We start from the raw sequence: 144,179 nt of genomic DNA, 5'->3' as shown, positions 1-144,179 counted from the left end.
CCAAGGGGTCGAGTCCCCCTGCCCTGCCATCCCAGCCAAACTTATTTATCAAATGCCGCCCAGGACTAACCCGTCTCCTCTCTGGTCTGTCTTTCAAGTTGTGGAAAACAGACGCTTTCTGCAACAATGCTCTCCTAAACCCCGAAAAGAACTTATTTTGAGATCCTGTCAAGAGATACTGTTTAAGTGAAAAGGGTGCTAAAAAGCAAGAAAATGCATGAACCTAAAGCAGCTTCTCTTACTGAGCCACTATGGACTCGACCTGCCAGTACAAAGCAAGCATGCTAATGCTTTGGCCAGCAACCTCCCTCCCACTCAGCAACGAGAATACACAACAATCAATCATCAGAACAGAACAGTCCAACTCTTCCTCATGTCCCTTCTTCAGCTCACCCAGGGAGCTTCAGTGCTCCCCATCCTCAAGATAAATCAGTATTTCTGTTCTCATCTTCTATTGGCATGGCTCACCTACACGCTGAAGAACCTCCAAAATAAATATAATTTTAAAACCTGAGACTTTGCACAGCTTACCTGGGGTCAGGAGAAATGTAAATATCAGGATCTGAATATGACTCCATGTAATTCAAGTTGCTCAGGTCAGATGTCCTATAGTAAGAGAATTGATGTCAAAAATGGAATTTACAACTTAGTCAAGTACCTAAGTTCCAAATGTTTATGAAAGGCAATGTACACTTAGAAGAGAAAGAGATAATTTTTTTTTCCTAAAAGAAAAACAAATACAGGAAAAGTAAATGCTCAGGAAAACACAGACCAGTTCATGCAATTTGCCCACCTCATTGCTCCCATTTCACAGGGAAGTCACATGCATTAATGTAGATCCCCAGTGGAGCCAGAGCTAAAAAGTCTCTATGTAAATTTTTAACCACTACACTGAGTATTTTTGGAATTTAATGATAAAATTATAAACTTCTGTATACACTGTTTGCCTCCTACCTTCCATGAAGCAGATTACACTGAACTAGTTGTTCTTCATCAAATTTTAACAGCTCATTAGAGCAACAGTACTGAAGCATGCAATTTCCACAGCAGAATTTGGGACAGGATTTTGCAGGTTGTGCCTTGCCATGATGATCAATATGTGCCTGACAATCTTCACCCAAAACTGAAAAAAAAAAAAGTTAAAATCCAATAGTTAGTAAATAAATAAACCTATAAAGTCTTTTTCACAGTGACCAGCTCACCTAGGTTAACATTTAAATATCTTTCGAGTATTTTGTCTAGGTCTTGCATATCAGTTATTTCCTTTAGAGGAAATAAAAGGGAAAATACTCCATGCACACAAACTATCTCATCTTCATCAAGAAGCTCTTCCTAACTGTTCACACATACAAAAAGGACTGTACTGCAAGTACATATGAGATGCTCTGCCTGGTGATACTCTCTTCCACTACAGCTACCAAATTGCTGTGAAGCCTCCAAGAGCACCATTATGAACCAGACCTGTTAAAAATCCCACACAAGCCCTAAAATCAGGTGGAAGAAAATGTTAAGTTTTGCAAGACATTTGACTTGATGCAAAAAATGCAACACAACTGCATTCACTGCAGCTTTGGATTACCATGTGACTTGGTTGTTTCCTCCTCTGGCTTTGTTTTCTTCAAGGAAAATTCTACCCCTGCTAATCCAGAGCATAAACCAGAGATGTCACAAACCAGAGGTTCTTAGGACTAAAATCAGTCAAATGGCATCCTCCCACTTCAAGTCTCAACCAGTGAAGTTATAGTGTTAAGGAAACAGAGGTGTTCATGTACTGGGATGGAATTCTTGGGAGACATCCCATCCCCTCAGCACTGCATTGGGTTGACACATTCTTTAGCAGACTGCCTGCTTTCTCTTTGCCCCCTCAAGCCTGAGTGAATGCAACACAAGAATGGCACAATGAAAGCTTCCACGTATCACACAGAAAACCTTCTCAAAGTTTAAGCAAAAATCATTTCCCAAGGAGAATCTTTAGCAATAGTATCATTTAAGTTTTCTGTGAGAAATGCTGCGGCCACCTGGTTTCTATTCCTCATTTTTCTTCTTATCACTTTATCACATATCACATTAACAAGACATACCCTGCTCCTACCCACATTCCATCTGAGAAGCTCAAGTTACTTGAGGTGTAGTTGTTTGTCAAAAGCAAACAAGAAGAGGTAATGACAACAAATTATATTTCTTCAGAAGAAAAGCAAGGGGAAGTTCCTGGAGTATTTAAACTGATTTTGCCATTTAAAAACTCAGTCCTGACTTTGGCACCAAGACACACATGAATAGTTCAGCCAACATTAAAAAGAACTAAAAATATATTAAGGGGGGTTAAATGTGAAGGATGATTAAACACAAGCAAGGAGGAACATCTACCAAGGAGGAAATTCTGCTTCTTCTACCAATACCCCAGTACTTCTACTCGTGTGTTTACACATGCTTATGCCTGGCTCACTGAATTTTTCCTCTGCAGACATGTAATTTCACCTAACAACTTTCTCCTTCCTGTACCACTAATAGGGAAATGATAGGTAGCTAAACCAATTCCAAAATAACTTGTGATATTACAAATAAAACAGCAACCAACAAAATCACTCCATCTCAGCACTGCATTACAGCAGCACAATCAAATGACAGCAGAAATGAAAGGTCTGGGCCAGTTTTCAGGTGGCTGATCTGAGCCAACAAAGGCTGAGCAGACCAAAACAGTAGATTTTGGCTCCTCCGCTTGGTTTCTTTCTTCTCCCATCTGTTGTGGCATCTCTGAGACTCCTCCTGAATTAATTCCATTCACCAGCTGATGAAGGGTTTGTGGGTCTTTTTTTCCCTCCTGATTGGTTTTCTGTCAGGTTAATGATCTGAATCACCCCAGAGGAGGCCCAGTATATACCTAACCCACCATGACGCATGGCCTAAGACTTGGGGAGGCAGAAATTACCTCCTTTACTACAATACTTGCTACTGAGGGATTCATCCTACCCTGCAAAACAGCATCATGATGATTTCACACAATCAGTACCACAAAAAACCTTTAACAAGCTGATCAAGTTTCACCTCAGGATCAGAACTGCTAAAGTATTCCCAGTCTAACCCCCCAAACTATTTCAGGAAGACAACTTATAACACCACTTATTCAAGGCCAGCTTGCACAGTTACTGCTGTAGCACTGTCACTGTGAAACAGCTTGAAGAGCTCCTTCTCTGGCACTCACCCTTTATAGATAAAACTGCCCATTTCAATCATGCTTTAGCTCAGCACTCAAACTGTGACCCTTTACTACTCTAACCAAGCTGAGTGTCCTCTTGCATACCCACTAAAGATCACAATTACCTTTCCTGCATAAGTCTGTGCACAATTTGATCCTTCAGATACAGTGTTGTCACTGACGCATACCATCTCAAGAGGACTTCTCCTTTTCTGAGATATCACCGGGAAACTCCTATGATCACATCTGCTTTTCCTCATCACCTGACAAAGCCAGGGAAAACCACACATTCCATCCTTTAAGTACAGTTAACATGATGACAATTATATATAGGGCTGCTGAAACAAACCCAATAATGAATGTTAGCATCTGATAGCTATGTATGAACTCAATTATCAAATGAGTTTGCATAAGCAGTGCTGATTATGCAATATGGTAATTAAACACCTAAATATTTCTATTATCTTACCCTAAAAGGGCAAAATTTACTGTGTTGGGGATGAAAAGGTGAAGATTTTTAGTGCCATGCATCAGAAGTGACTGGCTGGCACTTTATGGTAGATTGTTTCTCCCCCAGTAGTCTTACCTTAGGTCTACCAGTAGACAGTAACCATTAGGTGTGTCCATGCACTCAATGCTGGGGTCCTAATTCAGCTGAGTGACATTGTGCACCACTGTCAACACACACCTACCTCACTTCAAGCAGAACTTTGGTCTCAGAAAAACCAATTCCCACCCAAACCGCTGTTCAGGGGTGAATACCTCTACCCAGACTCACATCCCCCGGCCCCAGCTCTGGCCTTCGGGGGGCTGCCCCATGGCGGGCGCTTCGGCAGGACCTCCCCGGGGAATGCAGCCTCGGCCCCAGCTCCTGCCAGCAAGTGCCCCTCGAGCCGCCTCGCAAGTGGCTGCCGGAGCCGCCAAACTGCCTCGACTACCCTGCTGGCAGCACCGGCACCCCCCGCTCCGCAGCCCCGCACTCACCGGCCGCCGGCAGCAGGAGAAGGAAGCTGAGGCCGAGGGAGACCCGGCACGGCGCCATGAGCGGCTTCGGCCCTGGGCGGGTCGGGAGAGGACCGAGCGGCGGGAGGAGCCGCCTCACGGCAGAAAAGGCGGAAAAGCTGCGTGGCGGGCTGGGATTCCCCTGGTGAGGCGACGGTTTGGCGAGTGGCCTCGGAGCCTTCTCCGCAGCAAAGCGGGAGATACCGTGCATGAGCCACGCCGCTCTTCAGCTGCAGCCCCAGCCCCAAGTTTGTGTGGTAGCCCAAATGTGTTCCTCATAGCCCACTTCCTGTTCCCCTACATGATGGCTGCTGTACCCACTGAAGGCTTCCTTCTTGCACTTTAAGCCAAGATATCCTTCTTCACACAGGCCACAAGTCCCCGGTAAAGAGCTCCCTTTGCAGGGCTCAGGGCAGTCTGGGCAGTACCAGCTACTGAGGGCTCGAGTCCTCTCAGATGACCTTGAGGGCAAAAGAGTCGCGTGTGGAAGGCAGCGCAGAGACTTGTGAGGCAGAAAAAAAAAGGCACTGAGGGAAGGTAGAGATGAGGAGGGCAAACCAACCGACCACGCAATATTCGTCTTTTCTGACAGCCAGTGCTGGTGGGAGCTCCACTTCTTGCCGGACGATCCCTTGGGATACAGATCCTGGGGTCTGGCCAGCCTCAGGGACAGTTCAGTGCTGTGGGGGAGCTTCTGGGAGATCTCTGGCCCAAGCCAGTGAGCAGCCACCACCCTTTGCGTCTGCCCAGAGGAGACTCCTCAGCCTTCCAGGCCAGGAGAGCACTGGCAAAAGACTCTGAGCCAAGTGGAGAGAGCTTTAGTACGATCTGGAGAGCTGAGTAACTAACTCGCCACAAGAGCTTTCCTTCCTCACTCCTCCAGTAGGGAAGTCCCATAAATCACCAGCCCAGCCATAGGCCAGGTGAGAACTGCCCAGGAGAGGGGCTCCCCTGCTCCCTCTACTCCTGGGTGCCCCTCTCTGGCACCTCCAAAGCTGCCCCACAGCCACTTGCATTTTCCAACCCCACCAAGAAAGGGCTCAGACTGGCTTGGAAAAAGGCCATTTATTGCCATGGGAAAAGGCCATTTCCACTGTAACATCCCAGCTTCCAAAGCTGCTTTATCTTCTGGAGGCAGCACACCAACAAAGAGCTGAGGAGCTCAGGAGAAAGATGTTGGGTCATGTGTGCCATTTAGGTGCAGTGCTGAGGCCCTGTACTGTGCCCCAGCCACCGAGAGCCTGTGAGCAGATGGGATGTGTGAGCCCAGGCCAGGCTCAAAGGTCACTTCTGTGCCCTGTGCCGGGCAGCCCAGAACTGGAGCCAGTCCTGCCACTGCTGCCTTCCCAGTGTAGCACGGAGGGGAAGGATCCCCTCGCCCACCCTGTGGGCAGCACTCCCCGAGCCCTGGGCAGGAGCAGAGGTTGCCCTTGGCCAGGGCTGGAGCACCGCCATGGCTTGGCCTGAGCAGCACCTTTCAGCCAGCAGTGCCACCCTCAATGGCTGCCCTGGGAACATGGCCTTTGACTCGGCATTGATGCAGAAGCAGGTGCCGTGGTTATGTGGGAACCAAGGGCCTGGGCCCCCACCCCAGAACGTCACTCACAGGACGTCCCTGCCCGTGTCTGGGATGCACAGGTGCTGATGTCATGGAGGCCATTGTGACCTGCAGGGCCAAGCCACCTATAAAAGGACACTGGGCTCAGGACAGGTGTCAGTGCGACCTGGTGAGGTGAGGACAGCACACGGGAGGGATGGGGCTGGTGCAGGGCTGCCAGGGGAGCAGGGGGACCCCACACGGAGGGGCTCTAGGTCAGTGCCACAAGCTCACCCGCCTCTTGCTTCTCCCTCACAGTGACCAGAGGAGCACTTTGAAGAGAGAGCCCAGAGCTTCTAGAAGAGTTATTCTCTCGACGCTCAACGCTCACGTGCACCATGTCTGAGAGCACAGAGCGAGGTGAGAGCAAAGTGTCCCTCCCGCAGCCCGGCAGAGGGGCTGTGTGGGGACACTCAGCGTGGGGCCGAGAGGGGCAGAGGGGGAAACCGGAGCTCCCCAGCCACCCCAGGCCAGGGATCCTCCTTCCCTCAGCAAGCGGGAGCCAGGCTGGGCAGGGGGCAGCTACTGGGACCCCCCTGCCTGCAGTGTCCCCTCTTCTCCAAGACTTTGAGAGCCCTGCCCCTCAGCCAGCTGGGCAGGGACAGAGCAGGTCCCGGGGACAATCACTCAGAGACGCTTCCCCTGGCCCCTCAGAACTCCTCATTCCGAGTGACATTTGCTCTCTCCCCTCCAGTATGCATGCTGTGTGGCCGGCCAGAGAGCCGCAGCCTCTACATCTGTGGTCCCATGCTGGAGGAACACGGCATCTGTGCCCATGCCTATTGCCTGGTGAGTTATCCTGGGGCTCCCTCCGGCGTTCCAACAGGCAGTCCCTGCCTCGCTCCCCTCAATAGCTCCTTGTCTTCTCCCTTCTGCAGCTGTTTACCAACGGCCTCTTTGAGCACAGCACTGAGAGAGGGCATGAAGAATGGGATTTTCCCATTGAAAATATTCGAAGTGTAATTGAGGAAGCAGCACAGAAGGTGAGAACCTAACAAAAACCAGGGAGATTTGTGCAGGAGATGCTTGAAAAAGCTTAGCACAAACCTCAAGAAAGAAATCCCAGAGCTGAGGCTGCCGCTGATGGGGGCTGCTTTGCTCTTTCCAGCGCTGCTTTGTCTGCAGTGAGAGCAGGGCCAGCATCACCTGCCAGGAGAGTGGGTGCGACCGCAGCTTCCATCTCCCCTGTGCCATGGAGGGTGAATGCATCACCCAATTCTTCCCTCCATACAGGTATCTCTGCTCCCTTGGTCCCTTGTTCCCTTGCTCTCTTCCTTCAAGGAAGAGCCCAGCACTGCTCACCTCCCATCCCTTTCCTCTTTTCCCCAGCTCCTTCTGCTGGGAGCACCGCCCACAGCTGGAAGTGGAGGTGGCCCCAGGGGACAACACCAGCTGCCTCATCTGCATGGAGCCTGTGGGAGACAGACTCTCCTACAGCACCATGGCGTGCCCAGCATGCAGAAATGCCTGGTTCCACAGGAGCTGCATCCAGGTAGGAGCCATTCCCTCACCTGTGCAGCACAGCAGTCTCTCAGCAGCTCCAGGGCCTCACTCAGGCTCCTTCTGCTTCTCCTACAGGAGAACGCAATACACGCTGGTATTGTGTGTTTTGTGTGCCCGGCCTGTAGAGAAAGGGATGCTTTCGCTGTGGAAATGCTGGTTATGGGAATCCTGATCCCATTAAGGTTGGTGTCGTCCTGCACAGCTCAAAAGTCTCACCATGCCGTGCCAGGGGCTATCTCAGCAGTCCTGGCCATCCTCTGTCCCCTGAGTCTGGGCGTCAGCTTCCTGGAGGACTGGGAAACAGGGCAGCAAGGGAAGAGAAGGGATGCCCTAAATCTGGTCTATGCTGGGGCAGCAGGGACTCAGCAATTTTGCTTTCTCCATTAGCCTGCCATCGTGGATCACAGAGGATTCTCCGGAATCAGAGGAGAGGCACAGCCGGTGTGATGCCAGGGAGTGCCTCTGCCCAGGAGGCAGGGAGCAGGTGGAGGAAGAGGGGTAAGTTGCCCAAGCTGCACCCTGGGGCTCTGCACGGGATCTGTCTCACCAAGGGCAGGAAGCAGAAGGACAAAGAACAAGAGCTATGCTGGACAATCCTGTGCTACAGCCACTTTGTCCTCACACTCATCATCAACCCATTTGCTTCCCCAGGTCCTGGCAACTGCTCCTGTGCAGCTCCTGTGCTGCCGAGGGCACTCACAGAGCCTGCTCCAACTTGGGGGACAGCACAACCAGCTGGCAGTGCGCCGGCTGTGCTGGACCCAGCACCGGTAAGAGGCAAGGCAGCCAGGTGCCCTCCTGGGCAAAGGGAGGGCCCAGGCTGGGCTTGGCAAAGCCTTTGTGCTTCAGGAGAGCTGGAGGCCACACTCTGGCATGTCCTGACTCAGGCCTGAGGAACCATTCCCTTGACTTTCCTGATTCCCCTTACAGCTTCCAACATCACCTCGGTGCTTGGTGGCTCCAGTTCCCCAAGCCAGGAGGAGGGGGGTGCGTCTCACATCTCCCGAAGCCAGGAGGCAGCAGGGGCCTCTGGCATCTCCCCAAACCCAGAGGCAGCAGGGGCCTCTGGCATCTCCGTAAGCCAGGAGGCAGCAGGGGCCTCCTGCAGCTCCCCCGTGCTTGAGAGTGGCCGACGCTCCACTCCCCCAGGGCCCATGCGCGTGCGAGATATCTCACGTTCTCGACGTCAGGCCCCAAAACCCTACAGCCGGCCCAGACAACGCCATGACAGGAGACACTCTGCAGCACCGCAGGCTGACAGCAGTGAGAGCAGCTCCCCCAGCCAGGCAGCATCAGAGGCCTCCAGCCGATCTCAAGTACTCCAGAGTGGCCACCGCTCCAGGTGTTTGGGGTCTGTACGGGTGCAAGATCGCTCCCAATTGGGACGTCGGCCTCAAACTCCTGACAGCCAGCCCAGACAACGCCCTGTCAGGAGCCACACAACTGCACCAAGGGCTGAGAGCAGCTCTCCCAGCCAGACGGCAGGCCAGGAGGCAGCAGGGGCTTCCCACACCTCCCCAGTGTTCGAGAGCGGCCGCCGCTACACTCCCCCAGGGCCCATGCGCGTGCGAGATCGCTCTCGTTCTCGACGTCGGGCCCCAAATCCCTACAGCAGGCCCAGACAACGCCATGACAGGAGGCACTCAGCAGCACCGCAGGCTGACAGCAGCGAGAGCAGCTCCCCAGGCCAGGCAGCATCAGAGGCCTCCAGCCAATCTCGCCTGCTCCAGAGCGGCCGCCGCTCCTGCCGTTCTGGGTCTGTACGGGTGCAAGGTCGCTCCCGATCAGGACGTCGGGCTCAAACTCCTGACAGCCAGCCCAGACAACGCCGTGGCAGGAGCCGCACAACAGCACCAAGGGCTGAGAGCAGCTCCCCCAGCCAGACGGCAGCAGGGGCCTCCCGCAGCTCCACAGCGGGCAACAGCGGCCACCGCTCCAGTACTGGGCCCGTGCGGGTGCGAGGTCGCTCACGGTTGCAACGTCGAGCCCAAGGACCATACAGCAGGCAGAGATAACACCTTGGCAGGAGCTGCAGAGTAGCACAGAGGGCTGGGAGCAGCAACTCCAACACGGCAGCAACGGGGACGTACCACAAATCTGTACAGCGGCCAAGGCAATGAAAGACCTGACATGTGCCATCCCCACCTTCTGGCCCTGATCCCCTGCAACCAATTATTTAAGTTAGTGTATCTGTTATTATTTCTGTTATTAAAGCTGTTATTAGAGCTGTTAACCTCTGCAGTGGCAGGTTCCACAGTCATGTCTTTGCTTCCTCCTCCGCCGCTCCCTTTCTCCAGGGCCAGCGTTAAGGGCCTCTGTCCAGAGCATGGCTTCTCCCCGGGGCTTGGCTGCCTTGCAGGCTGGCCTTGACCGCCTGCCCAGCGCTCTGCCCGTGTGCTTCGGGTACCTCTGGCCCCGGACCGTGCTCACTTTCCTCGGAGGAAGTTCACACGCACCCTCAGGCCCAGGAGTCTCTGCCCCTGCCCCTGGGGCATGGCCCGGCTCGGCCTCATCAGTGCCACCGCCTGTCTCCCCGGCAACGGGGTCTGTGCCCGCCCCTCCCGCCTGCCCCTTGTGGCCGCAGCCCTACAGACCACAAACCCATGCCACAGCGGTGGCTGGGATTCCCCTGGTGAGGCGACGGTCTGGCGAGTGGCCTCGGAGCCTTCTCCGCGGCAAAGCGGGAGATACCGTGCATGAGCCACGCCGCTCTTCAGCTGCAGCCCCAGCCCCAAGTTTGTGTGGTAGCCCAAATGTGTTCCTCATAGCCCACTTCCTGTTCCCCTACATGATGGCTGCTGTACCCACTGAAGGCTTCCTTCTTGCACTTTAAGCCAAGATATCCTTCTTCACACAGGCCACAAGTCCCCGGTAAAGAGCTCCCTTTGCAGGGCTCAGGGCAGTCTGGGCAGTACCAGCTACTGAGGGCTCGAGTCCTCTCAGATGACCTTGAGGGCAAAAGAGTCGCGTGTGGAAGGCAGCGCAGAGACTTGTGAGGCAGAAAAAAAAAGGCACTGAGGGAAGGTAGAGATGAGGAGGGCAAACCAACCGACCACGCAATATTCGTCTTTTCTGACAGCCAGTGCTGGTGGGAGCTCCACTTCTTGCCGGACGATCCCTTGGGATACAGATCCTGGGGTCTGGCCAGCCTCAGGGACAGTTCAGTGCTGTGGGGGAGCTTCTGGGAGATCTCTGGCCCAAGCCAGTGAGCGGCCACCACCCTTTGCGTCTGCCCAGAGGAGACTCCTCAGCCTTCCAGGCCAGGAGAGCACTGGCAAAAGACTCTGAGCCAAGTGGAGAGAGCTTTAGTACGATCTGGAGAGCTGAGTAACTAACTCGCCACAAGAGCTTTCCTTCCTCACTCCTCCAGTAGGGAAGTCCCATAAATCACCAGCCCAGCCATAGGCCAGGTGAGAACTGCCCAGGAGAGGGGCTCCCCTGCTCCCTCTACTCCTGGGTGCCCCTCTCTGGCACCTCCAAAGCTGCCCCACAGCCACTTGCATTTTCCAACCCCACCAAGAAAGGGCTCAGACTGGCTTGGAAAAAGGCCATTTATTGTCGAAGGACGGCGGGAGACAAACGACACCTAGACGTGTTTGAGGATATGTCTCTGACTTTATTTTCCAGACATGATCTTTTATATGCTCCGTAATTAGCTGATGCATATTCCAGGGCCTGAGCTCATTCATTGGTTAGCTGTTACTTCATCTTGAAAACAATGGTGGACATCCTCTTATCTTTTACCTTGCTATATTCCTGTTCATGCTTATGACCTGTTAAACTGTCATCTATGCTTATGACCTGCTAAGCTGTCATCTATGCTTATGACCTGCTAAACTCTTATCAATGCTTAGTCAGACTCTTTGTCTGCAAAGATCATGGTATTACTGGGTTCTGTTAGATATAATGAGTTCTTACCAGTCTCTGCTCATCTGTCGCATGGCCACGTTCTGTGAGCCATGCCTCCATACTAAATCTCTCCACAATTTATTGCCATGGGAAAAGGCCATTTCCACTGTAACATCCCAGCTTCCAAAGCTGCTTTATCTTCTGGAGGCAGCACACCAACAAAGAGCTGAGGAGCTCAGGAGAAAGATGTTGGGCCATGTGTGCCATTTAGGTGCAGTGCTGAGGCCCTGTACTGTGCCCCAGCCACCGAGAGCCTGTGAGCAGATGGGATGTGTGAGCCCAGGCCAGGCTCAAAGGTCACTTCTGTGCCCTGTGCCGGGCAGCCCAGAACTGGAGCCAGTCCTGCCACTGCTGCCTTCCCAGTGTAGCACGGAGGGGAAGGATCCCCTCGCCCACCCTGTGGGCAGCACTCCCCGAGCCCTGGGCAGGAGCAGAGGTTGCCCTTGGCCAGGGCTGGAGCACCGCCATGGCTTGGCCTGAGCAGCACCTTTCAGCCAGCAGTGCCACCCTCAATGGCTGCCCTGGGAACATGGCCTTTGACTCGGCATTGATGCAGAAGCAGGTGCCGTGGTTATGTGGGAACCAAGGGCCTGGGCCCCCACCCCAGAACATCACTCACAGGACGTCCCTGCCCGTGTCTGGGGTGCACAGGTGCTGATGTCATGGAGGCCATTGTGACCTGCAGGGCCAAGCCACCTATAAAAGGACACTGGGCTCAGGACAGGTGTCAGTGCGACCTGGTGAGGTGAGGACAGCACACGGGAGGGATGGGGCTGGTGCAGGGCTGCCAGGGGAGCAGGGGGACCCCACACGGAGGGGCTCTGGGTCAGTGCCACAAGCTCACCCGCCTCTTGCTTCTCCCTCACAGTGACCAGAGGAGCACTTTGAAGAGAGAGCCCAGAGCTTCTAGAAGAGTTATTCTCTCGACGCTCAACGCTCACGTGCACCATGTCTGCGAGCACAGAGCGAGGTGAGAGCAAAGTGTCCCTCCCGCAGCCCGGCAGAGGGGCTGTGTGGGGACACTCAGCGTGGGGCCGAGAGGGGCAGAGGGGGAAGCCGGAGCTCCCCAGCCACCCCAGGCCAGGGATCCTCCTTCCCTCAGCAAGCGGGAGCCAGGCTGGGCAGGGGGCAGCTACTGGGACCCCCCTGCCTGCAGTGTCCCCTCTTCTCCAAGACTTTGAGAGCCCTGCCCCTCAGCCAGCTGGGCAGGGACAGAGCAGGTCCCGGGGACAATCACTCAGAGACGCTTCCCCTGGCCCCTCAGAACTCCTCATTCCGAGTGACATTTGCTCTCTCCCCTCCAGTATGCATGCTGTGTGGCCGGCCAGAGGGTGACCTGGACGTCTGCGGTCCCATGCTGGAGGCACACGGCATCTGTGCCCATGCCTATTGCCTGGTGAGTTACCCTGGGGCTCCCTCTGGCGTTCCAACAGGCAGTCCCTGCCTCGCTCCCCTCAACAGCTCCTTGTCTTTTCTCTTCTGCAGTTGTTTGCCAACGGCCTCTCTGGCCAGAGAATCCAGAGAGGAGGACTCATGGGCATTCGTTCCACACGTATTCGACGTGTGATCGTGAGAGCAGCGCAGAGGGTGAGTACTTGATAAGAAGAGGGAGATTTGTGCCAAGAGTGGAGCAGGAGCTTAGACCAGACCCCAGGAAAAACTTCCCAGCCCTTCCAACCAGCTCTGGGACAGAAGTCTTGCTCCCAGCAGCTCCACAGAGCAGATCTGTAGGGTGTGACCCAGCAGTGGTCCCATCCTGCCCACTACCGAGAGGCTGGGGCTGGCTGTGGAGGCCCCAAAGCTGCCGCTGATGGGGGCTGCTCTGCTCTTTCCAGCACTGCTTTGTCTGCCGTGAGAGAGGGGCCACCATCACCTGCCGGGAGAGGGGATGCAACCGCAGCTTCCATCTCCCCTGTGCCATGGAGGGTGAATGCATCACCCAGTTCTTCCCTCCATACAGGTATCTCTGCTCCCTTGCTCCCCTCCTCCCAGGAAGAAGAAGAACCCAACACTGCTCACCTCCCATCCCTTTCCTCTTTTCCCCAGCTCCTTCTGCTGGGAGCACCGCCCAGAGCTGGCAGTGGATGTGGTCCCAGGGGACAACACCAGCTGCCTCATCTGCATGGAGCCTGTGGGAGACAGACTCTCCTACAGCACCATGGTGTGCCCAGCATGTAGAAATGCCTGGTTCCACAGGAGCTGCATCCAGGTAGGAGCCATTCCCTCACCTGTGCAGCACAGCAGTCTCTCAGCAGCTCCAGGGCCTCACTCAGGCTCCTTCTGCTTCTCCTACAGGAGAACGCAATACACGCTGGTATTGTGTGTTTTGTGTGCCCGGCCTGTAGAGAAAGGGATCTGTTCCTCCTGGAAATGCTGGTTATGGGAATCCTGATCCCATTAAGGTTGGTGTCGTCCTGCACAGCTCAAAAGTCTCACCATGCCACGCCAGGGGCTGTCCCAGCAGTCCTGGCCATCCACTGTCCCCTGAGTCTGAGCTTCAGCTTCCTGGAGGACTGGGAAACAGGGCAGCAGGGGAAGAGAAGGGATGCCCTGAATCTGGTCTATGCTGGGGCAGCAGGGACTCAGCAATTTTGCTTTCTCCATTAGCCTGCCATCGTGGATCACAGAGGATTCTCCAGAGCCAGAGGAGAGGCACAGCCGCTGTGATGCCAGGGAGTGCCTCTGCCCAGGAGGCAGGGAGCAGGTGGAGGAAGAGGGGTAAGTTGCCCAAGCTGCACCCTGGGGCTCTGCACGGGATCTGTCTCACCAAGGGCAGGAAGCAGAAGGACAAAGAACTAGAGCTATGCTGGACAATCCTGTGCTACAGCCACTTTGTCCTCACACTCATCATCAACCCATTTGCTTCCCCAGGTCCTGGCAACTGCTCCTGTGCAGCTCCTGTGCTGCCGAGGGCACTCACAGAGCCTGCTCCAACTTGGGGGACAGCACAACCAGCTGGCAGTGCGCCGGCTGTGCTGGACCCAGCACCGGTAAGAGGCAAGGCAGCCAGGTGCCCTCCTGGGCAAAGGGAGGGCCCAGGCTGGGCTTGGCAAAGCCTTTGTGCTTCAGGAGAGCTGGAGGCCACACTCTGGCATGTCCTGACTCAGGCCTGAGGAACCATTCCCTTGACTTTCCTGCTTCCGCTTACAGCTTCCAGCGTCACCTCGGAGCTCACTGGCTCCAGCTCCCCAAGCCAGGAGGAGGTGGGGGACTCCCGCTGCTCCCCAGCCCTCGAGAGCAGTGACACAGCAGCACTGAGAGCTGAGAGCATCTCCCCCAGCCAAGCAGCAATGGGGCCAACCCACAGCCCTCCTGCCCCTGAGACCAGGGGCGAGGGCTCCGTCAGGCAGCTGCCATCAGAGGCCTCCCACAGCTCCCCAGCCCTCGAGAGTGGCCGCCGCTCCACTCCCTCAGGGCCCATGCGGGTGCGACATTGCTCTCATTCGCAACGCCAAGCCCAAACACCATATAGCCGGCCCAGACGACGCCGTGGCAGGGGGCACTCAGCAGCACAGAGGGCTGAGAGCACTCAGAGCAGTGAGGGCAGCGAGAGCAGCTCCCCCAGCCAGGAGGCAGCAGCAGAGGCCTCCAACTGCGCTCCAGTGCTCGAGAGCGGCCGCCGCTCCACTCCTCCAGGGCCTGTGCGGGTGCGAGATCACTCCCGTTCACAACGTAGAGCCCAAAATCCCTATAGCTGGCCCAGACGACACCGTGGCAGGGACAGCACAGCAGCACCGAGGGCTGAGAGCAACTCCTCCAGCTAGGCAGCAGCAGGGGTCTTCCATAGCTCGACTTCCATAGTCTTCCAGAGCTCAACAGCGGCCCCAGCTCCACGCCTCCTGGGCTCACCACGCAGATGTGAGGCCGCTGCTATTTGTGACATTGGGCAAAACTCCTTCCAGCTGGCCCCAGTGAAGCAGGACGTGATATGTGCCTTCCTGAAGTTCTGTCCCTGATCCCCCTCTACTGGCACAATAAAGTTTTCTCTTAACCCCTGCACTCTATTTGTCACGTGAAGATTTCTGTAGATGTGCTACTACAGTAACCCGTGAACATTCCCGCCTTCCCCAATTCCTCAATTCCTGCTTCCCAACATGATAGCTGCTTTACCCACTGAAGGCTTCCTTTTTGCACTTTAAGCCAAGAAGTCCTTCTTCATAGAGGCCATAAGCCTCTATATGAAAAAAGGAATTTCCTCCTGGGGGCTCAGGAGGGTCCAGGCAGTACCCTCGACTTGAATCCCTCTGTGCCGAGACAATGCCATGACAGGAGGCACACAGCAGCACTGCAGGCTGACAGCAGCGAGAGCAGCTCCCCCGGCCAGGCAGCATCAGAAGCCTCCAGCCAATCTCACCTGCTCCAGAGCGGCCGCCGCTCCCGCCATTCTGGGTCTGTACAGGTGCGAGGTCGCTCCCGATCAGGACGTCAGGCTCAAACTCCTGACAACCAGCCCAGACAACGCCGTGGCAGGAGCCGCACAACAGCACCAAGGGCTGAGAGCAGCTCCCCCAGCCAGACGGCAGCAGGGGCCTCCCGCAGCTCCACAGCGGGCAACAGTGGCCACCGCTCCAGTACTGGGCCCATGCGGGTGCGAAATCACTCACAGTTGCAACGTCGAGCCCAAGGACCATACAGCAGGCAGAGATAACACCTTGGCAGGAGCTGCAGAGTAGCACAGAGGGCTGGGAGCAGCAACTCCAACATGGCAGCAACGGGGACGTACCACAAATCTGTACAGCGGCCAAGGCAATGAAAGACCTGACATGTGCCATCCCCACCTTCTGGCCCTGATCGCCTTCAATAAGTTATTTAAGCTCACTCATTTCTTATGAGTGAGCTGTTTCAGCCACCTTTTTCATGTAGGTCTTGTTGGTTTGCGAAACATTCCTTGGCTATGGCAGGAAGTTAAGTGAATCTGGTACCTGACAAGCGCCATTTATCTCTTTTATCAAGGGAAACCAAGAGCAATATTCACATCAGTTGCTATATTTTTTTTGATGTAGAGTTTGATATATAGCTCAATATCTCTCTTGCACCACTTATTTCGGGAAACATGATGTTGGTAGCATTTAGGCGAAGAGCAAACAAGCATACTTACCTTAACAGCAACTGTACATTTAAAGGAGAGAAAAAAAAAATTAAAAGAAAAAAAATTGAGGCAATTGTGTTCTTCCTTATTCCTTGAAAGAAAAAAAGCAGCATCTTTTTCACTGTCGTTTTGCCCATCTGTTTTGAAACCCCCCAAGAAAGCTGTCCTTGATAGCATAGGCATTTATTTTTGGTTTCAGCTTACACTGCTCCAGAGCTTGCACAGCAAGATCAGGGATTGCTCTAGTTTGTCAGTCTGAATGTTGCACTTAACGAGGAGCAGAAAACTCCACACGGTGGCAGTGGTCTGCATAAACATATGAAGACTGTCGTATTCACCATTCACTTCATAAAAAAGCCTTTCTAAAGCTTCTGTATGTTTGTCACTAGAAAGACAAATTATGCTAAAACTAGAGACAGACAACATTGTCTGCAAGAAAATATGTATGCTTTCTGTATTCCTCAGTGCTGGTGCCAGGAGAGGCCACTAAAATACACCCAGAATCCAGGAGAAACTGGAAGGAGGTGAGGGACAATGATCCTCGAGTACAGGAAAGGTTACCCCGACCCATTCCTGTTCTAATAAAACCCATGTCTTCCATCAGGAAACTGATCAAGGAGAAACATAACCACTCTTGTTCTTCATATATGTTACTCTGCATGATGATGAAGATGTTATTATAAAGCCAGTTTCTCCATTTGCAACTTTCCATTACCCAGTGCAGCCTTTATCCTGTTCTACTGACAGCTTTGTACAATTTAAAGACAAAAGCATGTGGAGGAATGTTGGACAGAGAGCTCCTGGAAGAGTCCTCATTACTTGAGCAAGCCCAACTCTACTCTTAAGACCCAATTTTTATACAGTCCCAAACATCCCAACATACAGCTTACATTAAAAGCAGCTATAGAAGGTTGGAGCTTGAGTGGTTTTCAGCTCGTCTGCAAATAAATCATTAGATTGGTATCCATCATTTACCATTCTATCTCTGCCTGTCCTAAAAAGCAACTACTGCATATATCATAACTTCTGTCATTGTTTATCACAGTGCAGTCTGTTATCATCCTTGAACAAACCTCTCCTGAGCACCCATGAGCTGCAGGATTTGGCCCACTTAAATCTAATAATAGAGACAAATTTCTTCTGAAGTCTTTCCGGTGTTAGTAACTCAAACAGTTACCTTTTTTTTTTTTTTTTTAAGATTTGGCTTTATTGCTTTGTTTTTAAGGCTCAGATAATTGAGTAGATGTATATTTATATTGTCTTCCTTATTTAATCATGCCTGTTATTTAAAACCTAATAATAAACAATGACATTATTACTCAAGTACTTAGGATATCCATAATCTAAATTAAGATCTAGTACAAATGATTGCTTATTCTGACTTCATGGCTAAATAAACAGCAGTAAAAACAATGAGGACAGCAAATAAGCCCTTACTCTCCCATCCTCTGCCGAGTGTCAAGACTTACAGTATGCCTTAAAGGTGGGTAATGCAGACATCAATATCAAGGATGGGAAAGCATGACAGAAAGGCAAAGCCTACTTGTATAATTTTGGACACAAAGGTCCTGGTATACAAGCAAGACAAGGCCTTAGGGAAGATATAACATCTTTATTGCACATAAAGGATAAGCTGGTACAAAGAAGTAAGTATTCAGGCTCAAAATGCTTTCTCAGCTTGTGTGCTCTAAAGCTCGTCTGCTTTTTCCAAGTATATCATTAGATCTCAGGAATTATATTATCTCTCCCTGCAGACTTTATAGTGCTTAAAATGTCAACTCTTCTTGAAGTTGTCTGCTTTGTACCTTCCATCTGTTCCCAGAGATGAAGATGCTGCCCACCACTGCTTCCCACCCCTCCCACAACAATGTGGGGAAAAGTACACTTGCAGATAAGAGTTTCCAAATAAATTATGGCTTTTAGATTAACAGTAACCTCATTTCCACAGCTCAAACTAGTGGCAGAGACCAGAGAGTATGGGTATCACGCTCTTACCATATGAAATTCTGTTTATAGCATCCAGCTCTCAGAGTAGGCACAAGAAAAAGTTACCAGTTATTTCAGTGCAATATATGTACAGTAAAATCAGTCTAAAATCCTTAAGAAAAGTCTTCTAATAGCAAAAAAAAAAAAAAAAAAAAAAAAAGAGTTAGGAGGTAAGAGTTGGTGGGTGTAGCACAATTAGTTTCAGGTCTTCCCAAAAGAAACAAGAAAAACTAAAGCAAACAGGAAATATCCTAACGTCATGTTTTAGATGCTTAGGCAGTGTTTTTATTAGAACTGGAAAAAAAAATCAGTCATTTTTGTTCATGCAATGTAGGTTAAGGGAGGGTATACTTCCCATTTTGGAGAAGAGAGCAAGGCAGAGGGAGTGCAGCTGATTTGCTCAGCCACATGAAGTCCATAAGCAGCACAGGGAATTAAACCTTGGTCTCTGCCCATACCACAACTGGCCTCTGGCCTTTGGGCAGAGCATCCCCATGAAGAGTCAACAACTAAACCGATCTCCTGGGTAAAAGTCCTTCCATATTTTTATAGAGGGCAGAAGGGAGGAGAGGCCTTTCTGCCAACGAGGCATCTTTTAAACCATTTTGCACCATTCTACCAGGGTAAGGTGGCCTTACAGTGAGGACAGGTACAATTTATATCTACTGAAATTCATGTATACACTGCTAATGTGGGATAGAGTGGCCTCAGCAGCAAGGAAAACAAGGCCCAAGAACTCAGTTGCCATCTTCTGAGCTGGCCTTCATCTCAGCAGCACACAGGCTGTGCCACCATCCAAACACAGGGACAAGGTCACAGACAGGTATAGTGACACCTGCATTCCCGTGCGAGATAAAATTTTCATGCCAGGCACAGATGGAGAAGATGCAGCCTCCTGGACACTGCTGCTACCTGGGGCAGCCCAGCCTTGAGCAGCCCACTCACACTGTGCACTCATATGGCAAATGCCAGCCGTGCTCAAGCACTCCAGAGCACCAGCAGGAGGTCCACCCACTCCTTTGGCTGCTTTCTTCACCATTATGTCAGTCTGTTCTGCACTGGTGAAGCCAGTTAGCTCCCCATCACAGCCCTGTACTCATACAGTTAAAAATATTCCTTCCATCTGTTCCTGCCAGCTTTCAACAAGGGAGAGTTTTGCTTTGCTCCATTTTTTAAAGCCAGCCACATGCCATACTGAGATGACTTCACACAAGTCTGTAGATCAACCCTGCCAAGAACCCAGAACTGAACTTGCATCCACTGAACCACCATAAACCTCAGCACTTATGGACTGAGGGATGCAATTCCTGGCAGTGATGCCCTAAAACGGTGCTTTCCAACTCTCTGCAGTGGAAAGCCTCCAAAAGCACGTCTGTCCCAACCCTCAGTCTCAGATGTGTACATCACCTCACAAGGAGCTGGTGTTGACTGAGTGGTGAACAGCTCATCCCTGCTGTCCTGCTGTTATTGATGTGCATTTCTCTCCTCTATGGCTGAGAAAACGTGGGCACAGCAGAATGAATGCAATGCCTGGAGGGGTGCATTCCCTGACTGGTGCTAATTAAAAGTAGGTTATGAACCATTCAGTGAATTGGTTTAGGGTCCTTAAAATTTGACAGTGTTAAGGCCAGCTTTAAACATCTATTGTGCTTGCTAGCTGATCATGAGCTGACAACACGGCTGAGATAACTGCAGCTAGGTCAGTCATTGCTTTTACCAGCTGCACTAAAAAGTGTCTTAATTTTCCCACTGGTTTTCTTTTCTGTGTGGTTCCTCCATTTACTCCTTTATGCTCATCCTCTCAGGCAAACTGATAATGCTCAGGCAAACCATCCCAGGGAGCAATTTTCTTTCCTCTGCTGTTTTTCCACACACAAAAGAAAGCCAAGACTGAGAGTGCTCAGAGATCCAAGACAGGCCCACGTGCTTCTGCTTTTCCTCTTTATATAGTAGAAATACTGCACTGATTTCATCCCTATCACAGGTTTGTTGCCTTCAGCAGTACCATACCAGAAACAAGTACTTTGCTTTCCCTATGCTTTCCCAGGATGCCCACAGAGGAAAATTAATGTTCATATGTCCACATGCAGACCACAGGCCTGGACATGGGGATGACTGTCAGCCTCTGAACCTCTGCTGCTGCTGCTGCTGCAGAAGTTGAACACATCACAGCAAAATTGTACCACAACACCCTGAAGGACACAGGAGCAAAGTGTGCCTGTGGGGCAGGGTAGGCATGGAGGGTTATAATGATCCCAACTGGAGCTGAGTCAGGTCGTCAAAACCGACCTCCTCCATACTCAAAGAAAAACCTCATGCAAATCACTATTTCAATGCCTCCTTCTCTTCCCATATGTAGATATTAACACTTGCAGACATTTCCCCCATTTTTTCCTGAGTTAAGTAACTGTTCATTGCTCCTAAGATAGCCCTTAGAGGACAAGAATGAAGGGCAGTAGCAGTTTCCTCAGGAAGCTCAAAAAACCATCTTTTTGTCTAATCCAGGACACTACTCCAATAAACAGTGACTCAGAGCATCTCCCACATTTCTGAGAATCTTTATACATATTATGGGTCCTGGGATTATTAATTGATACTTAGCAAGGAGGCTTCCAACAAAAAAGCCAAGCTTTGTTTGAGATAAAAGATTATCTTTCATCTCAGCATCAAATTAAAATGTGAGGATTATGAAAGCTGCCATCATTTCTGTGAAAATGGTGTGCATGAAATGACCAGGAAAAAAAGCCTGCAGTGCACCAAGGCTGCCCACACCTTCAGTCAGAGGCTGTGCTGCTGTCTCCATCACCCAGCCCAGTTTCTCTGGGAACTTCATCCCTCCAAGGGCTTGTGGCAAACTCCTGGCCCCTTGTCACTCAGCACAGGATATTCTTGGCAAGAGTGATAAGGGCACTTGTTCCAAATAAGAAGAAAGCTAGAAACTGGTTTGTCTTGGCACTCTTGGAGCCAAGCAAATCCACCAAAACTCATAGAGCTGAACACAGCGGGCAGGGAGAGAGGAAAACCCACAAAAAATCCCAAATGAAGCAACAGTGAACTCCTGACTGCCTGTCTTGCCAGTACCAGCAAAATCTCATTGTAGAGCAATGATGATGAAATACATTGAAAGGAAGCAAAACAGAACTGATGAAAGAACTTGAAATGTTTATGCTAATATAAAGTTTCAGTTTCAAATTCCATACAAGCATTTCAAACAAGAGCAGTGCCAGAAAATTTGCCACTTGCAAATTGCAAAATGATCTTAAGGTTTAGCTTTTTTTTTTTTTAAACCCAAACACCAAACCCTTACTCCCCAGTTTTTCATTACATCCTGTGAAGTTTGCAGAACAGGAAAAAAAAATTTTTCATGGTTGGAAAAAAAAACAAACAAAAAAAAACAAGCTTCAGCTTGCCTGTGAGACAAACCTGTGTTAGACCTATGAGCTCCTTCAGATTGCAGGCTGCCCAAAACCCCAGGTTGGGGAAACAACATAGTCCCAGCAGAGAGGCTGCAGCACAGCTGCACGTGCTGTGTTTTACACCATGGAGGACCCACCCTCCTGCTTTCACAGCTACTACACATGTATGCACCAGCGAGGCACCCATATGCACAGAATGAATAATTTAGCACTTTGAAAACAAAACAAAAACCCCAAGAAAGCTCTAGTCCTGGTTCTATTCCAAACACCTATTATTTAGTCTGACTGTCCCCATTTCATTTCCTCCACTTTGATCAAGTAATGGCCAAGAAAAGCAATTACCAGCATAAGAAAAATATATTCCTGCCATCTTTAAACTGTTGTGGTAAGTGTAAATGCTTTACTATGATAACAGAGAAAATATTTCTTCACTGGCTAAGATGAGAAACAAGAGGGAAAAAGGCAGGAGGAGGTAGGGGAAAAGCTATTATTTTATTAACTAATTAGATCAGTGTTAAAAGAAAATAAGCCTGCCTGCAAATCTCCAGGTTATTGATTCTGAAGATGAAGCTGTAGCATACAATGGAGATAATGAAACACCTTGACTTGAATTTGAAAATGGCCAGTGCTGCCTGGACAGGGGATAGAAAATCATCTTGTTAGTGTAATGAAAGGAGGGGAAAAAAATGTAAAAAAAAAATCACTGCCAACTGACAGGCTTGAGAAAATCGTGACTGCAGGTAGCAACTGGTGTTGGACTCTTTTTTTTAGTCTTGCAGGACCAGCACATGAAAGAGAAGATGAAATCTCCCACCATTCCCTTAGTTTTTGTGGTCAGTTTTAAATGGATCTTAGGAAGAAGTTCTTCAGTAGGAGGGTGGTGAGACTCTGGAACAGATTGCCCAGAGAAGCTGTGGCTGCTCCCTCCCTGCAGGTGTTCAAGGCCAGGTGGGATGGGGCCTTGAGCAAAGTTGTCTGGATGAGAGGTATCCAATGGCAGGGAGGTTGGAGAAGATCATCTCTAAGGGCCCTTCTAACCTAAGCCGTTCTATGATCACTTATCCTAATGTGCTCCATGTCCCCACTTCCACAGTTCTACACAGCCACCTATACCACTGATTAAAAACCAACCAACCAACCAACCAGCAAAAACCCCAAGCTGGTCTCCAGTCACAACAGGGTTAAATAAAGCCAGGATGGTCTGCAGCCACAACAGGGTCAAAACCAATACAACTACTTTAACACCAGCTCTGGGCTGAGCCAGACCTTGCCCTGACAAAGGCCCCTCACACCTTGCCCCAGCAATGCCCCATGCTGCCCTGAGCTGTCCCTTGTGTTGGTGATGCTGATGGATAAGGACATCAGCTGAAAAAACCACAATATCCTCTCAAAAAACGAAACATGCAGAAAACATGCAGAAACAAATACTTAGCATTAAACTCTGCATTTGACTTTTTCTACAGTGGTGCTCCCAGACAGAGGGGAAACACACCACTGTGAAACAAATAAATAAATAAAAATCAGTGGAATTTGGGAAAATATAAATCATCATATATTAGTGATTTCCCAGGGTGCTCATTCAGTGACACACTCTGCAAAGTCCCAACAGTGCACAGCACAGCTGCCTCCCAGACCTGCAACCCTGCCCAGTTTCAAGCCATAGTGTAATTTACAATAATGTTATTCTTCAGATTCTGGACTAGCCAGGCAGTGGTTCTCCCAGTGGATTAGTGAGCTGCTAACACCAGGGCAGGCTCTGAAGCACCAATGAAAAAGGGTTGATGGATTTTTGGATGCTTCTCATTTTGACCTGTGCCCCTTTAAAAGGGAGGGAAGTGATGAAATAAAAACATCTTGGCAGCAGGGTTAAACAAAGCAACCTACAGAATGGAACTAGAGAAGAGGAGAGGCTACAAGCAGAATTCACAAAAGGGAGAGATGGGTTAGGAGAACCAAAGTTAGCAACTCCACTGTGGAGTCTGGGGAATTCCAAGGATGGGAGAGATGGGGCTGACAGGGGCTTTCACGGTCCTGGGCTGGTAAATACAACAGCCTTCCATGTGCCAAAGACTTCAGCTCTACCCAGGTGGTGTGCACCCCTTCTTCAGATGTTCACCAATCCGAATCACTGAATACACAAAGAAACCCCCCCAAGCCCAACCACTAACAAACTAACTCTCCCGCAACACCTCTAACAAGGGATGCAGGACTGATGGAAGGATGAGGGACCCTCCAAACACAGCCTGGCAGCTCTAAAACTGTCTGTCAGCTCTGAGTGTCCTTCTGGAGGCCTGGCCCCCACCCTCTTCTGATCACTTGATTTCCAGGCTGAAAGACAGAGTTTTGAACAATACCTATTTGGAGTTGTCACAGTTTTAAATGGCCTTCATTCACAGTCTTAAATGGCCTTCATTATTATATATGTTGGAGTCTCCCAGATGTGATTCAGGCAACATTACAAACATCTGTCACATGTGCCTTTGTTCCCCTCCCCAAAGGAAAATCAAGTTACGATTAAACCAGTGCCTTCACTTCCCCCAGCCCATTCACTCAACAGAGCTCTGCATCAACAGCTGTTGGGAAACAAGTATTTTTCTAAGGAAATAATTTTCAGGGTTATTGAGGTTGAGAGTTTTGTTGGTTGGCTGTTTGGTTGTGGGGTTTTTTGGTTTGTTTTTTTTGATAGAAGTATCTGAGTTAGCAGAAGACATACACTGAACAGCCCACAGCAGCTGTATGCTTGTGACACCCTGGCCATCAATGCAAGGGAGGATCTACCCTCTTCTATACTGCATCTGGCTGCAACCAGCAATTCTGTAATCACAATGAGTCACAAACCCCCTCTAGAGTGTAGCCTGCTAGAGACCACAGTGCTCTAAGTCACCATCATGCACCCAGAGAAAGGCATCTCCACCCTCCCAGTCTCTCAAGACATTTGTATCTCCATTTTGGATGCATTTTCCTTAAACTGGAGCAGCTGCCATGTTTCATAATTACATTCTAGAACTAGCAGCATGGAGGAAAGTTTAGTACTTTGCATCTTTTGCTATTATGAAAAAAAAATAACTAGATTTTAGACATTCAGATCTCTCTCAGTGAGATTTCCTGTATTGCTTTAGTTACAGACCATTACCACTGAAAGGAGTCTCCGGACTGCTTTCCATCTGCCTTCTCACATGCTGTACACTGACTAACCGAGGCCCAGACCACTTGTAAATCCAAGTTATCATGCTCAGGACCAGCTCTTCACCCAGAGGGAGACCAGATACTTTCCCATGAGGTTACTCTGGCTCTCTTCTTTCAAACAGCACAGCAGCTCCCCCAAGCCCTGCATCACCAGTTCAGTCCCTCCATTCCACTGTCACCATCACACCCCAGATCCCCACCACTGTCACCATCACACCTGAGCTCCTCATCATTGTCACCACCACACCCCAGCTCCCCATCACTGTCACCATCACACCACCCCAAGCTCCAGACAATGAAGCCATGCAGCTATCAGTGTGTGTTGTTAGTAGGATTCCTGCCTGCCACACAGAAGCCTTGCTAGTGTTCAAAGAATCTCCCCCTGTCCCTCCCCTCACAGCAGGCAGGGCACCACAATGGCAGCCTTGTCCTTTGCAGCCCCAGCTAAAAAAGAAAATCCACAGCAGCTGTTAGAATCTTTAACCCCACCATAAGAGGAGCCTCAGCTCACAGGGCATCCCTATCACCTCCTGTACTGGAATGGCTGAGTGAGGCTCTGCACTGGGGGGTGGCTGGAGGAAGCTCACCTTTGGGAGTTGGATCAATAATCTTTATGGGTCCCTGCCAACTCGAGATATTCCATGATTTCCCCACAATGCCAGCAAGTGATGATAAGAGCCCACAGGGCAATCTGGGGACAAGGATGACACCAAGTTGGCCTGCTTTTGCCATTCAGCTCCTCCAGCATGTGCCAGGGGACACCAGGCAGGAGCCCTGGAAGGGTGAAACTGACCCAAAGGGCTCCAAAAGTCTGGGACAGTCCTACACTTTGACTGCTATTTACAGAGGACATGCAAGAGAAAGAATTGTGTTTCAGAAGACAAAAGGCTCAAGTTTGTAACTTCAGTTTCACACCACTGAGACAGGATTTAATTATATCCTAGTTTTCAATAGCCACTTCAAAATGTCTCTGTGATGCACAGAACACTGAAAGTGGGAAAATACTTTTTCTTTAACCTCAAAATCTATTTTTACTCCAGAATCCTAATTCTCCCTGGCTGGAACTTTTTCATCCTTCTGGCATGGATGGGAGCAATGGAAAAATGAAGATTAAAAAAACCACGAACCAACCCAAAAACTAATGCGGAAGATCAACCAGGACACCCCAGTTGAGCTCTAGAGAATAAGGACCCTATATCCCACAAACCTGATGAAAGCAGCTCCTCAGCTTGTAAAGCTCTGAAGGAAAATACAAAACTTACACACAGTGGACATCAATTTTAACCACACAATTTTAACTCCAGACTTTATCCCAAATGAGCAGCACCCTTGCAGAGGAGCCAGCCCTACGCGGCCATGTTACAGCCATGAGGTGAGGCCTTCATGCAGCTGCCTACCTCACAGGATGATCCAAACCAGAGAATCCCCGAGTTTAAAATCTGCTTCTGGTTTAGGATCTGACAGAAAGGAGGATGAAAAACAAACAAACCACATGGAGAGGGCTCTGTTTGTGGGGCCTTGAAGCCCAAGTGAGCCCTCAGCCCTGCCAGCTTCACAGTGTCCCTGGGGTGCAGAGGGTGGGAGAGGAGGAGGAGGAGGCCCCAGCACTGTGGCCATGGCCCCTTCCCCAGAAAGGGACAGCCAGCACCTGCACTGACACACATGCTGCTTTTTACATACAGACTGGAAAACACCTCCTCCCTGGCATGGAAAGGAAACAATTAAAAACATAAGGTAAAAAGACCTTTCTTACCCACCTCCTGCTATTTCAGCTCTATGTTGTGTGGATACCAGTCAAAAGAAAAACTGATATTTCACTCAGTCACAGACACGGAGGTTACTGTTTCCTCTTCCTTCCAGTGATGCACTTGGATCCTCCTCAGATTCTGGGGATCTCTGAAGGAAGACAGCAGCCAAGCCCGGAGAGGCCACATTTCATAGAGCCAGGAGCAAGGAACCTGTAAAGCTAAGCAGCACATGCACTCTTCGGACAGGTCACATTAAGGCCATTTCCAATGTTGGGAACACGCTGATAATTTGAGTTTTCACACAGATATATGCCTCAAGTCTGCTGTGACTCTTGATTAGGTTTGCAGCTGTTGTCTTCCTCATGAATTTATCAGCTTGGGAAGCTGTTCTTAATTCACCTTCAGGCAAGGATTGGAGGAGGAGCCACAAAGAAGTTGAGGGAATAAATAACAATTATATAACTAACTTGTTAGAAATGGAGAAAGAACGAACAAGTAAAGAGAAATCTGGCTGTTCAGGAGAGAATTCAGGAAGATTATTGATGCTTTAAGAAAGGGTAAGAGGTCATAAAAGAGAGTCCAGGCCTGAACACTTAACTGAGATCTCTTTTGGGCACATGGATACACGCTCTCATTCCCTGTCTGGGTTGCCCAACTTAATTGAGGTGGAAGGAGCACTGCTGAAGAATGGAACTGGGCCTGCTGGGAGCCAGACTAAACTCCAGCCCAAAGCCATTGTGACCCAGTGAAAGTACATCCTTACCAGTCAGAGGGTCTCTGGTGGACATGTCTTGTCCAAGTTCAATCATGAGCACTGTCCTGAGGAAAGGCAAAGGCTGGGTTACCAACTGTCCCTGCACTGCAGCTCCTGCTAAACCAGTTTTGCACATTTGGGTTGCTGAGAGATAAAAGATCCTCTGGTTATTTTTGGAACAGGAGAATGTGAAATTATCTGATACAAACCTTTCCTTTGCTTTGAACACTTACACCAAGCAACTATTTCTAACCCTTCTAGCAACTATTTAAACTAATAGTTGCTTACACCAAGCAACTATTTCTAACCCTTCTAAATGCCTACAGGTGCTGATGAAGATGTTTTTTTAATAACATAGCATTTTTCTTATAAACAGTATGCAAAGCCTTTGCTAAAACTTTCTTCATCAATTACCTGTCTAGAAAATGAAAAGTCAGTGTTGCAAACTGCCAAATCCTTACTATGATTGACTGTGGTTGGTTTCAGTCAGCAAAAGGTCTCCAAGTAACTAATGGCTTGTCCATTTGGTCCCTGACAAGAAAGACTGTCAAGGCTTGAACATAATTTACACTCAATCAAATATGAATGCTGGTGGAAAACTTGGGGTTTTAGTGACTCTTGATGTGCCCCACAGGCATATGGAGAAATGTATCAGCCCTGAACAGATCCAATGCACAATGGGCTGGAAAGGCTCTCCTGCTCGCTGCTGCCCTGCTGCCACATCTCCCAGGCCTGCAATTGAAAGATAGGCATTAACTGGAAAAAAAAAATTGCTTTAAGATATGTTTATCAGCTGCCACTTCCCTGCTAAATGCTTATGAAACTATGGAAGACAAAAGATGGATAGAAGACCACTTTTACAAAACAATTTTTTTAAGGAAAAAAAACAAAGAAAAGCATGATGTATGCAAACTCACTGATATCCCATATTTTACAGCTGGGGAACATCAATAATTTTTGCCTGGTAGTGGGTCTCTATGGTATCAGATACAGCAAGATTTACACATTACTATCAGTTATAGAGTCCAAATTAAAGAAATTACTCAAAATGGTAGGAATTGGCCTTGCAGTGTAGTGAATACAGAACTCCTCCCCTCTCACCATAGAGGTGGTGTTTACAAGATTTTTGGATGCAGTTCAATGAAATATTTTGCATTATAATGAAATTTATGATTATGGCATGAAAAGCCATAAGATTTTATTTCTCCACTTTTTTTTTTTTTTTTTTTTTTTTGTGTCCACACTGGTCAAAATAAGATCAGCTGTAGAAAAGATTATTATTTTGCCAAGAAAGGCTGGACCTGATGATCCTTAAGGTAATTTTCCAACCTGGTATTCAATGATTCTATTATGAAACTGCAGGGTTATAAACAGCAATATATTGTAGCTATGTTTTTCCTTTAAAACATTTTGCAGAATAATTGTAGCTGGAACAAAGGAAGCTCAGAAAGTTTCAACACTGCAGCTTTTTTCTTTTTTGAGGGAGGAACAAAAAGAAGCAGACATGAAGAAGTTCTGATATTAATTTCTAAAGTCTAAAAAATACTTCAATTATACTATGCTTTGCCACATCTGGTCTTCAGGTTTGGCCCTCATCCAGTTTCCTATAGAACTAGAGGAAACCCAGCTCAAAACTTGGGTTGTGATATTTTCTAAATGGCATAATACAAACCACCAATTTAACAAGCATTTTCCTCTACATCATTTAGTAATGCAACAGAGGTAGTCCTCCTGAAGAAGAGAAGCAACTCCACTTTTTGTTTATTTAAAATTGCAAGTGATTTCTTGGTGGCACAACCAAGCTTTAAAATAAGGAGCAGAAATTGATTATTTCATTATTTCCATTTTTCATCTTGGACATTCCTTTAAGAATGCACTTTTAATTTAAGAACCTGCACTTATATTTACCTACATAGCAGGAGTCTGTACAGAGAGGAATCCCAGCAGTTTTAAAGACAACTACTAAAAATGGCAATGCGAGTTTTTACATGGTCTTGCAGTACTTAGCCTGTGAGTAGTCTTACTAAAGCAAGACTTATTCATAGGTGGGTTGTTTGTTTTTTTTTTCCACTGGTGGAGTTTTCTTTTATTTATATATATATTTTAGGCAACATATTAGGAAAGTTGGAAGGAGGAAAGTAAACTGGTGCGATGAGGTTAGTGACCTCAGTGTACATGTACAGCTTTTGACACAGCATCTCAACCCAGATGAAACCCAGAGAAACCCCAGCAAAGTCAGTGGCAAAGCCAAAGCTGTTGTGTAATAAGGAAAAACTACTCAAAGTAATTGCTCCCTTAATGGCAAAACCCAACACCCCCAAGTGAACATCTTTCCTCTCTAGTGCAATACCCTGCAGATGTGACTAAACCTAAAAACAAGTTCTATGAAAAGGTTCCAGCACTTAACACAATGTATGTACTGCCTTTCTAACCCTTCCTTTCCTCATTGTCAAATGATGTACAGAATTACGTAAGAAAAAAAAAAGATAAAAATTAACTTAATTTACACAACCAATAAAAAAGTTTAAAGCAATGATAGAAAAATAATATAAAGGCTAGATACATTAAATGCCAGTTCGACAGTATTAAGCTTTGGTAGAACAGTTAAAGAGCATAGCACCAATGAAACCCAATGTCAATACACGCTTCAGTATGCATGAGCTGTGATGAAAATGTAAATTTTGGCAAGAAATGTGGTGTATGTTCCCTGACGCCACAGTTTCATCTCAACATCCAGCAAGAAGTCTTTAGGCTCCTTCACCTGTCGCTGCAGATAGACGATGCCTGTGTACGAGTTCAGCCTTCGAGTGCTGAAGTAATTCTCTTCATTCCCCTTGTTGATGGTAAGGACTATGTTGTCTCCAGCGTAGGCAGGGGATGGTCCAATACGGAAAATATGAGCTGGGACCACGATATTGGTTTGGAAGTTCAGCTGGTAATAAGTAATGCGCACGGGGGTATTTTGGCAGTCCAGGTAATTAAAACAACTGATTCGTTCACACCTCCTGGGAGATGAGAAATGAAATTGAGTGTCCAGGTAAGAGCAGATAAAAATAAATGTATTTCAGAGCATAGCAAATCCTTAGATCTGCAAATTACACAAACAGGAGTCCCAGACTTTTAGCTGTGTAATTACCAGCTGCTTGTTCTGCTTTTACAGTGCCTATAAATAATTTCTAAATGATATAACTGTTAGAGTGCAGCAGTGTAAGAAAAAGATCATGGACAGATTGCTGTGCTGGGATGCTCCACTGTGAAGAAAGAGCCAAAGTCGTGCTGAAAGCAGCAAAGAGCTGGGAAGAGGGGTCTGGTATTAATCACTGACAGCACAAACCTGGGACAGCACTCAAAGAAAATAAAAAATTAAAATAAAAAAATCACACTAAATAAAGTAGCTAAAGCATGGGAAGGGAAAGAAAGCTCCTCAACTTGTAAAGCTGCTCAGTTCTCTAAGACACGAAAAGTATGGTTAAAGTCACAAGCAACCAACTATGGTCTCCCATGTACTGGCAGCCATTGAGGCAGGAAATGGACAGGGAGATTTTGGGGCTCCTAAGCCTCAGCTGCTGAGAGCTGGAAGCTGCAGGGATGTGCCATGGATGCATGGCAAGCTCATCATCCCACCCCCCTTGACATTTCAATGATCTCTCAGGAACTGCAACCTGAATATTCATCAGAGAGCCCCAAAACCACTGTAAGAGAGGTGCACTGAGCAGCCTGACAGCTGCTGCAATGATATATAAGCAGCATGAAAGATCTCATTTTTAAAAACTTAATTATAAACAGAGCCCTTTGAAAGCTCAAGCAAACAGAGCTGCAAGCTTTGCTGACTGCTGTTTGAACAGCAGATGGAGGGCAAGCAGGGGCTCCAGGGCTTGGAAAGAAGAAAGAGACAAAACCAGACAGAAACTCTGCATGGGAGAAGTCTGTGTGCTCCAGGTACTGAAGCATCTTCTTGGAGCTCTGAACACTTTCACCCCCCCCACAGACTGAAGCCTCAGCCATGGCAGGGCCATGGTGCAGCAGCCACACTCACATGTCAGACACTTGTCTGTAGTTGGAAGGGCACTCAAAGGAGAGGCAGCGGAAGCTGCCCTGGATGTTATAGCAGGTCTCTGCAGCTGAACAGTTATGGGTTCCTATGGCACATTCATCGATATCTAACCAGAAACAGAAGGACAAAGACATACAAAGTTAAAAAATAATAGGTAAACACAATTTACGAGCTGTAATGTGCTGCATGCATGAGAAGCAAGAGAAGGCTGTGGGTTCAGTTGCTGTGTGTCACCTCTTCACTCCCTGTGCCCACAAGAACCCCAGAGCAAACACGTGGGGTGTGAACTGCACACTCAGGTCAGGTCAGGTTCATCTCTGCTCACAGACACTTTTTGGCATTTGAAGTAACAAGGAGAAGCACAATTAATCCAATCCTGCTGAAGTTCATATGTCTTCTGCAGAAAAAACATCCTTCCTTGACCTTCTCAGTTAGTGAGAGATGGCAGCACCACTCAGCAGTGTGAGCAACAAGCAAGGGAGCCCACTCATCCTGACAAGCAGCCTGTGACCCTTTTAATTCTGTTTGATAGTCCTTCTCCTGCCTGGCAGAGCACGTGGCTCATGGCAGGCACTCAGCAAATGGCCAGGGCTTACCTGCCACCAGGGAGATTTGTGTCTTCACTTGGGCTTTGCAAACTGTGGCACACTCCTGTGAGCCCAGCTATACTCATCCCAAACACATCTGATGCAACACGGGGCTTAACTTTCAGTGAAGAATAAACATGAGAAAAGGAAGAAAAGTTCCCAAAATGCCTCCTGTCTTGGCCCTTCCCACCACAATAAAAACCAGGTATGAACATGTTTGGTTCAAACCAGATATAAACTTCTATCCAGAATCACCTGTGTTATACTCTCCCTTGCTTGCAGTGTCCAAAGTTGTGTTGTATTATTATAAGCTAGGCTGAAAGGAAATAGAATGTGGAAACTATATATCTGTAGTCCAGGGCAATGGAACCCTAAGCTCCTCCAAGCAGCCAACCTGTCCACCCCCACAGCTGCTGTGTAAGCTTTCAACAGCTCTTCTGATTGAAGATAGTTTTTTAAAATCTCCTGAAAGGATGGGCCAATTTTTGCAAGCATCAGAGGTCACTGGTGCTCCCTGAACCACAATTTCATGCTTAGAGCTCACCTGTGTCATGTGAAGTGTTTCCAAACAAGCGTGGTGCTCAGAAGCTGCTCAGCAGGTAAGCACAGCACCCATAAGTAAGCTCAGTGGCTGAGGGAAGCATCTCACTGGTTTCAAGCAGCAGAGGATGTGCATGCATGAGGGACAGTCCTTGGTGGCAGGTGGCCACTGCTCTAGATCACTCATACAGAATCATCAGAGATGTGAAAGGACTTCTGGAGATCATGTAGTCCACTCACTGCATGGTGTGTGATGGCAATGGCTCCTTCTGTACAGAGAAGGCTGTAAAATGTCCACGGATCCCAAGCAAACAAACATCCTCCCCACCACCCAGTCTGCAGAGGGGCCTTCCCCTCCCCAGAGATCGTGGATGGAGGGACACCCTGTGTCTGCCTACACATACCCATCAGAATATAACCATGTTAAAAGCCAGCAGGACCTTCTCACTTTTGAGAGCTGAAAAAGCAGGGGTATATCAGGGGAAGAACTTATCTACACAGGGAGGTTTCTCTGGCTTAAAGCAGGGGGCAAACACAAAGCAAAGGAACCACTGCTGCACAGCTGCATAGCCCTAGGCTCCAACAGACTATTATGAGGTATGGGAACTTAAGAACAACACTTTAGAACACAGCACACATTTTTGAAAATTTAAGGTAAATATACATATCTCCCTGTAATGTGAAATAATGTTGCAGAGGACAAAAAATAACACTGAAAGCTCAAAAACACTTCATGGTCTAAAGCAAATATTTGGTCACCTAAATAATACACATGCACGAGCCCAAGTCATTGGACCTTAAAATGCTAAAAACCAGATGCAATAACAAGGATCCAGCTTGAGCAGAAAAATATTGGCAAAGCTCTCACAGTCACATTGTGTACTCCCAAATGTCTAGACAACGCACGGAGGCTTTAAAATGAAATAAATGCTAACAGACAAACCATGTGGACTGTGCAGGGCTCTGTGGTTCTGCCAATTGTCACAGAGGAGAGAGAGAGACTCTTAGAGGAAAACTACAGCCCCCCCACTCCCTCCCTTCCCCTGGGATGAGAACTGATCTCATACACCAAGCTGACCAGTTTAAGCATCTTGCCAGGAAAACTATCCATTAGGAAGTAGGAAAGAATCAAAGTAAATAAAATCCCTTGATTCTATGAAGTGCCCTTAGGTGAAAAGAAAATTTCTTCCACATTGCAGTCGTTGTCATGAAAGCACTCCCGTCACCCGTTTGGCTCTGCTGCTGAATACCATAGGCAATTTCTCCAAAAAGATCCATATGTTGAGCTGCTATTACATGAGATAGAACTCGCCTGGTTGGAAAAAAAGGTACGAAGAATGTACCACCAGTAACTTTTAAGAACTGGTCAGATGATGAACATCTGGGGCCAGATCTCTTGCTGGTAGAAACCAATGTTGTCTTCTTGAGTTCAGCACAGCTGACATCAACTCAAGCCATTTCTCTTGACCATATCTGCAGAGGCAGCTCAATGTATAAGCCTGCCCAAATCTGCGTCTACAGAATTGCAGAGCTCAAAAAAGGGCACATACCTGGGAGTTACTTCCAGTGCCTGATGGACTGCCAGGGCACCAAGCCTGGCAGAGCTACTGCACACCAGCCAGGTTCTGCAAGTGAAATGGCTTTCCCCTGGAAGAAGGGTGCAGGAATTGGGGAGTAAAGGGACTTGAAAAGCTTTTCCAAGCATCATTGTAGCTCCCTTGGCAGGGCTGGCCTACCCAACAGCAACCCTGCAGGCAGAGTGAGCGAGCAGGGAGGGTTTCACACCACACAACATACCAGCAGCATCCCCAGGGAAGGATGGTGAACCTCCATCTTCATCTGCCTTCAGAAGGCTGGGTGACTCTGGCAGGAGAGCTGAGCTGGCCAGTTCCTACAGTGCCTCACACTGGTAACCCAGGGATGGCTGCCCCAGATCAAATCTCACTGCTGGCAGAGGTGGACATGAACATGCCAGCACTCATAGTTAGCAGGGGAAAAATAAAAAGCCTGAAGAGTTATAGCTGCAGCTTTCTAAAGGTGACTTTTACATAAGAATGAAACACACACGGATATGACTGCATTCTGAAGACATGAAAACTCAGTTATAAAAAAAAAAAAGCTTTTAAAATATTTTCAAAATACTTGAATTTTCATTTAGTCTGTTTCTCTGCTCCAAAGTCAGGTTCAATTGCACTAAAGCCATGTGTGATTTACACAGTGTAAGCTCACTGCCATTAGCACTGAGAAGAAAATTTAAGCATAGGAGATACAGAACCAAAAGTTATATGAAGAGTTCCTGAAAAACTAAAAGCAGGAAATGCCAGGTAGTTAAGTGTAACCACTGCAGGAATGGAAGGAGAGTGCTTTAAGGTAATCAGATCTTCCATCATCACTACACAGTGCATCCTTTGGAACTGGGGGATTTATACCTGACAGACAGCTGTGCACCAGATGAAAACCAACAGACACCCAGAAGACACTTCTATGATTCTGGAAGAAATTTGTAATGCCAGCATATTTAAGCTCAGGTGGCAGACCTTGGGATGTCCAAGTCCCACATTTACTTTCCCATTTTGCTGGGACAGGCAACTGCAACCGATAATGAAGATGGGGATTTCTAGAACTGGCACCTCCAGACAACTGGATCACTGAGTGCTGTGCCAGGCTGCACACACAGCTCACGTTCAAGTGCACCAATCTGAAGGATGAAGTGGGCTCCCTTAGCAATTCACTTAAACGATCTGCTCCCACAGACATCTGAGTGACCACAGTGCAATTTCTAACACAGGATACAGCTGACATTGCAGATACCAATACTTGGCAACTTTGTAAAATCCTGGCTTTTTAAGAGTGACTAATGTAGAAAATGAAGCCATGATTGAATAACCATAAAGGTTTAGATCATCCCAAGAATTAAAGCTTCATGATATAATCCTTTCAGTTACTAAACACCTCATTACCTCGACAGGTTCTTCCATTTGCTGCCATGGTGTATCCCTGCTCAGGACAAGCACACTGATAACTACCAGGAACGTTCACACAGCGGAAAGTGCAAAGAATGCCTGCACTTTGTGTGCACTCATCAATGTCTGGAGGAATAAAAACACAATTACAAACGTATGAAAAAAAGAAACAGAGTAATCTGAAAAGGGAGGCTGTAGAACACAGGGCAATTACTTCCTGACACATTTATGGTATATTCTTAGACAAGAATGCAACCATGAAAGTTTGACAGCTGTTTAGGACAACGGATTGTGCTTGCTGAACACAAGATGGCTCCCAAAAATACTGGTTACAACCAGTATGGACTGGTGGAAAAGAACAGTCAGTCTAGGACACATCTGAGTTTAAAAACATCTCTCTGGTATCTGTAATTCCTCCAGGATTGTTTTGGGAGCTTCCTTGTGCTAGGAAGAATGTGGATTTCTTTACCATTTCTTAGAGACCCTCCAAAGCACCTGTGGGTATCGGTAACATCAAGAAAACAGGTAAACCCCTTCCCTTCTCCATTCTGGTCACCCTGCTCCTCATTCACCCACCACCAGCAGAAGGCAGATGAAGCCTTCACTAAACCATGGCTGATTGGAGGCTTTAATTGATGCAGTATTAGATAAAAATATCTTCCCTCCTAATTTTTTCAGTCATAAACTCTAGCCTCATGAATCAATAACCTCACCAGTTCCACAGTCACACAAGTGTGTTCCAGTCTCAAGTAGGAGGCACGAAAATAGACTGATTTTTCCAATAGGAAGAGTTACTTTTTGCAGCTGGGTGTAACTCAGAATCATCCCTGGGCGTCACCTGCAGCATTAGGTGCTGCAAGGAGTTTGACAGCACTGACTGTTAAGAAGCATGAAGATATTTCACTTGCCTTAGAAAGTAACAGCTTTACCTTTACAAGAATGCCCGTCCTCTGCTAGCTGGAAACCTTGCCTGCAGTAACACTGATAGGAACCGTAGACATTGGCACACTCCTGGCTGCAGGGACTGGTATCACATTCGTTCACATCTGTATTGAAAAACAAATCCACAGATTCAGAACAGGATCTTTCACCAATTCTTGCCTCTGACAACAGCTACCTACAACAGATCCTTCTGGTCAGAGTAAATAAGGATGAAGTAATTTTTCAAAGATGATCTCTCTGCTCCCTAGGTGGAATGCCAAGACACCTGAGGATGTCTCTTGCACCTGAATTTAATTTCTACATATGCCAGTGAAAATACATACACATGCCAACACATGTTTCAGACCTTTTGTGTTACAGCTGATTAGAACCAGACAATCATTGCCTTAAGAAAATCATGGAGAATTTAAAATATTCCCATTGAACTCAAAATAAATTTATTTTAAAGATTTGTCATTATCAGATTTCATCCATAAAAAAACGTGAATGAAAAGTCTCCTAATTCTGACCTCCTAATGTTGTCCTTTTCTCTCATCTGGAAGGAAAAAGTATGTGAAGAAAAAAAGGGGAGAACTTGCCAGCTCTCATCTGCTAGTTAGAGCATTCAATTGAATTACTGCAAATCTGAGCACACACAACTCATGGGTTTGCTGTATTTATATTTAACTTCAACCCCTTCCCTAAAATCCCTTAATTCACACTGCAGTTTCTTCTTGATGGAAAAAAAAATGTCTAGTACCTTCACAGTGCTTCCCATCATAAGACAAGCGGAACCCAGAGGAACAAGTGCAGTGGTAGGAACCGGGGGTGTTCTCACACGTGTGCTGACACAGGCGGCCAGGGTAATTCCAGCACTCATTTATATCTGACAGCATAACGAGAAAATACACAATCAACTTGGAAGCAAAGGCATCAAACAAGATGCAGGAGGGTATTTTAAAAAGCGTCAGAGATTAATTTTGAGAGCACAAAATGCTGCAAGCTCAGGTTTCATGCTCACTTGGTGCTCTAATTGGTGTACAGTAACACTAAAGGACAAAATGCTGCATCATAGGCTCTTCTGAATAAAGTTGTGAACTCTTCAGAAAGATAAATTCTATAGCAGCAGAAGCGTGACCTGGAAAGTGCTGATGGCTTTAAGTGATAACCTGCAGCTAAACCAAACCAAGGGCACCCAGTCCCAATTCCCAGCAGAGCGGGCGAGCTTTACAAGGCTGGTCACTATGGCTGCTTTGGAGGTGATTCCTCTATCTTCTGGGGCACTGCATTGCAGAACCACTAACTACACACTATAGTGGTGCTAAATACTGCCTTGAGGTCCAAGGCTCAATCAATCAGCCCTTTCATCTCCTCCTGTGCCTTACATACCAATGCAGCTTCTGCTGAAGGAATCGTACTGATAGCCCATCTTGCAGTCACAGCGATAAGCTCCGGGAAGATTATGACAAACTTGCCCTTCACCACAACGGTGCACACCAGTCTGACATTCATCCACATCTGCAGAACCAGAGAAAGCAATTAGCTGAAATGTAGTTTCCTGAAAAATCAATGTTTCTGAAGAGAAATGAATTAGTTAAGTAACTGGAATAGAACCAGTGAGGTTGTTGCCTGAACAGAACAAAGAGGATCAGCTTTTCCCACTGTGCTCTTCTCCGTCAGTTTTATGTATCTCAAACTTCTGAAAAGCAATACATTCTCTTAAAGTGAGGATGGGAACTGTAATTGCAGTGGAGCTTTCCCAGGATATTCTGCATTTCAATATAAACACATTTTGATTCTGATCAAACCGTGATATTTGAACATCCCATTCTGATGTTCTGCCACTACATGAGTCACAGTAAGCCATTTAAAGCAAAACAAGCACTAGCCAGAAATTCTGCTCATCTTTTCAATTAAAGCAATTGCTATTTTCATCTCCAGTTGCCCTTTCAATCTTGCTTCTGCTGTCTACCTTTTGCTCTTTGCCAATGTAGATTTTTTTTTCAGTCAGCTCACTTTTTGATATGTCTCAGGGCTTCTCATCCAGAATCCAACACTGACAAATTAGCTGCTTCTCCACTCACGTGCATCACTTCCAATCTCATTTTAAAAATCCTCAGATGAAGATGAGAGCTTTCAATACACGCTGATTTACAAGACTTGCAACATGACTAAATAGCTCATCAGTATCTTACAAATCCCTGTCACCATCTGTGACAAGAAGCATCAAAAAAGTCTGATTAACCTTCAGAAACTTGTGTTCCTTCAAGTACTCTGAGATCTGTCATTTTCTAAGACAGCAGATCCTGCTTCCTTCCTGTTTTTCAGACCTTCAGCTACGTTAACAACCCACAGTCTTGTTCATGTAATATTAATCAGGACAGTAGCCTAAGGCTGGGGTTTCTCCACACTTCCCTACTCAGAGTTATAAATTTGAGCATTATTTCATTTCAAAGTGTTCCTGGGCACTTTCTCCATCCACCAAGAGCCTCAGATGGTGCTCCTGACAGCAGTCACTGGCTGAGAAAATGATACCGAAGTGACAGCAAGTTAATTATCACAGAAACTTGGATCTGGAAAAGTGAAGATTGTATCAACCATGATGAGAGGCACTAACGAAGACTGTTCAATATTCCAGCATTTTCTTTTAAGGTCAGATGTAGCATCAAAACAAGGAAGTTTCTAATGCAGATACAAATTTGTTAAGCAGGAGTTTTATTTGCAATTAATTCACGCATGCAACCATTTCATTAATTTGTCCAAAATTACATCTTCCATTACTTTCAGACTTTAATTAGTTCTAGGGCATTATACCATGGGAAATGTGCCACATTTCACTGTCGTCACAATACTCTTCGGTTAAATGTAAGAGGCAGGTTTTAATAACTGATTTACTAAATCAGAAAGTAGGAACATTTTCATGAGAGATGAGTCCTCTAAAACAGAGAAGATGGCCATACACATGTAGTTCTGCTGGAGAAATGTGCAGATGATGTATTTACTGCTGTGGATGAATCTGAATCAGGAACATAATTAGCTATTGTAATGCCTTAAAGAAACTAATCTTTATCAAAGAGAGGGGAAAATAGGACCATACGCTTTGCTTTTTCTTCTCCATCCTCTCTGCCTGCTTAGAGTAAACCATAACACAAACCCACCAAAAGATACAGGCTGCAAACAGCACACACACAGCAAAGGTAGAGAAATCACCAATTAACATAAACATTTGTTTTCCCAAAATTAAACTGCAGAAGCTTCCTTATACCTGCTCCTTAAAAGCACTGCCTATGATGTGAAGTAGAGACAAAGGCTCATCAGTAATTACAATACATTGTTATCTCATTGTTCTTTAAAGATGTAAATGCTGTCTAAATAATAGTAATTTCCTCCTCTGACACATATTTACACACAGTCTCCTTTAGGAACAATGGGAGGAAAAACCTGGATTCTTTCTATAAATCATCAGATGGAAATTTCAGAACATAATTTGCCCTAGCCATCAGCAGGGCTTGAGAACAGAGGCCACTGGCATTCTGAGGTGAATGATCACTGCTTACCTGTAAGAAAATGGCACAGTGGTAAACCTAAAAACAAATTCAGGGGCAGCACAGTTCCAGTGGTGCAAACTTACTTAGCCCAGGTGAATTTGCTGAAACAGAAGTGATTGAAACCAGCTGAAGAATTGTGCCTTCACAACAACAAAGGGAAACAGGACTTTTGGACCTTGCCTTTGCACCAGCCAGAATATTTCAGGCTGCCATATAGTAAGGCAGAAAATGAGATTGCACTCCTTTGCCCTGAGCTTACAAAACAGAACCAACCCCCTGGAGCTGTGCTGGGAAGCTTCCTCAGTTTTCTCAGTTACACACATGAGATGCCCCCATCTTCTGCTTCCAAGTCTTTCCCACCTTCTCGCTGGCCAAGCAAGGTCAGGATAGTCCTGGGGGTAAGATCATGAAGGGTACAGAAGAGCAAAAAAGACAATGCAGAAATTTATGTGGAAATGTGGAAAAACTCTAGCTATACTGCAACTTTTCACTACAAGTTGCTAGTTGTGACCAACACAGCTTCCACCAACCCGTAACAGCTCAAGAACATATTTAATCTATCATGTGCCTATTCAAAGGGCACATGAGTAGGAATTATTAGGATACCATCACTAACCAAAATACTTATTTGTCATTTTTTTCTCCACTGTTGTTTCAAAACCATTTCATAGAAAACAGAACATAGGGAGTATTTCACAGACCACAGAGAATACAGCAACAGATAACAAGCCATTCCTTGGGCACCAAGGCCCTAGCTTTCAATTCCTTTGTGGCTAGTGTGCTCATTTAAAGGGCTGCATGCCATGCTAAATAAATATTTCAACATTCTTTTAACAAAGAAAGAACTCATCCTAAACACACACACAACTGGATGTACAAGGGGAACACCATTCATAATGACACAAAGATCATCCACTTAGTTCTACTCTCCTGAGTCCCCAAACTCAGAGCTTCTCCTTTGCTGCATCCCCTGGCTTCAGATCATATTGGTTATAGTGAGACACTGAGAAAAACAGCAAAGGGTCATGGTTTTGACTGACAGCATGAGGTTTAAAAAGGAACTCAATCACCTTCACTTCAGAATGGAAGCCAGTAAACCCCATATGCAGTCAAACCCAGTGTCACCCCATGCACCCAGAGGAACTCCAGGCAGCAGGCAGGTCATCAGTGCAGCATTCTCCATTGATGATAAACCACTGAGCTGCAAATGCATACAGCAAGTTCCCATTCCTCATAGAAATTTAGCAGTCTGGAGGTAACTCAAAACCTTTTTTTTAGAATGGAAATGTATTTGATCCTCTGGAGTGGGGTCTTACCAACACATCGGGTTCCCTCCTCATTGGAGTGGTAGCCTCTGCTGCATGTCAGAATGTTCCTTTGGCAGGTATAAGAGCCAACAGTATTGATGCAGTTGAACCCTGGTTTACATGGCTCAGGGAGAGAGGTGCATTCATTAATATCTGGCAAAGAAAATTAATTAGATAAATTAGAGAAGTTATTTAACCCTTTGAGACTCTTTTCTTGCAGCTGTCATGTTTTTTTCTTTTACATCAAGAGGAACAGAAGCTGGACAGTGGTGCTGCACGTATCACTGGTCCCACTTACCAACACAGTTGCCCTCAGGATCTTGTAAAAATCCATCCATACAGCGTTGCTTTGACTCACAGTAGAAAGATCCTTCTGTATTCTGACACACAAAATTTACTTTACAGCTGTGAGTTCCTCTTTCACATTCATCAATATCTGTTAATCAGATAAAACACCAAATTGTGACTAGATAAGTTGTGGTTGTCAATAGTTTTTTTCAGTAGTTTTTGTGAGTAGTTTATATATTCATATCTCAGAAAGGAAGTTAGGAAGCATTTAAACCTGACACCGAACATTGCCTTTGGGAAATAAGAGGTTTAGGTTTGTTTGGTCTTGGACATTCACTGCAGCACAGGCTTTGGAATTTGTTTGGTTCTGCAGCAAATTTGATTCAGGTCCCTGCTGCAGAGCCTCTGATAAATCACATACATTAAACTGTCTGCAGCTTTAAAACCCTGAAACCCAAATTTAAACTAAGAATGAGGTACACGTAATCTGTGGTACCACATAAAATGTGTACCACACTCTTTCCACAGGACATTGTCTCTTATTCCTTATATACCTCAGGAATTCTAGGTAGAAACTATCCATCCTCTGCTGCTAAAAGGGCATCTAAGTAGAACAGGGCTGGGATTTCCCTGCAAACACAGGTACATATGTAGGCATATATGTACCTAAATATACAGAACAAACATCCAACTCTGAAAAATATTCTGAAAAAAAGATTTGCACAAGAGGCATGAGTAACAAATTTTGCTATCTGTTTTACTCTGCAGCCAGAGCTGAAGCACAGCTTTCTCCTCCTTATTACGCATGAAATTATTTCCCAAAGTATATTTCCCAACTTGAGGGTTGCTTTACAGACACATTGAAAACACTTCCTGCAAGTTTCAAACAAGTTTACACTCAACTGATCTGTGGGGAGAAACTACATGGATCAGCTGATAAAGTGGCACTGCCTCCATTTTCAACTTCAAGAAACCCCACCAAGGAACAGAATTTAGCTAGAAATACTGGCCCTGTGAATATTTTCAAATGCTACTTCAATATCTGCTGGTTCCTCTGAGAACAGTCCCTGTGCTGAGCATCTTTACCAGAAGATCAAGACAAATGGAAGAACCCCTCAGACTGAGGAGTCCCCACTCCTCCAGGCAGCCAAGGGGAGAGCTGCTGGCACTGCTATTCCAACCCCTCCATTAAATGTTGAGATCAAGGGAGAACAGCACCAGCCTCACAGGAAGTACTATAACAGTAAAGTCTTTCTACATATTTCTTGACTGATATTTTAAAATGTGGAATTCAGTATTGCATAAACCTCTGCAAATTCAAAAGTTATCTGTAGGCAATTTTACACAGAGCAGTTCCGGAGTTTTAGTCTTTCTTATAGGTTATTAATTGAAAGGCTACTTACAAATTGTAAATATTGTAATCTATTATAATCTAACATTAAGATTAGAAAGCAATTTAGATTATCAATAAATGTTAGAAATGCTATAAAATCAGATCACAGAAGAAGACATTCACAAAACAGTCTCCTCAAGTAAACCAGAGTTTGTTTAGGGCAGCAGCATATAAAGGAGAGTTCTGATCATCTCTATTTTATAACCTCATGTTATGTGTCAAGAGCTAAATTCTCTCCTTAGACATCTCATCCTCCAGCTGTCAGGAAACATTTTGTGTAAAAAATTTAGGAGGCAAAACCATTGACTCTTGCCCTGGGAGGCAGGGCACAGATCTCTTGCATCCTCCTGTGCTGCAGGGGAACTTCTCCACTGATGTTCACTTCTCCACTAGACCTCTATAGAGGCCAAGAAGGGGGAGATGAAGAATAACTTCTTAAACCCTTGACCATTCTAAATGTAAATAAATACAGACAGCCATCCTAAACACAGGGAGGACCAGACTGCAGCAGCCCCATGACCCATTCAGGCTGTGATTCACTGTTCAATGGCAAACAGTATCAGACCCCTCTGAGAAAAGCATAGCTATTCAAAGGAATTCCTCCAACACTGATACCTCTTGTAAAAACAGAGTAAATCCTTATTTGTAAGGTTTCATCCATTTTCCCAGTTCTTTCTAGCTACCTCTGGAAACCATTTCAAATAAATGGAGGTGACAATCAGCCTTTTAAGTCACAACCCTGCAATCACAGAGCAACAACCAGAAAATGCTATGCAATCCCTTCCCTTTCCTGTTCGATAACAGCAGTTGCATCAGCTGGAAAACACTTGTCTTACCAACACATTCTCCATCCTTAAGTTCATAACCTGGCTGACAGCTGAGCTCCTGGAGACATTTGAAGGATCCCATGGTGTTGAGGCAGTGCTCTCTCCGCTGGCAGGTGTGCATATCTGTCACACATTCATTGATGTCTACAAGAAATAGTTAAACCAGTCAGTGCCTCATCAGTCTTGAGTGATCTGCCTCTTCCTGCTCTTTTGCAAGAAGTCAAAATCTCAAGTGAAGCCCTGTCTTTCAAAAGACAGTCAGATAGACTTTGCTGCAGTGTTCTGATGAAGAATATTTTACTCCAGGATCTTTTGTTAACACAGAGTAACTCCAGAGAGAAAAATCCCAGGGAGATTTCCTTCTCCTCCCCTCTTCCCAAATGTGCAGTGGATGGTGCAGGCATGGAGGACAAGCAATGGACAGAGCTGATTAAATGCAGGGTGGCCAGAGGACTGGTAATCAGCTTTCAGTTTACTGGACAGAAACCTCCTGGACAACAGCACGAGAAAGTGATTGATGCTTTATGTTCATTACCAGGTTTTCATAGCTCAGACTACAACACATTAGTCCTGCTGCATCATTCCAGAAAGACAGGAGCTGCTGCAAGAGCATGGACACTGAGTATGAACTGGAAACTTATGCTTCCAGTTTGAAATAAAGTTTATTCCCATACTCATACAAGAGTACAGACACTGCCCACCTCCATACAGACTGCCTGGTACCAGTTCCTAAGGAATGCCTCACTGGAACTGGGTACACACACAGAGATGGAGAGAGGAATCCTGAAGGCTCAATCAAGTTTGTAAATTTGCATTTTAATCTCTAAAGACATCTGAATTTAGCAAGTGGAGTAGTAGAGAAGGTAATTAACAAAAAAATTAAGTACCAGACTATGGAATGTAAAACACACTTTGGAAAGGAAAACGCCACACCCTTAAAATGGTCTGACAGGCTTAGATGAAACAATGTCAAATTCAGATTTTGCTCATTTAGAAATGAAGGCTGAGAACAGCACAATGAGCAAATACTTAGAAGCAACAAAAAAGGAGTAAAGTCTGGGAAGAGAAACTTTCTTGCCAGTCTCCACAAAATCCTACACATTTGCAGTTCTATATAAAGCTGAGAAGTATTTCTAGAGCTAACAAAAGCCAAATGTGACCATAACTATTATCAATCATCCAACTTCTCTGCACATGAAGCTGTTTTCATACTACACAATAAAGCAAGTATTGTTTAAATCAGATTTTCATTTTGTCTGTAGAACCTCATTCCCAGCTAAGTACCACACCAGATATATTACTTCCCCTTGTGGAGTATGAAAACAGGAAAAGCCATTTAAAAAGCCTTTTGTCTTAGCAAATGCATCAGCTTTTTTCCTATCAAAGAGATTAAGAGGAGCACCAAGAGAAATTTTAGTTCCTGCCAAAGTCACTTAACTGGTGATGTGCACTGAAGATTTGTAAGACTAGTATGTTCTTTTGGTGCTATCTCCTTTTCCATTTATTTTTGTTTTATTTTCGTTTGCCATTGATATTCTTCTCTTGCTGTGTACTTGTTTTCCAAAGCCAGCTAATTAATTCGCAGCAAGGTCACCACCAGCAGCTGGATATCTTTCTGCCTGTCCCATTCCATGTTTGTTTGCTTCCACTGAGTGGCAGGTAATTGCCTACCCAAAAGTTCTTCAGGGTTCTGTCCCAGTGCCTGTGTACTTTCCCAGGTTTCAGCCTGAAGTGTAAGCAGCAATACTTTGACAAGAGGTCTTGCGAAAAAACAAAACCACCACTAATAACAAAGAAAACCAAGAAAAAACCCCATGTGAGCTGGGAGAAGAATAGGAATTGCTGTGGGAGACTCCTCCCAGCTATCTAGACTTATTTCTTAAATAAATTTGAGGGGGCTTTTTAAAATTAAGGGAAAAATGGCTATGAATAACCACGTAACAGCACCCAAACAAGAACAAGAATTTCTGCTGATGTAAGAGGCTATACAACAGGTCTGAGGTTGCAAACTTTCTTCTTTTTTTTCTTTTTTTTCTTTTTTCTTGTCTTGCAAAGCACAAAAAGGTCTGATACATCCAGCCTGACAGCACTGAACTGCATCATGTGAACTTCAGTCAGTTCAGCACAAGGTCAAAATAGCCACTAATAGGAAAGTCTGTTTGTATCAAACACTGCCCAAAGCACACAGAAGGTTTCCACTTGATTAGTAGCTGTAAACCAGTAAAAAGAAGGATCAGATTCCACAGACAGAAAAAAATCTAATTTAATTCCATGTTTTGTCTATAATTTTTGATTCAATTTTCAGGTTTCTGAGGACTTCAGAAAATAAGTAGAGCTGGCCCGAACACAATTAAGGAAACTAAAACCATGGCAACTAAAGGATTGCATGCAGAATTTTTGGTTTCAATGAAAGTTTTCTGTACAAGTGATACACTGACTATCCTCAAAGCTGAATGATTGTGATCTGGGCTGTGATGTAAGGCTTAAACTATGAGCTGTGCAGTTTGCAAGGTTCTGCTCTCTCCTACCCAGTGTTAGGACATGAACCTCCATCTCTGATACCAGGCCAGTTACCAGCCCACCACAATTCCCTTTTCATTGTTATTTAACAGAAATGTACTTCATTGTTCATTTTTCTAAACTGATTCCTAAATGGTCTTGCCTGAAAATGAGATCTCAGAAGACTTGGAGCACCCTTCTCCTGAGCTCCCCCCAGTCTATGTCGTTGCTCTCTCTGTCCATGGCTATCACAGCACCAGGATGGGAAAAGGCCTCTTTGGGGACAGTTCAGTCCCAGTTTGTGCTCCTCTTGCTCCACCACTATGGCACAAGGTAGAGGGGAGTGAGGACTGAATATGTTTTTATAAAAACACTACGATCTCTCCTTTTTACTTCCTTGTTGATTATCTATAAAATCAAGAGGGCCCATAACTTTAGTGCTGGAAATCAACTCAACAAGTCAGTAGGATGCTCAAGAGAGCACTAGGAAAAATATGACTTATGTTTCCAGTTTAAAATAAAGTTTATTCCAAACATCAGACAAGTTGGAGTCTTCATCCAGCACAATGGAGACTGTGAGGTGGGAAGCAATTATATTTAAAAAATAACAGAAATAAGAGGAACAATAATTTAGTAATATATAAAAAACAAGTCAAGAGTTAACTTCTGAGAAATCTACTAGGTCTGTGTATGTGGTAACAACATTCCTCACTTCATGTCAGTAAATATCAGGATGAAATGTAATCATGTAATATCTCTTTTTTTTTCTCTGGAATTATTGTTGAAAACAGCAACACTCCCTGAGCATACCTATTGCATCTAATAAGCTGACATTTTTGCAAAGGAATATCAGATTTTACCTACTGCTATATTTTTCTATTCATACTTCAACATTAAAAATTTTTTTTTGCATATTTTATAAAAATGTCAAATGTGGACTTGTTTTTTGGTTGTTTTTTGTTTGTGGGTGGGGTGGTTTTTTTTTGTCCTGCATCTGTACTTTCTCATATTTGCCTTTGTTTTTCTTTCTCTTCAGATTACTTCAGCTGAAATTTTTTTATGGAATACATCTGTTTTATTTCCCCTTGTTGTCACTTTACAACCACCCATCCTGTGCTCACACACATTCCCTATGGTTCAGCAATAAAATGGCTACTTAGTGCTGGCTGGGGCAGGAGGGAAAATTTAGACAGGAGCACCAATAAAGTAGTCAAGTAGTCTCTGCCATTGTGCATGTGGGTGGTGGTAATGACTTTGCCTGAAAGTCACCAGGAAAAGCAATCCACGTTAAAAATATCCAACCTGGCTCTTATCTCTGGAGAGCATAGAGCTTTCAAGCCTAAAGCCATTTTAATATCTGCTCCCAAAGTTACACAAAGCTGATGTGTGTAAGCTATTTAAACAGCTGGCAGCTCCTCATGGTGCATGGTTGGCTTTCAGTTCTGGATATCTGCTCTTGAATGCACCTGGCATTATAATCTTCCACAATTTGACTAAAGGAAATTCAGCAGATAAAAGGTTATCAGCTGCTTGTTGCTGTGCAAAGATTTTCCCTCCCATCACTAAAGCATGCAATGAGGAACATCATTAAAACAACAAGAATTTGTAAAGAAATCACCAAAGCTTTCCTGGTGGTATCTGAGGTAACTCAAGATGGGGCATGAAAGCAGTCGAGCTGGGCAACGGTACCTCAGTAAACATGGCAGTGATGCAGCTCAACAAAACACAAACCCCAGTTTGCTTGTGGCTTTCCCCTTTGATTCAAGGAGTAGGAAAAATGTTAAATACAAGAAATGTTCTCCAGGCACCCCTTCCAGAGCAGAGCTGTATGTGAGCAGGGAGCACACAGGGGGTGTCTGTTCAAAAAGAAACTTCCAAGTTTTCTAGATTATTCATGAGGATACCTGCAAAAACCTGACTTGCACTAGAGAATACAGACTTGTTATTCTGTGAGGAAGAAGAGGATCTTCTAGCTTTACAAAGGCAAGTAGTAGCTTTCATTTTATTAGCAGTGCCTGAGGTTTATCTTATAGCAGTTACAGTAAAACTCTGTTAAAATGTCATGGGATAGAGGACAGGAGAGGAAGAAAGTGAATAAAAGGAAGCACTTGGCATCTTCTGTAGCACCTTCTGCCAAAGTTGCTGACAAATACGCATTAACTTAGCTTCAAAATGCTCCTGGGAAATGTGGAAAAGAACCACTGCATAGATCAGGAAAAGCATCAGGGGATTTAAAAGCAAGATTTTCAGAAGCAGAAAGCAAGGTTTGGCAGTTCCTTCAGCTGCTCTCTTATCAGACCTTATACTGGGAAGTGTGGGACATGCAACAGGATCTGGGAAAGCCCTGAAATACACCATGTGGCTGTGGCCACCTACAAAATCCATCTTCCAGCTCACAACCTGATATTCTCTGGAAAGGTATCTTTTCTTCCAGGGCTGTTCTCTCAACTACTCAATTTAAACTAAAAAATTTCATTGATTTTTCATGCTTACCATATCTCTAAATAAATAAATAAATAACGATAAATCCAAATTTAACAACTTGAGGAAAATCCAGGAGACAGTAAATCACACTTCTACTCTAAACTATCACACTGGATAAGCCTTCCTGCTCGAGTCCTCATGTCACTTTACAGTCATTGTTAAGATGAGATCATGGACCTTTAAAAGATAGAACAAAACCAAGGTTGTGATGGTCAGAAAAACAGCATTAAAAATGCGGGAAGAAAGACATGGGTGGAAGAATGCAAATGCATCCACAGATGACATCAGAGTCGAAGTTTTGCTTTCATTAATGCCTAGAGCTCTCCAGATGCTCTGTTTGTCCAGGTGTTACCACAGCACTGCTGTAGCTCAGGTGCCTCCTAGACCAGTCTCAGGAAAAGTACCCTAAATAGAAACTATTTCGTAAGCTCAGGCCTTGGCTTTTGGAAGCAAATTAAAGCCTCATAAATACACTTTTAAAAACAGATTGGCTTCTTATATGAACTTAAATAGCAGGGATGATACAGCAGAATTATGATCTACCTTTGACTTTTATACAAGGAGTTTTGTGCCAGAATCAACAAAGGACTAATCTGAATTTTAAATTTCCATCACTTTGGAATGGATCTTTTCCACTGCCCAAACTTCTGATGATTTCTTGAGCTGTATTTATAAAGTTTTGCTGTTTCATGATGTCTGGGGATTGGGCAGTATTGAGACTGTCCAGAGAGAGCAACTACTATGTTTTCTTTGTCCAGTTTAAGAGCCATCAGCACTGCTGTGGTCATCATAGGTATAAACTTTTACAACTTTTGAGTATAGTTATATGTATCCTAAGAATGTATTGCTAGGGAAAAAGCCAAATAGCACACAACTCATGATGGTAAGTGGCTGAGCAAATGGTGCACATGTGTTTTTACTAATTTCATATTGAAATGTCATATGAAAAGATGGCCAGAGAGCCTTTTAGCACAAATGGTTTAAATGCAGTGCAGAGCATGAAGAATTATGATGCTGTGGTGAATGGCTTATACCTATCATCTTACCAACACATTCTCTATGCCTGTTGAGTATAAAGCCCTCTGCACAGATCACTGTGTGGTTGACACAGGAGAATGATCCCAATGTGTTCACACATAATTGTCCTCTGGAACAAGCGTGAGCACCTGTGAGGCACTCATCCAAATCTACATCAACATGTTGCAACCAAAAGGGAAAAACAGAATTCTATTAGAACAATGTCTGAAATGAAGCAACACTTCTTTCACACTGGAGATCCCTAAATGAAGTGTGTTGGAGCTACCACATCACCACCACGCTGTAATATACACACTGTTACACTGGAATAAACCCTCAGAGATCATCCAGTCCTTGCTCACACCTCTAGGCTTTTGTTATTCCAGAAAAAAACATTCTTAAAAAACAGGCAGGCAGAGCCAATGTACACTCTTTGTGGGAAGCCACCCCCCTTACCACCAAATATGTACTTTAATACACATCATAAACTCACTGCTTCCACTGATGTTTATGAGTGTTTTCACTCACTTTAGGAAATGATTGCCTCAAAATTCCCCTTTTTTATTCTGACATTAATTAGCTTCCACTGCACTTGAGTAAGCAATGCACAGTGCTCATTTTATCTGGTGATATTAAATCCCCATTTTCTTTACTGATTATCCAGAATTTCATGAAAATTGTCTGTTATTCACTAAGATCTGAGATTTAGAGGGATGTGGATCACTTGTGAGCAGTTTTGAGTGTCAGAAGCTTCTACTTCCATTTCCCATACTTACAAATTTATAATTAAGGTATGTCACAGAGCATTGGTTCCTACCCCAAATCTTTCCTGGGCAAATATATCCTTTGTCACTACCCAGCCATATCCATTTAAAAGGTATATAATGTGAACAATCAGGGTGAAGCTTTGGAATTCACTGTTCCTCATTATGATGAGCTTCAGTGTCAGATGAAACATCAGGAGCTGGTCCAGCTCACAAGGGCACATTCAGCCTAGCAGCAAAACTTCATTGAATTCACATTTTCAAGTAGAAGCAAAACCAAACAAAACAGCTGATGGGGCTGTAGTTCTGAGGTGGTTTCTCAGGACAACAAACACACCCAAACCCTGGGCTGCTCCCATTCTCAGGAAGAAAAGCTGTGTGTCCATGGCTGAGCAGACTGAGCCTGGGGAGGAACAGTCCACAGAAGAGAAATGAAGAGGGCTGAAGAAAAGCCTGGAATGTCAGAGGAAAAGAGCATAAATCCAGGCTTACCATCACCTGAAGTGCCCAGGTAAGAAGCACACAGGATACATGCGCTTCAGGAGTTATATGTGAAGCAGATCTGGTACTACTTCTGGCAAATGGTCTCTGTATTGCTACTGGAAATTCACAGCAATGAAAATAAGGAACCCTTAGTAGAGAAACTCCTAGGGTCAGAATATCAATGAGATCTATATAGAAATGTTTTAACCTTGGCTCTGTGCTAAACCCAAACCACCTACCTTCACAAGAAATCTCATCAGCCATGAGAGTATATCCAGACAAACAAGAGCATACAACATTTCCTTCCACAATATTGCAGATGTGCTTGCAGGGGCCATTATCTATACAAAACAAAATTGCAAAATACATTAGCATGCACAACACACATCAGCTGAAGTTACAAATGGCCAGGTCATCCAAATATAATCCCAGTTTAGGCAATGGGGAATGCAGTTTGCAAACTGTCTGTCCAGAAAGCTTTAATCAATACTTACAACCCTGCTACTACCCAGAAATACACCCATGCCCCTCCTACCTGCATTGCACACATTATCCTGTGTACCTGCACTGCTCACCTTACACTAATCATCAGGTGGTTAATAACCTTGAAATCAGAGGAGAGCCTCCAATTATTCCTTCAGGTTTCCCCTGACAATTCCTCAGCCTTATGCCACAGAGGTAACAAATTAAGGATGTGTGCTGAAATCAGATTGGTGATGGGATGTGTGGAATTTAATTCAGGCTCTATAAAGATTCATCTGCAGTTTACACCTCCAACATACCTTTACACTTATCCTGCTCTTCTTGTAAGGACACAACAAGAATAGGCTGAGGAGAGGCTGCTGGAGGGATGGTGGCTTCTGCTTCCAGCCTTGTCACCTGTTCTCTGTCAGGATCTGAAAGGCAAAGGTGGCAGAGATGAATCAGAGACAGCACCATCTCCACCAGGCACACCCATGGCAAGCCTCTTGGTGCCATTCATCCCACTCCATCAATTTTATGGAGGAGGAAACATTTTAGTGACCTGGACAATTGTCCACGAATGCAAGTGAACAGCCAGGTTGGGAAACTGCTGCCTGTTTGATACAAACAACTGTCCAACAGCCCAGACACAGAGTGCTGCGTGTTAGTGGAGATGCTCAGAAACATCATGGACACAGGTCAGGGAGCTTGGTGAAAATAACTTCTGTAAAATATTGCCACACCTAATGAATAAAACAGAAAGTGTTGATTTTATTTTTTAAAATGCTGCTGTCAATGGCTTTGTTTCATTTGGTGTATGATGGAAAAAAAAACCCAGAACCCAAACAAGTCTTTAAACATATTCCGTACATCCTATCTCACAACAGATGAAAAGCAGCTTTACAAGCACAGGATACTCTGGAAAACATGGCAGCTGCAATTCGTCATTAAGAGTTTTAACAAGCAGCAATCTTAAAGGTATCAGAATAGTTAAAAAAAAAGCCACACACACAAATCAACAACACCCCCTCCACACACAAAGCTCTGTTACATCAACAGGAGTAATCCCTTTTATCAGTACCCTCAAAATGGAAGCCTAAATCCATAAGGCTACATTCTTCCTTGAGAGGGATGTGTCATGTTCCTATTGATTCCAGTTCAAGTGCCACCTGGAACAAAGTGTGAGCCACCAAATAATGACAACATTAAACAGGTAAGTGTGACTGCAGTACAGGTTTGGATTATGGAAAGAGTGATTTCAGCTTAAAAAAGAAAAAATTAAATCACAGACATACAAGAGGCAATGACACAGAGGCAAATACAAGACACCTGCTCGTGGCATATCCTGGATGGTTTCCTCAGGAGAGCAGAGAAATGAGAAGGAGCTTTATAAGTTTCATCAGTGGATGCTTCCTTCTTGCCACACACAGCTGGTGCAAGAACACCCCTTCTTGAAAGCCTTATAAAAAAGTGTAACATGCTTTAAAAACCATAAGTTAAATGCAAATTCACAAATACATTCCCAGTCCAGTAAAGAGCAGGAAATGTACTAGGGCAGGTAGAAATACAAAGCCATTCTTTCCTATCAGGGGAGTAAAAATTACCCAGTATGAGATTCAAAACTGCCTGGTATGGGTCTCCATGCACAGACCACATGATGGAGATCTGTCACAGAGAGGAAAAATAAGAAATGAAGACCACTGTACCATGTTGGCAGGTGCAGAACAGAGGGTAAAGCCAAGCACAGTGAGGTGCCCTGCCCTGCCAGCTCCCTCACCCAGCCCTTCATCTGACCCAGGGCTCCTCCTGAGCACCCCAGCCCTTCCTCACCTTACTCTTAGTTTCTCAGATGTTTCACTCACAGCCCCCTACCCTCATCTCACTCAATCCAGCTCTGCAAATCCCTCTGCACCTCTTGGCACAGCCAGAGGCACTGCAGTCTTGCACATCTGCCAAGAATGCCTACACAGGCATGAGATGCACTGACCTAAACTACAGGCCCGTCAGCCTGACCTCAGTGCCTGGCAGGGTCATGGAACAGATCATCCTCAGTGCAATCACACAGCACCTGCAGGATGGGCAAGGGATCAGACCCAGCCAGCACGGTTTTAGGAAGGGCAGGTCATGCCTGACCAACCTGATCTCCTTTTATGATCAGGTGACCCGACTGGTGGATGAGGGGAGGGCTGTGGATGTGGTCTACCTAGACTTCAGCAAAGCCTTTGACACCGTCTCCCACAGCATCCTCCTGAAAAAACTGTCAGCCCGCAGCTTGGACAGGAGCACCCTGTGCTGGGTTAGGAACTGGCTGGAGGGCCAGGCCCAGAGAGTGGTGCTGAACGGGGCTGCATCCAGTTGGCGGCCGGTCACTAGTGGTGTCCCCCAGGGATCAGTGTTGGGCCCAGTTCTGTTCAACATCTTCATTGATGATTTAGATGAGGGGATTGAGTCCATCATCAGCAAATTCGCAGACGACACTAAGCTGGGGGGGAGTGTTGATCAACTAGAAGGCAGGAGGGCTCTGCAGAGGGACCTGGACAGACTGGAGAGTTGGGCTGATTCCAATGGGATGAGGTTTAACACGGCCAAGTGCCGGGTCCTGCACTTTGGTCACAACAACCCCATGCAGAGATACAGGCTGGGGACAGAGTGGCTGGAGAGCAGCCAGGCAGAAAAGGACCTGGGAGTCTGGATCGACAAGAAGCTGAACATGAGCCAGCAGTGTGCCCAGGTGGCCAAGAAAGCCAATGGCATCCTGGCCTGTATCCGGAACAGCATTGCCAGCAGGTCCAAGGAAGTGATTCTGCCCCTGTACTCAGCCCTCGTGAGGCCACACCTTGAGTACTGTGTCCAGTTCTGGGCCCCCCAGTTCAGGAAGGATATCGAGGTTCTGGAGCAGGTCCAAAGGAGGGCAACCAGGCTGGTGAAGGGACTCGAGCATAGACCCTACGAGGAGAGGCTGAGAGAACTGGGGTTGTTCAGCCTAAAGAAGAGGCGGCTCAGGGGAGACCTCATCGCTCTCTACAACTACCTGAAAGGAGGGTGTAGCCAGGTGGGGGTTGGGCTCTTTTACCAAACGACTTTCAACAAGACAAGAGGGCATGGACTTAAGTTGTGCCAGGGGAAGTTTAGGTTAGATATTAGAAAGAATTTCTTTACGGAAAGAGTGATCCGTCATTGGAATGGGCTGCCCAGGGAAGTGGTGGATTCTCCGTCCCTGGAGATATTTAAAAAAAGACTGGATGTGGTACTCAGTGCCATGGTCTAGCAACCGCAACAGTGGTTCAAGGGTTGGACTCGATGATCTCTGAGGTCCCTTCCAACCCAGCCAATTCTATGATTCTATGATTCTATGATAAACCTGCACTCAGTGGAGTAACAGCAGAAGCCAAGCAAAGCAAAGCAAACACCAATACATGGCTCCAGGTGAGCAATCAAGCCAGATTTTGCAGTGCTAAAATAAGAACCATTTTCTTTACCTCTTTTGGATTAGGCTTATTCCCCAGAATTATAATATAAATGACAGAGCAGACAGCTGGTGCAGAAACTCTGCCCAACACATTACTGTTGTAAGGGCTGTAACATCATGTTGAGAAGAATGACCTAATGAATGCTCATTGTTTGGCTTGGGCAGAAAGTACTTGAAATCTAAGGAATTTTGTCAGTGGATGACAACACTGACTTTGCTTGTTAAATAACTGAAAGCACTTGTAACTAATATAAGGTTTCAACTTTTCAAGTTATCTGATTTGAAACCTTGCCATTGGAGAACTCCAGACATCAAAACAATTATAACACAATAGACTTCCTTTTCAAGACTTCCACCACATTAAATATATTTAGATTTTTTTATCACTGAAAGATGTTAGATAGATAGATTTCTTTATATAAAAATCAAAGTTCAGGAAACAATGTTGTCTGTCTGAACTGAATACAGTTTAGCTAAAGGAAAGCTAACTGTGAAATACAAAATTACTCAAGAAAAATAGGCATTTCATTAACAATCCTTACAAATCCTCCTCTGAAAAGTGAAAACAGACTGATTTGAAGAAATTAAATACCACCCTGATCTTATACCACCAAGACACAAAAAAGAGGCATAATTTTCCCAAAATCATTGGTTTTCTTCTTATTATTATTTTTTTTTCCAATCTCCATGGAAAATATCTCTGCATCAGTACCCATAATAAGCCTCACAGAAACTACAGAGAAACAAAAAGAAAAGCTTGGTAGGTCAGTGCAGGTGGTAGAAAGACATTATTATTCATGGTGTTTCCTGCTTATTTTCTTACCTGGAGAGCAGCTGGTCCCATCATCTTGCAAGGTGAATTCTGGAAAACAGGAACACTTGTAGGACCCCACGGTGTTTATACACAAATGCTGACAGAGTTCCCCACCGTAGATGAGACATTCATCCAGGTCATCTCCAGGCAGGTTATTGGACAGTTCAGCTTCATTACTGATGGATAAAGCTTCATTGTGATCTTCTGTCTCTGAAACTACAACAGAACAACACTTGCTGCTCCTCTGACAAGACTTTTGGCAGTAGGAGTGTACAGTACAGAGCATTTGGTCACACAAACTCCAGATACTGTCAAAGCAGTTATTCCAAAGACAAGAGAAAATTAACCCATCCTGGAAAGAAATGCTAAAGGTTCAGTACCTCCTTCATAAGGCTGGAGGGACTGGCATCTCAGAGAAGCCAGAAAGAAAAAGGGTGACCTGGAGATACCACAACCTCACCTCTCCCACTAACACCACTGCTGTTGTTTATTGAACAAAGGTATCATCACATGGAAGCCCCCTCTGAAACTGGCCCCATACAAGAACCACACAATTTCTCATTTCAGGATAAAAAGTTATCCAGTTGGTTTGGAATCTCTTTTCAAACACTTAGCTGCTTCTGTATCTAGGGTGACATTCTGGGACTCACTTGACAGTGACATGGCTATCCTGCTTACTGCTGTTTGAACAAAAGCACCAACTTTTTCATTTCCTGACCATGTTTGACAAGAATGTCTGTGATACAAAAATGAATTGTTCAGTGAGTTTCTCAGTCAGCTTTTCTTAACCACAAACTGCCTTGCCTAGTGAGGTCTCAGCTAGGTCAAAACAAACCCTTACATTTGCTGGCAACAGAAAATACACATTTAATTCATGAGAAAAGACAAAAATTGAACCCTTGCATCTGCATGAGGTCACCATGCGACTCATGCATGACAGGTGGCTACAGAGTGATGCTGGAAGGAGCAGCACCTTGGGCAGAGGTCCCATTTCCCCTGGGAGACCATTCCAGTGTCTGACTGTCCTCAGAGTGAAAAACTTTCCTCTTGTGTTCACTTGGAAACTCCCCAGGAGCAACTTATGCCCATTGCCTCTGGTCTTGTCTATGGGACTCCTTGTAAACAGGGAATCTCCCATCTTTTAGTCTCCATCTCTCCCTTTAAGTACTGCAACATTGTAATAAGGTCTCCCCTAAGCCTTCTCAAGGCTGAACAAACCTCCTGTCCGAGCCCCAGATTTGTCATGTTCCCTCTGCCATGCCTATCTGGCTGCACAGATTAGACTTTGCTCTTCAGCATCACTAAGTTCAGATGTTGAAAGACTGAAACAAAATTGGGGCTTCTCCAGAGTGAGCTGTGGGAAAACTACTGTGATATTCAACAGTATGATAGGAAATCTATTCCCAGGACATTTCATTGTTATCATAACCCATGGGACTATTTTGTCTGGGAAAAAAAAAAGACAAAAACCAACATAATTTGCTTTATGCAGACTCAGGATTTCTCCTTCTAAAAGGCAATGACCAAACCAGCTTCAATTTTACTTCTTACCAAGGGCTTGTGGCAGGTCTCTACTATGTGACTTGGAGGAAAAAATAGCCAAATAAAACTCCAAGCTACTAAAGAAGGTATGTTTTAAGAATCAGAAACACCTACGTATTTTTTTCTTTTTCAAAACAGTTACAATTACAAGGGAGTCTATATTTGGCCCAAGAGGGCCAAATCTCCTGTAGATCTCCTTCCAGCATCCCCTGGTATGACTGTCTGAGGCAGAGACCTTATCTGCCAGATCTTCAAGTCATGAACAAACACTTACCCTTCTCAGGTGTCACCGTTGGCAAAGGTTCAGGCTGCCTCTTTATTTCTGGCTGGATGAAGCGATCGCCCCCTTCACAGCACGACAGCATCACATGACTGCAGGGGTAGCCCAGGTTTATGTTGGACTCACAGGTTTTCCCCTCACTCCTCAGTCGCAGTCCCAGATTACAGCAGTCACAGCATTGCTGCAGGGGAAGGAGACTGTCAGTAACACAGGTTTCATAAAGCCACAGAAGCATAGCATGTTAGCTTGGGAGGGACCTCAAGGATCATCTGTTCCAACCCTCCTGATATTATTGTTAATATGAGATGCCTCAGCACTCCATTGAGCTGAGATTTTCCAAAGTAGGGGAATCTACCACTTCTCATGGGAGACCATTCCAGTATCTGATTGTCCTTACAGTGAAAAATTTTCCTCTTGTGTTCAATTGGAATCTCCCCAGGAGCAACTTGTGCTCATTGGCTCTAGTCTTGTCCATGGGACTCCTTGTAAACAGGGAGTCTCCATCTCTTAGTCTCCATCTCCCCCTTTAAGTACTGCAACATTGTAATACAGTCTCCCCTAAGCCTTCTCTTCTCAAGGCTGAGCAAACTCAGTTTTCTCATCCTCAAAATTTAAATGTTATCAGATATTAAACTGATAAGAACAGATAGTACACTTGATCCTAGCCAGTCGTCTGCAGGGATGAGCAAACACACACACACACACCTGGAACCAATCTGCACTTTAACAGTGGAACATCTGGAAAAGCACTGTGGGTTTAGGCAGTTGCAAACATCAAAGCTTTACTGATGCTTGGCTTTGCCACCCTGCACAGAATCACAGAATCACACATGGGTCTGCTGCAAACCAGCTAACCACAAAGTCTGGGCATGACAAGGTAATAGTGCCACAGACCAGCTCTTTCTAGCTTTGCAGACAGCCATTGATTTGTATACAGTGCATTATAAACAAAATAATACAGGTCTATACCTCTTCACATTAGATCTCAAAAAATGGTCAGTGGTTTGAAGCAATGTGGAAGGAATTGTAAATAAACTTGCATGAAGATGAGGATCAGAGGTGGCATCACTATCCTACTCTGTCAGTATGTCAGTGAAGACGCTTTTGTTTGTGCACCACTGCCCTGCAAAGGCAGCATGACCCTTCATTACCTGACTGTCCTGGACAGCATCCCTCCCACACAATAGCAAGAGAAAGACCAGAGCATATTTTATAAGCTATTTGCCTTCTTTCTCTTTCCTGAGTGCATCTAGGCAGCAGCTTGGCTGCCAGGCTGGTCCCTGAACTGTACTTCTCTCTTGCAGTTGCCTCTGCTGCAGACCAAGCCTGTGCTCAGTCACATATACACAGTGCACAGGCAGGCCACAAAAATTCATCAGGTAAAAGATACTGAACAGAGAAAGTCCATACTGCCAAGGCAGGGGTGATACCTGATGAAGCAAGGAAGTTGAGGTGATGTGAGTGCTATGGAGACATAGAGGGGCCATGTGTGAACTGAAAATAAGCATCCCGACATCCCTAACACACATATACATTAAAATAGTTACAAGATGCAGAGCCTCTTTCCCTCTGCAGCTCCTTTGCCATCCCAGCAGCACTCCTTCACAGGCTGCATCCATGCTGGAGCAGGCTCTGAACCAGGGGATGTGATTCCAGGCACTGACTCTGTGCACGGGACACACCAAGTGAAGGTCAGCAGTCAGACTGGCACCAGGCAGCTGGGGCAACAGAGAGGCCATGGACAGAACAGAAGGAAACTGAACTAAGCTTCCACTTCCCAGGAGAGAGATCTCTGACCTGAGGAGAGCAAAGAGGAGCCACAACCACTGGGAGGGGTGGAGGTAGTACAGAAAACCTGCAGGAACTGCTGCTCAGACACCTTCCTCAAGATTCTAATATTGTAGCTTTAGGGCTTCTTGAGCATTTCACAGGCAATACCCTTGCCCAGTACCTGTGACTATAGCTCATGTTTCATGTCCCCTCTTTCTGATGTGAAAAAATCCCAAACATCATAAATAGTAGACACTATTCACATTTGCAGCCATGAAGAGTTGCCTTTACATGCCCAAATACAGGTTTGTGAAAAATTTACAGCACAGATCCTGATGATGCTGAATCACTCTTTATACTAAATATGCTAAACCAACTTTTATAAAGATGTATTAAAGTAATAAAAAAATAAAATAAAATAAAAAAAAGATCTAAACTATAATGGATTGTGGTCATGTTGGGAAAAGGGAAAATCCTGTTTTTGTACTTCCCAAATCCAGAGTCCACAAATTGAAAAATTTATGAATTTAATTTTTCAGCTTTAATATGCAAAATAGAAGTAGTTAAGGACAATACATGTCTTTACTGAAGGTTTGTAAGATTCCAATATTTGCTTTGAAGAATATGGGTTTTTTTCAGACATAGTTTTGATTCACAATCTGTGCAGGCATCAGAGAATTAAATCAGGCACACAATTCTGGGTTCATGTATTTTCCAGGTGCATAAAGGTACCTCATTTTCCAATGGGAAAAATTTATTCGTTGAAAAGTTCTTTCTAATATGCCCAAAATTGAATGTCTTGATTTTTCTATTAGCTATATTTTGACAAATTCTACAAAGTACTTAATAACAACTATTTTTACATTGCAATCTAGAAACCTTGAAAACTTCTATCTGAGTCACAACTTTTTATGTTCCTCTCAAAAATATCTTTGCTGGAATCCAGACTGGATTTACCTAGGAAAAAGTCCCTAAGCATGTGGTTTTTTGTAGTAAATACTAATTAAAAGTAGCCTTAAAATTAAGCTGTACAGCACACAAGCCAAGTACCTGGATCTAAAGAATTGGCACTGCTGCATTCAGCTTAAAACAAAACTAAGAACCACACATCAGGAATGACAGAAGACCTGTTTGACACCTGAAAATAATGGAAATAAAGCCCCTGGCTTTTGGCAGGACAGTGTAAATGCCTTGCGAAAGATTTGGGGTAACAAACTTATCTTTGCACATTCTGGACAAACTTCTTTGATTTGGGACACCCAGGCACAGCAGTCACTAACAGCAGAGGAGTTTAGGAGAAACTGTCAGCATTCTCAGAGAGGTCACCTCTGAAAGAACATTTAACTCTGATAAAATTAGAAACCCTTTCTTAAAGTCTCAACAGTCTGATTATTAATTAACTGTTACTATTGTTTTTTTTCAAGCAGTAGCTGCAATGACTAAATAACTAAATGAGCTAAAGAGGAGAGCCAGGCCTATTCCTTCAATAATTTTACCCTTTCAGATGGTTTCTTTGGAAGGAATATATCACACTGGAACTGGCAGAAGAAACTATTCCGTGCAAGTGTTCTGTAACTTGTGTCAGATCAGACAGGAATGATGAAGCTTTCCCTCTCCACATCTTTCTCAGGAATGGCATGTGTGATAAGCCCTGCTCTATAGCTTGTGCTCTGTCTGGCATGCAAAAGACCCGCTGTGAAAGTCCAAGAATAATAATTCTGTCACACTTCAGAAATATTAATGTCTTCTCCTAAACGCACAAATTCTCTCTTTATTCTGATGGTGGACTCTAGACCCAATGAAATAATACTTCTGAAACTGTCAAACTGGTATAGCTAATTAAACTTTAAACTCCACAGTAGATACCCATATGTTTTGCTTTTCCAGTGAACAGTTATTCACAAGAATTCCCGTGTATAAGAACAGACAGAACTAATCAGTTTCCTACTGAGACAAGGGAAGCTGCACTTAAGCTTTGATATAGCTATGTAAATTGTTATCAGAGAGAAATGAATTCTGAAGTGCAGCCTTCTGGTAAAAACAAGATGAGCGAACAAGCAAGATGCTGAATCTTCAAACTGGTGTAAATTGGTTTAGCTCCACTGATTCTTATAAAGCAAATCTCATTTATAGGAGCTGAGGCTGTGGCTCAGGACTTGTGATCTGAACTATTTGTTAATGGTCTGCCTTTATTTATGAACAAAGGCTTCCATCATCATGTAGAATGTTTGTACCTCCAGTCCATCATTTTATTTAACTGAGAAATGAGGCTGCAATTCAGAGCTGTCACCAAGCAAACCGTTCAGTCATGGCTTATGCATCGTATCTTCGATTAAATTTTTGCCCTTGCATTTCCTAACTTTTTCTACACCATAGACATAAAAGCTAAAATGTGTTTTTCAGCTCCTTCCAAAATGAAGAAGCAAAAGTAATACAGTAAGTTAAATCTTAAAAAGGGTGATAGAAATAATTCAAAGCAACATTGCTGTGAAGTTTTATAAGGGACAGCACCACCAGGCAATTGAAACCTAAATGCAGTGTAATTTCCTTGCAGCTTTATAATTTTCTGTGTTGAATAGCATCATAAGAACTCACTGCTAAGTGCAGGAAATGAGCACACCTCATGTTCAGAGCAAAACCTACAGAAGCATCAGAGCAACTGACCTTGTATGATGATCCCCCACAGGGATCACTCTCCTCTGGCCCGCACACGTCCCCTTCCTTGGCAGCCACCATGCCAGCCAGGCAGCTGTTCTCCTTCACTGTGGAGACACAGCACTGCTTCTGAGCAATTCTGCAAAAGAGCACAGAGGTCAAGCATCACCCACACTGAGAAGACATCAGGATGGGGTGAAAAAAACCCCAGACCTATTGGGTTCACAAGACATTCCACAGATTTGATACGTATGACCTGTGTGTCTGTATCAGGATAATCCTGGTAGTACCACCGATCTTTGCAGGATATGTTTTATTTTTCTCGTTTCTAATAAAAAGATATACTGATAAATGCTTAAGATGTTTTGTGTTTGGGTCACTGTCCCTCCAAGTCTGGTCACCAATATCCCTTACATCTCATCCATACAGCCCCTCTTCCTCATCTTTCACTTCTCAGAAGTCTCCAGGAATTTTCAGAAACAGAAAACAGACAGAAACCCTCTTCCCTGGAAAGTGGGGAATGGGAAACACACCTCTACACACTTCTTCATCAACCAGAGGACTGAAGTTTTGGAGAGGACTTCAGGAAGTGTCACATCACCCAACCCCTATGAACTCTCCTTTAACACCCTGCAGACTGCAACCCGGAATTTAAGATTTCTTCCAACTTTTGTTTTCAAAGAGAAGTTTTGGGGTGACTTGACCACTGTATATGAAATACTTCAGAAACATGCATTTCCTCTTCAAATAGCATTTTAGCAGGATTGACTGAAGGCTGAAATGAAACAGATCTAAATGAAAGAAAATACAGGGGGGAAGGGGTTGGGGGAAAAGGGGGGAAAAAAAAGGGGGCTAATGAAGGAAGGGTATATCTGTTTTTCAGTAGAAACCAGCCTGTGACAGCCACTCAGCCACCATATCAATGGTCTGTTGCATCAGCTTTACATTAATATTTTTATGCTGGATAGAATAACAGATGTAATCAGGAAGCAGTGGTTTGTGTTTGATGACAGGAAGGGGATTACCACCCCCACATGCTTTGTTTTAAAGGAAGTGAGTTTTCTAATCCAGTCTTAATTGCCAACTGGAGAAAAACCATTTTTTGAGCACTGCACGGTTGTACCCAGATACAATCACATAACAGCAATTTAATTGTCATTGCTTACATAAGACATCCAGACTTTCATTAAAAAACTAAATTAAAAAAAACCAAAACCCTAACTGAAAATTACTGCTGTTTGTAGAAATTGCAAAAAGATCCTAGAAGCATTTTTATCTGTGTAAAGTATTTATCAGACACTGAAACCTCTATAGATTCATGTTCTTCTGAAATGTGACATTTAGCCATGATTCTTTTCATGTATGGAAACCACAGTAGAAATAGTGTTGTCTGGAGCCTGGACACTGGCCATTTTTATTTTAGTATTTCTTTAACAATCAACTCAGCTCAGTTTCAGATACTCTATTACCAGAAAATGAAGTGGGAACTGTTAACCACATTCTCTTTCTGCTTCACCAACCTACTCTTCACAGGCAAATGAGCTGTTGGTTCAGAGAAGGTTCAGAACATTTCTACTTCAGGGAAAGAGTTAATGAGTTTAATGTATTAGACTGATGTGAGGCTCTAATTGGGATGAAGTGTCAGCAAAAACCAAGTGTCACACTTGTGCAGCTGATGTAAATGCCACCCAGATAAACATTGCTCTGTGGTGATAAACCACATATCAGTTTGGAGATAAAATTACTGTACTGGGTCAGAGGAGATTTCACCCATCCTGTTTCTGACACTGCCAGTGGTGTAGCTCTGGGGATATTTTTACACCTGGCTATCAGTGTGGAGGGCTGGACCAGATGACCTCCAGAGGTCCCTTCCAACGTCAACCATTCTGTAATTCTGTGATCAGTTGACTCTCTAAGGATTTCCTGTGACTTGCTTTAAGTTCATTCATGTAGCTGCTACGTGTGATCTCTTTCAGGCAGTCCCAGTTCCCACCCTGCAGCTGTGGGTCACAAGACAGAGACAAACCCAGTTGGAGCAGAAGGTCCAGGGACATCAAAATGCATCAACAAGTAGCTTCAACATTTAGGCTTTGCCACTTGAAAACCCAAAAATTGCATTTGGAAACAACAGACACCTCAGTCTGCAACATCTACAGAAACCACCTCCATCCTCAGCAGACACAGGGGAGGCTCCTTTGCCTCAGCTGAAAACATGGATCCTGCAGTGCACTGACAGTCACCCAGAAACACCCCCTATCCTGGCAGAGCACTGACCAGTTTTTAAAATTAGTATCTATCTTCTACTTTTTCTAATTTTTAGATACCAAGCCAAGCCATGGGCAGGCTTTAGGGAGCCAAGTGTTTCTTGCAGATGTTCTAGCACACCAACTGGTGCACCCGAGGGTGTGGGTGTGGGTGGTGACCAGCTCTGCACAAGGCACATCTCCCACCCCAAGCAGTGAATTTTTGCCTGGGATCCCAAGATTCTAAGGCCACGGGTACTTTTTTGTATAAAACATTTTCTTTACACAGAATATTTAAAGGTGAGTTTAAATCTTTAAACCAGGGGACATGACTGAAGTTTTAAAAGTAAAACAACTGAACTCCTGATCTCCTTTCATATTCTACCAGGGACTGAATTTAAAATCTGGCTTTTTCATCTAAACCCAACATCAGATGTGCAGGTGCAACTCATTAATGCACTGGATTTGCACCTACTTAGGCCATGGCTGTAATTTTTAAACCTGTCTTTACTTCACAGACAGTTGGTATGTGTCAGCTATGTCATGCCAGATCCCTGAAGGGGAGGGGGTGGGTTAGTCTCTCAGTAACTTCAGAAAGGTGCAATGATACCAATGCTGATAAAGCCAAAGTTTTTGGTTTTTTTTTTAATGCTGAAAAAGTTGGGATCACTCTTAGAGAAATCCACTTGGCTTGTATTGCACTGTGTGAGGCTCTCATAACTTTGCCTCCATCCCTCTGTAAAGCCTGTTTCAGGCTAGAGGGAAGAGGGAGGGGGGAGGACAAATTGCAGCCAGGATAATGGGTTGTCCATGTTACTCTGCACCCATTTTTCTTTCCTGGTTGTGCAGTCTGAATCTGGCACCCTCACCCAGAGCAGATGCTGCTGATAGCAGCAGCATTACCAAGGCGTATGGTCCCCTCTCCAGCTGAACACAGGCACCAGAACCAGCAGCTGTTCATATTGAACAATAAACACATCATTTAATGTTACAGATAATCATTGTATTTATCACTTGCCAAACGGAAGGCAAACTCTGCCCTTCTATTTATCTGCAGCTCCACAGATGCACATACAACTGAGAAACAACAATTTGTGCTTTGCTTACAGGAGAGAGAGAAAGAAACCTTAAAAGGCTTTTGTTTAGATTAGGTTTGGGGGAAAGGGAGGGGGAAAGCCTCTCTCTAATCTGCTGTGACATATTGCCAGTCTACCAATAATGTATACAATGAATGAAACAGTTCCCAATCTCCTGGACATCTCCTGTCCAATCATTTGATTTCTTCTAAAGAGCTTCTCTATGTTAAATGCTTGTTTTTGCCTTACGTACCTGCAGATATCACCATCCATGCCACTTACAGGGATTTCTGTGCACTCTCCATTGTCTATAGCCCACTGTTGTCCAGCTCCACAGCAGCTCTCAATCAATTCCTTTGTAGAACCTGTACAAAACATACAGAGGTTTTTTTGTATGGAATGTATTTGGTTTATCTCAGTTTTCTTAATTGAGAAGATCTTTAACATAAGAATAGTTCAGCTTTTACTTTTTTTCCCTACCTATATTTCATTATAATATGAGGATCAACCACCTGGTAGTGTCTTACAGGAAGGAACAGCAGAGGCAAATCAAAGTTTTAAATACAGTAGAAGATATAACAGGCTTGAAGACAACTCCACCTTTGACATCTCTGAACAAAAAAAGCCTGAAAAATCATGCTTGGGCATTTAATATAAGTTGATTTAATAAATCTTCATGCCATTGCAACAGTGCCTGCACTACCACCAGCTGGGCTAGCACCCAGGTGTCCCAGGACAGCTCACAAGAAGCAAAACCCAGTACACAGAGTGCACACAAGCTTGGCACATGGCACACACAAACCTCAATACTTCTCTTATATCAAATTGTAAATATGAAGATTCACTGATCAGCAACAGCCAAGTGCAACACATTCCTCGTCACGGTCCCTTGAAGTTCTTCACATTTAGCAAGGGTTTTTCTGTAGGCTTGACATGTGCAGTGTTAAGAAATTGCTTCCATAAGACAGATTAAAACATCTGACTCCTCAGAATTACCCACATGTACCTTGAGTGCTCTGAATTTGAGGGTTCAGCTGGTTGAAAAACCACAATGAAAAGGGGTTGAGAGACATAGCCCTGACTCTGCTTGCAAGCTCATGTAAAACACTGGCACTAAGATGTAGTAGAAGATGGGCATGGGGAATACTGCATTAGTTTTCACATTTTTCCCTGTGAATTTCCACTTAAGATGTAACTTTTCAGGTTACAGTGAAATAAGACTTAAACCAGTGGATCTGCAATACACAGCATGCCAGCTGTACAAAGCAGGCTTGGGTTCCATCAGACTGGGCAGAAACAGCAGTTTTGGAGTCTGAACAGAACTGGATTTCATTTCATTTGCCATGCTATGAGGAGGCAAACACCAAACACACCTGTACATAAACCACATAAACTGGAGCCTGCTTGGTGGCAGGAGCTGTGCTGTGGCAGCAAGAAGACTCCTGCAGCTGCTCCTGCCATGGGTGGCTCCATCACACAAAGCATGGGATCTCCCCCTTACCAGCTTGTGGATCCACAGCAGGAGCTGTCTCCTTTGAGAACAGTTACAGAGAAATCAGGTAGGAAATGATTAAGAGGTGCCTTTTAGAGAGCTATGAGATGCCCTGCAAATCCTTGAGGGCTGTGATTTCAGGGTATTGATACACAAGACTACACAGATAATAAAGATGGTGTATCAGACCACAGGGCTCTGCTTTCTCCACAAAGAATCAATGGTCCTATACTGATGAGTTGGAGCAGCTCCACTGGCTCATGCAAAATGCTCCAGTTCAAAGCCATTTATATGGAAGCAGGGAACATTTTGTGCATTTTATTCATCCTTCCAGGCCAGTCCCTGGCATAGCATGGTGTTACCATTAAGAGAAAACAAGGCAAAGACCACCTCAAAGTTGAGTTGTGGGAGGTGTGTGGGTGCAGGGAACCTTGGGTAGCCCCACATCCAAGCACTCCCTGACAAACACCCAGCAGCCCACACTGCAGAATGGTGTATTTTCAAGAACTCTCAGCCAATTTTCAAATAAATCCCTCCTGACTAATTTCTGCTTTGATCTGTCAGAGAATTGCACTAGAAGGTTGACAGAAGGTTGGAGTCTGCAGTCACCCCATCAGAACCAAGAACCATCTCCCCCTGTATAGCAACAGCAGCTTCTTCAGGAGGCTTCAGATTGGATGAAAAAGTTAACAGAATCCTTTCCTTTGTCTGCACTTAGTATATGGTATCAAGTCAAATAATTCTTAGCAAAACTGTAAGACTTCACAATAAGTAAGGCATTTGTAGAAACAGCTACGGTTGAAAAAATCTGGAGATCCATGCTGCACAGTTCAGAATAAACAGAGACAGCCTTTGTTACCAGCAGACTTCTGCTGTCATGTATTTACAGCAGTTATTTTATGTTTCAAGCAACAGAAGAGCTTTATATAGTTTCTTGTAGAACTAAGGAGTCATTAGATACTATGGGTAAGAAGCTTAAGAGTAGTACTATCCTCAGTGTTAAAAGATATTGGTACTCACACAGATAATACAAACCTCAGAAGAAGAAGACTATTCCTTTATACTTGTTACAGTTAATTTAGGAGACAATATTGCATTTTGGAAACTGGGAAGTTCTCACTACCAGCATAGCTTGTAAAAAGCAACTAGAAAAATTAAACACACACAAAGTACAGAGCTTGTGTTTGTTCATGAGAAAATGACTTCAAACACTGGGTCTAATAGGATGGGAAAAGCAGGGGAGAAAGAAAGAAAACATGTTCCATTACTGACCAAGGTCTCCCAGGAGGAAAAATGACCAAACTCCATTTCCTTCTGTGCTCTTTCATCCCCAACAGAGTTCACATCACACACCCAGACCTGAGCCTGAGCAGTGATGACCACTGCAGCAGTCAGCTGATACACAGCCTGGGGGAGAGTCCCAATGGTGATTCAGCCAAGGTACTGAGGACTGGTAGGAGAGGGTGCACTTAACACTTCTATCAAATTTTCTTAGTTTTTGTCAATATTTTGAGGAGAGGCAACCCAATACAGGCTTGAAGCCATTTGATGATGAAGCCATTTCTGTCCTCTCACACAAGGGCACACAGCAGCAGCACCTGAGCTTCAGTCTATGCCATATCTTCATTTTATGCAGTGAATTAACAATGTTAAAAATATACTTGAGTCTTGAAAGCTGTATTCCATGCAAGAGTTGCTTTATGACATGGGAAGGATGATCTATTCAGTTAAACTGGACAGGAAATATACCTGGTACCAAATAATTATGAAACCTTGCAATAAAACAATTTTTCAATGTAGTTTTAACTCAAGGCCTCAGTGGAAACTCTATTCATTTTACCAAGTGCTGGAAAACATTTATTGCTACAGCATTTCTAGGTTTAAAACACAGAATTTACTAACTCTATTTCAGTAAATGACATGATTTATAGTTCAAATAAAACTGAATTACTCATTCCTCACTAAGGACCCAATATCAGATTCCTGCACTGAAGTGCCATACTACCAAGCAGTCGTATTTGCAAAATATAGTGCCTTTTGTTATGATCTTATGAATAATTAAATCTAAAATGCAGCTATAATAAAATGAACAAACTATTGCACTTTATCTCAATCAGGAATTAGAAAAACTGAATAATTCATGATAGGCCTCTCAGTCATTAGCATGGATTTATGATTTTTTGATTATACATTAGCAAGAACAAATGCATACAACGAGATACATGCACATGACTGAAGATCACAGTTTCTGAGCTGGATGGAGATTTAAGCTAAATGTGTAACAGACTTTGAAATACTTAAACATTCAAACAGAGCTTTGTTTATTTGGGGCTTTCACAGTATTAGCAGATTTAGAAGTAGATTTGCATCTGCTCATGGAAAATGAAATGCCATAATCCTGATTATTTGTTACACTGTGTGCAACTTGGATACTTCATAGAGTCATTTAGCAAGACACCTGTTAACAGCCGATTTCCTATTTATGAATTTCTTCACTAGGAAATAAAAGTAATTTATTTCTGGCTGTACAATAAAGTAGCATCATGCCTCCTCACTTGTTAATAATTTAGTGACTTCCCTCTTCCAATTATCACTCTACATCACTCTGAAGATATAAACTAAAGTACATTTTGTCCAAATCTAAAAAGTTGGTAAATTGTTTGTTAGAGAAATTTAGAATTCAATTCAAATATTGAAAGAAACATTTTCCCCCCAGAGAATTTTAATTCATCTTTGACTGTGCTTTAAAACATGATGTTGCCTCAATGCTTGGTCCAAACCTGAGTGTTGGTGGGGTGGTCTCCCACTGATGCAGGGTCACATCTCAGTTTTCCATACCACAGGACACCCAAGCAACTTTCACATGCTGCTAACCAGGACTCCATACCTAAGCTAGGAAAATCTGCTTGGAGGGAAGGAGAGGGTGTGTTTTAAGAAGTTTATCTGAAGCTCAAATATTTCCCTGAGTTTACAGTTGAAGGCTACTGGATTAGTTTCCCCTGCACACACAGTGATCCGTAAGTTTGTCAGAATGTCAAAGAGACCAAAAGAGATTTTCCAAAGCTCTTCTCCTTTTTTCCCCCCAGATGTTCACAAATTATGCTTCAAGAGTGATAATACATCAGATAGGTCTAATACTGGTCGAGAAGGCACAGGAATATTTCAGTTTTCTTGCCAAAGCTTTTTTGAACACTAAAGTTTCACTGATTTCAGTCACCTGAATTTCCACTTGGGAACATTTCAGTGGTTTAACACTCTGCTTTCATTGCTTACTGCCATTCTGCTTCAGTTTTTGCAGCTCTGCAGAATATTTGCATCCTTTGACTTACTCCTATTGCGCATATAGCCATAGCTGGGAAAGAAGTTGACTCTGACTGAGCTGTTAGGCCGGTTTTAGCCACCATTCTCCTGTTCTACATATTTCTTTTGTCTAAGCAGAACACAGACAAACTTAAGGTTTCATCCCTTCCTCTACTGCTGGAGCAGTGAGCACTGACCCCTCCCACTAACCAATCCATCCAAACTCCATCTCCCCCTCTGTGAGTGGCAAGTGATGGGTTAAATCTTGGCTTTAACAGCACCAAGATTTCATTCTGTTCAAAGAAACAATTATTTTCCTTTCTACAAAATTTATATAGGGCCAAGACACATTAATCTAAGATAGTAACTTTATCTATAGAGAGACCCAAGGAAGGCAAAGTGCAGGGGCTGGATAATACAACCACTTGATCCAAGATATTGGTAAAGTTTCAAACTGAAACCCTTCTGATTACCTATAAGCCAAGGAATGACAGTGGCACTGTGTTCCAGGTTGGAGCATGAACCAGCGGAGGATGGGCATTGCCCTCCCATGCAAAAGAAGCCACATTCAGGACCTCCATAACAAGTTGAGCTCTTGTTCCCATGACAAAGCCTGCCACTGAATTCCTGCTGAGGAAAAGAATTTCTCCTCAGAACTACAGCTCTCTGGGAGGGGGGGAACTAAAAAACACACAGGATCCTGCAAGGAAATGAATTTGTCCAACAAGATTAAACTATGGTGCAGAACTACTAGAAATGAGGCAATGGATTAAGGTGGCATCTTCATTTTGAGGATCTTTGCTCATCCACACAGGAAGCTGACAGCTGTCAAAATCAACCTATACCAGAACTTTGAAAAGTTTTGAAAAGCTGCCACAAATTGCCCAGTCAGGAAGCAGCATTCAGGGCATGTGGTGGAGAGGGCTCACAGCCAGCAGCACCTGGATTCCAACTCAACAGGGTAAGGAACCAGAGCAGCTCCTGAGCCTCCTCACAACATCAGTGTTTGATTATGGTTCCCAAGTGGCAGAGCATGAAGGCTGACTCCTGAGGAACTGAGTACCACCAGCACCTTTCCCACCCTAATAAAGCTTGAAACCAGTGGGATATTTGCTTTCACCGGCTGCAAGCATCCTCACCCACCAGAGTGAGTGGAGAAAGAAGAGAAGCAGTGGTAAAGCAGCACAGGAGCAGTGTCCATCCACCTTTTCACACTCACACACAGCCAGGGAAAGGGATCAAAGCAGAGTGCTGCCCCTTTTTCCTGTCTAGTCAGTGCTCACAGCTTGCCTCCCATTCCCTTTATAAAAAAATTAAAAGCCCCTTGAAAATATGTTTCTAGTTTTATATACATCTATCTTTCCTGTTAAAGGAAGGGGTATTCAGACCTGCAGTGGACCCAGCAATATACATTTATCAAGAATTGTTTGGTCCCACTGAGAAAAAGGTATTGCATTTCTCTATTAAAAATGAGAACATAAAGCTATATATTATAGCAAGTATGAACTCCACACGAACAAACAATTAACTTGATGGAGTTCTTCAAATACTGAAAAATACCTGTCTTCCAGTGGGTCTTTTTTCTGCTCTAATCTCTTAATCTCATAAAGTTTTAATTAAAAAAAAAAAGGAAAAAAAAAAAAAGGAAAGTAGCCTTACCCTTAATAGGCTGTCATTCCTTATGTAACCTACAGCCTGGAGAGTCTATTAAATTCCTCATTGGATTTCACAATTTGGTTGTGCAGGGTAACATGTTCTTTACCTTGATTTATCTGGGAGAGCTCGGAACACATTTTAATGAGTAAAGGTGAAGAGGAGAAGAACATTTTTTCTTGGCAAAGTTAGAGGAGGGAGAATGCACAACCAGCCCCAGAGCAGCTGCTTTCAGTGCAGACTGAACTATCACTTACGTCAATTAGGACTTGGTAAGCTTCCTTCAGGACCTGTTCCCCAGATAAATCAGTGGATGGTTTATTCTGTGCAGGTTCCTGCAGGCTCCTCAAAGAGCCTCAGTGTTCAGGAGCACATTTGACTCTAAATCTTACTGAAAATGAGAGCAGTGCTCAAGTGTTTCCATGATCAAATCCCAGGTTAGCTCACAGCTGGGAAGGGGCTTTAACCTACATGTACTCATTAGACTTTCAGGCTCCTCTCATTGGAAATAATGAAAAGGAGATTGCAGGAGAAGCACAGGCTGGGCTCAGAGTTCAACCCACATCTCATGGCTTTGGTCCAGTACCTAATCCTTTCCTCCTCTTTTCCAATCATCCTCTTCCATTCCTGCTGGACTCAGTTTGCCATGCCAACACCACAGTAATGTAAGTGAAGTCCATCACTCTTGCAATAGTCTGCCTTCATTTTAAACTTCATACAGCAAAGCCTTTTCTGTGCTCTCCTACTTCCCCCAAAGTCACCTGTGTCTCTTTAGAAATCCATCCCACCATTCATCCAGGACAAGTTTCTCTTATATTGCCTTTACTCCTTGGGAGGCATCTGCTTTCCATTTCAAACCTGAAAACACTCTGTTTCCTACATTATTTTTTTTTTTTCATAAATTCCTCAATGCTGGCTTGCCTTGGCAAATATAAAGAATTGTGTCTGCCCAAAGGCACAATGAAAAAACTGGATTAAAACAAACTGAATGTTCTCAAGGTTTACTATGCACCATACAACAGAGCACTACATCAGCATAACCTCAGCCAGGATTGTTTGGCAGGATTTTGTTTAAAGTGTGAATGAATAGCACCTTATATTCCCTCTTGGCTTTAGTTCTGGATAATCTTGTAAGTCAAACCTTGTATTACCTGTGCCAGAGGTCAGGTAATTCAGACTATGTTTGGTCTTCACGTTTCCATGACAGCCCCTTTATTAGCTCCAGGTTGAAAGAAAGGAGGGAAAAAAACACTAAATACTTATTAACCTTTTTCACCGACTAAAAAACCTAAACAATTTATCTCTTGCATTTTTAAAATTTGGCTCGTTGATTATCTGTCACTGAGTTTCAAGTGGAACAGTTCAAATGCAATCACCCATCTATCAGCTAACAAGAATAACTCAAAGCAGGCATAAATTTCTTGCCCTTAGCATCATCTTGGCTGTATTTTCCTCCACAAGCTTTCCTTTCCCCAGATATTGCATAGAGTATGTTTATGCTGTCTGTTGACTTTCAAAAGAGCTGAGGCTCTGGAAAGCCTTGTTCTTATTACCCGTTGTAATCCTGTCTAAAGGCGTTTTATCTTGGGGGAGAGCACACTCTTTGCCATGCTCCTCTGTGTGGCCAGGTAGGCTCCTTTCTCTGAAGCTGGCATCTGCCACCAGCCCTGTTTCATTTTGAAGTTAAAATTAAGAAGCAGTGTGTTTATTGGTGGATGTAGCAGGGAGTGCCTGTCAGAGAACTTCAGTGCTTCAGGCAGGATCCCTGAATCTGCCTGCAGCTCAACATTCAGCAAGAGAAGCACTCGCAGTGGATTCTCAGCCAGTTCCAAATTGAGCTGAGGTTGTAACCACACAAACAAACAAAGCGAATGTGTGTGTAAGGCCTTAATTTAGCTTATGTGCTCCCTCTACTCCTGAGTGGTTATCTACAATTCAACCCCACAAACTGCAATACCAGAGGAGCCATGCTTCAAGACAGCTTGCTGCTTTAAATTTTAAGAGTGTAGCAGTGAAAAGTTCTTTGTTCCAGAGTGGGAACACTGACCAAGGAGAAGCCAAGCTATCGTGCCATTTTGGAGTTCTATTGCTTAACAAGGCTAAACACCCTTAATCATGCAACCCATACAAATACACAGTTTGACCTCATACCAGTTGCAGGTGAAACTGTGATTTTGTTTGAAGTCACAAAGGAGGATTGTACATTTGTATCTGAGCCACATCTTCATCTCAGAGGCACAGATTAGACACCACACACACTGGCAGAGCTAACATGTGAGAGGGGACTGCTTGTTAACAGTCATATGAAGCCAACCCAAAGTTCACTTGCCTTTCAGGCTGCAGTTCTGAGATTTTAAGTATTTGAGTTTTTCACCTTTGGTTGAAAAAAAAATCCCAAGCAGATGACCAGGTTCTTGATCTGCATCAATCAGTACAACTGCTCACAGCACTCACTAAAAATACCACCCATAGCTGCACTCCAGGAGAGCCCATCCAGAAACTGTCCACAGAAAAACTCAGAATCATTTTAGGGACAATAAAAAAAAAAAAAAAGCCAAGATTTTATTTCTCTTCATGACCAATTCATGTAAATTAGAAACCAGGAAAACTCATCAGAGAAGTTATTCAGTGTGAATGGAGTGCTCATCTCTATTCAGAACATCACTGACACAAACTGGAAAAATTCACTGACTGACTAATCCCCAGCTGCTGGTGTCAGCTACTTTTCCCTGCTCCATTTCTCAGCACAACTTCCCAAGCACCTGACTGCAGTGGGTGACAACAGAGGCAGCAGCCCGAGCCAAACAGTCCTGAATACCTTGAAAAGGTAAAGACAGAGAGCATTGCACGCAGTCAGGGATTCGCAGCATGCCCCAGAGCCCCGAGGCTGTTTCTGGTTGAAGTACGTGGCCCTCCAGCTCTGTTTGGACAGGGCTGAGGACATTGAGCAAACAGCTCTGAACATCAGATGAGAGGAAACCTCTAAAATATCAGTACTTTCCTAATTAGTGAGTAGGGATGCTTACAAATGAAAAGCTGTTGGAGGCTCCAGCTTTCCTTCTTTGGTACTCTAGTGATGTACCCCTTTCTAGTCCTGTCAGGTTTTATAATCATACTTAAATTGTGTTTATTTATTTTATGATGTTCTGAAGAGCTCTCTCATTTCCTTTGGCTTTATGCAGCTCGCAGAGTGTTTGTGGAAGAGTTTCAATAATAATGATTGTGGCCGCAGGGCATTTCCTGAATTCATGACAGGCTGAGAGAGCTGATGGCCCAGGGTTCTGCCCTGATCCATTTACCTCAAGGAAGTCTCCATTCTGCAAGGAAGGCACCCACTGCCAGAGCTGGTTTATTTCAGCAAAGAACACATACAGTGGGTATCCTTGAGTCAACTAGCAGGCAGCAAAAACAAATCCTCCTTTTAAGTGCCTCACAAATGTAGGGAGGAAATATTCAAACTGAGAGGCCGTATAATGGTGTTTGGAGTGTCAGAGGGAATTATAACAGCCCTACGCAGGCAGGCATACTTACCAGGAAATTTCTCTTTTCGCCATGCAACAGTGCAATCAGAACCCAGCGCTGGTCTGGAACAAGGTTTTCAGATTCCGCTTAAAAAATTAATGAACTGGAGGTGCAAATTAGGAAAATAGGAGGGTTTAACTTCTAAAATGAGCACTGGGTTTGGAGACTGTTCTGTGGTTTCACACAGAGGTATCAGATGATCATTTGCTCATTTCCACATCAGACTCTACCTCCAGCTCAAACTACCTGTAACCCTGTGTCAGCCTTTGGCCACAATATACCAGAGAAATACAATGACATGAAGTGTGGAATCCCTTCATCCTGTCAAAAGTCTGCACTATTCAGACACACACCAAAACTCATACATTTTGTTTCAACTCATTTTGTCTAGTTAAAAGGAGGAATAGCCAAGCTTGTATGTGTTCATCATGATTATTGATACTTGTGGTAGACTTGCAAGCACTGTTACTGAGTCCCCTTCAAAGGCAGCAATGATTTGCAAATTCTGTACACTGTGGCAAGGTGGGTGTTTGCACCTGAACTTAGGGTCTGAGCAGTGCCCCACAGAAGCCTACAACCCCTGGCTGCTCCTTTACTCAAATTAAAGCATGAGGCCCTTGAATACCTAGAATATGATGAACATGTGTATTTTAAGCAAGGCCTTAGTTCAGCCAGCACTTGATGAAACACAGACACGTGCTGAAGTCATTTGCTGACTCAAGTCCTGTGCGAGGCGCAGCGCGATCAAGGACGACTGTTTCCTACAGGGAGCGTTCACATCTGGTCTCCTACAAAAGGATGAAATAATCATAAGGAGTGGAGAGTAAAAAAAAAAAAACAGCGTTTAATTAGCTGACAGCTTGTCTCTGTCTCTGCAGAAACTATTTATTCAGCCACCTCAGCATTTTGTGTTTCTGTAAGCAGCAGAGGTGGTCACGGTACTTTTCCGTCTCGAGCTCTCCCGCGCATACCACTTCAAACAAGCAAAAAAAACATCTGGAAAGACAGAGCCACCATCCAGCTTAGCCAGGCACTCCATACACAGCTAGGATGTAGATTTGTCCTTCTGCTCTTGCCCAGGCAGAGCAGAGGCCTGGGTGCCACCAGGACAGGCTCCAGCACCCTGCAGGCAGCACCTGAATCAAGCACAAGGCTCAAGCTCAGCTGGAATTCCATCTCCTGCGATGGACTCTGGCTACACTTCCTCCTTGGAAACTACAGACTGCAGCCAATTTTAAAGGAATTTACATTCCTGAACACATTCTGCTTTGGAACCAGAGATTAAGAGAGAGAAGAGGGACTGACTTGTGAAAAGCTCCAACTCTGTGATTTAAATTTGTTTTGGAGCATTTTGGGATAAGGGGGGTAAAATTCTAATGAAGGAGGATTCTCTTCATCTCCCCCACAAAGTCCATTTCAGTTACTGACTGCAGGAGATATCTGAAATAGAGTAAAAAGAAATACTAAAAAGAGACAGAACTTTACATACCACTTTATCATTACAATCCCCAAAGCAGAGATTTATTATTTTTATGTAAATAAGAATACACAGCTTATTTTCTTTCCTTTTTAGTAACCACGAGCTGGGACAGCAGTGTACAATTTAGACTGATATCTTAGAGGTCCTCTCTACCCTGGCTGTTCCTGTGATCTACACAGCACCTCTCCAGGCTGAGGAAATGAGAGCTAGATAAGGGAGGAGATGGTGGATGAACAGAGCAGGGAAGTAGTTTTAAGCCCTTCCTGTTTAAAGATGAAATTATATAACTGAAGGATTAAAGTATAAGGATAGTTCAGCTTTGAAATCTTCTATCCAGTTTTCCTGTTCAAGTCAGCCAATAATAGCTTGTAATAGGTGTACAGTCTTAGTTATGCATTGGAGACTATCAATAAGATCCACGCAAAGCCTCTGTGGTGAGAGTACTCTTAGGGGAGTATGTAAGAAAGGAGCTAAGTGTTAAATACTTAAAGGCCTGGACACGGCTTCAAAAAAGAAACCAGCTTGCCAAGTCATTGCCATGAAGCTGTGAATCCAAGAGGTTGAAGCACCCAGCTCTGGGCATCTGAGAGGTTTTGGGCAGCGCCAAATTGTAATGGATACACCACAAGGCTTAGGAGACCAAAGTCTTTCACATCATTCTCTGAATATAGTTGTTAGCCCAACAACTGTGCTCCCTTGGAACACAGGAGGAACGTATTTCACCATGGGGACAGTCAGACACTGGAATGGTCCTCCCAGGGGAAGTGGTGGATTCCCCCACTTTGGAAAGGTTTAAGTCTCAGCTCAACAGGGTGCTGAGAACATCTCACATAAATAATAATATTAGCAGGGTTGGACAGATCATCCCTGAGGTCCTTCCAACCTTACTTTCCATGATTCTATGATTTTATGATTAGCTCAGCTAGCCAACAGCTACACATGGGACAGTGTTTGTTCACAGCCTCAGGCCACAAAATGTTGAAGCTGAGTCAAGGTTTCTCATGTTTGCATGGGTTGAAATAAGTTTTTCTCTCACCCTTCTTGAGTTCTCAGTGGCCTATTCCATTTATAAGGAAAATGAGCACAACAGCACAACCCCTTCCATCTGCATTTAGAAGGGATCTGCCCTTTTTTCTGGAGAAAGGAAAAACACATTTACAGCTCAAGAAAAGCTCAAGAGCTGTCTGCAGCTACAAGCAGTTCTGGTAACTCCAGAGCCATGGTTCCAAGCATGGTTTCCAGAGCCTGCATTCAAAACTGGAAGGGTCAGCCTGACCTCTGTCTGAAGTGTGTGGTTGCCACCTCAAGCCCTGTTTAAATAATCCAGCTGCAGTTCCACCCTAACATCAAAGGGAATATATTTATATCCTGCACAGACACCAAAACACAAGGCAGGTATTTTTTTTCCATGCCTTTTTCTTTTAACCAATGCACCTCATGAAAAAAAGATTCTTTAGGTAAGGTCAGGGAGAACTGAGAAGTGGGAAAGATGAACTCATTCCCCCTTGGTTTTTCAATAGATCCAGGCCAAGAGGAGAAATATCTTAATGCTAAATTGTCATCCACTGTCCATGCACATTGGCTGCTTACAAACGCTGACATCATTCTGTAAAAGGGACTGTAATGTACATTTTCAATTACATAGCTGATTTAATCCAATTTATGTTGTTATTTATGTACACAAGGGTAAATCAGCACACAAAAAAAGGTCTCTTGTAAACAGAAGAAGGACTCTATGCATAATATATGGTCTCTCCAGCACTTTTAAAATGATGACTTCTAGCTGAGATCAAATTTGTTTTTATTTGGATTTGCCAGTTACAGCTTTGTATGCTGTAGCTGCAGGCTCAAATGGATGTGAAATGGATCTTCATAAGCAAAATACAGCACTAGGGAGCATCCACAGGCAGCCCATAGATTTCAGTAAAGTGCCAGTGGCATCTCCTCATTTTCTTCCCCTCAGTTTGCTCTTGAGAAGAAACTTCTTCACATTAGCCTCCAAAAAATCTTCTCTTGCTGAGAAAGCCCTCTGCCTGCCCAAGCAGCACATTCCACACCTCCCAAATGGGATGCTGGAGGCAGGAAAGGAGGCAGATTCCCCTGGGAAGGATCCTCCCCACATCTGGGTCACATTTAAACCCACTAACTCAAAAGCCTCATTACCTGACCAACACACACAAGGAGAAATCCTATTACAGTGCTAAAACTCAAATATTTTAAGACTTCAGAGATGATGTGACAAACACATCAACTCCTGAGTAATGTTTTCCAACTACACCTCTGAGAGGAGGGGTTTGGTGCTTAGCACCAGCTGCATTTCTACCAGATCCAGAAGCTGCTATTCTGCTTTCCACCCTGCACTGTCCCCATCCCCAGTAAATTGATTTGGTCCTCAGTGGGAAGGAGGAAGGAAGAAATATGCAGGAGAACACAGAAGGGTACAGCACATTCTTGGCAGCAGCCTGGCACCAGCCAGATCCCTCCCCCACTAAGGAACACAACTTTCCTCATCAAGGGAGAGGTTCAACTTTGAACCTACTGCTTCTCTCCATCAGCAAACACCCTTTGTTATCTGCCAGTTGTTTCCTCATCACTGCAAGACATCAGCTTCCACATAGGACAAGGGCCGTGCAGAGGTGAAGAACTGTTCCCCTCTACCATTCAGAGGAAATACAGGGTCAGAATCTGATTTCTGGAGCAGCTTTGTGTGCAAACCTGCAGTGAAAAGGAAGGGGGCTGGAGAGAAGAGGGGGATATACATATATATACAACAAGGTGACCTGCTTAGTGGGTATGGAAAAAGCTGTGAATGTTATTTACCTGGACCTTAGCAAAGCCTTCAGTACTGTTTCCCACAGCATTCTCCTGGAGAAACTGGCTATATATGGCCTCGAGCACTGTACACTTGGCTGGGTAAAACACTGTTGGATCAATGAGCCAAAACAGGTTGGATCAATGAGCCAAGGACAGTTGGCTGTGGTTCAAGACGGCCAAGTCCCAGGTCCTGCACTTAGATCTCAACAACCCCTGTCAGTGCTCCAGGCTTGGGGAAGAGTGGCTGGAAAAGTGCCCAGTGGAAAAGGACCTGGGGGTGATGGTTGACAGCAGCTGAATGTGCCAGCACTGGTGTGGCCAGCAGGACCAGGGCAGGGATCATCCCCCTGTGCTGGGCACTGCTGAGGCTGCACCTTGAATTCTAGAGTCAGTTCTGGGTCCCTCACTACAGGAAAGACACAGAGGTGCAGGACAGAGTCCAGAGAAGGACAAAGGAGCTGGGGAAGGGTCTGGAGCACAGATCTGACCAGGAGCAGCTGAGGGAACTGGGGGTGATCAGCGTGGAGCAAAGGAGGCTGAGGGGAGACCTTCTGGGTCTCTGCAACTCACTGAAATGAGGTTGGAGAAAAGTCTCAGTAACAAGCAACAGGACAAGAGAAAATGGCCTCAAGATGCTCTAGGGAAGGTTAAGATTGGATATTAGAAGAAACCTCTTCACTGAAAGGGTAATTGAACACTGGCACAGGCTGCTTGGGGAGGTGGCTGAATCCTTGGTGGTGTTATACAGATGTGGTGCTTGGGAACATGGCTTAAGTACTGAACTTAGTAGAGTTAGGTTATGGTTGGCCTCGATGACCTTGAAGGTTTTTTCCAACCAGAATGATTCTGTGATACTTGACATGCAGCAGAGTGCCTGCATGTGTTTCACAGTGTCTGCAAACCAAACTGAAAACCAGAAACCCTTATCCCATCAGACAGGAGTCTTGATAAAAATTTAAGAAACTTCTTTCTACCACAGGAGTGATCTGAGAAGCCACCAACCCAACCAGTCCAAGCTGCAGGTACCTAAGATGCATTTTGCTTTCAAAGGTTTTCCAAGTCCTTTCTGCAGATGAGGGAAATCTTCCTGAGGCCTAACACTCTCCTCACAGCTCTGATGTTCAGTACCAGAACATGGGAAAAGGCTTTTCTGCAAGGGCAGCACAACTCAAGGTTAGAGCTGCCTTCCCAGAGGAGCTCCAAAGCTGCTAGGAGAAGCACCCAGCCTGAGCCATGCTCTCTTCAGTGAGGGCAAGGACCACCAGCAGAGTTTATTGGCAAGACTGCTGTAGGGAGGAGTTGTTTGTTTTTAACTTCAAGTCAAATGCACTGCAACCACATTATAAGGAAAGATTGGCTATCTGGAAAAAGGCAATACAAAACCTCTTGGGATCACAAGCTTTCTAGGCAATTTGCTACAAAAACTTTCACAGAAAATAGGAATATTCAACGTTCAAGACCAGAAAAGTCCCAGCCAGGTGTCTCAGGTTAGGACCACTCCCGTCTCACCCAGCTGACACCAGGCAAAGGCAATGCTGTGCAGGCAGCTCTGCCCATGAGCTGAGCCTGCTCCTTACGTGGCACTGGACCATATTTTTAAAAGCATCAGTAAGGCAGCTGATGGGGCAGGAAGAAGTCACTCCGGCAGCCACTGCCCCCTACAACACAAAGCCATGTCAGCTGTGTCCAGCTGGCTTCCTGCAGCTCTTACTCCAGAAGGTTTCTCTGTCTCCCTAGTGGTTTTCATCACTGACTCCCTCAGTTTTCTCCCTTTGCTACCTGCACACATTATTCCTATTTTTCAGGACCTTTTTTCCTTATCTCCCTCCAAATGCTATCTCTTTTCCCACATCTTTTTGGAAACTCTCAAACAGAAAAATACAGGTCCCTTTCCCTCTGTGTTAGGACACAACATGACCATCCAGCACACCCACGATTACTGATGCTACAGTTCCTGGTCATCACACTGCTCCCATGGTCTACTTGCTTCTCCCAGCCCTTTACCAGCCTTAAAGCTTTTTTGCACATTTGCTCACTGACTCAGCAATTTCAGTGCTGATTTCAGTCAGGACTCAAAGTGCTCAGTGCATTCAAAGTGCTCTTCCAAGTGCTGTTAGCCCTGAACTCCTGCTCAGCAGGTATTAAGGGTCTGAGAAGCCCAGCAGACACTGGGGTTGCACCACCCCCCTGTACAATTCCTCTTTGCAACCACCTCAGGGTGATGAATGAGATCAAAGTAATCTGATACTTCCATTGAATTCCTACCACTGGAAAAGATTTTATTCCTGTGCAGTGATTCATTGACTTTAATGGGATTTTCACTCTCCAGCCTGTGCACAAGCTGACTGGTGCTGTACACAAATGAATTATATTTCAAGAACCTGAGAGAACATGGAAACCTGAGTGAACAGCTTCATAAATTCCTAATGATACTGAGATGAGTTACATTTACAGCACAGGAAGCAGAAAGCAAAACTGCCTGGCATAGCTCAACAATTTGTTATTGAAGGCTAATTACTTTTCCACACCATCATCTGTTGAAGTAATGATTAGTGCAGCTCTGTGCACTTGATTTGTGGATTAATGTTGTTTGGTGAAGAAGTAATAAGGAATACTGAAAAGAAGCCTTCTAAATACAATTCTACTTTCCACTTCCCTTCTAGAAATTTTCCCATATTATATTCCTATTATATTCCCATTATATTCCCATATATTCCTATAGGGTTGTTTAATTTCCTAGGGGTGGGAAAACTGTTTTGCTGCTTCCAGCTTTCCATGGCTTAATAACACGAAAAGGCCAATGTCAGGGAGAATCAAGGACAGGAAAGTTATTTTACAAACAGCACTGTGGGGCTGGCACAAAAAAGACAACTTCAAGAGAGGAAAATACATTGCCCTTTAAACACAGAGGGTTACATCAATTCCCAAGGGTCAACATCTGGCTACAAACAAAATCAGCCCAAGATCAGAAAGAACACAAATTGCCCAGGTCTCTGCCAGCAGCACAGATACAACTTGGGCAGAACTAGTACCATTTTACAAGGTAAGACTTTAGCAATGCTATTTCCATGGCATAGTTCCAAAACACTTGATGTTTAACAAGTCGTTAGAATTTGATTTGCTTACCTCACATCCAGTGATATTTGCTAAAAAGAAAGGCTGAACATTTTTAACTATTGATGCAATTATTTTCACAATCCAGTCCAGTGTAAGAAAGCAAATTACAAGCTGGATTTACAAACTATGTGCCCAGCACCATCCATCACCAGCTCTGTTGGAAGAACAAAAGTGACAGGAAATTTTACAAAGATAAGCCTACAATGAGAAACAGAGAAAAATATTATTGATGATAATTACAGTCACTTTTTCACAACTGCTCAGCCCCTCAGGATTTTTGCCCATTGCAATGTTTCTGAACAACCTTTCCCCACTTCATTGCACTTTCTTAACAGCTACTTTTATTTCTTTAAATTCTGAGACAAAGCTGCCTTGATACTGATTAGAATGACTTCAAGATGAGGATACTTCACCTTCAGTCCAGGCATAAATTTAAACCCAGCAGTCTAACTCACAATAATCTCTGCATATCTGGGATATCTTCTCAGTGCCTTATAAACTGCTTTGGCTGCTAGAATGAGGTACTGTCCCACATATAAAGTTATGCACAGCATGGCTGAGCTCATCCTCATTTCATACAGATCTCTTGCTCAGATGGCTTTTCCTACCTTTGTCACCTCATAGAAACAAGTAGGTCCATCACACATCACCTTTACAGAATGATTATTTTAGAAGTAGGGTCCATGCCAGCAGGCAATTTTCGTATTTTTTTACCATCTTATCACTGTACTTTTCCTCTTAGTAGTGCTGGTGCACTTACCAGAGGTGGTGCAATACAAATCCTTCTTCCTCCATGAAGAAGAGATTATGCAATTTTTCATGCTTTATGAAAAAACACATCCGTTTTCTTTTTGGGAAACAGTGAGATTTGAACAAACTAGGGTGCAGGGATAAAGATAAAAACAGTGAGGCTGACATCTCCATGGCTCCTGACAACAGCAGGGAGGGATGGACTTCTCCAGACAAGAAGCAAAACATTTCAATTGAATTCCTGCTCCACATCACTCTGACAAGCAAAGGTTGCCAGTTCTCATGCCAAAAGCCTTGGCAGGTGCCAAGTCACATCAGGTGCTGAGCCAAAAGGAGGGGAGGCTGCAGGAATGGATCCTGCATGGGAGGTGCCAGCAAATTCCTTGGAGATGGATGGATGGATGGATGGATAGATGGATGGAGGGATGGGCACACCTAGCTGCAGGGATGAGGTTCCAGCACCTGCGTGGTGCTCCTATGGGCCAGGAGGACTCCTGGCTCTGCTCCTGAGCCCATGTTCCCTCCTCAGCCAGAGAAGGAGCCACCAGCTCAGCCCCTCCAGGCTGGAGCCATCCTTCATGAGCAATCCCCAGCTCTGATGACACCAAGGAGCTCACACAAACCCTGGGCACTGTTCTCTTGATTGAGTACAACTGCAGAACACAGTCTTGCCTCCCCCCCAGGAGACTTGGCTCAGCTAGCTCCAGCTCACAGATATGAGTGAGAAGAGAAAAAAAAAAAAAAAAAAAAGGCTATCCATATGTCTCATTAGACCCTGAGAATCACACTTTCTACAGCTTCATCTGACTATGTGAAAAATGAAGATCTCCTTTGCTTCATAGTGTATGGCTTCTGAATGCCATTCCAAAGGCTTTCATTTATGAATAAGTCATATCTGGAGTAAACTGAAGGTCACAGGGGAAAAAAAAAAAAAAAAAGGCAAATCAATTCCTTGGCAAGAAACCAGCAAAAAGTAGGAGCTACATGTACTATTAAATTTCTTTCTGGCTTTCTTGAAAATAGATAAGGATATGCATCAAAATCCCCCCCTTACTTCACTGTGATTCTTTCAAAATAATTGAGAACCTGCAGTGCCAGATACACCTGTGTTTGTAAAACAGACATGAAGCACCAAAGACTTAGCTATTTTTCTTGCCCTGTCACAATACCCTTTTGGTTTGGTTTTTGGTGTGTTTTGTTTTTTTTTTTCACAGGATCTCACAAACTGCAAGTGACAGAAGTGGACTTTTTACCTGTGGGGTTTGATGCTGCTTATCATAACAGTACCCAAAAGTAAGTCACCTTGTTTCCATCAATTGCTTAGCCTTAAAATTCCTAGCAGCTGCAGCAGGGAAGCTGAGCACATCCACAGCCTCTGCTCTCTATGCTTCACAGCATCTTCAAGCCCTGTGGGATTCAAAGCTGTTTGCTTTGCCAGGCTGCAAGCAGACAGAGCTCACTTTTGCTTTTTCCTTCCTGATGGAAGAGCCTGGGTGAAAGACCTTCCATCTGACCATGCTGAAGTCCAAGCTATCCCTGTTCAGGTCTCCTTCCCACCAACAACCCCCCAGCCCTCACCACCCAAAGGCCTCAGCAGCACCAACTTTTAATTTCAAATTTCTGATGATCAAAAGTGAAAGCAAACCCTAAATGGGGTTATGGAACAGCACACAGGTTCTCCCCTGCTCTTTTGCCTTTGTCACTTTCATACCTCCCATCAAAGAGAAATACCCCCAATACATGTCTCTCTAACTATTTCCACTCTCATACATATTTTAAGTTGCTTCCCAGGCTTCCAGAAAGACAGTGATAACAAAGCTGTCAGGCTCGTGTGTGAGGCTGTGTGAGGGTGTGAGGCTGGCTGGGCTGGGTGGAAAGAGGCAGCCTGACTGCTGTGCTCCAGGAGGACCAGCCCAGGGCCAGGCAGGACCTCAGCCCAGGGCCACTCAGGACCTCCCTCGGGGAGATTTTTCTTAAATATCTTCTCTCCTGAGACTCAGCTTTCACAGCCAGCATTTAGGACAACTAACACCATACTGAAGTGCAAAGTAGGCTTTGATCTTTCTGAAATTGGTACATCCACATCTTCTTAAGAACACATTTTTTTCAGTTTAGAGACAGCAAGAGGAAAACCAGCTTTGATGGACTTTGGAATCCCCTTCTCTGGACTTTGGAATCCCCTTCCCTGGAGCAGATTTTAAGATGTGACTGCAGAAGTGGTAGAACTGGACTGGTTTGGCCAAAAAGGAGATGATACTCCCTGGATCTGCAGCAGTGCCCAACGCTGATATACTGCTTAGTGGGCTCTGGCACTAAGCACCCAGGTGCTGAATTCACCCCTCCCAATTCAGCTCAGTTTCCTTCCTTTCTTCCAGAAAACTTCAGCTGCACAGGAATTGTTTCAGCAGCACTGACTGAAATCAGAGCCAGGTCATTAGATAACTAACACTATTTTTATTTTCTACCTAGACACACCATGCTTCTCACCCTCTATTTCAGTCACAGAAACCCTTATCACCCATGAAATACCTTCTTTTCTTGGCCCTTCCAAAGAGAGGAACTACAACACTGAAGGCCACCCTCTCCACTTCTCCCAGTGGCAGAATTTTCTATCCAATCTCTCTCAGCCTGGAAGAAGGCCAGGGCAGTCACCCTGCACACCAGCACACCCTTCCTTACTTGGGCAGATGCCACACAGACACTAAACTTCATATCATGTAGCAAATCAGCACTGTATTTATTTATTTCATGTTTGTCAACACACCTTCAGGTGCTCCTTTTGGTGGAGGCCTGGAGACCAGGTGACACTTCACTGGTGAGGCTGCAGGAGCAGGGGAATTCCCACTGCACTGAAGCTCAGCTGTTTCAGAGGCTTTGCTGTACCACAGAATGCTGCTCAAACCTTAAGTACAGGTCTGGTGATGAACACGTTCAAAATATTACCCTAAATGTAGCAATGTAAATCCTTCAAAAATAAAGAAATTCTTAAGTTTTTCTTGCCTGGTTGTTTCTGTGAATAATAAATTAAAAAAAAAAAAAGACAAGAATAACATATTGAGATGTGTTCATTTGAGCTGCACCAATTCCTTCAAGTATCAACTGTGCAGCAAAAGAAATATCTCTAGAGTTGGTTCTTCTTTTAGCTAATGGAGGTTTTAAAATCAAGCTCCATTAAGACCAACAGAAACTACCACAACAGCCTGCTACCTATTCAAGAGAGAACCATTTCCATTTGTAAAAATGCAGCCCCCAAGTGACAACCCAAAGCCTATGGGAGAGCAAGACCTGTGCATCTGCTCATTAAAAGACAATTCAAAAACAAATTTCCTCATTCTGTTGAGCCAAATTACTAGCAAACAGGTAGCTATTAAATGCTACTAAATAAATCTTTGCAAGCCTCAGACTCTTAATTTCTTGATTGCAGGCACAATAAATACCAAGAGCTTGAAGTAATACACTGTGCAAGAGGACTGAATCATTTTTTGGCCATACAAAGAAGAGATAACTCAAAAACTTTACATAATCTTAACAGACTGACAGCTGAGGTAACCACCTCAAATGACAGATATGTCTAAAGAACCATATGAAGCACAGCACCATCCCAAAACTCCTTTCTGTCATCAGACATTGAGTGAAAGCAATTGTCAGTGTGCAACTTTTAATACTAGAACCACTTTTCTGTACAGAAAGAAAACCTTCACCCAAATATGACCTAAGCAGCTTAAACAACTGCCAATAACACAAAGAGTGGAAAAGTCAATTGAAAATAAAGATGATCTGTTCTCATGAGGCACATGTACATCCAGCAGAGGACAAGCCCAGACAGTACAATGGCAGTGCAAATGCAGGGTAAACTGTAAGTAAGAAAGGCCCTAGAAAGACAGCCCTGAGAAGGACTTGGGGGTGATGCTGGACCAGAAGCTCAACCTGAGCTGTCATGTGCACTTGCAGACCAGAAAGCCAACCATGTCCTGGGCTTTATCAAAAGAAGCATGGTCAAGGGAGGGGATTCTCCCCCTCTACTCTGCTCTGAGACCCAACCTGGAGTACTGTGCCCAGTTCTGGAGTCCCCAACATCAGAAGGACACAGAGCTCCTGGAAGGTGTCCAGAGCAGAGCCACTCAAATGCTCAGAGGGCTGAGCAGCTCCCTGGGAAGCCAGACTGGGGGATTGGGGTTGTTCAGCCTGGAGAAGAGGAGGCTCCCAGGTGAGCTCAGAGCAACCTTCCAATATCTGAAGGGGCTACAAGAAAGCTGGGGGAGGGCTTTGGACATGGGGGTGTCCAAAGGCAAGGGGCAAGGGTTAAAACTTGGAGAGGGGAGATTGAGGTTGGACATTAGGAAGAAATTCTTTAATTTGAGGGTGCTGAGCCCCTGGCCCAGGTTTCCCAGGGAAGCTGTGGCTGCCCCATCCCTGGCAGTGTCTCAGCCCAGGTTGGATGGGGTTGGAGCAGCCTGGGCTGTGGGAGGTGTCCCTGCCCATGCAGGGGGTGGGACTGGATGAGCTTTAAGGTCCATTCCAACCCAAACAATTCTATGATTCTATAACAAATTATTGACTGCAGTAAACTGTATATTAAACAGCAGGGTCCATTTTGCTCATAGGATGATAAGGGTGACTTAGAAAAGGAAAAGAAAGCTCACCTGTACAACTCAGTGCTTCTCCTGAACAGCAAGCCAGACCAACACACAGAGGATGTACTGAGAGGAGGAGAGACTCATCCATGGAAGAAGCCTTCACTTCTTCCTCACACACATACCCATCCCCACAGGACTCCAAGCAGAAAATTTGGTGTTGCTTCAGGATCAAAGACTTATTACAGCTTTAAACTAACAGCAGAGTTTAACTCTTAAGGCTTTTTAACTGTGTATTTATATCCAGTAAATACACCCATATGGGTGTAACTAACGGGAGTTACACCCTTATGACACCTTCCGCTCCTTCAGCCCAGACTGCAAAAGGAAAGTCACAAAAGGTTCTTCTGTACATCCCAAATCTCCCACTGGCACTGCAAACCTCACCCCAGGCTTGCCCAGCTGTGCAACAGCCCTGGGAACTCTGAATTTAAATGTGCTGAGAAGGTGGTGTGTGGAGGTGTGGGACACCTCAGATCACTGCAGCCCTCCGAGCCACATAGCCAGCAAGGATTTCTTTGAATCCCAACCTTGGGTTCCAATTAACTGCCTTTCCTAGAACTTTATATTTACCTATAAACTTCAGTAACAGAACCTCAAACCTTGTTACAAAGGTAGTAGCTGTGCACAGGCCACCAACTATCTTTAACCCCTCAGAGTAAAGTTTAAGTGAAGTTATGGGTGGCACAGATCACACTGGGAATTTATTACACTGGCAAACCCACCTGAAGAAAATCTGAAAGGGAGAAATATTTGTTCCCATTGTAATGAGAGATAGGTGTGTGTGTTTTTGCAATCTGGGCTTCTCAGCTGCAGAGTCAAGACTTGAGACAACCTGAAAACATCAAACATGAGTTTTTAACCTATAACTTTCTTAAAATTTAAGTTACTTTTCATAGTGGAGCCAGCAGTGCCAGTCATTTTTGAGCTGGAAGGAGAATGAAGTCCTTAGTCAGGCATACATTTACACAGCTTAATAGCAAGGAGAGAGAAGGTGCTTGATGATAAAGAAGCTGAGTCAGTTTGGGAATAGACAGCTTGAGAGCATCTGCAAAGCAGAATGGATGAGATCTCTGCTGTGATGAGTCACCAGAGATAGGCAGGAAATGAGGTTGATTCTAAACAGGAACAATTATCAGAGCAACATAATGTTTTTTAATGGGAAATTAATGTTTTATTCAAGTGATGTTTGCTAGATGTAATTCATTGTATCTAAGGAAGTCTAGAACTCCAGCTCCACCTTTAAGACTTGGATCTGATTTTCTGCTCAGTTCCCAACTCCCGGAATTGCACAAAACTCTTGAGCAACAGACTGTGCCTCTTCACAAGCTGGGAAGCTGAATGGCATAAATCAGATTTATCATCCATAACATGATACAGACCCGGATGAATGGGGTCTTTCTTAATAGATAAAAGCCCTCTGGAAACAAACATTTACCCCAGTATATGGAATAAAATATAAACAAGCCCTATAAAATCTTCCATATATTTTGAGAAAGACTGAACCACAAAGAACATTCAGCTCCAGCCTTATCCAGAAATGTAAACAGTTTCAGGGGGCTGGTTGTTGTCCACAGCCTGCAAGTAATTAAGCACTAATTCTCTACCACCTACTGAGCAAGAAATTGGAGAGGAAATATGAACAAACTTAAGGATGCACTTCTCAGGCCACATTCATCCAATATATTCTGTGCAACTCCATCATCTTCCCCAGCTCACTACTGATTTGCTCTCTTTGACCATCTAAAAATGGTCAGATGAAAGTAGAAATGGCTGAAGGCAGAATGACAGATTTGTATCTCAAAGTGAGGGAACTTCACTGTCAGCTGAAATAGTCCTAGTACATCCAGTGCCACCCACCAAGCAGAAACACAGGGCAAAACATTTCCAGTTCCCAAGTGGGGCTCATTTGTGATAGCCAAATCCTTGAGAAGACCTTCACACACTTCACCGAAGCATTTTCCACTTTAGTTGCAGATTCTTGTTCACAGAAAGAAGATGAAAGGCTTAGTTGTCTTATCTGTAATTAGGCACACATTTGCCACACATTCCAGGGACAAATAAACTGAATTTACCCTAATAGGATGCTTTTATCCAGCTGAACTTCTTTAAATTTGCTGCTGCTGCTTTGCTGCAGAGTAACATTAAAAAAATAAAACTCAAACCCAGTCCCAGGAAAGGAGCATTCATTCCATGGCTTTTTTCGGAGCTCTATAGACCTCCTGGGGCCCAAAGAAAAAAAGGAAAAAAAAAGGGAGGAAAATGTTTGAAGCATGAAGGTTTTTTTCCCTTCCCAGAGTCTCCAGGCCCATGTGAACCCTTGCTGGAGCTGCTGGGTGACGTCAAACACACCCGGATCCTCTGCAGCAGTGCGAGCCCCAGCGTGACTCCTCAGACCCACTCGGGTTTCACCACTCCGCTCCAAGTTTTGCTTTGGCAGACAGACTAAAAGTTTGGTCCAGACCTCTATTTTCAACTGAAGCAAGTATCCATGGCAACCAGGGTACTATTTTAAACCATTCCTAGTAAGCTGCCTCCAGCTTGAAAGCCAAATAGAAAAAAATTCCAATCCCACCCCGTCACCCACTCCTCTAACAGCTCCAAGTGTGCAACCAAGTAGGACTAACCTGGCTGCTGTCTCCCATCCCTTTCTGGAAACTTCAGCAAGGCTCCATTTGCATTCCCCAGTGGTTTCTGTGGGTGTCAGCAAGAGAAAGGGCTTCTTCACTTGGCTCTCCCACTGGAAATTTGCCTGGTTCCTCTTCAGTCCCTCCTCACTGCAGTCACCTTCCTATGAAGATGCTCCACAGGGATCTCTGCCCACCAAGCAGGCTCTCGCCAGACCCATGGCCACCCCACTACACCCACCCCACCCACGCAGCCTGGGGGCTGGGGAAGGACTGCAACAAGGGCTGAGCAGAACCACGTACATTTTGGAATTCTTTTAATTTGTTCTCTGCTCACAAGAGAGGGCGGGGTTGGTTTGTTTGTTAGTAAACACTTGAGTTTTTCTCTTTAAGGCAGGCTGTGTGGCTCTCCTACATCTTGGGTTTTTTTTAATCTTTAACTGAAAGTAGATGTTTTTGGGCAGCCACATGACGCCAGGAGATGGAACCTTATAAATAACCTCAAATATTAGATTATTTGAAACATGTACGATTTGGCACATCTCCCTTAATTTTGTAGGTGATGTCCAAGACATACATTTCCATGCTGGAAAGTGTTTATTGGTCTCCTTTACAAGCACTTGATAAGCATTTTCACTCTTCTTCTGAACATGACTTCCTGCAAAAGGCAGAAATTTGTCCACTTACTAAATTTGCATAACTGGCAGTTCTGGAAGGAAAAGTCAGGCAAGTCTGAGCTGTGAGAAACCAGGCAAAGTCTGATCACACATGCTTGTTATCAAGCTACAGTAAGAAATGCATTTGCTGTGTTTTGCAAACCAGGACCCACTTTGCAGTACTTTGAGGCTTTTCTGAGCCTTGGGGCTCAATGCAGGCGCAGGCTCCCTGTCTCACTTGGGACACCTCACAGCTACCAACCACCACGGGGCTCTCTGCAGCACTACATTTTTAAGGGACATAAAGAAAGTTTCCATCTATCTGCTAAGTCTTCACATGGAGCTAGCAAACATTCCTACAGCACCATGCAAACCTGGGAAATAATTTCTGCCACTTACAAACTTCTGCTTACAAAAACTTCCATTTTCAGTCAGATAAATGGTAGCAATGGCCATTTATCTCTACTACAGACATGGCTTCTCTTCTGATTGCCAGACTGATTCAGAGAGCATGTTAGAATGTAATTTAGTGTCAGACTGAGGGTTTTTTCCAAGCAGGCACAAACTGCTCAGCAGTTTGAAAGTTAGTAACCAAGTCTTACTACCAGGGACTAAGAAGAGTAAACAAGGCCTTTCCCAGTCTTATCACACAGCTCCGCACATGCAGCTGGAAGTTACTTTGCACCTTTTTTTTTTAGGCATTTGACACCCAGCAGAGTCCCATACAATCTGTACATCAGTGTTATCAGTGTTGCCTCTATTCCCATCTTCTTCCCACGTGGTCTCAGTGTGTGACCTCTGTAATGAACACCAACCTTCAACTCCACACTAAGCTCAGCCTGCTTGTCCCTGTACACGGGCACAGGCAGCTGCCGGCACAGGCAAGCACTGAAACCATCCTCAGAATGGTTGTAGTGTTTTCTAAATAAATGAAGATAGGGCATATGGAGAAAGGTCATAGCCTGACCTTCACTTTTTTAGTCCCAGGAGAGCCAGTGCTGTACAAGCCTGCCCTGCACAGCAAGCAGATTATCTGCCTTGCCCTGGGAGAATGCCCAGGTAAGGCAACACACACCCATGGTACTCAGTGTGTACCACAGGCCACTAGATCAGAAATATTGGTCCTCTGAACACCCAATTGCTATCTTGCATTCTCCTTGCACTGCACCAACCCTTGCTCCTTCTTATTTGCCATCAGCTTAGGCAGTTTTCAGGTTCTGATGGGTCTGGAGCAAACTCAAGCAGCAAAAGAAAAAATCTCAGCAAGGTGGCAGCAAACAGCCAGCCAAAACAAACACCTCAGGGGAGGAAAACCTCTCTAGTTCATCTCTGGGAACAGCATCAACCACCATTTCAGCAGCATGGTACTCCAGCCTTTCAGGAAATGGACTAATTCCTTCATCTTGCAGCAGGATGTATATTTGTTTTTTGCTATTAAGGAATGTAAACTATGAAACTGCTGTGAAGATTTCTTCACTAGTACCAGACCTACCTGTGCTGCAATTGCATCAAAGTAAACCACAATTTGCTCTAAGAACAGCAGCATTCTGAGCAAGTCTGAGGGCCGTACATGAGGACAGTTCTCCTGCTAACTTAACTCTTGCATTATTGAATAGCAGGATAATTTATTAGTCCCTCTTTAATATCTGAAAGACAGAGATATATACATTTGCCACACTGACCATAATCCAGGTACTGGTGTTCAGGTGCCTGACTCCCTGGGGAAGTCTGAACTTTTCTGTGCCACATCTGAAACACATGGGTGTGGGAACCATATTCCTCCATCAACACCAGCTTTTTTTCCCAAAAGAATGTGGTTTGTGAGGCTGGATCAGTAGGCACCAAACCCTTTCCTGCCCAACATGGGAAGAGGGGCTGCTCCCTGACCTCAGTGGCAGGCTGGGCCTTGGGCTTCATCAGTGCTATTGACTGTATCCCCATAAACATCCATTACCCAGACATTCAGTTTGCAGAATTTACAAACAAAAAGACAAATGGCTGTAATAATGTATTTATATAACGATTGGACATTTTACGAGGTATTAGTTTAGTATAAACTAACTATAAGAGCTGGGAGAGGAATTTGAGTCTGACTGAAAAAACAAGCAAACAAATAAGGTTTTCGTGACTGCCAAGAAAGCCTTGTGAAGGCAGACTGACTCTTGGATGTCCCCATGAGATGTAAGGAGTTCTTTCTTAAAGATGCCATGTAATTTTTAGGATGTCTAATGCTTAACAGTCACCCTTTGCCATTTTAAAGTAATACAGGAGAAAGCAATGTGGCTAAAATGAGTGTATACCTTACTGAAACTCCTGGGGTTAATAAGGCATTGACAGGACAGGATTTGACCTTCACAGTCTTTTTTCCAAGAAACGTTAATGACTCTGAAAGCTGAATAACAGTGAGCAATGCCTCTGAAATATCAGAGTCAGATTTCAAGGCCTATTGTAAAGGTGTTCACCATACCAAAATGGGTAATCTAATCAAAGTCCAATCCCCTAGTTTAAAGCTGGGCAGACAAAGGGCAGTGCTGTTGAAGCCTTCCACCTCTGGAGGCTCTGATGTTACCTCCTCACCATCTGCTTGCTCTGCCAGCCTGTGCCAAAGTGAGCATCAAGACTTGGGACTGAAGCTTGAAGGATGTTCAGCTTCAACCCCAGTGTCAGCCCCTTTAACCTTAGCACAGGAGTGCTAACACAAAGAGTAAGCTGAAACTGGCCTCTCTGCCACATGCCAGCAGTTTTCAGCATACCTGATTATTCACACTGAGAAGCAAATGTAACTGGTTGACTCCAAAAGCTCCTATTCATTTTAATGATTGGTTAAATTAATTAAGAGTAAGAACACTACTAATATAACTCTTTTTTTTCACCTAAATTGGTTGGTTTCACCTAGAACCAAGGCACTGAGAGTCCTTGCCTGCCCCACAACAGATTCTTGGTCATGCCCCAGAACAAACCTTCTCTTCTTGTCCCTGGGGCCAAGTACAAAGGAGAAAAAGAGTGCAGACACTACCAGGAGAATTGCTTCCCAGGGCCAGAGGCCAAGCCAGGCAAAAGTCTGTATTTCAAGCACATACATAAACCACAGTCATTGGTTTAATGCACCAACTGAAACTTCTGGGACTGGTGCACAAGATTTTGGAAAGCCTCCACATTTATCTTCTCCCTCACCTTGAAGACACAAGCAAAAATACTATTTGCTTGTGATCAGTCAGTGCAGGCTGATTGAAATGAAACATTTCTGTAGCTCTCTAATGTCATCATGAGTCATCACTGGTGTTTACTGCACTTTCTTTTGATTTCAATGCCATGAGTTAAGACAATGCCTATCAGCTTTGACCCAGAACCAGTAAAAGTACAAATTCTACCATTATGACACGAGACATTACTTAAGTGTATGTTATCAATGAAAACAGCTCCTCAGAGTAAAGCTCTTAGCAAATCTTGGATAGAACACTGCAGCTTTGAATCTGGAAATGAAAAGTACAAGCACTTGTATGCAAGGCAATTCCTACACAAGGAAAATTAATGCAAATTGCAGAGAAAGAATAAGAGGGATAACTATATTAATCTTCAGCTGCTTATAGGTCATAAAAAAAAAGATGTTTTATAGAGGTAGCTGAAAATTTAAAGTTGGGTCTGCTTGAGCCTTTAGAGAAAAATAACCTTCAACTGAAAACTTGACAGACAAATACTTATCCAGGCAGAGCTGGTGGGTGGGTATAAGGGTTTCCATGCCACCAAGTAGATAATGAACTGACCTAGTATTCTTATCTAAAAGTCCTCCTCCTTGTGATATATCAGAATCATTATTTTTTTAAAAAACTCCTTAAACACCATCCAGCTAGCTGAAAGTTTCCCATTCTGCTTTTTCAATGCAAAGGTATCTTTAATCTTCTAGAAACTGTCACAAGAAATGACCATTTTATAGATTATAGATGATATAGATATAAAGCTCAATCTTCATTAAAGAAGGGGTGTTTTCAGTAAAGAACTTTATTTTTTTCATGATGAACCAGATAGGTTTGACCATGAGTCTTCTACCAAACCCCACCCTCTCAAAACACAATGCCTGCAACAGGCACACAGGGCCAGCTGCTCTCACCACTAAGCTAGCTGGAGAAGCTGACATGCTTCTCATTTCTGTGTTTGCTTTTCAAGAAATTCTGCACCCCCACTGAAACAAGGTTTGTAGTCCTGGAACTTCTTTTGTGTATGCCGTGTGCTAGCAGCACACAGTAGGTTTGTATTAGGTATAATAAATTCTTTGTTACAAATCACTGACAGCCAACTGTAACTGTTTTCTAAGTCCCTGTAGAATGTCTCAATCAGAATACAAATACAAGAAGCACTTTTGATGCCTCACTTCATACAAGATGTGTAACTCAATAATATTAATCAATTTAACTTGTGCTCAGAAAATTATTCCAGTAAGTAGCTCATTCAATGTCTTTCAAATCTCAGACAGAAACTAACATATAATTAGTGAGCGGTGAGAAGAAAAGGAAGCTGAAGTGCAGCCAGATGTTCCTGTTGCAAGACCTCATTCATTTTTCTTCTCATTTCTCTTCCCTGCATGTGAGCCAGGTCCAGTCAACCTCCAGCTCCCCTGCTCCAAACACAGCTGATGTTGTAGCTCTCAATGAACATGTGGAGGAGGTGAGTGCTACTGCAGCTCAGAGCCAGACCATACCCATCACATGGAGCCATTGAGATTACTACTCAAAAAAATATATCAGGAGCATCTCAGGGACATACTAAGACCAGAATATATTTCATTAAATTGACTTAAAGTGTCTTGGACTGTGTATGATACCCATGGCAAATGCCATTATTTTCCCATCTGGTTCTCTCCTGTCCCATTTCAACAGCACTCACTGATGATCCTGCACTGAGCACTTGCTTAGCTTTTCATTTTCTTTAGTTTTCATTAACCTGCTGACTTTCCTAACACCACTGGAGGCACATCTTCCTCCATTTCTTCTCCCAGAAGAGTTACTCCACTGGTCCCCAGTGTCTGGTGGCCAACAACGAGGCTGCAAAGTGCCTGTGCTGGGTCACAGCCACTCCACCTCCAACCTGCTGCTGTCAGCATGCCCCAGACACCTGGTTTCAGGGAAAATGAAACATTTCCCTCACTGCAAAGCCACAAAATTTGCTCCTCCAGGGCTAAATGAAGGGGAGGAGAAGACATGCAGCAAACAAGAAGGGGGAAACTCATAGTGATCTCCAGCAACAGCCACAAAAGCAAGAGAAGGAAAGGGTGCAGGAAGGTGGTCACACAGGAGAGCCAATGCATATTCTTCTGCTTGAAATAAAAATTTAACATAGCAACCTGGGAATAGACAAAGCTTCTCCTAAGCATTCATCTCATCCTTGAGACATGCTCATTTGCCCAGTTCAAGCACCGTCATGGGAGAGGCGTACAACACCCTATACAAACCCATTACTGCCCATATCTGCTCCCTGGAGAGGCAAGCAATGGGGGTGCCCTGGGAATGTAAGGCTACAAGGATTCATTTCATGATTGTTCTTCTTTTTTTAAGATGCATTATATACAAATGCATCAGAACAGAATCAATTATCCTTCCCTTCATGCAACGCTGGAACCAAGAAAGTTTGTTTTAGCAATTCAAAACCATGGTCAAGCAGGTCTGAGCCCTTTTGAATGCAATCAGCATCCCTGTGGTTCACACCAGCAACACAGAAGCACCCAGCACTCACAGCAACAAGGGAGAAGGAATTACAGTTCTGATTTACTAAATTGCTCTTTCTTTGGTGTACACAGGAGGTGAGTGAACTGCAGCCAGCCTGAGCAAAGAAGCAGGCAAGGGGCTCTGCACCCCAGCCTCAGTGTCCTGCCCCCAGCACCCCCAGGGGCCTGGTAGGGAGCTGCTGCCTCCCTAGAATCCCCCTGAGCACCTACCTCAGTAACTCCCACCAAGTAATGAGGTGCTCCATCACCATCACTGCCTCCCAGTGTCGGAGTAAAGCCCAGTAATTCCAGCAGACAGTGAACAATTGCAGACCCAGGGGCTCTGTAATGGTGCTGCTTACAAATTCATTCACTGCAAGGAGCTTGGTGAGTCCCAGCCACTCCACACGTGGCATCAGAGCAAAGATGAGGGGCTTGGGGGGAGTACTGCAGCTCCCTGCCCCCTGCAAAGGTAAGGAAAGGGAAAATTAGCAGCTGGAACATCTCTGCTACAGGGAGAAGAAGGGAAGACTCCAGGAGGACCTTAAACCTGCCTTCCAATCCCTGAAGGGAACCTACAGGGGGGCTGGAGAGGGACTTTTCATAAGTGTCCAGTGATAGAACAAGGGGAAAGAGATCTAAACTGAAGGAGAAGAGGTTTAGATTTTAGGAATAAGTTTCAGCAGGAGACTGGTGAGACTCTGGAACAGATTGCCCAGGGAAGTTGTGGCTGCCTCCTCCTTGGAAGTGTTATCCGAGTTAGATGAGGCCTTGAGTAACCTTGTCTGGATGAGAGGTGTCCCTGCCCATGCAGGGAGGTTGGAATATATAATCTCCAATGTCCCTTCCAAGCTAAGCCTCATGACTCTATGAAATGCCCAGTGGAGGATTGCTGGTCCTGGAAACCACATTGTGATTTTTTCCCCATCCCTCCCTCAGGCTTTGGCTTAGTGCCAGCACCACCAAGGCTTTGGGATGGCAGTTTAGGGCTTTTTGGTGGCTTTGGAAGAGAACTGGTCAGCTCAGGCATAGCACTGACAGACTGGGAGTTGTCAATAGAACATAAAACCTGCTCACACGTAAGGAGATCTTTATAGAATTCCAATTACTGCTGGCTTGTTACCTAAGAATCCCTAAGAGGTAAGAGAGATTGCTTGCTGTGAGGCCCAGGGTAATGAAATTACAAATCCTTTCATGAGTAAGCAGATGCTAGAGAGCTACATTTATTTGGCCTACATATTTGAAACTGTTCAAAAGGTTATTGTCTCACAAAATTTGGATCAGAAATTACTACTTGTATTTCACTTTCTGTAACAAGGAGGTATATTCAGAGTCCTTTTTAATCCCTCAGTGATCGATTAGAATAATACAAACACTGCTGCAAAGAAGTCTCATTTAAATTCTGTTTTCTGAAGAAGTACCAAACAGGCATACAACCTACACTCTGAGGTATAGACTGTAAATAACCAGCAAATGCAGCCCCTTGAGAAACCTGGTGAGCCCAACAGCTTTCTCAAGTGATCAGTTAATTCATACAAGAAAACTTCCCTCTTTTTTCCATAGGTTGTCCCAGCATGCTTTAATGTTCAGAATTTAGATCAAACCATCTTGTTGCAAACCATGGATGGAGCTAGCTTTTCACAGATGATGGTGCCAACACTGAACACCCTGGATTGCCCTGTGAAGCACTGCTCCAGCCAAGTGTGTGAGTAACAGCCCTGGTGCTGCAGCAAAAACCCCTCAGTGTAGAATATGCTCCATCAGCACAAGGGTATCTACACCCCATCCTCACACCAGATGATGGGGAAAAGACCTTGCTCCTCAGAGTGTGGTTTGAGGGTAAAATGAGCAAGATCTGAAGGAACGTACACGTTTGGCCCTCCTTGTACCACCAGTGTATCTGCTTGCCACAGTCCCCGGTGATTGCTGTCATTACTGCAAGATCACACTGAAGTGATGAGCCCCTACCTTCATTTTATGGGAAGACAAGGAAGACAAGAGAGAGAGCTTCTTAAACATCACTAATTACTGGATTGGCAGATGCTAGGGTTTAAAAAGGAAAGACCTCAAGGCCTGAGCAGTTCTGTAAGTTCTTTAGCCTGTTAAAAATCTGCATACATCTAATGATGACAGATTATGCAGAGAGTTTTTAGTGAAGCATGGCACTGAAATTTGGCATGCTGCATACCAGGCTTGTGGTTACACCACTTCACAGAACTTCACATTTTTAAGAAAAGATCCTCTAACCTATTTTTTGTAACTAAAAACATGCCTCTATGGGAGTTAAGGACCAAAACAGCACCATAAGAGCCTGGCACAGAATTGTTGCTAACTGGGACCTCATGACCTTTGGTTAAAATCTCCTCTCTACCAAGGAGATGTGTGTGATGGGGGGAAAAAAGTCTGTGGTGAGGAGTGCTTGGGCTCACCAGGAGGGTTCTTGCAAAGAAGAACAGTGGTCTGACCTAAGAGCCTGCAGCTTTGAGAGGCACCCTGAAGCCCAGCCAGCTCAAAACCCAGCACCAATGGTCTGACCCTTGGTTAGCACTCTTCCAAAACACAAACAGGCCAGAAGCACTTATCCAGCAACATGTCCAGAGAGATCATCTGGAGACAAACACCACACCATCAACGCTGACCCCGTGGTCCTGGGTAGGGCAAGTCTGGATCCTTCAAATTCAGCTGCTGCCCACATGTCTGGGCTGGCAGGCTCAGCCCTGAGAGGATTCAGACTATTCAAAGCTCTTGATATAGGCTGAAAGCTGCATCCACAGCCTCAGAAACAGGCAGGCCAGGTCTGGCAGGCCAGGTGCCTGGAGATTTGGTGCTTTTGGCTAATGCTGATTTCACAACCCACAACTGGTCTGAATACACTGCTCCAGATTGCTGGGGCAGAGCTTGGTTTTCCTGGCACCTTTTGCTTACAGATCCACACCACGAGCAGTGCTCAGCACAGCCACACCTGAAATGCCAGGTCTTGTTGAAACAGAAAGCACTGAGACGGCCCATTCCAGCACAAGTGGTTCCTTCACCTTGCTGGCCAACCTCAGCCCCTAATTACACTCTTAAATGTTGAAAGGCAGGCAAATAAAAACCCAGGGAGACACAACAGTGGTGATTGCTGCACCTTGGGCAGGTTTTCTTCCAAACCACTGAGCTGTGCCTCATCCTGCAATGCTCCACTCTTGCAGTGAAAGGTCCCCCAGCACCTGAAATCTGCCCAGAGGGGTCCGTGCACCCTGCTCATGGCTTCACCAACAGCTGGGCCACTGGAGCTGAACAAGGAGAAGGTGGCAGCTCCTGGGCACAGGCACTGAGGACACAGTGCTGGCGTGAGGAAGGGGTCCAGGAGGAGGCTGTGCACTAGAAGCCATCAGAGGATCAGTCCCCACATACCACACATTTTTAATTAGGAAATGGTTGCATATTTTCTTTTTTCTCCTAAGCTTGCATCCAGCTATCCAGTAAGGTATGAATGCCAGTTTGGCAGAACAGCTTGTGGTTCTCTCCTAAAACACTTCTTAATTTTACCATACTTCAGTCTTCCTCTTTCTGTAAGTATCTCAGCCTACTTGATAGGTATGTACTCTGGCTACAATCTTACTGCCTCAGAAATGTATCCACCACAGAGATAACCAAATGCTGTCACCTGGGGTGTAATTCATGCTGTTTCACACTTGCTGGCCTAGAGGCTTTTTTCTACGTTACCCACTCTCCTGAGGTTTATTTTTATACCTTTGTTATCCTGCTTTGAGGATTCAAAGCTGATTTCTTCTTGCAGAGAGAACTGGGACAAAGTAGACAGTGTAGGATTAGCCCTGAGGTAAATCAAATACATATGAAAGAACACTTTGCCTGTTAACAAGAAATACCAAGTAATTGCAAATAGAATTTCTATTTCTGAAGCACCATCCTGAGCATCCTACCATCCCCCAGTGGTTTTAAGGATGGCAATTGGAGGGGTGAAGAGTCACTGTGCTCAGGGAACACCTTGGAAACCTTCAGTGCCATTCTGTTCTATGGGTCTCATTTTGTGCTTGTGCTCAAATCAGAAATTCAAGTTCATCTTTCATCAGGAGCCTCAATATCAGCAAATATCAAGTAGGTGGGTTGGTTGAAATCTCAACTATATCCCTGTAAGATAAACGAGACCCTCCCAGTACTTCCTACCTGATCAGGATTCATATGCAACAAATGTCACTGATCTTGGCTTGCAGGTATTTACTCAGTGCAATTAACTTTAGTTGGAAAGCAATTATCCTTAACTCTAAAATTGACCAAGGTTTTAAAAATTACTGGTTAGGGATGAGTTTGAGGGGAAAAATATATCTATTCTGAACCACAGTGGTCCCAGCTAGACATAAATTGCTCTTCAGCCTGTCAAAACCAGAATGCAAATCACAAAACATGGACAACAAGGCTGTTTGCTACCTGAGTTTCATTTCTCCAAGAAACAGCACTCCACTGGTAGAGCATAGGGCAATGGAAAAAATGGGAAAATCATAACAAAACTTGACAGAAAGATCTTTAAAGATGTTTTATCCAACCCTCTCTTATTCAGGGCATTTTTAGGAGGAGGAAATAATAAATACAGACATCTAAACTCCCTTTGTTTGCTGCCCTTGCAGGAAGTTACAGGATAAGATCAATGTTTGGAAAGAGACTGTTTAAAGAGAATAGTCTCCATCAATCTCATCCCTTCCTTTGGTGAAAGTACTTAATTTACACTTCCTCAGCTGAGTAATTACCTCTTCTTTACACTTAGAGTTCCTTTAGGAAAGGAGTAATTAGCATTTGCCATAGAATCTTCAAGTGGTTGGCACATTGCTGAAGAAAGTTGCTCTTTAGTCTGTATTCAGCACCTGTGACACGTGCACTCACACATGGGAGTAGAAGGCAGGGAGTGGGACAGGGGCACAGAGCAGAGGGTGGCAGAGACCCCTGAGCTGCAACACTCACCCCTGTTGGAGGCAGGGAGGCATCCAGAGGGCTCACACAGCTCTGCAGAGCCTGGCAAATCGAGAAACCAGCTCCCCAGAATCACCATTTCAGCCCTGGGCCCATTGCTGGGATGGCAGTAGCACCTGCACCACCCGTGGGGGGAAATGAGGGGCCTCAGATACCCCAGATTCCTCAGCACCCAGAAACTCAGCAAAAAAACCCAAAACCAAAACAAAACAGAAAACCAAAACAAAACAGAAGAACAAAAGAAACAAACAAAAACCAACCAACCAAAAAACAACAACAAAAAAACCACCCTAATCTGCTCCAGAAAAGCTCAGAGTAATGACAAAAGGAGAAAAGAAATAAATTCTCAAAGCAAACAGCACTGGGGTCCATGAGTGAAGAAGCTAAAGAGATCAGCTGAGCTGTTGGATGCAAGAGGTTCCATCTGTGTGTGTCCTGTGTCTAAGGACAGCAGCTTTTCAGAGGCAGAGCTGTTCCCATCCCTGGCAGAGCTCAGCACCTTCCCCAGGGCAGCCTCCCCAGAGACCAACTCAGCGAGTGGGGAGGCAGAGTGTGCCAGCCTGGTACTGAGACACAGATAAAAAAACAAAGTTAAAAAGGAGAAAGAGAATCAAAACACAAAATGAACCTTTCCTGAACACCAAAGTAGCCCACATTGTTTCCATCATTAGATTACATATGAGCCATCAGAGGTTTGGGAGATGAAAATTCAGCTACGTATAAAACCAAAGTGAGATACATAAAATACACCTAATGAAGCCAAGCTTTTAATGAAAGGCATCAGGGATCCAACCACAGCTGAGTTCTGGTGCCAGGATAGAGCTAGTAGCAGTAAATGCAATAGCCATCTAACATGGGCTGAATTTTTTGTGGCAGCAAATGTTTCTCTGAAGCTTTCAATACTTTTGTAAGATCCAGAGAAAAAGAAAGATTAGGGAAAAAAATATATAAATTCTACAATGTGCCTACAGTCACAAAAATGTACCTTGCAGTGACTCAGGAGCCTAAATAAATGTCTGTTTCCAGAAAAATCAATTCAGGTGAAATGTTAGTAACCATATTGATGATTTCAAGGAAGGAAAAACCCCAAATCAAGAAAATCCATTCCACTGCAGGGACTCTAGAGAAGAGAAAGCTGAGAAGAGACCTTATTGCTCTCTCCAGCTACCTGAAAGGGGGTTGGAGTGAGGTGGGGGTTAGTCTCTTCTCCCACATAAACCAGTGAAATGGGATCAAGCTGTGCCAGGGGAGGTTCAGATGGGATATTAGGAACAATTTCTTTGTGGAAGAAGTGGCCAGGCATTAGAACAGGCTGCCCAGGGCAGTGGTGGAGCCACCAACCCTGGAGGACAGCAAAAAACATGTAGACATAGCACTTGAGGGCATGGTTTGGTTGGCTGCTGGCATTGGGTTAATGGTTCGACCTAATGATCTCAGAGGTCTTTTCCAGCCTTAATGATTCCAGGGACTATTCTGGGAAAGGAGTGGGTAGGGGTCTGCAGGAGGGCTGACTTGTACCTTGCCCTGCAGAGCAGGACAGGACCTGAGCCCTGCCCTGCACCCAAGTGCACCCAGAGGTGGGGCACAGGCCCACTGCCAGAGTGAGAGCCCCTTTGGGGAACAGCCAAAGGACCTGGTGGGTTTTAAAAATGGGAGGGTTGATGGAGTTTACATCATGCTGCTGATTCTTGGGGGAAAAAGAGAAATTATTTAGCAATTCTGGTAGATTATGCCACTTTATACTTAAAAATACACGCACAGAATTTGTTTTCATTCTGCATCTGAAGGCAAAATGAATTATTCTTTCAAGCCTGACTAATATCTTCACTCTCTCTCCCTCACTGGCTCAGGCAGGAGTCACCAAAGAGACAGAAGATGTATATGTGTTACTACTTGAAACATATGGATCTGCTCACAGGAGTTACAACTCCATCAATGGAAAAAACAACCAAACAAATGGAATTACAGCAGCCCCTGGGCATGATGCTGGCACCAGCCATGGCAAGGGAGAGCCCTGAGTTTTTGGAAGGTTCTTTTACAAGCCCTGCACATATCTGGTCCCACCAGTTACTCCTAACAGGACTGGTGGAGCAGATGGGGACAGGGACTGCAGGGTGAAGGAAGGAACCAGCACTCACATGCAGGATCTGCAGCAGCTTCATGGGCTGCAGAGAGCACCAGCAGCCTCAGAGCTGTCTGCAGCCAAAGAGCACACCCTGCTCCCAACACCTATTTATTGGTATTTCTACTTCTATATTTAAAAGAAGTTCTCTCTCTATATAAATTAATATATTTATACATGTATCTCTCAGGTAAGGCAAACATGGCACCCACTGATTTCCAACCTAAGCCTGACATGAGATCCATCCTATTTTGCTGCCATCCAGCAGGTACCCTGACCCACACCCTGGCCAGACCTGTCTCAGCCAAACAGTTCCCAGGAATCACAGACTGGAAATCACCCAAGGAGCCTCTAAAATGTAGTAGTAACTCTGCTGCTAAATACTCACACCCCAATAGGCTTTTCTAATCCATCTCATTGAAAAATTCAGGGTGCCCACCCCCTCATCTTTGAGAGAAAAGTATATTTTTAAATGGATTTGGTTTAACTTAGATCAGAAACCAGTTTATTGCCTGTTAGTCCAAATCAGACCCATGCATCATGCACAGCCTTGATGCACAGCTCAGCTCAGATTTTGAGGAAGAATAAAATCTGCCTACAAATGGAGAACTGTGGAGGCAGATCATTTTTGCCCCTTCCATTTGGACAAGGCAAAAGAAGGTGTTATGAACAGATCCTCTTACTCAGGTTGTACAAACTAGAAGGCTAAAACCCATTCTCTTTCACTGCCCCCCTAGGATCATCAGCCAGTCACCTTGGTTTGATTCACTCTTCACATAACAGAAGGAGACAGAAAAAATAGAACAGGCATCTGTGAAGAGAAGGTAGCATAAAGGTAAGGGTCAGGGCACACTAACTATCTATTAAATAATTTTTGAAAGTCCACACTTCCTAAAGGTGCCCCTCCAGACGGTGTGTGTGCTCAGCTCTTGTTCTCTCCTGGCACTATCTTCAAGCACTGCTGCCTGGAACACAGAGAGGTTCTGCAGGAGGGGCTGGGTTCTGGAACATTGCTTTGGTGAAACCAAGACATCAAGGACCAACTTAAGAATACTGCTGCTATCAGTAATTGTGAGACTAACATTCACCATAAAAATGTTAGTGGAAATGGAAGAGAGAGGCTACCACCTCCATTCAGGAACCTTGTGCACCTGTGAACAGCCCTGGGGGCTGCTTGTGCTAAGACCAGAGTCTCAGCTCCAAACCTGCCCTCCTCCCACCTCCCTTAAACTTCTTGAGTAGATGGGATAGGCAGCTCAAGATGTTTAAAGGCTACCTAGGTAACCCAGGAAGAAATATCACTGTCTACAGAGTAATCAGTGTTCTCTACTCAGAGTCCAAGTATTACACCTCTGAGTCTCATGAGAACATTTTGTGCCACATCTTGATAAAGGAGATATTACTGTTGATTTGATGAAAAAATGAATTGGAAAGATGAGCAGTATATGTGCTAATTTACAGCAATGAAGTTTGCATTCATTACAGTAATGAGCACTGCATAAAGTGTGTAATCAACATCCACTGCAGATGTCAAGAGGAATCCAGAGGCAGAGAAGAAATACTTAAACTTGCCACGGTTGATCATAAACATCATGAAGTTCCAGACCCCCAAAAACACAAAGCAAAAGGTAGTCCTTTTTCTCCCTACTAGTCCTTAGGGGTATTTGAGTGTATCAACCAAGTTCTTGTACTAACAAGATTAGACAGCCTTTCAAGCATAGGATAAATTCTACTACAAAAATATTTACAGCACTGGTAGTAGCACAACTGTTCCACGTCCTCCCTCAGCAAAAGACAAAAGCTACAAATGTGATAACATTCAGTTGGTAACTGGAGAATCCAAGCAGATAACTAATTAAACCCTATTGCTTTTGTGCAGACTGAAATGTTTCTCTAACATCACACTAGACATTAAAAGCAACCAATTGAAGGAAAAGGTAGAATTTTAATAAACCGTTATCTGAAATAAAGTTAACATACCAGGAAACACCAGCCACAGTCTGTGATATCAAAGCAAGGAAGGCAATAGTGAGATAGTATTGATTACATCACATGAAACCCAAACCATATTCTGAAAGAAATCAAAAAAGGTAACTGGAGGTCTGTTTGGTTTCATGCTCATGCAAGGAGAAAAGAACAGTTGATGTGCACCAACATTATTATGAGTAAATGTTGTCCAGACATCTACACTGGAAGCAGTTCTTACCTTCTGGTAACCTGGGGTTGGCATGAATGGAGTTAGGGTCCCCATCCTCCTCGGGCTGGTAACGGTAAAGTGCCTGTGACTGCTTCTGCGATGAGTGACTTTGGTCTTCCCCCAGAGCAACAGGAGGAGATGTGGTTGCACTGAACTTTACCTTAGGGAAAACATTTCCCTCCTGTGTGGCACGGGAAGATTTTGACCAACTTGACTCTGTTAAGTTCACCTCTTTCAAGCCTGGCTGCATGCTGTTCCCTGGGTCTTCTTTTCTGGCATGCTTTTTGATTTTAGAGTGGGGGGCTCTTTCTTGCTCGTGCCTCTCTTTCTCACCTTGCTTCCCCTTTGATCTCCTCTCCAGTTCCTCAGGGTGCTTGGGTGTCTCAGTCGTGGCTGTTGTGTGCTCCAGAGGAACACCGGTGGTCAAGGGTGCTTCCTTATGTGTCACCTGCTGGAAGGATGCTGCAGTGGTGTGGGGTACCCTCTTTCTCTCACTCTTCTCTGTGGTGCTGGGAAATTCAGAGGGGACGGTGGGCACTGAGGTGGTGGGTGGTGCAGCTGTTGCCTGAGTGTACGGATCAGCTGAAGCCAAAGCTGAAGGAGCAATGCTGGCTGGTAGGTAGTCATAATCCTCATTTTGCTCTTGGCTGATGCTCTCTTGCTCTAACTGCGATGAATAACTCCTGTATTTTTTTGGAGACTCCACTTGGGTGTTGTCTCCTTCCGGTGCTTCCTGGTCATAGCTGTAGGGGTCATCGTAGTGTCTGTCTGCTTCACCATCTTCTGCATCTATTGGGCTGGCAGTGTTTAAGGCAAAGGTGTTGCAGTCTGGAAGCTGGTAGCACATCAGCTCACCCCCGGCGTTGGGGCAGTGGCAAACCTTGCAGGGGGGCATATGGAAGGTGTGCCCCGCCACGTACTTCTGTCCCTCGTGGAGGCACCCAATTCTCCCACACTGAGGACACCCGTCAGCCGGCACCACCGCATCAATGCAGTTTGGGGGCAGCTCTGGGCACAGCATGAACTGGCAGCTGATCTTACCCCCTCCCTTGGGGCACGAGCACTCGGTGCTTCCGAAGTCCACGAAGTAAGACTGCCCGGCGGGCACTTTGCCGTTGACGAAGCCGACATTGACGCAGTCGTAGTACTGGTACCCCTCGCAGGTGCAGCCGTGCTGCAGGCAGCTGGCACAGCAGTCCCCGGGTTCCAGCACCTCCTCAATGCAGTTGTCCAGGGGCTGGCACTCAGCACCCGTGCAGTCCCTCTGGGCACGGGACGTGCCAGTCCACAGCAGCACCAGCAGGAGGGCATTCCAGCAGCTCAGCTGCCAGCTCCAGTACCTATCCATACTCTTCCCAAACAAATACAGCTCCGGTCCAGGCTTGCACATTTAATGGGTTTTGTTGTTTTGGGGTTGGTTTGTTTTGGTTTTTTCCTTAGAAGGCTGTAGATTCAGCTCTAAATCTGCAGTGTTCTCCTGAGTTGCCTTTTCTTATAGATCCTAGTTATGAAAGAAAACTCTGTTAAGGACTATACTCAGCACATATCCTGTTAAACATTAGAGGTCTTTAAAACTTGGGACAAAATCCAACATCTGGAAACCTAAGTACAAAATTAATCACAATGTCTTCCAAGCATTGTAGGCACTAACTTTGGAGTTGCATGCTTCCTCCCCACCCCCATTTTGAAAAAGACTGAAAGAAAAAGAGAGAAAAAAAGGTTGTGAGTGTTCTCTTTTAAATCTGATCACAAAATTTATATATATTTAAATTTAAAAAGGCCTTTATACTTCAGTGCCTTTTTGTTAACCATTCTGTCTAGCTAAAAAGGGAACAATTTCTTGGCAGGTTAGTAAATATACAGTTCTTCCTCCACAGATATAAGTTCAAGATAATTATTCTTTATGCTTTAATTACAAAGACCCAAATCTCAACGATCTTTCTCAGGCAAAACAGCCTTGAGAAGTGAGAATTTGCCTGTAGACATTTCAGCTCGAAATAAAAGGAGATTTATCTGCCTCCTTCCCCCACTTCTCAATCTTTTGCACTTCAGGCTTCAGCATTAGCAGTGTTATATTTTTTACCCTTTCAGTGCTAAAACAGAACTTCTCTGTCTCTTGCTGTTACTGTGTGGTTAAGCATCCCATAAGCATCCCATTAGCTATCCTGTAATCCAGGCTGGGGGCTGGATCCCCATCTCACTGAACCTGGCCCAGTTCCACAGAGCGTGGTTCCTCTGGAGTTACAACTGTACATGCCGTGGATCTGGGCACCAGCTGAGGAGGTGCCATCTTTGGCATCCACTTCTTTCATTTCTGACACCACCACTAACACTTTCTAGTGAATTACTACACTGTGATCAGAAATGAATAAATAAATGAACTTTTGAACTGGCATAATAACACTCTGTTACAATGCACTGAAGAAAAGAAAGTTGTTTGCTTTTAATAACTCAGTCCTTTTACCACAGAAAAGTGTAAGAGTTCAAGTCAATCAGCCATTGTCCTATGTATCAAAAGCATTCTCAAAAAGTTACACAAATAACATGAAACAAGATTTAAAAGAGCAGAAAGTTTGCCTACAGAATTTTACAGAACTAGCGATCTGATTATTTTCCCAGAACCCCTCCCAACACCAAAAAGGACCCTAAAACATTTGTCTAGGGGATTACATGTAGTCACATCAACAAGAACAATAAACCACACACGCAACAGGAATCCTGCCAGAAAACCCATTCAGAAAGATTACTTCTCCCATTCAAACTGGGCTTCCAACAGGCCTGCTCCAGCAGTGCAGGAAAGCAGCCAACCCAGGGGGAAAGTGTCTGTTCTGATAAGATACGGACAAACCAGGCTAAGAATTTCCACAGTCCAGCCCTGGAACTGGAATTATTTCAGTACGTTGTGCAGAGATAGAATAAATACTAAAGGAGACTGATTGAAGAAAAAGTAAAATTATCAGACAGTCTGATAGTGGCTTGGAAGGATCTAAGTTTTTCAGAGCTGCTCATAAAGCCCCTGTATTTCCTACAAAGGAGAATTTTCAATATGCGATGCTGAAATTCATTCTTCAGAATCCAGCCTGGGAATTTATAATTTATCCTGCTCTCAGCAGCTTTTCCAGGTAATCCAAACTGGTAATTACTACATAGCTTCAGATGGGGAATAATGAATGGGAGGACAATTACAGATAAGCTGCTTCTGCTAGGCTCCTGCAGCAGGGTTTTGTCCCCATCCTCTCCAATTGGTACCTCCTGGCTTTAATGCTTCAGCACATCCAAGTCCCTTGGTCAAACTCTGGGCAATGTTGTGTGTATTACTTGTTTTATATCCAAACAGTAACTGCTCCCAGACAGCTCCTGTTGTCCTGGCACAGCACAGCCCCTTGGGTAAATGTGATACTGGGAGCAGGACACCCCTGTGAGCTGTGTTTGCCTGCCCTGCTTCTCTGTTTGGGCTTCCCAAAACAAGTACTCGCTTCTCAGGCATAAACTTGAATTTCAAACCAGAAAGCCTCAAATTACCTTGTCTCCTGAAGCAAGCAGCAGAAAGCTGCCCATTCTTTATGCCTAGTGTGCCTGCAAGTTCAAGCACAGCTGAAGGTTTACCACAGGACACAGTCTGGTTTTGTGAGAGGAGCTGCTCAGCTGCCCTCCCCTGTACAATTACAGCCTCCTCTCCCATCTGCACCCCCTTTCTATCCAAGGGTTTTTCTGCATCTCCTGGTCACCTCCAGTTTCCTTCTGTTCCTCTTCTTGCCCCCTTGCATCTCACCCACAGAACTCTGGAGAGCCCCATCCCACCCCTCACCTCCCACGCTTGTTGCTCAATGCCTCATTCAGCCCCTCTGTACCCTTTTTCTTTTGATCATTTCCACATTCCTCTACATTTGGTTTCTCAAGCTACCGACTTCAAACTGATAAGGCTGAAATCCTTATAAACCTCTTTTTTAGTTGCTAACACTGCAATCTTTGCTATCTTTGGAGGCTGGCTATTTCTCTCTCCCTCTCTCAAGGGCTCCTTATTTCTGCTGTAATGACCCCAACAAAAGAATCTTTTTTAATTCCTTTAAACCACTGTGTTTTCAGCAAAGCGTTTCTCCATCTGTTCCCCACACTCATGGCTTCCCCCCCACCCCATAAACTTGCATATCAAAGAAAGAATCTCCACTTCAAGGACCGAGATAAACATCCTTGAGTGAAGCACAGAGACACTCTGAGAACACCATCCCACTGAGAACACCCATCCCTCTGAACAGCCCCTGTGTGCTGGTGCCAGTCCATGTGAAACTGCCTCTGGATCTGTGTCCTTCCCAGGTGCTGAAATGATGCTCTGGAGACAGCAGTTAATTACTTGGGAATGGCATCCAGAGCAGTGACATAAAGGTGTCTGTACCAAGAGAGGGGAAAATAGCTTCATAGAATCATAGAAAATTATTGGAAGGGGCCTCAAGGATCATCTGGTCCAACCCTTCTGATCCAACTGTTTATATGAGATGTCCCAGCACCCTGTTGAGCTGAGACTTCAAACTTTCCAAAGTGAGGGAATCCACCACTTCCAGTGCCTGACTGTCCTCAGAGTGAAAAACATTCCTCTTATGTTCAATTGGAACCTCTTTGAGGACAGGGAAGTTTACTACCAGTAGATATTATTGCAATAATTTATTTCAATTAACTTTTTAAATGCTTTCTTCAGTGCCCTGTTTACACAACTGGGACAATGTGCAAGGGCTTCACCTAAATGAGAATCAGAGCTTTCTATTCTTAACTGTCCTTCACCCACTCTTACCAATGTCATTGGCTTTTGCTGCTCACTTGGGTGACATGTCACAAAAAATTAAGTCCTGCATGCCTAAAATAAAGGTTTTCCAAAGTCTCTGCTGAAAGAAAGCTCTACAGCAAGATAACCCAAGTGTCTCCCAGTCCTTATGCATTGCTTCATAACCCAGAAGGCTTCAATTTGTCCTTTGTGGAGTTTCCTGACTTGCTGTGCTGCCTGTCCTGCTCTGCCTTGGTCCAAGTGCTAACAACCCTCTTAGCTTCAGTGGGGTGAGACTGGGGGTAAAGCAGCCACTACCAGCCCTGTGCATCCTGAGAAAGCATGAGTGCCCATACAAGGGAGGGAAAATGTTCTGGACTGGGACTGGAGGTCCCTCAAAGTCAACTGAAAGAAAGCTGTGAGGTAAATCAGCAGCAAATAGAGGACAGTCAGCCCACAAAGGAGTTCCTTACTCCTCAATTCTTTCTTCAAAAGCAGCTCCTGGGAAAGGCAGAGCAAAGACACCTCATGGAAAACCAGCTTAAAAAAGCAATAGTCCAAATGAACAGGAACTACAGGTACACATCTTGATGGAAAAGGAAATGAGAATGCTTCCCATTGCAGATGAAACCAGTATCTGTGTGACAGGACTTCTAAGGCCAATAAGAGCAGTAATCATGAAAATTATGATGAGCACTGGCTGAAAAACATCAGATTCCTGTCTCCTGGCAGGGGAAGTGGGTAGAACAAAACAAGATTTCAAAATGCTTACTTCGATTCAGTTTGGGGCCCAAAAGTTATAGATTCTGACATATTCACAAAACAATATACTGTGAATTATTTCAATCAAAGCCATAACATGAAGTTGAAAGGAAGAATGTTGACTTGATTAAAACAGTTCATCTATATTACTTGAAAATGTTGATGAAACCAGTGTGTTTCCACAAAAGATCTAGACGTTTAAAATGTGCAACTTCTTTAAATTAAGAAAGTATTTTATTGGAAGATATTACTTCCAGATGGTTTCATTTCAGTGCTGAGCCAGAAAGCTTATTCTAGATAAGCAGAGGTGACAAGAGGCACTTTCTTGCAAAGACTTCACATGAACATCATCTTGCTGTGTGAAGGTTGCCCCAGAGACAGCAAAACAACAGCATAAAGTCTGCACGTGGGGAAGAGATACTGCAGGATCAAGAGCATTCTCTCCAATGTTCACTGAATAAAAAGAGGCAGCCATTTATAAACAAAAAGCAATAAACAGAGTAAATTCAGCCAACTGCAGATGACCATACCTGCATGAGAGCCCTCTGACTTCCAGCTTTGAAGATGTACCAGCCATTTAACCAGCTGCAGATCCCTGCAAACATCTTTAGATAGAACAATGCTTTTCCCTATCCTACTTCTCAACTCCTCACTAAATTGCCTTGGCAAGGGTGGTAAAAATGGAAGTGTTGTTTTGATATCCATCTTCTCTTTTTGAGCATTGGGCAGGGCCAGATGTGAAAGCAGAAGGTGGCAGACAGTTGTGGGATCTCTACTGTGCCACAGACTGGGAGCCAGAGCTGATCCACACCCAGGTTTCCCACACACAAAGAAGAAAATCTGTCCTTTCACTAGGATGCTGGAAAGCCAGTGCAGCAGTTGCACTCTCCAGTTGGGCAAAATGCAAGTTCACACCTACCCACAGAGCAGCTACCAATGGCTCCCAGTGCTACCCAGTCCAAACTGACTCTCCAGGCTCAGGCTGAACATGACCAGGCACAAACACAGCCCAGGGCAGTGATGTTGAATCCCTTCTCTGTCACACATTGCAAAAAGCCCAGTTGAAACACACGTGTGATCCCACACTGACCAACAGGACTAACAAATTTCACCAGCCTGTGCATTTTAGCACCTCTCCCCAAGCCAGACCTCTCTGGGCTGCTGCAGCTGCCAGAGCTCTAAAATGGCTGTGGTCATAGTTTAGACTTAAGGGAGGAAGGAGGGAGGGGATGGAAGGAAATATCGATTTACCAACAATCCCTTCTAAATGCAAGAGAAAATGGAAAGATCTTGTTTGATCTATGAAAAGCAGAAAACCCCCTCAACCCAGTGGCTGTGCCAGCTGGGGGATTAGCTCTTCCTTTCACACCCTCTCAATCCGGAAACCTGCGATCCCAGTGAGCTCTGGCAGGGCTGGCTGCTGGCTGCTCCCAGCCCAGCTCACTGCTATTCCCCAGCCAGATGAATGAAAAGTGGAGAAGGGTTTCCTTGGCTGCTCTTATGCAACACACAGTGCGCAGTGCCAGTCAGTTCTGCCTGCTAATGAATGACATTTCAGCTGGGCTGATGCCAGCCTTTGCAATCGGGCACCCAGGGCAGGGAGAAAGAGCAGTAGGACAAACCCGTGAGTGAATCTGAATTTAGTGAGGTGCTGCTGCATATCAAAAGTAAAGCACGAGATGCTTACTCACTTCAGTGTTGTCAACACTCCAGTTCTTGGCAAAACCAGCCAGTTTTCAGAAGTCATAGCTTTTGCAGGCAGTTTTCCTCAGCTTTATTTTCAATAAGATATTAGTTACTGTTAACTCCCTTTTCATGGAAAAGTGTAAAAAAACCCAGACATTTGGGGTTCTGGCAGATCATTACAACAGAGAACTCAAGAGTGGGACAAACAAACAGCAAGCAGCATAGGATGAAAACTCACAGTTTCCCAGAAGTGGCTCCAATGAGTGGCTCTCCCTTCCCAGCACAAGCAACCCTGGGCAGAGATGATCCCAATGACCTCCAGGACATTCCCCACACTCAAATCCAAACAGGAACCTGACAGGCTATTTCAGCTGAAGTAGCCAAGCACTATCAGTAGTGAGTGGGCAGCTCATGTTCCTCCAGAATGTGCAGCTTTTGAAGCCATTTTTGAAGCCCTGGAGAGTGACAGCAGCCTTTTTACAAGTGGACGACAGGCAGAGCTGAGGAAGGGAGAATCATGTCTTGTGTCTATTGTATTAAAGTTCTCCCCTGCCTCAGAGCAGCCTAAAATTACAGGGCAGGTACTTGGCTGCCTGAAGAGTGAAATGCTGTGTCATTGGGAGTCACCACTGCAGCAGATCCAAAGGGACTCAGTGGGAGGATGGCAGCTGCAAGGAACAACTCACATGGGGGGAAAGGAGGCAAAGAGAAACTCCATCCCGCCCAGCACACGTGGCTGTTCCTCATCCCAGCCCTGATGAGCTCCAGTGTGGATGAGGGAGCCAGAGCAGCTGCAACATGCCAAGCCAGTACCATGGAGCCCCTGTCAAACCAGCTGAGATGCAGTTCCCCTTAGCTGGAGCTCAGGAGGCTCCCTGTGTACTTGCAGCCAGGCCAGGGTCATGCAGGAGCATAACTCTTTCTTTTTAGTGAAAATAAATTGATTTAATCTTGATTCTTTTTTTTTTTTCTTTCTTTCTTTTCACATCTCTGAATTCCAGGTGACTATACACACCTCAGAAACACAACTAAATAACCCTGCTATTTCCATGACAGAAAAAAAAAAAATTAAAAAATGAGAGAAAAGATTAAAGCAAACTCAGCAACAGTCATTCAAAAACGTTTCCCAAGGCACAGCCAACAAAAACTTGTCAAAGCTCATAAGCTATGAACCAATTTGCAGAGAGAGAGTCCTTTTGGCAGGAGGCAGGCAGAGCGTGTCCCTCAGCTCCACAGCACCTCAAGCAGCCGTGCACATGTGGGGACAGCCCGGGGGATGTGGCAGCACAGCCCCAGTGACAGCACAGCCCCAGGGGCCAGCACCAGCACCAGTTCAATACTCTGGGCTCAGATGAACACTGTAAATACTGATAGCAGCTCTGCTGAGTGAAGGAAAGAATTTTTTCTCGTTTACTTGAGAAATAGAGAGCTGCACTCCTCCCTTCTCAGGAGAAAAAAAATCCCTAGTTATCACAGCACTCCCCATTATTTGGATACTTTTTTTGTGAGAAACCACAAGTAATTCAAGCAGAACATCCCCCTGTTTGGTTGCATAACCATGCTCCTCAAAAAGCATTTTTTTCAATCTTCTGGATTAAATTACATTTCTCTCTCATCCTCTCTTTCCCTACTTTTCCTCCAGGATATTTCAGCCCTCTGCCCTTCCCAGTGCATTCAACATCTGAGCACCTCATTCCCATTTCCTCAGTGAGCCCCTATCCCCATTTCTTTCCTCAATGAAATGCCTATGATGTTACTTTGACCTTTCTGTAAGCAACAGATTCAAGCTTCGTGTTTGTTTGTTTTCTTAATCCAGTCTTCTACTATGCCGGAGCCCTGCCAGCTCTTGGATCCCCTGCCCTGAGCAGTGACAATCTGTAGCACAGATCTTCTCTTGCTGGGAAATATGTTGGTTGGAGCATCTGAGCATTAAAGAGAAGCACACACACATGGGTACTGCCTACCTAGTTCAGTCAAACTGTTCCCTTCTGGAACAGTTGAAAATCAACATTCCCCCACTTTAAAATACAAATTAGAAAAAAGAAAAAGAAAAGAAAACCTACTATTTAACTGACAGCTTAGCAACTGGCCTTTCCTGCCCCGGGCCAATTTGGAACTAGCTAACAATTGTTTTCATTGAGGGAAGACAGAAGGGAACTGCAGTACAATTTTCCATGTGAGGCAAAACTGCTCAGCAGCCAGAGGAGCCCCTTCCTCCATAGCCTGAACTTCAACCTCTGAATGGAAGAATTTGAGTTGAGACTCTCTGGAGTAACTCAGAGGGGTTTGCTTCAGTCTGCCAATTAATTCCAAATGAGTGTCATAACAAAATGGCAATAAAGTAAGCTTGTAGTAAAGAATTTTTCAGTAAATGTGTCCTGGCCTTGTCATTGTCATGATTAATAGTGAAATTCTATCTGCTGACGAGGTGAAAATAACACACATTGTGCAGTAAACCTTTTAGTCTCTTACTAATTTGGTTCACAGTTTTTCCACCATTTTCATAGGGAGTTCTGTCAACATATCTCTTTTGATCCACAGCACATACAGCTGCTGTCTACAACCAGGATTTCCCTATGAGCAGGCTGGGAATCTTGATCTGTTTCCCTCAAAAGACCAATGATTTTTCACAACACAGCAAAATCCCCAGAAGGACCCAAGATCAAACTGTTTTGCTTTGTGACTCAACAGGCTCCAAATCTGTCCCCCAAGAGAATAAACGTGCATTCAGTGACCAACTGTAGCAACAAACCAACTCCTTTCATTAGTTGTATTCTCCTCTGCAGCTGAGAAAATACATCTTCTCTCCCAGCTGCAAACCTCACCTACCCGAGGCTCACATGGCATTAGGTGAACTTCTGCATGCCCACTGTCCTGCCTGGGCTCTGCCTCTTCAACAAACATCACTGAGAGACAGCACACGGGGCCACTGCTGTCATTGTTCCACACAGAGAAAGCATTCTCTGCCCTGGTTCTTTAGGATAAAGCCTGGGAGTGGGAGGGAAATGGAGAAGGAAGATTCCATAGCTAATTGTGTCTGGTGGATAAAACACCAGCTCAGATTTGCTCATCCCAAGGACACCATAGCTGCACCTCGTACTTCAAGGAAACAATCTCTCTTTGAGTCACTGGGGTTACATTTTCTTTGTTACAGTGAGTGTTCTCAGAAATCTTCGTTTACAAAACTTTCAGCCCTCTCTGGAGCCCTGAGCACATTATTACTCCTGGAATCAGCCCAGATTTGCTCGTTCTGTGCTTGAGGGTGACCCTGAGAGTTTGCTGTGTTTTCATCTGAACAGAGTCCTCCTGCAGGGAGGGACAAGAATAAGCAGTGCAAGAAACAACTGCCCGTACCACAACTTCTGCCTTTAAAGCTCATCTGGAGTTAGCCTGGAATGAACCAAAATCTTCAAGCTTCGCTACGGCACAGGTTGCACAGAACATCTGCTGCCTGAGAACCTGCACATAAGAACTGTGGTCACAGAAAGTGTGAAAAAATACAAGAGTGGATGTCTCTCCCACCAGAGTCTGGTGCCAGCATCACTAACCAGGCATCTCCTTCACTCTGCCATCTCTCATCCCCATTTCTTGATTTCCCAATCCTCTGGTTTTCTACAAGCCACCAAGGAGGAGACAGTTTAGAAATCAACTCCACAATGACAGGCCTTGTAATTTTGCATTGAAAAATGTTCAGCCAGTCAATCTGGTTGAGTATCTTTTTGGTATGAAGAAAAGGAACTTGGATTTATTTCAGCACTCACATAGATGCCCTCCCTCCACCCACACCATGAGGAAATGGACTGCAGACAGAGCAGATCTATGGTCGGTGGGCTGGATGTACCAAAAGGCATATTGCCAATTATAAATTAATGAAGTCCAGAAAAACCAACAATGATCACTCTTCAGGAAAAATTTCCTCTCACATGGCAACAAAAGAAATTTCCTATCAGGATTATTGTGTATACCAATTAAATGCTTCAGCTAAAGCAAAAAATTATTATTTTAATGGAGGAAAAACTAGTTTTAATGCAAAAAACATGCTGGAAAGAAACCTTCAATTTTTGCTCATGAATGAAAGCAAATCCCTGTAAATGAAGCTCCCTCTGCCATGTTGCTAATCAGTCAGCAGCCACAGATGCAATCCATCAATCAAAACTGCTTCTGCATGAACTTTCCATAAAAGATAATGGAATTAATTTGGTTTGTTGGATACCCAAATGTGAAAAGATGCCTGCTCTGCTATTTCATCACAGAGTCTATCATTCAGAGACAATAATGCCAGATGTAACTAACACAAGTTATCCTAGCAATACCTCCCCTATTCCACCCCATGTTTACTCTTCATTGGTCCACAACAACTGTGAAGGGTTGTATAAGAGAAATTGAGAGTTGCTGTGTGACTCCTGTTCCTGGAAGATAAACTGTCCTTGGATTCACTGTCTGGGCATGAGGCTGAAGAAGGTTTTGCTTCTCAGTGTCCAAGAAGTCCATGGGACAAGTTGGTCAGGGTCCTGTAGACCAGTGGATACACTGCCTGGGGCCTTTTATTGTACCTGCAGCAGCACACAGTGAGATGACCTAACCTTGATGCTGACCAGGAAGCTGCCCAGCTCCCAAATACAGACAGATCCAGGGCTCTGCCAGAGAGGGGCTGGATGGAAAGTGCTTTGAGCCCTATTTATCCCTTCAAGGGATGCTAAGGCCAGTGCCTCATCACTGAAGATCAAAATCTGGAGAAGTGCTTCAGGGGAGGCATCGTATGAGCACTGATCTCTAGTTTGAAACTCATAAAAGCAAAATATCTAGTATTAATTATTGCTGAAAGTTTAAAGCAGGTAGGGAAACGTATAAATACATACAATTCCTGTACTGTCCTGGCGTGCTTCTGCTCTCTAAGGAAGGTGACAGTAATGCACAACCCTTCTGTCTGCTGCACATATGGAGCTCCATGAACCCCTTCCACTTGATTTCAACAGCTTTGGACCAGATCCAGATTGTCCAAGGTGTAACCTTAAATTGGAGGATACTTTCCTGGGGGTAGAAGCCCTGTATCTTTCTGCATGCTGTACAGAACCTGTACACACACACTGACCACAAGCAGACCATGTGATGTATGTCCAACTACATTCACACAGCTTCTGCTCTCTGATGCACGTATGTTGTTCCCATGTTCATAATAATTTGTGGTTCTGTACCACATTTACCCTACAAACCAGAATGATATTAAAAGACCAATTCTTGTTTAGTTTGGAAGTTATACATTACATTTTCTATCATTACAGGAAGCCGGTATGGTCAGCTATGTAAATATGCAACCCATACTCCTGAATAGTTTAAATTATTAATACCAACAAATATGAGTAAAGCCATGATAACTTGCAACAAAAGGCAGAACAATCAAATGAAATGCTAATACTACAAAAGTTACCTTTATTCTGCTGGGGAACATACTGTGTTTTTTAAGATATCTAACAAAATGGCCCTTTCACTTTAAGTGCTGCCCAGAAGAGAACAGGTCTTATTACTGCAGAAACCAAACAGGCTTCCTCCAATATTTATGAGAAAAAGGCCTACCAAATGCACTGAAAAATAAGTTAGCCCCTCTTCTCATATAAAATTTTGGGAAAATGAATATACTGATGTAAACTTTGCTTTTCAGGGTTACCCACACCCAGGTATTTGTCATGTGCTGGAGAAAGATTCCAGAGCAGTCAGCTGCTTACAGCTCTATCTTTGCATTAATTTAGGTCCTTGCAGGTACCCCTGCTAACATGAAATGTTGATCAAATGATTTCTATATGTTATCTTGCAAATAATTTAAATAAAAAGAATATGTTTTTCCCTTTGACATCTTGCTTTTATTGGAGGCAAAAACCAAACAGTAAACTGAGTCTGATTCTCATTACCATCAGTACTTCAGGAAGGTGGTACTGGCTAGTGAGCACAGTAAAATACATATCTATGCTTTGGTCAGTTTTATCCTGGAAGGGGAGGGTTTTATTTTCCACCTGAAGAAAGCCTACAACTGTGAAGATGATTTATGCAATGGGAAAGAAATTATTAATAGAACTGAAGAAGAATGAGCCGATACTCCCTCTCCTCCACAGTTATGCACAGTTCAGCATATGACTGGCAAGAAAAATTAAGATGACAAAGTCACTAATATGTAAAAGATAAAGTATTCCAAAATACAGACCATGTGGTATTAACAAGGAAAAAGGCAAAATCCTTCAACCCCCTAAAGAGCAAGGAAAGTAGAGAAAGTGAAACAGGAGGTATTCTTCTTTGGGGTGTTCTCTCAAATTCCTCTGTTAGTGCTCTCACCAGTGCAGCCACCCGGCAAAAAGAGGCACCTGCAGAGAGCCTTCCTGTGGCACGACCCTGCCTCACCTCACAAGGATTTGAAACGCTTTGGCAGCCCAGGCAAACATTCCCACCCAGCTGAGTTATTTTGGAGGCTGGGAGAGGGAAGGTTTTCACGAGGTTTCCAGTAATAGAAAGGTGCTACAACTTTGGGGAATCAATGCAAAAAGCAAACTGCTGATGTAGTGCTCCTGGGTATCCAAAGTATAAAGAACAAGACGAGGTCAAAGGGGCCATGAGCTTCAATTCTCCAAATATCAAAGGTTCAGATAAACTCCAGAATTCGAGAAGTTACCTCAGCCATGAAGCTTCCTCTAGGGTTAGGAGAGAGGTGGGTAAAACTTCAGAGGGTGACTAATAATAGCACTGATAACCTATTCCAGGATGGATGGATTGCCCCCTAGGTGTGAGCTCGTCTTACATGCCACATGGGGGGACCTTGCATCATTAATTACCTTATTTTCAGGGAGATAAAGCTGAAGAGCCTATGCAAAGGAGAACTCTACAGGAATAAAAATAAAATTTACAGAATTGGAAGACAAACCAATAAACTAGAGGAGATATTCCTCCACCAAATGTGAGTGCACAGGCCATTGAGGAGAAAGAAATCCTTCCCCACTTAGAAGAATGAAAAAGAAAGGTGGTGTGACTTCTGGCAATCCCACCAGTCCTCTGTTTGACTTGTAAGGCTTTTAGGGAAGGTGCAAGACATACATCATGATGGAGATGTTCCACTCAGTTCTGGAGGGTTAGCTCCATGATACATTGTCATGATAGGGACTGTCAGGATCTGGATCTTCATTGCTTCCACAGAGCCAAAGTTCTATATATCAAACAAAATAGAACTGTAATGCATGGAGACAAGATGAAGACATAGCCAATATATCTGATGATAAATGTAACATACTCTTGTTATACACAGACTACTGTCAGTATATATCGATCATGTTGTATGCTGACTGATGCCTTCCAATACAAATGTTTAAGCAAAATGCATGTTTACCCTTAAAAATAATGTTAAGCTATAGCTTTCCATGTTACTTTCCAATGCTTACTATCACCTCAGCCCAGAGGCACTATTTTTCCTTCAGCAGAGGATTACAAGTTGTTTTACTCTACCCTGTTTATTTTATATAAATGCTGTTGCCTTCTTACAGATACAATCTGTTGAAGACCTGGAGCATTTTATCCCATAGCAAAACTCACTCAAAAGTACCATCTGTTCTTCCTGCATGGGCACAGTAATGCCAGAAACTGTTCAACATTCCATAAATTAAGACCATATAATGGATAGCTCATTGTTAAAGTGAAGCAAGGAATCGTTTGGAACCTGATGACAGACATCTTGCTGGGACTTTGCCTTAAAAATAGTATCCAATGTATTATTTTTGGTTTGCTGCTTTAAAACCTTCACATACAACATTAAACAGCAAAGGCGTGTAACAATCCAGCCCATCAATGCCTGGCTTTGTCCCCATTTCCAGCAGGGTCAGCAGGGTCCCTCTTAATAACTTCAGTGGGGCTTGGAATGGGCCAATGTTTTAGAACAGATTCCCTGAATAACCCAACTCTGTTCTCATTGACCCTGATATGTGTCTGTTGTGTCTCCCTGACATAACTCCTAAGAGAAGAGAATACAGCCTTCAAGTTTAAGAGTTAGTAAAATATGTCCTGTTTTGTAGATGTTACATGAAACTATATCTCACACACACACACAACCCTCCTGCCCTTAACTTACTGGTAAGAAATCCTAGTCAGGAATGAGCAGCCATTTGCTATTCCTTTCTATATCCAAATGCTAAGACATGCAGATGTTTATCACTGAGAAGGCTGGACAAAAAGTTCTGCAATTAGAATGTACCATCTGAGTCAACATCAAACCACCCCTCATTTGCCATCCATACAGAGAAACCACTGAATTTTTTCTTTTTTTTTTTTTTTTTAAAAAAAAGACTACAAAAAAAGAAAAAAAGAAAAAAAACCCACACAACACATACATAAAAAACCAAACAAAACACATGCACAAAATAAACCAATAGTGTTTAATTAGAAAAAAATAGCACTATAAAACCCACCACCCAAGAGTGAGATTTGAGTGGCACTCTGCCCAGCTCCCTGGGGCAAGCAGAGCTCCCCACCATGCAGCTCTTGTCACAGGCACCGGGAGCTGCGTGTGAGCTCTGCTCCAGCACTTCAGTGCAAAAGTTACACTTCCTAAATCAGAAAACTTCTATCTGCAGGACATTTCAAAATGTTAGTGAAACAGATAAGTAGATGCCACTTACATGCTCTTGGTGATAAGAATTATCATATAAAATCTGAGCTATCTAAGCCTATAATGCTGTTACTTACGACTATGTATGCAAGCCAAGGCAATTATTCTCATCTCTTTGTGAAGCTCTCACATTGCTCTAATAAAATTCGCAGCAGCAAATGACTTTTAGCCCAACCATTAGTATTCCCAGAGACAATGCATATATTTTGCATGGTGGGGGAAGGGCAGGAGGGATGGGGAGGGGGAAATGCAATTTGAGAAGTGGTAAGTGTGTCAAAATCGAAATTACTTGGAGATATTTTGCAGCACAATCATCCTTTATGCTTGTGCAGCTTGGTTCATATGGCTCACATTCAGGCTGTCACACTGAATCACTGCTACTTCTTGACTTACACTAAACAAAAACAAACCTAACTTTCCCTTCAGTCTGTGAGGTAAAATACTCTCTGAATTCCCAGTCAAGAGGCCAGGAGCAGTGTTAAAATTATTGGCTTTGTAAGAATCTGACTTCTGAGGAGAAGACACACACAAAAATTCAGACTAATAGCACAAACACATGTGTTGCTTATGGAGTGTTTTGGAAAAAGAAAATAAAAAATAAAAAATTAATCCTGCAGAAAAGCTTTGTCCACAAGCAGACAAGACACAGATTTAGCAGCTTCAACTAACAAAGCGAGTCCACCCCTCAGTAAAGAAGTCTTTGAACTGTGTGAAACACAAGATATTTAACAAGAGCTTGAGAGTCTGATGAGCAGCGAGAAAGTAAATCTAGGAAACAAAGTACAAACTCAAAGAGAAAGGCAGCCGGATTCAGTCTTTGCAACTAGCAGAATACAAGGCACAAAGCAAAGCCAGCACTCAAACAAAGTGATTTCACCCATCTCCCAGGAAATTTGCAACCAACGTCCCGACTCGGAAGGGTTTCTGCTGACCTGTGGCTGTGCAGCAATGCAGATGCCGGGAGCCTTCCTATCACCTTTTGTCCCCAGCCATAGCAGCTGTGCTCTGCTCCAGGGGCTGCTCACACTCCCAAATCCCCTTTTTCCAGCTCTATCTTAGGAACTGCCCAGATTTTGCAGTGTAATCTGAGCAGGGAAGTACCATGTGCCTATGATATGGTTAATTCACTTCTTACCCCTCCACCCCCCAATGCCTGGGGAAGCCGCGTCGCATTTCAAAGCCCTCCCTCCGGCAGCCTGACCCAGGTAGGGCCAGGGCAGCGCTGGGGCTGCTGCCTCCACCCAAATGGGGCCCTTCAGCTGCTGCTTCCCACCCACCAAACCCCGGGATGGGGGATTCACCAAACCCTGAGAATGAGGGATTCACCAAACCCCGGGAATGAGGGATTCACGCTCCTGCAGAGGTCCTGGTCACCCTTTGCCAGCACAGAGGGGACCACAGCTTCCACACCGAAGGAACACAGCTGTCCTTGCCCAGGGCCACCACCAGAGCTGGTGGTAATTCCTATCTCCACGATCCCCTCAACGGGAAAAGCTCTGGTGAAGCCCAGAGAGAACCCTTAGGACCCAGCAAAGCCCGGGCATCTGCTCAGGATCTCTGGCAATGAAAAGGTTTCATGGGATAGGGGCTACAAGACTCCCATTCACTCCTCTCCAGTGCTGCCATCAGCTAGAACAGACACAATCTCAGTTCCTCCCATTAACAGAGGAGATCTTTCTGCTACTACTAGGGGAAAAAAAGCCACAGTAAAACCCAAACTAAACATATGAAGAACAAATAAAATTTAAAGACATACCAAAAAAAGCCCACAACAAAACATCTCTAAATTTTCTTCTATTAATTATATTAGTATTCTTCTACTGTTATTGACTCAGTTCTGTCTTGCATTTGCAGTCATTATCATGCTTAATGATGAGAAGACTACATTTCAGAGAAGGAGGAATCACCTCTCCTCAAATTTTGCACTGGGATTAGTTAAAGCAATCACAAAGCATCCAAACACATACATCACAGAAGAAGGGGTAGAGTGGTCCTCAAGTCCTGTCACTCCTGCTCATCCATCCACAACCCCACCATCAGGTCCTAAGTGCTGCTCACCAAACCCCAAGAGACCCTGAAGTAGCAGCCACCTGACACAGCCCTTTCCTAAACGTGCAGGTCTTGAAAAGGGCAAAGTGCAAACCAGAAATGGTTGTGCCATTCCTCAACATTCTTGAAAGCAAATTCCATGTAATCCCATAGTCACCCCTGACAATGTCCCAAATGATGCTAAATCAAATCACACAGGGATGCTGAAGGAGCACCCTTAGGCAGAGACACCCTGATGGTTTGGGGTTTTATTTTTGTTTTTCTTTCAGTCCCTTGGCCAACCCTACGTGGATGAGGGAACAGTTATAGCTGCTTTTAAACCACTGATCCCCTAAAAGAGAGTAAAGGGGAGCAACAGTCAGGGAACACAGTAAATGAAGGTTCTGTGAGAAATAGATGGTAGAGAATTAGAATTATTTGGAGGAACTTTTGTTTTGGGCTAGAAGGCAACAAAGCAATTTCATGTGAAGAATCTGCTGTTTAAATTGTTAGCGCTGTAACACCTGCAAACACCTTGCATGGAATTCTTAATGAATGCATCATGCATCTTCAGATCTCTAGAATTTTCCTTTCTTCAAGCTCTAGACCTTTGGATAATCCAGTTTATTCTAAAGCAAAGGTGCTAGCTGCACCTTTCACTGCTGCACAATTATCTAAATTCATTCTTGTCTGTTATCAGCAACTGTGTATGGTAAAACCTGGAAAATGCAAAATATAGTACCAACTAATGTATTCTATGTTTTAGGAAAAAAAAACCTGAATACATTCTTCAATGATGAAGTCAAGATCTCGGCTCAGAAATTTGATCCTGCTCAGTTATAAAGATGATTGCTTAAAAATAAATAAAGAAATAAATAAAGTGGAATGATGTCAAAGGTTAGGAATTATGGCTAGCAGACATGTCTCATGGGGTTATGTCCACAACTTGCACCTCTGCGAGGCATAAGCATCATCTCCATGGTGCCCTGGGCAGTGCTCCATGGTCCTCACCTCATTAGCATGGGACTCCATGACTTTCAAGGTCTCTTCCAACCTGAGCAATGTGGTGATCCTCCCACCCTACACTCCCCCATCCCTGGTTGATGCTGGTGACCCCTCATTTCTGTGCACCTCAAGCCCTCCAGGTCAGGGCCAGACAGGGAGGGCTGCACAGCAAAGGCAGAGAGGCAGCTCTTCACTGCTTAATTTCATTAGCCTGTAGAGCAGGCTATAATTTGCTGAAATGATGATTAATCAAATCTTATTTTTCTCTAAGGCAGTTAATGAACAGCCAATTTAGTGTCTCAGTGATTCTGGAATAACAAAGGAATACTCTTGGAGTAACAACTTCTCAGCAGAAGCCAGCATCACAGCAGAAGCCAGTCTGAATGAGAGGACAGAGGAGATGTGACTTAAAGGGTCCTTTCGCACACCGTCACAAAGCCACCATTTCTGTGAGGCTTCAAAAAGCCACCAGTTTTGTGATGCTTTGCTCCTCAAAGCTCAGAAGCCCTGAACTGTGCAGGCACTGAGGATGCCAAGCATGGGTGCACCCCCCTCTCCCTGCTTGCTCCCAGGGCTTTGCTCTGTTTGGCTGCACCCCAGCTGCAGAAACCCCCTTCCTCCCTGCAGGGCTCCAGCCCCTCCCCTGGGTCTGCTGCTGCTCCTCAGGCCTGAGGAGGTGATGAGGAGCAGGAGCAATGCCACACACCAGGGATGCCCAGGAGAGAGGGCAGCTCCCCACTACCTCCCACCAGCAGAGCCAGGGCATCCACAGCTGGCAAGTTTAGCAAAGCAGTGACTTCTATCCTATTAATGGGCTCCTGTCTTTTCCAGACTCCAAACAAATCCATGAAAGCTTAATTTTGATCTTGTAAAACAGGATAAGATTAAGATACATAAACACAACTTAGTACCATACCCAAAAAGCAAGGAATGACATTTTTAAAGAAGCCATAATCTTATTTTTTGAAGTATTCCTTCAGTGGGAATTGTGCTGGAGCAAAGAATGCAAAACTTAAAAGCTTCCAAGAGGGGGTCATGTGAATTTACTCTATTTCAAGATTTTTCCAAATTGCTAATGTTTTGATTCTGAATGCATTTGTACAAATCTGCCAACAAATTGTTTTTCACCATCAAAAGATAATTTTTTTGCAGTTTGTAATTTTTTTTCAGGTTAAAGAAAAAAAAAGAAAAAGATTTTGGAGGAGAACTTATGCCATTTCTGTAGAAATGTCTGCAGTCTGCAGAAGTGACATTGCAGATTTTTTCAAATAAATAACAAACCCCCCCCAAAAAAAAAAAAAAGAACAAAGAACATCCTTTGTTTCACACAAAGAATTTCAAGGGAAACCACAAAATGTTCAAGCAAAACATTTAAACATTTGATTTTCCACCCATTTTGCCAGCAGCCTGAGTTTTCCCATAGTTTAATATCAGTGTCAATAGGCAGGAGGAGGGGAGGCAGGTCAGATGGACTGCAGTCACTCTGCAGCTTCAAATCTGTGCTAATTTAATAAGGATGCAAGCAGGATATGATTTGCAGGCAGCATTCTTCTTATTTCACATAGTTTTTCTTCTAATGAGGAAATGAGACCTACTTCATTTACCCATCAGGAAAAAAATGCCATTAAAAAGCAGCTTAAAGAAGTTCCTAGTATTAGGACACAACCCCTGGGCTCTGCTGCTGCCCACACTCTTGCACCTAGTGCTGCATCCCATCCAGAACCCAGTACATTCACCCATGGAAACATCACACACTTTGCATGGACCTAAACCTAAGGATATTACTGGTGGCAGATGTTACTGAGGCTCTTCAAATAACTTCTAGAAAAGCAGGCTTAAAAAGAAATGGAAACATTTCATTTTCAAGCCAGTGGAGACTATTTCATTTAAAACAGACATGCTTGTCTGACACACTTCATTGCCTGTTCAGTTGTTTTTTCCAGGGCAAGAACCTACCAGAATGGTGGCAGTACCTGGAATCTCAGTTGTGTGTGATGGTACCAGCCTCAGAGACAAGCAAACACAAACTACAGAAATGTAAGCAAGAACCAGAATTAAATACACAATAATGTCTAGTCTAGAGGCTTGCTTCACCTTCATGGCAAACGTGCTGCTAATGTATTTTTTTACTCTTTACAGAAGGGGAGATTTTAGTAAATGTAAGTATTACCTCTGAGTATATTGATTACTAACATCTTAGTTAATTTTATTTAAATGTAGGAATAAAAGTGAAGCACTCAAGTTAACCTGTTTGCCCAGACTGAAGAGACATTATTACATGTTCCTGTTCTTTTACACATCCTAAATATTCATCCTCTTGCAACGCCTCAGGGTATATTATCCTATGTTAACATCTTGAAAAGAATGCAAAAATCTTAATAAAAATTAACAGAGATTCCTCATCGTGTGCTTCTGCTGTTAATATCTGCATTTCAGAAAAGCCCACACTTTCCACAGGACAGATCCTTCTGGGTATGCAAGCAGCCATGCCAGGAACCAAGCAGCCTGTGAGAAAGCAGAGTGCATCTCTGGTTTGCTCTGTAATCTGTAATGTTGCAGAGCACTCTGCAGTTCCTCTGATTGATCAGATCCATTTACACCACCTGGGAGCTGAGAGGTAACCCCCCAAACCAATCTGCTCTGTGCAGTACCACACTCTGTCCTTTCCAAGTGGCTATCCAAGTTTTATACATTAATCATCCCTGGTCTTCCAAATTCATCAGGCAGTATGCTATCTTGGTTATATATATATTATATATAATATATGTTATATAATATATTACCTATATCATATGTTATATATTTAGTACCTAATATATTATGTATTTAGTATATATTATAATTTATGTTTATATATATTATATTATTGTTATATGTTATATAGCTATACTACATGTAAGAATATAATATATTGTCTATTATATTTTAATATTATATTTTGTATGTAATACATAAGAGATGTAATATATTGTTATATTGACAGACCCATGCAGGGGGCAGACTAGTTTAGAACAGGAGAACACAACATGCTCCCAAATGCAAGTGTTCTGGCCATTAAAACTGAGCAAGGAAAATAAAAGCCCCAATAGACCTGGTAGAGCCACCAGGTAAGAAAGCAGCTCAGAAAAAGATGACCACCTTCAGTGGTGACTTCATTCTGCTGTTAGGAGCCCCCCACCTGCCTGTCCTCACACCAGCAGCAGCCCAGCTCCCTTCAGATGTGGCTACTCCAGCAGTGCCTCACCATCCTCCCTAATTCCCTTCAGGAAAGAGACAGACCCAAAAGCCACCAGGGTTATCTCCAATAGCCTAACGAGTGAGATAACCCTCAGGACTTTGCCTAAAGCAAATCAGGCAGTTGCTCCTCTGAACTGTGCAGCCAACAGACCAGATCAGAGGACTGCTACCTCCTGACCAAAGGCAATGACCAGAGACAGGTGGTGCTGTGGGAAAAGTTCTGGCAGTGGTCAGAGGGGTCAGTGATCTCCACAGATGCCCACCACTGACACCTAAAGGGGTTTCAGAAGGTGCAAGCCACGTCCAGTAACTCTGTCAGTGGAGTTGCTAGTACCTTCTCTGCCAATTCCATTTAGAGTCAGTAATAAATTCTGCAAAGCAAACCTATATTAAAATAAAACAAAATTGGGCTTTGGTATCAAAACTAAAACCTGGCAGCTGGTTGCCATGCAAAATCCATCATGAGTGATACATCTGTGGAGGGCAGCTGGAACAAATCCCTGACATTTAATGACATGGTAAAAGCAAACCTCATGCAAACAACTTTAAATCATTTGAAATACTATTGCAAACAGATGAAGCTTTACAGTGCTCACATGGTGCAAAAATTAATAATTTCTAAATAGTTGTTCGTGATTCTTAAAAAAAAACCCACACCATTTGCAGTAGTGATTTTTTTTCCCCACTCCAAACATATATTTAAAATAGCATTCTTAGTTTTAAAATCTCTCTCCCTCCTATCTAAAGATTCATGTCGCCAGCAGAACAGCACTTTTCTGCCTACCATCTTCCTTTTTTTTTATTATTTTTAATAAGTAACCTGGCCTCCAAAGCCCAGTGCACAGTACAGAAAAGCAAGTCCTAGAAGCTGTTTCTGTAAAACACTCCAAATGGGACTGTCACAGACACAGGTAACAAATTGCCTTCTAATTTTCATGGGAATTCAAATCTCACAGGCATCACCTACACCTCTGTCCCTTCATATCCAGCATCATTCTAAACGTCACATCATTCCCAAACAATCATTTACAAATCATCAGGTAAGAGAACTGCCATACATGGGTAAAACAGCTGCTCACCCTGAACCACAGACACTCTCAAGGAGTTCACCTGGTCCCACTGCTGATGGCTGCCACAGAGCATGAGTGACCTGTGAAATTTCTCAGAAAGAACTGGTAATGGGACCCCAGCTAACAACCAGGGGAGAGGTGCCAAGATGAAATGATTTAGGACAGCACAAACATGAGTGTCAGGGGCACATCTTAAGCTGATTCTGTCTGACAAAAGTATAACTGGATAAATGGCTCAGCTTCCACAGAAGTAAAGCCTGGGGGACACACAGACAGTCTCTCCTGGGCACGGCTACAGCAGGAGTTGGCTGAGGACCAGCAGCTGGCTGGTAGTCCCCCACTGCCTGTCTGGCAGGAGGGACAGAGAGAACATTCACTGTGCTAGTGCAGACTCAGCTAATTTAAGTCAAAAAACAAAGGTGGTTTGAGCTAACCTGGTTGACTTTGCAATGAGGAGGATTAAGAACATCCATAAGACCCCTTCTGCCAGCTCTGTTGAGGATATAATATTTTCTGGTTCTATTTTCTGCTTCCAAGAAGTCATGTATCCATGCCCAGAAACTGCTTTCTCTCTCTCTTCTCGATGAGTCTAGACAGGACTGCATTAAGATTCTTCTTTAACTACACATATATAGGTGTAAAGGGTTAGCAGTTCCTAAAATGTTCTGTACATACAGGGAAAAAAAAGAGCTCCTTGTCTCCACAGTGTGTTCACTGAAGACATTCAAAAACAAAAGACAGACCTGAACTAAAAGAAGTTCCATGCTAAGGATAAAAGAGAAAATATATAAAAACATCCATCCAAAATAGGCAGGAATGAGCCTATGAGGTGAAAGGAAATACTTTTTAATCCTTCACACAAAGGAGTGTGTAATGTACTTATCATGACTTCTCTCTGGGATCCCCTGACCCCAGACCACCTCCAGACCTCAGCAGCATCCTGGCCATCCACCACACCTGGGGCTGGGCATGCAGATGTGCCACGGTGGGACAGCAGCTCATCTCACAGGGCTGTTTCCACCCAGGTCTCCACCAGACTGGATTCCTGGCAGGGGTTTGAGCAGCTCAGCAGTCATTCCCTGCCTTCATTCATAAAACTGAGACCACACTGAAGAAAGCCACAGGCTCCAGTGCACCCAGTGACAAATGTCAGTGACACCTCTGGGCCAAACATCCCTGCCCGGGGAGCCTGGAGGTCACAGCTGGACACTGAAGTCAGGGTGAGCTGCAGTGACAGTGCTTGAACTTCCCCCCAGTTTTGGATTCCATCCACAGAGTTCATGAGCAAACAAGTCAGACAGGAATGCATGGCTCTCTCAAAGCAGACCAGGAGATGTAATTAACACAGATTAATTTTCCTGAGTAATATACAGAGGGTTGTAACACACAAGAATAGAAGGTAATTTAAAGGGTCTGGTGTGGCTCTTACCATGGCTCAGCAGAAGGACTGGATCCAGGCCACATATGCTGTTTCTGCATATCTAAGTGGGATATATGTTTGGTTCAACACTTTGATTTCATACAAATGGACCACAATAAAATAAGCAGGAGAAAACAAACCACTTTTTGGAAAATCCCTTCAGAACTCCCTCTCTTTCAGCTCCTGATCTATATATACGTGGAATAAGAACCTGAAAGGCATCACATCACTCCCAGCAAAAGAGAAGGTTAAGATTATGGCAATGAGCTGGAAGGAAATCCAAATTTCTAATGCAAGAGAATGAGAGGAAAAGCTAAACAAAAGTGAATGCAGGAGACCGTATCACTGTATCAGAGCTTTATTCTAAACATATGGGCCATGGGTACACATAAGGGGAGATAAGAGGCAGAATAAATGAATCACAGTTCTTTCTGCTGAAAGAAAGCAGAAGAAAGGATCTGCAAACCACTCAAGAAAAGAAACACCTCAGCTCAAGTCAGTCCTGGGACAGAAAAGGAAGGAGAACTCCCCTGAGGTGCAGCCCTCTCCTGGGGGAATGTGAGGACACAGTGTGAGGAGGATAGTGGTTGCCCCAAAGCTGGAAGTTCGTGGAATCAACCCCCAGCACTGATGGGCCAGTCAGCAGCAGTCTGGTTTCCTCAAGGTATGATGATGAAAAGCCAGAAGGCAGCTGTAGGAGAGCACATGCCCACTGTAAGTCTTTCAGCAACCACAAAAATATCTGGATCATTTTAGGGACACTTCTGGGTTTGCCAGAAGCAATTAAATCCTACCTCCTACTCACAAACCAGGGGAAAGTCTCCCAGGCATGGAAAATTTCCCAAAGAACAGTTTAAAAGGGAAGACCAGCATTGCAAACATTTGTCATCTCCCAGAATAAAGGCAAGAAGGCAGTTGTGAAAGGCATGGTTGGCAGTGAGCACATCCAAGGGCACAAAGAGAAGGTACAGCTGAGCTACCCTCTACACCCAACCATGCCTATGCAGGCTTTGAGAACTATGAGCAGATACCAACCCCTACAGCAACAGGAGCTGCAGGAGCCTTTAGAGGTTCCAACACACACAGAAGCAGCACAAAAAGCAGTATTCTTAACACTGAGTGAAAGCAGGTCACAGCTTGGAGGTGAGATGTAACTACTCTCCTGCTCCTGCAGCTCCAGAGGAATGGACATCCAAAGGGCTGGAGCAGTTCTGGCAGCATGGAAATGCCCCTCAACAACAGGATGGACAGTGCTGGAACTGTCCAGCAAAACAAAGCATTTCCAGAAAGTGTAATAACAGCGCTGAGCACCAACCAGACAGAGAGCCTGAAAAAGATGCCATCTCCTCACAGAACTGTTGCTCCGTAGCCATTGATCACACCAGAGCCAAAAGCCAGGCTCAGGTGTCTGATGGGGTTCATCTTGTGCACAAACAGGAGTAAAGCTGCACACATCAGTGCTTGGTGCAGAGTGCTGTGTGCTCACCAGCCCTTTCCTGTGGGTCAGCAGATCCTCAGCTACACTCACACACCCAGACCTCAAGTATGGGGGTTGCTGTTGCTCTCCCACACAGCATGCCTGAGCAGGACAGAAGGTGCTGATAGCACTGGAATGTCAGCTTTAGTGCCACCAAGCACAGAGGGACTCCCTGCCCATCATCACATCTGAAAGGCAATCAACCACTCTGCACAACATGGAATAAAGACAGCTGCTTCCAGCTTCAAGCAGGTCAGATAAATTTTGAAGTATGTGATACCACATGACCACCTGATGCAACTGAAAAGATGTTAAAGTGGATGGACAAATGGAAGGAAAAGAATGAGAGATCTCTCCAGTCACAGAAGCTGACTGAAAATTAAGAGAAAAACATTCTTAAATGCACTGCAATGCTACAGTTTACCTGCACATCATACAAAGCACCTCACTGCAATGTGCCCAGACCAGCAGTCCCACAAAAGCAGAATCCCTGAGGACCTCCCAGGACTGAAGGCCTCAGGTGCTTTGCTATCTGTTTCTTGACTTTACTGGAAGAAGTAAAGCTCCAGACACCACACTGAATTCCATAAATCCTGCTCAGAGCCTTCCTTGCCTGTGAGACAGAATACATGGATACAATTAAAATAGCATGGCTGTTGAAGAACAAGGCAGCACTGGAAAAGGTTTGCCAACACATAATGCCAATTAAGGGTGTGATTTTTGGATGATAGTTTTACACCAACACCAGCCCTATTAATGCAGTGTAACTGTCTTCAAAGGGGTTTCGAAGGCCCAGCTGATTCCACTAGGATAAACAAGCTGCTTAAGACCCTTTTTTGGGGCCTCCATAGGCCCCATTCTGCCATTACAGGAAAATCTGTCATATTAAAAATAGTTTCATCTGTTCCACTAATAAGAGTGTTTTAGGTCTAGAAAGCTGTATCTCTCTCCAATAATTTTACACCCATACAGGTTGCCCAGGGAAGCTGTGGCTGCCCCTTCCCTGGCAGTGTTCAAAGCCAGGTTGGATGGGGCCTTGAGCAACCTGGTCTACTGGAAGTTGTCCCTGCCCATGCATGGGAGTTGGAACTAAATTATCTTTAAGGTCTCTTTCAACCCAAACCATTCTATGACTCTATACACCAGAAGCTGTTATCTTTGGTGTTAAATCACAGTCCAGCCAAGATTTAAGCAAAGCCATGTTTATGGGATGTGCCCAGAGCCTCCCTCTGCCACTGAAAGGACAAGGATGCCTCAAAACAACTGTCACATGAGGAGCTGGAAGGGAGAGGCTCAGGCCTGTCTGTTAGAAAATCACAGGAATAGATACACACTCAAGCACCTTCACTGTACTCCTCACCTATGGGTGCAAAGAAACAAAGCTCAGCACTAACATAACTCAGCAAGAGTAACATCTTTTCCCTCAGTACCCAAGGCTTGCAGAAAAACTTAGTACCAGTGTGGCACCAGAAAGCTCAGAGGACCATCCTGCAGGTGGTAGGGACCACGCACCCAACCCTACCTCCTCCAGCTTCACTTCCGCGGGTGGTTCAGCTCTGGGCTGCCCGACAGGCTCCAGCACCAGCCCCTGAGCGACAAGAGGAAGAGATAAGGTGAGGGGAGGTGTGAGAGCAGAGGACTGGCTGGCTCTTGCTCAAGTTGAGTGATTCTCCTGCTGGAGGCTGGATTCCCACACCGATCCTGAGAGCACGGTCCCCAAACTTTCGCCGGCAAAGCCCCCTGCCCGCTGTGGCAGGAGGCAGCCCTGGGTGCTCCCAAAGCCCCTTGCTCCAGGATCCCAGCACTCCAGCAGCAGCAGTGGGCAGAAAGCACTCCTCTCAGATCTCCCGTCTATTTTCCCCCTCGTCCTTGCAAACTTCGTTGGTTTTCGCTCAGCTCACAGGAGCCGGGCGAGCCCGCACAACTTGGAGAAAGCATTCGCGGGACAACTTTGCCAGACCTCCCCCCCACCTCCAAATGACATTTGATTTGCAAACACTCCCACCGAACCGCAGGCTGCTCCCGCCTCCACCCAGGGAGCTGCTTCCAATAAAGCAACGAGCTCTGGAACATCTGCAGCAACTTTTTGTCTTTGACAATTTGCCACTTTCCGAACAACAGTACAAAATAAAATAAAATAAAATTTAAAAAGGAGAACGAGAAGAGAACCAGTGTAAGGAAATATTTGCAGAGTTGTCCCAGTAGAGGGGAACGGGCTTCGGATCGGGTCCCCCCCGCGCCCAGGGGCTGCAGCCGGTTCCGCTCTCCCCGGCACCGGCACCAAGACCTACCGCTGGGCTCCGCGGGGGCGGTCCGGCGCTTGCACCTCCGAGGCTGCTCCGCGCTCCCCGCCGCTCAGCTCCGCTCCGCTCCGTTCGGCTCCGCGGGGGAAGAGGCGAGGGGACCCCGGGAGGCAGAGGGAGGGGCCGGAAAGCCGCGGCGGGGCTGACCGCCGGTTCCGCGGGGTTCGCCTGAGCTGGCACCGCACTCCGCGGCCCAGGGCAGGGCAAGGGGCGAGTGCCCTTAACCCCCTGGAACTGGACCGGAGTCCCGGAGGCAACAAGAGCGGCTTGTTTTACAGGGCTCACGTGGAAGAGAAAAGTCTGCGTCCTGTTTCCCGGAGCTGGTAATTACAACAAATAAATAATCACGGGGGTGGGACAGGGGGGAAGCAGAGCCCCGCGCCCGCCATGGGGCAGAGGGGCCTCACACCACCTGGGTTTGCACAGGTCGAGCCCTCTCGGTCAATCAAAAGTGGCTTCGAAATAGTGTAAAGAACTGCTTTTAATTTGCCTCTCATTCTAGCGCTGCTTCCCGAGGTCTAAGCGGTCCAAACTTCCCTCGGAAGCGTTTGGTGATTTGGATCCTAATCTTACATCGAGACGGTCGAGGTATCAGATATATATGACAATAGAAACTCATCCTGGTATAAATTACTGACAAGTCCTGGGGAAGAACAAAGTCTCTTGCAGCACTATGTCATCGAGAAAACATCCCTCAGAGGGGCTTCAGCATCGCCTTGGGTGCCTTCTCCCCTCAGGCAGCAGCGAGGTGCCCACAAGCACAGGGCCCCGCTGCTGCCCCGGTGGGGTCAGGGGGAACCCATCTCACCCAGGGTGGGAGCTCCAGGACATCCCTTTGTGGAACCTGGCTCAACTCTTCCCTGCATTTCTGCCCCTCCAGCCATCTCCACCCCTTGGCCAGGCTGTTGGGCCAACCTTGAACCTCTGTGACACCCCCTGGGGCAGGCAGCACCACAGGACCCAGCTGGACTGTTTGCTCTCTGCAGAGCTCCTCTGTCTTCCTGGGCACTATAGGTGTGGGAGAGAGGATCTGACCAAACACCCCCCACACACTTCCGGACCTCCCTGCTCATCCCGTTTGATCCCCACCAAAGCTGTTGGCAGAGGACAGCTCTGTCCAAGCCTGTGGGAAGGGCTACAGGCACCCAGGGCCCTGCCAACATCCAGCAGCCGGTTCAGCCTTCAGCAAACCAGCTCAGCACCACCAGCCTGCTGCAAGCACAGGCAGCACCCGGCTGCTGGAGGCAGCAGAGCTCCCCCAGCCTTGCTCTTCCCAGGAACCAAGGGATGGAGCAGCACCCACTGCTGCAGCCAGGGTGGTGGCTCCCTTGAGCAAGAGGTCACCTTCTCCTATCACTACTTGTACCTCACCATGCTCTCCTCCTCCTGCATTCTCCTCTCTTCATCGAAGCAAAGGCAGCTCGGCCCTGGCTGTGACAGTCAAAAAGCAACATTATTGAGGGAATTTGTGGGCTGGGTCTGGCTCCCAGCAGCTCCCATTCACAGGCAAGTTTGAAAGCAGCACAGTCACAATGTGTGTACAATTAGGGAAAAGCAGGAGTGTAAGAATTTCCATTTCTGCATGCTGTGGTATCCTGCCCCTGACACAGGCAAAGCTTGGGGAAATGGGACTGTCCCACCATGCTGCAGCCTGTGTGGGGAGGGGGTTTGGTGCTGAGCACTGCTGGACACCCTCAGGGCAAGACCAACCATGCAAAAAGATTGTGTAACTTTACCAAAGAGAAAAATGCTATTTACTGTGAGGAAAAAAACCGAAAAACTGCCCTTCAAAAATTATCCTATACAGTCCTGGTTTCCATCTGAAGGAAAAAGAAAGCCTAGAAAGAGCCAAGGCTCCAGTTTCCCACTATCTCTATGAGGATGTGATGTGAGCACTGTAGCTTTTACCAGTCTCCTCAAATCACCTGGTGACAGCCCATGAGTGCCACTTGCTGTCCCCCAGCTGTGCCACAAGCAGAAGGGAAGCAGCAGAGCCAGCAGTGAGGCTCCATCCGGGCTTTGCACTGGGTTTGTGGCTCACTTGGGACCAAAAACACATCTGCCAGTTCCCCAGCCCTGAGTCATACATATCTCAGAGACCAGGAGACACCAATGCAGTCAGCTCCAGGACTGTGACAAAACCAATCCAGAAATTACAGAAATTCTGACACCACTCCAGCAGTTTTTGCTGGTAAAGCCATGATGGCCTCAGCAAGGCAAAGTCTGTAGGTAGGGGTAAAATATCTCACCAGACCAGTTGATGCATGTGGAAAATACTGAAGAATCATAGAATAATTTGGGTTGGAGGGGACCTCTAAAGGTCACTTAGAAGTAGCTTCTTGGCACATAGATCCTTCCTCAGAGACAAGAGGGGGTTACAAGCTGCATCCCTGACCCTGTTAGATCTTCAACATGAGGTTTCACCTCCCTGAGTGTTACCACCCTTTTTGCTCCCCCAACACAACCAACAGGCAGCAGGAGATACCAGCAACCAGACCCGTTACAGACAGAAGTTAAGACTCCTCCTCAGCACTGATAACACCATCATTTCCTTGATGTACCCAGGGCTGAATGTGTAGCAATGGGGGGACTTCAGGACACAGCCACAGACTCAATCAAAGGTTGGTTGCCTGCCCTCAGGAAATACTTTCACTCAACTTGCCTGAGTAAAAATATGGCTCAGAAACAGAGTAACTTTTTAAACATCACAAGATCATTTAAAATATTTTGCTTTGACTTCAAGTGACATTGAAGAACTCATACATCCAAGATTTCATGAAATTAGGCTAAATGGAAATATACATCATTTCTGAATGAGAGAAAACTGACAAAAAGCATTGTGTGGGGACTGAAAGGATAAGAGAGGTCATGTGAATTTAGACAAAGATACAGAACAGACATCATCGTTGGTGGGATTACCACATACCCACTCAGGGACTAGCTTTAGAAAGCAAAACTAACTCTTTGGAACTCAATTTAAGGAGAAAAAATGTTTTTTCAGACTTTCACTCAGCCATCTTTTTGCATCTCCAATGCTCCTGAAACTGAGCTCTGCCCTGGGCACCAAAGAGGAGAGGGATAGCACTGCCTCCTTCCAAGAAACAGGCAGGAAACCAGAACACGTAGAGATGCTTCTTCACAAGGTGTTGTTACCCTGAGAAAAGCTGACCCACTTAGAGGCAATTGGACCTTTTCCAAATGAAAGCCCCAAAGAAAAGGAACCAAATCAGGGGAGAAAAGAACTGACATTTTAGAATTCCAGAGCTAACACAAAAAACTCTTTAGGGTTTCCTAAGCAGTGATTTCCTAATCACCCACACCACACCACAAGTGTCCTCTACCCCTTTTTGTCTGCTACTGTAACTTGCAGGAACTCTTTTTCCAGTCTCTCCCATGACTCTCCCTTCCACAGGCTGTGGCACACCCACTTTAAATCCATACTGCTCTGGTTGAATCACCATGGAGCTGAACAACTGTCAAATGTGGGCAGACTCAGACTGAAATGTTTCTTCACATGTCCTCATCCAAGCACAGTTTTTCAGAACTTGGGAAGATGTCACAAGACAACAGAAAACAACACCTGCTTGGCCAAAGACAGTCCACACACCAGCATGCCTTTTCCTGCAGCCTGAAGTGTAGAACAGAAGAAATGTACATAGGAAAAGCTCTTAGCAGATCTTGCTGCTTTGAAATACAAGACAGTCAATATTCTAACACCTTTCAAGAGAAAGAAAAATCACACAGTTCACAGACTGGCTCAATCCAAACAAAATTATTTACACTGTGTGTCTGCTCTGAACTCAGTGGAGAAAAGGTCATACTGATTGGGAGTCCTGATGACCAGCAACCTCCCAAAGACCTGCCATCATCTGCATGGTTGAACTTGTAACAAACAGTAGAAAGCTAAAGAAACAGCTTACAGGAGAAGATACCTGCAGTGCTGGATGAATGCAGTGAGTTACCTATTTGTTCAGCTTAGGAGGGAAACAGCATTGCCCTCCCTTTATCATCAGCCAGTTTTTCTGCAGGTATTTGCTCACATTCTGCCATATCCATTCAGTGCCCTCAGAGGAAATGGAGTCATCCATGTAAAACACAGTAGAGCAGAATTCCTCAAGCAAAGTCCAAGCGTGCCTGACAGTGACTTGCTGTTAATTTAACATACTGACAAACCAAGAGCACTTAAAAGCAGCATTTGATAAGGTATTCTTTCAAATGCTGACATTTTACTGCAAGAGTCTGAGAAATGCCCCCAAATCTAAGATCAAAAGGCTCTTCAAGACAAATGGCAGGAAAATTATCTTGGAACCTGACTCGAAACTATTCCTTGCTCTCAAACCTTTTCACCATCAATAAGTATGCAATGGAAAGCAGGGCTCAGAAATCAGCACTGAAGCCAGCAAATGTCACCCCACTGGCAAACTTTCAGACTGCAAATGCTACTGAGATGAGTCCCCTGCCAAGGTGAGCTCTTCCTTTACACCATAGCCACAGAAACAGGTACTTCCATGGCTGCTTACCTTTTTTTTTTTTTGGTCACAGGTAAAGTTCTCAAGAAACCCCAGCTGACCATGCCACTCTTCAGTTTGGACTTCTGGTTAAGCAGTAGTGGCTCAAATCTGACATCCATACGGATGTGCAGTGGGCAGGTGGAGCTGTTTTTCCCCAGCCACCCTTGCTCAACATCTCCCATTTACTCCTGGCCATCCCAGTTCCTTTCACAGGATCTTCTGTACCTGAACATTTCAAGACTGAGGAAGTTGAGGATGCAATTAAAACATCAAGTTTCTTTTTACTGCTTTCTTTTCTGAAAGTGTTGAGTATTGACCTTAAAAGTTTTCAAGAATCAGATGAAGCTATAGCTCTTTTTGTGGTGGATGAGCTGGTTAATGCAGACTCTTAAAATCCATTTCAGATTTTCTGCAGCAAGTTGCATGCATATTGTAAACAAAACCAAGATACAAACAAATAGCCAAGATACAAATGACCACCAACATGGTGAGTCATGTGAAGCTGCTGTCCAACTAATGCTTCACATGATTCTGAAACATGCTCTTACTTGAGAAAGGATAACAGTATCAAAATGTCACTTCAGCAGAACATCACAAATACTTAAGGCTGCCAACTAGGACCCAGAACCCACAAGCTCTGTCTGTGGGCTCTTTTCCCGTGGGTTTGTGCACCCACATCCAGCTCTGCTAACGTCAGCAGGGTTCTCTGTGGGTGCAGAGATCTGTCAGTGCTGCATCCAGTCCATGCTGGTTATAGCAGTGGGTAGGATGCAGGAGAGGTGCTAGTGTGTAAGCCAGAATGGCTACAGCCTGCAAAAAAGAACAAAAGCAAAGGCCAGGTGAGCAGGGCTGAAATGTCCCACCAAGCTCTGCATGCTCTGCATGGCTGTTCTTGCTCAGAGCCACTCCCATTCACAAATTCTGGAGTTCTCCTACAGCTTTGTCCCCTTTTTGTTCGCAGAACAAATGATGGTGATAAGGCAGTAGTTTCTCTGGAGAGCACTTCCTGACAGGGCAAATAAGGTGGCTTAGCCCAGAGCAAGTCAGCAAAGGAGGATCTGAGGATTAAGGCATCTACCTAAGGACATCAACTGAGCAACTGGCAGGCAGCAAAGCCAGGAGAGGGTGGGACAGCAAAGGGCCTCTGTTCAGTAATACTGAACATTTCCTTTTCCAGGTCTGGAAGCTGAGCAGAGGACAGGGCACAGGATGCTCCCAGGGCAGCAGGGCTGCCACATCCCTGTGCACAGGGAGGAGGAAGGGCAGCAGCCACTGACCAATGAAAGACAGGGAATGAAACTGAGGGGCTGCAGGGGCCTGCAGGAAGCCCCAGGCAGGACAGCATAACCTCAACCTTAAATTTCAGTAGGTTTTTGCAAGGACTTGCCAGGCTTTTAACCTGAAGTAAATTGTATCTTCAGTCGTTCCTTTACTTAGATACTTAGTTTACATGCCTCCCAGCTGCTGAATTTTACCCACTTACCTTCTACTGCCAGAAACTGTTCTCATTGTGGAAATATTTCTGCTCACAGGAACATGGTGGCTCATATTTGTATGGCCACCTCAAAATTGAGAGTTCTTGCATTTATTTCCAAGATGAGCATGTATCTATCTCCTGCTACAGTATCCTGTGGCCATTAGAAGGAGATGCTGATGCTGGATCAGCATCTTTGCCCGTGTACACAGTGCCCAAGTCACAGATTTCCCCCCAAATGGTATTTGTTTGCCATAGCACAGACACCCCGGCAGGATTTTGCACTCATATTTCTGCTCATGTAAAATCTGGGCTTCAATCCTGTACCTGGAACATTAGTGCTCTGTATGCTTTTTACACATATGCTATGTAGGATCCCCTTCTTTCCTTTCAAAGTATAAATTAATTTTGTCAGTGTTTCATTCCAGGCCTGAATATTCCCACTAAGATTCCAATCACAAGTTCTTCATACCCATAACAAATGCTGTTACCAACACCAAATGTGAAGATTGTGTCTTCATCCCTGAAGAAAGGTGTGATTTCCATCTGATATTTCTGCATTTCACCACATGGGAAGTTAATTTCCCATGTTTCTTCTGGGCTATCTGGCTTGCCCACTGTCTTTGCCTACTCTCCAGAATACCAGGAAACATATGGCCCTTCAAAACCACTGTAATCATCAATAAGAATACCTCTACCTCATCTCCAGTGCTCACAAATGCAGAGGAAAACACAGCTTAAGCCTTCCACAGTTCCCTGTTCTCTGGCAGGATCTCAAATCCCAGCAGCACTTTACATCACCTTGTTAACTGAGGCTGTTGCTTTGCCTCATCTGCTCCAGATCTCGGGCCTTGGTCTGTCCTCCCATCCAACTGGAACCCAGGAGCCTGTTCCAGATAGCACCTGAGTTGCTGTGAGAAGCCTGGTGTAGCCTAGACCATGGTGACACACAAGACTAAGGCAGAAAACACTCCTGATGATGTTTCCAACTCAGCCAGCACAGGCAGAGACCTGCTGCCAATCAGTGCAGGTCAATGACAATAACCTGTGCACTTGGGAGGTACAGCCTGGGCCCCTTTGACAAAGCAGTGCATAATCCCTTATAATTACTTAACACAGTTCATTGTTTTCCTCCAGTGGATGGCTCAAATAAAAATGTTTGCACTGAGGCCAAGAATGCAGGGTCTGAGTTGTAGTAACATCCTGTGTCTGTAATAAATACCTACTATACAAATAAACCACCCCAGTGGCTATTTCCCCAGGTGCCTGCCACAAAGTTACCCCATAGGCAAGTTGCTGCTGGACATGCTGCCTGCTATCCTGAAGCAGCACAAGAGGCAATTCCTTGCCATAGTATCTTTCAGTAGCTATTGCAAGCCATTATCAGTACAGCACCCAAGAACCTGCCCTAGCCTGAGTGACAGAGATGTGCCACACTGCCTGGGACTCTGCCCTTCAGTTAACACACTAAAAAAAGGCATGGTCGGGGCACAAGCTGCTCATGTTACTGCTAAATCTGCCTCTTGATCCCAGCATGCAGTGGTAGCAACCCCCAGAATAATAATTTTCAGTATTTTTTCCATCAAATCTATTTAGTAAAAACATCAGCCTCAGGCTTTCAGCACCTTTTCCACAGAAAACTAACCTTATGTTAAAATAAACCAGTAAGTTTAGAAACCAACTTATTGCTATTTACTATGCAATTGTCACTGCTGATTTCCTTGGTTGTTTTAAATGCAAATGATCCAAAGAAACATGTAAACTCCTGTTCTGACTACTGTGGGGAAACAAGTGACTGTCACCAAGTGCTGGCAGGCCATATCCCTCCTCCAGCCAGGCACAAGTCTCATATTAGAGGCTTCCCAAATTGGCTAAGGTGTGAAGCTAATAAAAACCTGAATCAGCCGAGAGACCTGATGATTAAATCTTGGAAAGCTGAAGGCCACGTGAGCTGCTTACTACTGACTTCTACTTTGATAGATCTCTAACATGTGAAAGTTATCATCTAGAGAGGCAAAACATCCCTGTTGTTGGGCAACACAGACACACGGCTAGCCAAGTTCTTAGCAAAACCATCTCAGAAGCCCCACAGGAACTATTTGAAGATGTCATTGTGCACAAATATACCCAGTTCACACAAAATCAGCTCAGTTTAAAGTTACAAAGTAGTCCCAACGTTACCTGCTCTGGAAAATCCAGCTGAGATGTTTCCGTTTCTTAGGAAAAGCTGAAACTGCAGCTTTAGAGGTGGGTTCATGCAATAGGCATCCACATACAGCACATATTCCTTTGCTAAATTTATGAAAGCTGATGCATAGGAGAGTAACAGGGCTGTAAAACTCTGTGGTCCTGGTTAGTTCATACTCAAAGGCCAACTCATGATTGCTTTGGATGTGGTTCTCCTGTTACTACTGAAGGGAATAGATGACCCTATAAAACAGCCAGCAGCAACGCCCCTTTCACAGCTGTCTCCAGTTTCCCTCCTGGAATTTGGCTGGGTGTTTTCTTCAACATTCAAAACATGGAGGTAAACTGCTCAGGGATATCCCTATTTCTCCTTAACAATGCCAGAGAGAGTGAAAAATGTGTTTTATAACCATCAGAAAGAAAAAAAAATAAACAAATAAGACAAAGACAATCACTTCTCCAGTGAAGGTCTGACCTGCCACAGCTTGGTTTGTTTTCTCTGTTGCAGTTTTTGGGGCAGTCTTGCTCTGAAGAAGCTTTCAGGCAGTGTTGGGCAGATCTCCAGCTGCCCACAGGTCCCACTCCAGTTGCCTCTAGAAAACTTCACAAAGGAAATTTTGTTTCCTGGGGTTTTGTTGTTGTTAAAATGAGATCTGTAAAGAGAAAACTGGGATTACCAAGCCACTCCTGGTTAGAAGGGCCCCATTACCTGTGTTACCTGCTCACCTCCAGACTTCTGGAGGAGCTATAGCAGGTTCCCACTTTGCCCTTGCACAAGGGAAGGAAAGAAAGAAATTAAAAAAAAACCACAACCCTGCCACCAAAGAAGGAGGATCTCATTTTCCCTCCAGTTTACCCAAGCAAAGCATAAGGAGGAGGGGACTTGCCTTGGTTGAGGGCATGAGGGAGCTAATTACCGATTTTAAAATGAGGGACTGCAGCTCATGGCCACCTGAGGGAGGGTCTGCCAGGAGCCCGTCAGTTTCTGACCGCAGAGAAGAGTTTCAGGCCAGGGAAAAAGAGACAAGCAGGGGGACAGCCTCCCAGGGTGGAAGGGCTGCGGTTACAGCTCCTGCTGTAAAAAATAACAACTGGGTGCCTATGGCAGGGCTGGGGGGAGCTGCAGCAGCCTCTGTGAGGGTAGCACAGGGCCCCTCCCGCCTCAGCCCCTCCGCGGGGAAGGCGGGAAAAGGGCGGGAAGGGGAAAACGCCTCATGGCCTCG

At 44.8% G+C, this 144,179-nt stretch overlaps 2 protein-coding genes and 1 non-coding gene across 6 annotated transcripts in view; all 3 read right to left on the bottom strand.

The window, feature by feature from the left end:
• Positions 1-4,424, bottom strand: part of SHISA5 (shisa family member 5) — a 22,822-nt gene extending 18,398 nt beyond the window's left edge. The window contains exons 1-3 of the mRNA XM_030458492.1: positions 4,181-4,424; positions 955-1,123; positions 532-606 (exon numbers count right to left, since the gene is read on the bottom strand). Coding sequence (XP_030314352.1) covers positions 532-606; positions 955-1,123; positions 4,181-4,409 — 473 coding nt within the window. The 5' untranslated portion in view covers positions 4,410-4,424. The remainder of the gene's footprint in view (positions 1-531; positions 607-954; positions 1,124-4,180) is intronic.
• A 23,875-nt stretch (positions 4,425-28,299) lies between these two features.
• On the bottom strand, positions 28,300-135,156 carry FBLN2 (fibulin 2). 4 transcript variants are annotated; one of them, XM_030458464.1, is made up of 18 exons: positions 134,773-135,156; positions 134,004-134,069; positions 106,412-107,903; positions 65,626-65,737; positions 62,063-62,192; positions 57,623-57,809; positions 55,816-56,022; positions 51,844-51,957; positions 51,301-51,402; positions 43,824-43,958; positions 41,605-41,742; positions 41,316-41,459; positions 37,841-37,969; positions 37,212-37,337; positions 36,460-36,576; positions 35,528-35,656; positions 31,423-31,546; positions 28,300-30,391 (listed from the first exon to the last, which is right to left on the bottom strand). In XM_030458464.1, the coding sequence occupies exons 3-18, from the start codon at positions 107,790-107,792 to the stop codon at positions 30,034-30,036; spliced, it is 3,633 nt and encodes a 1,210-aa protein (XP_030314324.1). In that variant the 5' UTR covers positions 107,793-107,903; positions 134,004-134,069; positions 134,773-135,156; the 3' UTR covers positions 28,300-30,033. The 4 variants fall into 4 exon arrangements, with proteins under 4 accessions (XP_030314324.1, XP_030314323.1, XP_030314325.1 ...); XM_030458463.1 differs by lacking the exon at positions 134,004-134,069; XM_030458465.1 differs by lacking the exons at positions 134,004-134,069; positions 134,773-135,156 and adding an exon at positions 131,014-131,034.
• On the bottom strand, positions 58,203-58,318 carry LOC115599035. Its single transcript, XR_003988097.1, has one exon. It is a non-coding gene; the product is annotated as a U2 spliceosomal RNA (small nuclear RNA).
• Positions 135,157-144,179: the final 9,023 nt, after the last annotated feature.

Source organism: Calypte anna, chromosome 12 (assembly GCF_003957555.1).
Source record: "Calypte anna isolate BGI_N300 chromosome 12, bCalAnn1_v1.p, whole genome shotgun sequence".
In the NCBI taxonomy this organism is placed as follows: domain Eukaryota; kingdom Metazoa; phylum Chordata; class Aves; order Apodiformes; family Trochilidae; genus Calypte; species Calypte anna.
This window is presented reverse-complemented; position numbering and strand designations above follow the sequence as displayed.

Coding starts and splice junctions, on each gene's coding strand:
- FBLN2 (XM_030458464.1), bottom strand. CDS start 107,792: ATGTGCAAGCCTGGACCGGAGCTGTATTTGTTTGGGAAGAGTATGGAT. Junction 56,023..57,622: donor AACGGTGACACCTGAGAAGG/GTAAGTGTTTGT, acceptor GTTCTGTTGTAG/TTTCAGAGACAGAAGATCAC. Junction 36,577..37,211: donor TGATGGGAAGCACTGTGAAG/GTACTAGACATT, acceptor TTTTCAATACAG/ATGTGAACGAATGTGATACC.